Genomic DNA, 144,179 nt, shown 5'->3' with positions numbered 1-144,179 from the left:
CGAGGAGGGGAAAGTGGATCAGTCAACGCTTCACAACAATATCGCGGGGTAAAGCCCACTCGTTCGCAAGACAGTAGAAAAAACTACTTCCCTTTAATACGGGGAATAGAGTGCGTTGGAATAATTCTTTCGCCGTCTCCTCTGCGTCCAAGTAGGCTAGATAGTGACCAGCTCGCGGCTATCTGGGGAATCGGAGGCGGAGTAATACCGGCGTCTCTGCTCTCGTGGGTTGCGGTCCTTTAGTCGTCCTCAGGCTCCGGCTAGAAAAAGCCCTGGTTATCAGAATCCATCAGCTTTTATCCTCTCCAGCCACTAATCATGAAGGCTGCTGATTGTTCCCCATTATCAGCCCCACCTGTGCATGATCGTCTCACACACACACACACACACACCAGACATGTGCACAGCCCCGCCCCCCAGACAGTTTATTCAACATCTCAATTACATGTAGCCCCGCTACATAATCACTTGGAGAAGGTACCTTTAAAAGCACTGAGAGATTTTAAAAGCTAGAGTGAAGTTCAACGTCGGGAGTGCTTGTGAATTTGTGCTGTTTGTTGGCACAGTGAGCGGTATTGGATAATGTTAGCAATTTCCTCTAGAAGCACAACAGCTCTTCCATCATGTGATGTCTATAATTTCAGCTCACATAATAGATGTATGGCAGGTTCCATAAAGGTTTTCCGGTGTGTGTGTGGAGTTCAACAATGCAGAGAGGTCATCAAACTAACGCTTACAAGATGAGAGGCGAGACATTCCTCCATTCACAACTCATATATATATAAATATTAATATTCCGTAAATAGCACTGTTGACAAGTGCATCGATTTTGATGTCTTTCAAATTCTGAGTAGATAATAGTTCTCTTTCCATAAAGACAACATTATGAAATGAGACACACAAAGAGAAAAATAGCTAAAGAGAGAGAGAGAGAGAGAGAGAGTGATAGCCAAAAACAACCTCAAATATGTATGCACAATTACCGCTGTGCAATAGAAAGAAAAATGAACAAGGTTCACAATAAAAACAGACACATTCAATACATTTGCAAACTAGTTCCTTAAAAAAAAAAAAAAACACACAAACCCCCCCCCATAAACTTTTTCTTCACAACCCTTAAAGTGTTTACAACCTTTATGCAAATAGGGCATGGAAATTGAAGGGACCCATTTCTTCTTCTAAAATAATTGTAATAAAGTATCGCTACTGAATATACAACAGTGAGCAATGAACATACGGCATGACCAGTGTTTTCCAATTCCCAAACTAATGACTCTTATGAGCCAGTAATTCATTCATACTGAAGAAAAACCCACACAGAACGACCGCTGTAGTCCGACTGCCAAACAAATTACTGAGATCTTCTTGTTACGCGACCAGCGATGTCTAATTCATAAACGAATGATTCTTATGAGCCAGTTCTTCATAGTGAATCAAAAACATACACAATCTGATTCTGAAATGTGTCATAATTTAACAGTGAGTAAAAAAAATACAACATGAATTGTGTATTCAGATTCCCAATTCAGACACTCCTTTGAACCAGTTCTTTGGCTCAACACACCAACATCCACAATTAAAACGGAGTCTAAAGTTAAAGTTGCACTCATTCAGCGATGTTGTACGTACACAGTCAGTCATGATTAATTCAGTCTTCATCTAAAAGTGTCTGGTAACAGGAGGTTACTGAGATAAAGTGAGTAGTGTTCTGTATGGTCATGTGATCTCAGTCGACTCCCATGAGGCCGCCAACTCCATGTGAAATAAAACAGCGTTTTTAGACTACTGATGTGACTGGTCTTCTTATGTGAGTGTACACGATTTTAAACATTTTAAACATTTTCCCACAAGTAATATTCATTTATTTAGGTGTAAAACATTAAAAAAGGGACAAATTACAGAATGCTTTTTAAAGCTATGAGCCATGAAAGCGCAAGTTCTGAGAAAAAACGATTATTTTGAACAGACATTATGTCCCTTTTTCTACACACCGTTTTGTTTTGCAGATATAAATAGCAAATTTATCCTGCTCCACAACAACACGTAAAAGCTGAATTTTCATTCTTTATTTATGGTTGTACTTTACTTCTAAATTGAGGCAGTGGGGAGAGAAAACCGCTTTCATTCTCACAAAAATGTCACTGGGGACCTTATATAAGTGTTGTCCTACTGAGAAAAAGAAAGTGGGAAAAAAAACCTGGGATGTGTGTGCATGTGCATACTTGCCTTGTTCAAAGCCAATGCAATTGCCATTTTGGGAGAAATGTACTTTTAGATGAGGACAAGGACAAAATATACTCCATAAAATCCCATTAGGAACTTCATCAAGGTTGACATTTCTTCAGCAACTTCTAGCCTGACTTTCTGAGCATCATTACCTGAAAGTCACCATCCTTTGCTCTCATCCACTTTTTTTTTTTTTCACTGTCAGTTTAACATTCACATGGCAAGCCAAAGAATTTTTTTCTCAAAACACTTTTTAAACAGGTGTTTTGAGGGGTCTAAATGGGCAACACTCCTGACTGACCCACATGAATAAAACATCCTACCTCAGCATGCTCATCAGAGATATCTTTAAACAGTATTCCTGTTACTCAAACAGCAGAGCATGGTGTTAGCGTGCCAAGGTCATGGGTTTGATTCACATGAACTGCTAAAATGAATCCATTGTAAGCATATGTCAAATTTATGCATATATATAAAACAGCAATGCTATAGAAGCTGAGGAGCTTTCAAGGTAAGGCTAGCCTATGTGTGTGAAAAGTATTACAGTAAGCTTATGAAAGTGGCCCATAACTTTAAATTTGAATTGAGGTAGCAAACATGACGAAGAATTGCAATTCAAATGTGAACGCAAGAGCAATATATAAAGTCAAAGATAGATAGATACAGATACAATTCTAGTTATATTTCTTTTCTTTTTTTTATTACAAAAACTTGAGTCTCTGATTCTTTTGCATTATGATTCAGAGTAATAAAAAATTCTGCTGTGAAGATTTTCAAGGACAACTTCAAATGTGAGATTCATCCAGATATTTAATTCTTCTCCAAAAGGCTTACAGTGGACGTTTCACAGCTCACAGTATGTTTGTGAAGCAAACTCAGGGCCAGCTTTTGGCTTTCATAGAAATAGCTTCAGTTCTGTATATAAAAAGTGTCCTTTTGTTGGTTGTTTACATGCTTCTTGCTGGACATAAGGGCTTTAACCATCACAAAACAGCTTTGCTGAAGTCCAACACATAAACACAGCCTGAGGAATAAACAGCTACAGGGCATGAAATCTCCTGGTTCACGGAGCCAACTTTTATCTGTATTCCCCAAAACGTCACTCTAAACTTGTTAAGAAAATGTCAGTTTTTTAAACATGTTATCAACTCAGTTTTAGAGGACATGTGAGAACATCTGTTGTCAATGACATCAAATCTGGCATGAAGCTGCTAGTTTGAATGTGTATTCACAAATGAGATTTGAGAGCTCTGCCTTGCTATCTACAGCCTACATACAGTAGGAAGCTGCCTTCTGAAATAAAACCTTGAAAGTGACCAATTGGGAACGCTTTATTTAGGCAGGAACTCCAAGCATCATACAAATACTGTACCACTTTTCACACAACATTCAACTCACAATTATAGTAGAGTTTGTCTTGCTAAAAATACTCTTTCTAACATTTGGCGTCAGTCATTTTTGCAATGGTTTTGAAAGAAGTCTCGAAACAGACGCAAAAGAACTAGCGCTGATGAAAGCCTCGCGTGTTGTCGCCTCGCGTCGGGGGAAAAAGCTGCACTTGAACACACAGAGAGAATTACAGCCGACTGTCAGCTAGAATGCGTGTTCTGCGCCTGCGTGTGAATGAGACAACTGTCTATTTCTGCAGATATATTATTCGTCTATATTCGTCATTCAAAAAGGAAAACCGACGCTGCAGGCGGCAGATACACAAACCATAAACAAAGCAGTGTGTGCTTACCGTTTTGCATATCAATCCTGCTAAACACTTTCTTTATTCCACTCCGCTCATGTTGATATTGAAATATTCGCCAAGGAACTCTCAGATAAGATGACGTAACATTAGAACAGTATCGGTACCGGTTTGACTGCTTGCTGTTTTGCTGTTATTCTCGTGCACTGATTCGTTCACTAAGCTGAACAGCCAATCAGAGTTCTCTGATTGAACCGACGGCCAGACGGCGATTCAAAACGGCGAATCGGCCGAAAAAACGCCGACGAAGACCAATTTCAGCCGACGATGCGGAACCCTGCGGAACACACTGAGAAATCTTAGTCGGCCGACACACAAAAACTGCCTGACGGCCGACCGTCGGCTTGGTGTGTCCCGGGCTTTATGCTCATCAAGGCTTCATTTATATGTTCAAAAATACAGTAAAAAAAAACAAAAAAAAAACAAAAAAAAAAACATCTTGTAAAATGTTTTTGCAATCTAAAATGTTTTCTGTTTTAATAAATTTTAAAATGTAATTTATTCCTGTGATCAAAGCTGAATTTTTAGGATCATTAGGCTACTCAAGTCTTCAGTGTCATGTGATTCTTCAGAAATCATTCTAATATGCTGTGTCTCTTTTCATCAATTTGATGCAGCCTTACTGAAAAAAAGATTCTCAAACCAAAGCTCATTAAAAAAAAAAAAAAAAAAAAAAAAAAAAAAATCAAAAAACCCATGACATTTCTGCTAAATCGCATTGCCAATGTGAATCTGGCAAAGGTTTATTATTGTTATTGTACGCAACACTGCAGTTTGGAAAATTAAATGTCCGTTGAGTGGCGCCAAAAGGTTAATGCTTTTGAAATTAAGGTACACGAGTTTGAAAATAACGTAGCACCTATCACTGTAAACCCGAACAAGTTGGCAAAATTTGCAAATTTAAGGCAATTTTACTCAAATTTAAGGCAATCAGTTGCCTCAATTTTTAAGTTAAGAAATTCAGAGTTTAAGTAAGCAGAACTGGCAGATTTTTATTTTGTACTCATACATTTTACTTGTTCTTAACTTGAAATGTTTTAGTACACTAACTCATACATTGAACTTAATTTTCATGTAACCTCAATGTGAACCTTTCGAGTGCCATGGGCAAAGCATGCTGGGAAATTGAAATCCCAGCCCAATTTCAGTTAAACTTAAGTTTGTCTTAATGAACCAAATCGGATCACAAGTAGACAAGGGAGACACATTCACATTTACACCTGGTATTTTAATCATTCTCATTTGTCCACTTTGAACCACTTCTGTCCTGATTTCTTCGAGGGGAGGGTCTATGGGTGCATGGGTAAATGTATGGGCTTTTTCAGATTTTTCGATCTAATGGAAAATATAAGCTCGCGCAATTTACATATGAACGCACTGGAGATGACAAAAACATACGGAGAGCAGCAGCTTTCGTTTCTGCTCTGACAGCCGCAACACCACTCTGAACGCAGTAAGTGTGTGTTAGAAATCAGGAAATTTTCATCCTCAAACCAAACTTGGAATGCATTTTTGACTACCTCCGGAAGTGGTCGAAAGTGGAAGAGCTCAAAACGTCAGACTCCATTTACCTCCGTATTTAGCGTCGTCCACTAGTGATCCGGTCGACCAAAACGCATGTTAATACCAGGTGTAAACAGGGCCTGAGTGCTTTGCATCGGAACTGCAACGCTGTAAAAGGTGAGATAATGAGAAAGCTTACTACATTAGAAAAGCCATTCAGTTGGACTTGATTACATGATGCAAACATCAAAATGTATTAGTTTACAAATCACACACTACTGAAACAATGTTTTGAGGTCATAGTATTTTGCAAGGAACCACACAAAAATGAGTCTTTATTAATCGATAATCTACCCATGTAATCATAATTTGTGCGAAAAGGGATAAAATGTTGTTGGTGTTTTACTGTCACTAATGTTAATTTCAGATGGAAACTGGTAGAGGCATATTTTTCCAATGAGCCTGTTGCAATTCCTTTATAAAAAAAAAAGAAAGTCTTGAGTCAAAATCTTACTGACCCAAAACTTTTAAATTTAGTATTTATTTATTTTAAAAGAGTGTAATTATGGAGCTGCTCTCGCAATGGGAACATGCCTGTGCCTTAAAATGCTGCCTATACGGCTTCTCACTATATTGTGGAACAAATCCCGAATCGTTCATGCAGATGGACAAACATGTTTGAAAAATAATTGTTTGGCTTTGTGCTTTGTGCTTTGTGAATCACAGCAGATGTGACACTAGGACTCACAGGTCCCCTGCGGTTGACTCTAAAACTGCTGGATTGAAATTCTGCCGCTGTAACATTTAACTGCTGTTGTGTTTCACATCACACACACCAAACTCAAATAGTGCATGAAGAGCTTTGGTTGTTGAAATAGCGACAACATACAGCATAATTATTACATAATTTGCCAAGTAATGTATAGCTGGAGCACGGCATTCTGATGCATTGACTATGAAATCCATCAACACAAGCTCATAGGTATCCATGCTGGAGATGGAGGAACGGAGGAATATGCTTCTGTGTGTGTTGACAGATCGAGTCATAGGTAGAATAAATCTCAGAGAGAGGTGGAACGCATAAATAGAAATGCAACAATTGCGCCTCACATACTGTATGAGTTCCCAGTATTCACAGCTGCTCCTGTGTAAGACTCTTTCTCTCTTTTTGAATATTTGTTACAAACCTACATTAAGAAAATATGCAGACTTTCCATGTAAGGGATAGCTCACCAAATAATTCTGTCATCGTTTAGATTACTCATTCTCATGCAGTTTTCCAAATCTTTATGATGTTTTTTTTTATTTATTTTTTTTATGTATGGCTTGACACATATAATTGAAAAAAAGCCTGATAAAAGTATTTGCACTGTATTTCAAGTCTTTTGAAGCCATACAATAATCTTGTGTAATGAACAGACTGAAATTTACAGATGCATTCTGTAACATTTTCATAAATAAATGGTTTACGCCTTATACGCACTGCCATGTAAGATTTTGTTTTTGTTTTTGAATGAAGTCTCTTGTGATCACCATTTAATTGAAAAATACAGTTCAAATTCTTTGATGAATAGAAAGTTCAAAAGAGCATTTGTTTGAAATAAAAATCTTTTAGAGAATAATATTTTAGCCAATATTGGTTCTTCTTAAAATTCTTCTTTTGTCTTCCAAAAAAAAATAAAAAAATAAATAACAACAGCATACATATTTTAATAAACAACATAAGGATGAGCAAATAATGACATATTTTAAATTTGTTGTGTATATTATTGCTTTTAAAGGGTTAGTTCACCCAAAAATGAAAATTCTGTCAGTAATTACTCACCCTCATGTTGTTCCAACCCAGTAAGACCTTTGCCTAAAAAAAAAAAAAAAAAAAAAAAAAAATCTTAGTTCTCGCATGCGTCGTGGCGCTCTCGTGAACTCACGTCAGAGGCCCACACGGAAGAAAATGAATAGTGGAGCAAAGTCGTTATTTTTGTTTGTTTGTTGCGCACAAAAAGTATTCTCGTCGCTTGATAAACTTAAAGGGGCATTCCACCCATTTGAACATTGTTTTTTATTTAAAGTGGGTCATATATATGTAGTGGAAATGTAAAATAAATTTTGAATTTGGTGCCTTCGTGACCGAGGAAAAGACAAAAAAAAACTTCAGGATGCATTTGTATGAAAGACGACAACTCCCACAATGCACCACATTGCACAGCTCCGCAAGCCACTCCCACTAATCCAGAAAGCGCATATCTGCCTATAAGAGAAATCACTCTTCCGTCTACAAGGCTAGCTACTACCAGAGCTTGAAATTAATTTCACATTCACACAAAATGTCTAGTTAGTTGGCGAACTCATTAGTGCATTACTCCTCGTTTGTATTTCTTTCGTATAGGTGAATTATTGCATGGTACCTGGATGTTCAGTCAGAACATATGCGGCGCGAAACTAGGATAGTTCACAACACAAACGTACGTGTCCTCGTCTGATTCAGAGATTTCGTCCAGGAGAAATTGTCATTGTTGAAATTCTTTGCCGCAGACGGACTCTATCTCTGTGTTCGTAGCGGTTCGTTGCTGCATAGTGAGATCACCGGCGCCACCAGTCCGCCCTAACTCGAGCCAGTCCGGGCTCCTCGTCCGCGGCAGGCAGGTCTTCTGCCTCGGCTGCTCTTCGCTATAATGCGGCTTGTAAAGGTAGCCACAAACACCTGATTCAAGCATCAGACTTCCGAAATCCTCCGCTATTGTCATAACTGTACATCTGTCTCCACAGCGCCTGTTAACTTAGCTTCAAACAAGATGGAGGATATTGCTTTTAGTTTCAGAGAGTAAAGTCCCACCCACTGATCTGTAATAGAACAGTTATATAAAAAAATCACAGACAACATATGTTCAATTCATGGCACAATTCAAACGGGATCAGAAAATAATTATTTTCTCCCATTCACTTGCATTGACGGTTTTTCAACTTTGAGGTCCAGCGGGGTTTTACGGAAGGGGCGGGACTTACCAGCTCTATAGGTCTGTAGCGTGAGCGGGTCCCGCCCCCTGGGAAAGATGAGGAACTAGTGTTTGTAGTCTCAACAGAAATCCCCCCCTCTCACACTTCCTCCTACAATGACGCAAAATGACGATTTTTGCGTCATTGTAGGAGGAAGTGTAAGAGGTAAATGACGGATTTCTCCCGTCTCAGGGGAAAATGAGAGAGTGTTGCACGACCATACAATAGTATGACTGGGTTTCTAACAATGCAAAGCTTAATGCAAATGGGTGGAGTGTCCCTTTAAGGTTGAGCCACTGTAGTCTTGGACTATTTTAAACGATGTCTTTACTAACTTTCTGGCCGTCAGATGCAATTAACAAGCGGCCTATGAAGAAGTGATCCAGCCCTCAGATTTCATAAAAAATATATTAATTTGTGTGAACGAATGAACGAAACGAAATGCTTGCTGATGAACGAAAGTCTTACGGGGTTGAAACAACATGAGGGTGAGCAATACTGACAGAATTTTCATTTTTTGGTGAACTAACCCATTTTTTTTTCTAACCTTGTGGTTTACTTCCCACAACACATTTCAACAGCAGCATAAACCTCTTGCTCTCTCCTCTCTTTAATTGCTGAGAGTGTTTTTAATAAAACTTTGTGACTTCCCCATGAGTCTAGGATGACAGACACTTTATCAGCTAAATTCAGTGTGTGAGTCTTTAGGACACTCTGACAGCCTGCTAACACCCCTGACAGTGGTGTGTATGTGTGTTTATGAGAAATGCCTACGGCTCATTGCATAACCAGACACGGTGTTATCGTGTTGCTGACACGACTCTGTATGAATTCATTTCACCCATCTTATGTGTGAAGTAAAAACTAATGCTAAAGAAAAAGTTAACCAGAAAAGTATTTTTGATATGGGGCATCGCTGGACACTTTTAGCAACAGTACATCTGTGTTACCATGCTGTGAATGAAAGCATTTCTGCTAAAATGTAGAATCTTAACTTATTATTATGATCTGGTGATGATAAAGCCACAGTTTTAAATTAAACATGTCCACAGGCCACAAACCAGCATTTGACAAATGCTAAGATCGGACATCTCACTTTATCACTGGATTAAATCAATTACAAGATCTGAACATTCCATCCAAATTATGTCAAAATTGAGGGGCTGTTTACTCGACACCATTTTAAACAAAAAACTGAAAACTTTGTATTCGTTTTGGCCATTCATTCCACACAACCAAGCTCAACAACTGGCAGTTTCTCAGTTGAAAAACGGCAGGGAGACCATTCAATGTGAGGCACTAGACATAACAAATATGACAGAGAAAGACTGAGATTTTCCAGATCACAACATAATGTTGTTATGTGAGCGATGCAATGGCAGCAGCCAGATGAAATATAAGAAAAGAGAGCAAAAGGATAAAAAATGAGTCCAGATTGTTTCTGACACAAGTGTTGAAGAATGTGGAGCCAATATTCAGCACAGTTCGATAACAAATAAATAAAACATATAGTAAAATAATTACAGTAAAATCAAAAATCTACATCATGGTTAAAATATGTTCTTATAAAACTAAAAATATCACTGAGAATAAACTCCAGGGAGGTACAGTAAGTTATATCCATAACTCCATAAAACCCTTCATAAAAAGTTATTTTCTGCCCCTGCTAGCTGCTAAAACTGTTTCTCATGTCTGTTTAGGTGAGAAAATGGGTTATCACTATTGAGGGAAAGTCTTGTCTCAATAGATATTAAAAAAAAAAAAAAAAAAAAAAGGACAAAAATGCTTATAGTTAACCAGAAAGCAAACTTTTTTCTTACTAATGGTTCAAAGGGCTGGGATATGATATGACAGCAAACTCACAACCCATTAGTCATTGACATTATTTGAATATTTGATAATAAGAGTGTTAAAATCATATTGATGCAGTTGGACAAAAATGCTTATTAATTCTAAAAGTCATCGCACAGGTGAAAATTGTCATTACAAATGTGACATTATACACTACCGTTTGGTAAAATAGTTTTGCTGTTTTTCAAAGTATGAATCTCTTATGTTCACCAAGGATGCAATTATTAGTAAAAACAGAAACATTGTGAAAAAATTTACAATCTAAAAAAAAAAAAAATAATAATGTTAAAGGGTTAGTTCACCCAAAAATGAAAATTCTGTCATTAAGTACACACCTCCATGTTGTTCCAAACCTTTCGTACATCTACAGAACACAAATGAAGATCTTTTTGATGAAATTTGAGAGCTTTCTGTCCCTCCATTGACAGCTACGCAACTGAAACTTTGATACTTAAAAAAAAGTTCATAAAGAGATCGTAAAACTAACCCATATGAATTGACTCGATCGCTTTATATGACAAACAGATTTAATTTAGGCTAAGATAAACAAAAGTCTCACAGTTTTGGAACTACATGAGGGTGAGTAAATTATGACACAATTTTCATTTTTGGGTGAACTAACCCTTTAATATATTTTAAAATGTAATACATTTTTCCAGGATTCTATTTATTTCTTACCAACCCAACATTTACTGTAGAACAATTGTGTAATGGCCTGTGCTTACCTGATTAGAAAAAGGCTTCCAGGTGGCTTTGCAGGGAAACATTAGACACATTTACAACACTGAAAAGCACTACCAAGATGGTCGTCATGTGAACTGGCAGGCTTAAAGGTGCCGTTTGAAACTTCGAAGGCTTGGGACAGTACATTAAAATAATATGGTAATACCAGTTTGCAATGTTCCCCAATAGTCAACCTGAAAAAAAAAATACAAAAATAAATCAAACCAGGTTATTCACAAATTAGCATCAGCCATGATTGGCATACTGTCTGTAACATAGGCTATTGAGGGTACTTTTACATGTACCAACCTAAGAATCAACAAGACCAGGATTACTGATAAGATTTGCCTTCTAACAAGCTGTTTTGCCAGCAAAATCAAGATAAACAGATTGTGTTGATAATTAATATGTCTTATTTAATTAGCCATACTACAGAGTTTAAAATTGACAAACACATTATTCACTCAGAATGGCATAACATAAGACACACCTCAACATCTGCTAAAGTAGCCACAGCACATAGAAATATTAAACAGGATTTTATTAAAATTGACACACCGAACACTTTGCAGCATTTCCTCAAATTCCACTTATGTTAGTCAAGGCTTTCTTGCACTAAAACAGTAATCATTTAGTCTTACATGACATTATCTGCCCTATAATTTAACAGGCTAGTTTTGATACAGTAGCAGGTTTTTTTAAGCTGATTTTTGAATAACCTCTTTTGACATTTTTTGTTTTATTTCAGGTTGACTATTGGGGGAATATTGCAAACTGGTATTACCATATTATTTTAATGTACTGTCCCAAGTCTTTTGTTAATTTGTCACTTGATAGACGCTATGAGTGAATTGTTCATGGACGATGATCACTAGGAGGGCGATTACTAGAATTCATTCTTTCAGGAATCGGATTGATCGTGCTGTAGATTCTAAAGTGCTGTTGCACAATGAAAGTAGTGCAGAAAACTGGGATTTTAATTTGATGTTCTGACCATGTGCATGTGCGCAAACTGTTAACATCATTCGCAAAAGTTTTGTGCATCAGAATCTAATGCTGAAGATAATCGGGCTGATTTTGGGCCGATTTCCCAGCCCGTTCTCATCCCAAGGCGTCATATACTGACGCTTTTAACATTTCGTCTACATCGAACGCACATGATACCCTTTAGCGTCAATATGAGATGCAGATAGATATGGGCCAGAAGGCGCCTCCTAGCGGTCTAACCCTAACCCTACACTAGACGTAACCCTAACCCTACACTAGACGTAACCCTAACCCTACACCAGACCTAAACCTAGATTGTGTGAGGTGTGTTGAGAGTGTCCAAACCTGCTCGGAAGAACGTCGGAGCCGCCCCGATCGCGAATCGTAAATATTCAACATGTTTAATATTTACAATCAGAAATCCTGATGTGTGGGGGGAACTCCGAGGACACGCACGCTCTGGAGATTATCAGTGAAACAAAACAATATCCAATCAGAAAGCGAGATTATGGAAGACAGTCATTCTCACACACACACACTTGCAGGAAGCTGAGTGTTAAGGGTTCAGTGAGGTTCTATAGAGGGATTAAATAACTTTTTCTAAAGAGACAATAAATCCAATAAAGAAGAAATTAAGACAATAAAGAATGAATATATTTATGTAAAAAAAAATTATATATAATGGTGGGTACAATGTTTTTTTTCACGTGAATTTTCTGTGAAAATCATTCCAAACACTATCATCGCAATTTCTTCCTGCATATCATCCGCCATGCTTATTATGAAGTCTCGCGAAATTTTGCGAGATTTCTTGTGTTCACAGTCGAGACTCTGGTTGAAAATCTGTTCGTGTGTGGTGTGCTGTCTATGTCTATAAGAGCAAAACGCTTAAATCTAGGATTTTTTGTCCTCATGTTTGTGGTCTATCACATTTTGAAAATCTTATAAGATGTAAAAAAATATTTTGGTGTGTACCCAGCATAAGCAGATGCATGAGATATTGTTCGCTTCATGAATACCAAGCATTTGGACTCATTTGACAAAATGCATTTTGCATACTATTATAACCCAGGCTACAAAGTATGTATATTCTGACATAGGTTTGTTTACATAGAATATTGAAGTTAAATTAGGTGATTAAAGCTGAATGAAAAATGATGTGTTGGGGTCCCTATGAGCAGGATTTAGAAATACAGATCAATATGAATTGCACTTGAGCACTGAGAATTGTGGGAGTGTGTGGTAATGATAGGGGTGTTTTTTGCCCACGGATGTGGGTAGACCAGAGATATCATTAGGATTATTAGCTCTCTAGACACAAAAACACAAACATTTCCCAAGTGTCTTCTATAAAGACAATCTTCAAATCCTGTATTCCACTGTGCAGCACGCCTTTTTTCCCTAATTTCACTGACACGATAATGTGAAAGGGAAGGGGGAGGGGGAAAAACATTAGCAAAGTCAATTACATGGTGTCGGAAAAATTGTGAAATGTAATAATTATATGCACAACCATCTGGACAGGTGCTTGGTGCAGATTTTCAGCTTATAGTAAGTTTTGAGACCTGCCCACTGACAATCCGCATCTCAGGGTCTCTGAGGGACTGAAATATTGTTTGTTCACATCAACAGGATGTTTAAACACGTTTGTAGTCTTTGCTTAATTTCATATGTCTTAGCTAAAGAAGGATGAGTATTACGCAGTCTTAGACAGGAAGACAATGGGTGAATTTGTGGATTAGAATGCAAAAGATGTATATCAACCTCTCTTTCTCGCTGTCCAATCTTCCATATCGCTGCTGTCCTCCAGCAATGCTCACAGCAACACAGCTTGAGGTGAACCACATCTGACTTTCTGTTGGAACATGAATATATATTGAGGTTTTTTTATAATTACATTCATTACATGATATGGTGATTAATTAATTAAATTGGTCACATAAAGTACACTGTTCAGAGTATTTCAGAAACAGCTGATCTACTGGGATTTTCACACACAACCGTATGGTTTACTGAGAATAGTCCGAAAATGAGAAAATAGGTGAAAAAGGGTGGAGATGCCTTGTTGAAGCCAGAGGTCAGAGGAGAATGGACAGAGCTGATATAAAGGCAACAGTAACTCGTTACAACCGAGGCATGAAGAAGAACATCTCTGAACACACAGCATGTCAAACCTTGAAGCAGATGAGCTTCAGCAGCAGAAGACACACCGGTGTCACTCCTGTCAGCTAAGAACAGGAAACTGAGGCTATTATTTTGCACTAGCTCACCAAAATTAGACAGAAGAGAGAAGATTGTAAAAACGCTGCCAGGTCTGATGAGTCTCGATTTCTGCTGCGAAATTCAGATGGAAGGGTCAGAATTTGGTGTAAACAACATGAAAGCCTGGATCCATCCTGCCTCGTATCAGTAGTTCAGGCAGCTGGTACTGTAATGATGTGAGGGATATTTTCTTGGCACACTTTGGGCTTCTTAGCACCAATTGAACACCATTTAATTGCCAGCCTACAGTACCGAGTATTGTTGCTGACCATGTCCATCCCTTTAACCCTTTAGAACCTGAAGCTAAAATAGGTGTTTTTCACATATTTTGATTTGTTGACTGTAAAATTCTAAAACAATGTGCTGTCTTCATGTGCAAGGTGTCATCTTTTTCAGAAAAAAGATTAGCTTTCAACAAATTACAGTTATTGACCATTATTGTGTGTGGTGAGTTTGTAAATAGAATTTAAATAGAAAAAAAAAAACGAGAATAAATTTACTGATTTTTATAAGAAAAATCACTAACGAAAGAAACAAACACTTTTAAGTTGAAAAATGAACTAGTACACATATACAAGTCTTTTTTGTGACATTGGGTTGCACAGTTTTCATTTAGGACACTTTTTTTCATACACGCACACATATACAAATGCATGCATTCCTACTAGGCACGCACACATACACATGCACACACCACATGCTAAGATACCTGAAAGAGTAATGCCATCTGCCTCCCAAATTTCATTTAAAATCATCCCAATCCAAACTACATCTCGAAGCACTGCCTACGAGGCTATCGAGTTATACAAGTCATATTTGTTCAATAATAACTACGAAGAAAACAGACATTTAAAACCAAAGACATAACGGCCTTCTCAAGTAATTGTATAAACTTCTGGTTAAAGCCCGCCCCATTTCTGGTTTTATCTGAATAAAGATACAAATAATTTTGAGATTGTTACAGATACAGATACAAATATTGGTGTGGAACCTATGGTGGAATGGGAGATTCGTATCATGGATGTGCAGCCGACAAATCTGCCGCAACTGTGTGATGCTGTCATGTCAATATACCAAAATCTCTAAGGAATGTTTCCAGCAGCTTGATGAATCTATATGCCACAAAGAATTAAGGCAGTTCTGAAGGCAAAAGGGGGTCCAACCCATTACTAGCAAGGTGTACATAAAGAGGTTGGTGTGCATATCAACATTTACTGGGACAGTTAAACACTTTTTAAAGACATTTTCTCTATATATAATCACACTACCTTTATCTGTTAAAATGACAGTCCAAATTCTCGGTGAAAACTGATATTATTAAGTGCTTAGATTTTTAGGGTACGTTTACACGACAACGATACACTTAAAACGGAGATGTTTTTCCTTTGAGTTTTCCGCGTACAGACAACACCATTGTCAAAACGATCCCCATTCAAACAGATCCGCGACTAAACGACTAAATACGCTGTATTGTACTGCTAGGCTATTAGATGGCGATGAAGACGTAATACGCATGTGCATGACCTCATCGTCTTCAGAGATTCACGGTTTTGTTGTTTACACAGAGAAGCAAAAGTTTGCGTTTTCAAGCACCCAAAAGTGTAATTGAACAATAAAAAGTCTTACGTTTTTAGTTGAAAACGTTGTCGTGTAAACGGCCCCTATGGAGTACTAGCATCACTAAAAATAGGGAATCAATAACCCATTATAAATTACAGCAAAAAAACTGATTATGTTAAAATCCTTTGCTAATTTTTTGAGGAATAACTGCTTTTATGTTCAGGACAGTACATCAACTGTCCCAACAAATAAAAATGACAGATTTTTGACAAATTAAAAAAGTCTTCCATAACCCTGCTAAAGACCAATATGCAAAGACAGTCACAGAAATCTTTGAATTTTAATTGAATGAGGACTGTTGACAAGGGGTATTTATGTAGGATAAGCTTTTTAAATATATTGTTGATATATCTGACAACAGAATATGTTTGAAGATATTACACATGTCCGAATCCCTAAAATTGTGTCTCTAAAAATAAAAGCATTGCTGGGATATTTGCACATACTTTGAAAAACAGTAGTTCAAATCTACACAGTTAGACAAACTTAAAACCGTGAAATAGCAGAAGCTGACTAGTGAGTGAAGACTCTGTCCTTTTAAACTGCAAATGACCTCCTGAGGTTCCGGCTGACGAAGGAAAGGTCTGTCCCTCTGAAAGAACCGCTCTGGATGTTAACAGGAGAGGGCACTTCAGGCACTGACCAAAGATGTGGTCTCGCCCGGGACAGACTAACCGCAAATGTGATTTCACAGGAGGTTTAAGATCCACTCCCGAACAGAATCAGTAATATTATTATTCCTCGGGCACCTTCTTTTAGCCATTGAGAAGGTTTATCCATGGACTGGACTGCAGCTTCTGTTAATTCGTGCTTTGTAAGATTTATTTTTGTCCAGGAATTAGTGAGGCAACAGAAAGCTATAATTATAGTGCCACAAGGCAGTGATTTATTCCTCAAACATTCTTCTGAACTTCCACAATTAATTCAGACGCTTAACGTAAAGACGTAATTTAAATTATTTTAGCCTTTCACAAGCATTATAATAATCATAAGAAATGTAAAGTTATATCCTATTGATTTGCCTTGATAGAACGCTCAACGCTTTTAAATCAAACCAGCATTGATGATGCCATCGTAATATTTGCATACTGAATTGTGATTGGTCTTCTTTCATACATCTATCTGCATAATACATTCTGATTGTTGTTTTCATCCTTGCATCTGTTTAACTATCTTTACCTTCTGCATATGTTCTTGTCCTTCTTGTTATGTCTGCTTTTCACAAGAATCATCACATTAGACGCAAATGCCATGAAGTTGGCGGGATGCAGAACAAAGGTTGTTTTTGATGAAAACCAAAGAAAAAAAATGGTAGCAAGATTGTTTACTTTGCAACATGAGCGCTGGACTCATCTCACACCGCTCTTGCACAGGTAAATAATTGAGGCAAATCACTCCAATCAAGGTGCACTCAGCTGTAAAATACAATATTAGATTATTATATGTTTGTTGATTTCTACAGCACAAGTTTAATCACACAATAGCACAGAACTCTCATTTTTCATTGCAGATCTTCTTGCATGAAATATTTTCATTTTAATTTGATTATTTTGAACAGCACACTAATTCTTTTCACAGCCGTGTCCCTACTTTTGTCGAAACAATCAGATATTTCTGAAAACATTTTTTTTTTTACAGGAAATATTACAGTCAGCCTTCACTGAAGGCCTGTTTTGCATATTTCACCTGCTGTGAGTTCAAGAACATTACAAAAGCTAGGGTGAGATTTATAGTTTTTATTTTGTTACTCTGTCACCTAAATTGTGAATATATTGTGTGAGATCTTTAGATAATGTCTCTTATTTTGAAGTCTTATTTTTATATTCAAATTTGGTTACTCTTTGGTTATTCCACTAACTATAAGTAACTTTGCAACTACATGTCAAATAACTTTTATTAATTTGCGAATAAAGGTCAACTAACTCTCTTTTGAGTATTGGGAGACAATTAAAACAGAATAAGTTGGCATAGTCTTAGTTGACAAGTTACTTATGGTTAGTAGAATGTATAAAGTGGACCAGTAGCTCACAACACCAGAAGAAAGGCTGCTAAATTTAAGAATAATAGATTTAATTTCAGATCATTAATATTCAAATTGAATGTCAGATTTGTCAATAATTATAATAAATATTTGGTGTTATTTGTTGATATTTTTGCATCAGTCGGTGTTGACACATTTGATTTCAATTTATTGTCAGAATTCTTTCCAAACTTTTGCACTGCTACATAAGGAGAACTCCGGTCAATTTTAACATTGAGCTCATTTTTTTGTACATTTGGAGTGCTGTCAATACAGAGAACAACGACAAAAATAGGTGTTGCCTACACCGAGTTATTCTATTTTTAAAATTTGCACCCTGTTGACTTCAAAAAGTCCAAAGTAGTCGATTGCCGAGTTCACGCGTGTGATCATAGGTACTAAACCTATGCGCGTGAACTCGGCAATCGACTACTTTGGACTTCACCCGAAAACAGGATGTAAACAAAGGTATTTGCGCTGGCTTAAATAACATCATTTTTGTACATTTCTTTCACATCTACTGCAGTCAGATCCACTCGTGTTCACTCAGAAGGAATCACTCACATTTTCTGTGCACTTGTAATGACACATCAAGGATGTTAAGAGGCTAAAAGCAGGTTTAAAACTTGCCCTATTGAAGTCAACAGGGTGCAAATTTTAAAAATAGAATAACTCGGTGTAGGCAACACCGATTTTTGTCGTTGTTCTCTGTATTGACAGCACTCCAAATGTACAAAAAAATGAGCTCAATGTTAAAATTGACCGGAGTTCTCCTTTAATGCCAACCACAGAGAGGGAGTAACAAAACAACAACTACAACCTATTGTAGGGTTGATCAATGTTTTTTTTTTAAGGGTTGATAATAGCTATAGTGTATAGCTATATTATCTAGATAGATAATATCTATAGCGTGGTCAATATAATGTTGTTATGTTATAAATAATATAATGCAATGATGGAAAAGTCACATCAAGTGTATGTATATTGTTCCTATACTAATAAGTGACAAGTAAATATAGACATTTTATGAGAAAATTGCATGTGAATGTTTAGAGATTAACCCAAAATAATTGCTTGTACATTAACATTTCTCTTTTTGAAGTCATATATAGCCTTTCTTCCTGAACTTCTTTATTATTGCCTCCAAACCTGCACATACTGTGTTCTGCAACGTCAGGCCCAATTTTGCTTAGATATATTATTTTGCTCACGGAAAATGCCAAGAGCCAATGTCTATAAGCATTTTCAGCTGTTGTTATGTGAAGCTTTCTCCTCAAAATTGACCGCACGGATTTGCCAGTAACACCGCTACGAGTCATCTGAAACCTTCTTTTGATGTAGGTCTCATCCGAAACATCAGCTCTCGGAGTTAATTCCAATCTTTGAAGGTGGCGTGCACTTCAAAGAGAGGGAAATGAAACAGGAAGTGCAAGGGAAGTCTTTCTTTATGGGCAGAACGTTAATAGAGACCGAGGGTGTCAATAACATGTCTTATATTCTACACTTCAGTGTCTGTCACAAATATGCTTTTGGCATTGGGAAGTCGATGTAAATAAATTAGGTGGTGCTTTTTTTTCAACTTATTTCTAAGCATGATCATAGACTAGTCTTGTGACAGGAAGGTGGTCGGTCAAAAAGCAAACTATCACAGCTGGTTAAGGTAAAGCAGAAAGGCTCTGTTGCCTTCAGCAGCTCTTGACTCTGATCAGGATCAACAAGGCTGATTCATGATTCACAGGAGTGAGTTTAGCTCAGTCTGGTGGGAGGAAGCTATGAATTTTGATTTGGCAGGTTATTTTGATGTTTTTTTTGGCCAGAGACATGTTGAACACAAAGAGCTTTTGGAAGTGAGAGAGAGAGAGCTGTGTGGAGGACGGTGAGACTCTCACTGTTGTAAGATGTAATAGTACATGACACAAATTCAAAATGCGAGTTCTTCTTTCTTCACCTGCCAGTGGTCTTCTGTCCAATCAAAGGATGAGGAACGTGAAGTAGCAGCTGCACAAACTACAATGCATTTGCATCCTTGTTCATGTATCCATTCAACCAATCTAATTGGTCCGTGTCATTTGGCAGTAGTGGCTGTCCTACTCGCGTGATTTCATTTCCCAAACCAGTTTAGCGCAAACTCACAAACTCAGATTTCATTGGTCATGTCAATCACAATGCTGACTGATTACACAATGCTACAACAAAGTTGGATTTGAAAGATCCCCACTACAAACCAATTTTTTAACAACGTAATAATTATTTATGTTGAGCTCTGTTTCCACTGACAGCAATTGAATTGAATAGATGCCAAGTCACTATTTGCACTCCCGCTGGTAATAGCCACATCATATTGCTTTCTATTTGCATAAAGTTGAGCTCTGCTGCTCTACTATGTTGGATCACAGCTGGTTTCTGTCACTCGAGTAACAGGTCTGGAAATCACCAGCTCTAATTGAAAAAGAATGATGTTTGGTTGCTTTTCATTTAGCATGTAGGAGGACCTGGGTTCATATTATGACTGTGATTATTGGTGATCACCGTTTCATTGCATAGAAAAGAACAAATTGCTCATTTTGCTTATTTTCGGTGTTCCATTAGAAAGAAACAAAATAGAGCAGAGTTTTGTGTAACGAAGATTTACAGAGTTTATTTTAAAGAGAATGATTAGAGAAGATGGTGCAACTTGAACAGACACAATTTAAATGTGTGACTTTTTGTTATTAAAATGCTGTTTTTTGAAGTTGCATTCAAAACTTTGTCCATGATGGTCTTGGACAGTTTAATATAGTTAAATTGCCTACATACTGTATGTACGTACTTCCACTGAAGGACGTCAGGTTTAGAATAACATGAATGCAGTGTTATTTTAGAATTATGTATATAGTATTTATTAATCCTTGCATTAGCCTTCATTTTTTGATTTTCAGTTTTCATTTAAATTTTAGTAATTATTAAAAAAAAAAAAACTTTTTTTAATATTTCTACATTTTTATTTGTTATTTTAGTGCTTGGAATTATTTTTTATGTCAGTTTTTCACATGGCACTATTTCTAAATTCTAATAGGGCACTATTTTAACTTCAGATTATTAATTATAAAGGGATAGTTCACCCAAAAATGAAAAATTCTGTCATTTACTTACCCTCAAGTTAACACACACACACACACACACACACACACACACACACACACACACACACACACACGTCTGGTTCACTATCTTTGTGGGGACTCTCCATAGACGTAATGGTTTTTATACCGTACAAACTGTATATTCTGTCCCCTTACACTAAACCTACCCCTAAACCTACCCATCACAGGAAACATTCTGCATTTTTACTTTCTCAAAACAACTCATCCTGTGTGATTTATAAGCCTTCTGAAAAGTGGGGACCGCTGGCTGGTCCCCACAATGGAGGTGATCTCAGGTTTTACTATTCTTATGGGGACATTTGGTCCCCACAATGTAATATAAACAAGGGCACACACACACACACACACACACACACACACACACACACAGGTTTGGAACAACTTGAGGGTTATTATTAAATGATAACCGAATTTTCATTTTTGGGTGAACTGTCCCTTTAAGTTTTTCATCTAATATTTATATTTCAATGAAACTGGTTTTATTTTTATTTTCATTTTTGAGTGAACGGTCCCTTTAAATCAAATTCCCTGCATACATAAATATTCCAATTTGTGCTGACTGCTTTCTGTCTGCAATCAAATGCAAATTTACTTAAAATCATGGAGTGACAGCAGGTCCTCGTGCTTGCTTCTACCTGTAATATTATCAAGCTCTCTGACACTCATCTGAGCTCTTGATGAGGACTGATTTAGCATAATGTCATTTAACTGCACATCTTTCTATTGATCAACTGTCATTACGAGCTAAACCGTGAACCAGTTAGTTACCTGAAAAGTATAGAGCATCCCTCAGTTTTTGGGGAAAGATAATGTAAAACTGCATTTAAATCACTCACACTAGAAGTTTGATTCTAAACTAAAGCAGATGTTTCAAGTTGTGAGAGCTATGAAATAGTAAATTGAATGAAAAGGTTTTTGAGACATTTGAAGTCAAGTTTGTTGCATGACAGAGAGTTGCTGTTTTCATTTAACATCCATTGCCATTAATGTTGACATGTCCAGCAAAGTGGCGTAGTTGATAAAAGTGCAACTTGATGCAATGCATCTATTTTGCGGTCATATTTTACATGATAGTTGTACACCCAATAATACCAAACATCAAGCAGTAGCAACACACACTATGATCAACAATACAGCATAAAGGTGTTGTTTGTTTGAACGAAGCTTAAGAAGGTAGTTACATAAACGGATATTATTCACTTCCTCCTCTAAGTTGGTTGTGCAGGAAGTCTGCTCTATCCTGAACTCCGGATACCGTTTGAATCATAAATGGCTGATTCTGACAATGCACAAGCCCCAACTTTCCAACCCTTGGGCAGTTTAACTGGCACAAATGGTTCAGTGGGCAAGACTTCAGGAGCAAGTTTTCTGATCCCTTCTGCCCTCGCCCTCCTAGCTTCCTTCGACTTTAACAGCTGTAGCAGCATCTTTTAAACACACAGTGGAGATTTTAGATCAAAGTCTGTGTTATCGCTGTCAAGCAGAGCCGTGTGCTGTCGGTGTGCTGTGTGTCCGCTGGACAGGGCACAGCTTTGAGTTTCACTCCTCTGCGGTCAGTCAAACGTGTCACTTTGACTACGGCTGTCTGGGGAAGGGTGCTGACGTTCCCCTATCTGAGAGAGACTGGCGAGACTTTCAGCTCAGCGCCACCTGAACAGCTATTTAAAGAAGAAAATCCTCCGATTCTTCTTGGCTGCACGCAAACATTTCAGAGGAGGCCTTTGAACTGCAGTTAATGCTTTTTTCTGTCTTCTTTCTTCGCATCTGGGACTGGCAAGAACTTTCATTTGTGAGGAATTTCAGATAACTATGCCTTAATGAAAGCATGCTAATGAGATGTAAATGAGCCATCCAATTATCAACTGTTTTTCATTTCAATTCTGTAAGTACCCTTGATTGAATTTCTTCCTAACCTAAAAAACAACTCGCCATGATTTTGCCACTTTACTAATAAACAAAATTTGAATTTACTTTCGCTAGTGTGTTTAGAATGATAATGAACAAAGGAGGAAGGATTCCATCCTATACCTTAGGGTACATTAGGGTAAACTGCATGAAGATAAATATTCATTATATTAATGCAGTGTTTACCCTTATGTGGATTATGCATCACATGATTTGAATCATGTCACATGTTTTTGAGTGTGTGTGTCTAACTATGATGATCGCCTGTTTCTTCAAAGAGTTAGATTTACAGTTTGGAAACATAGCTATTGGCACAGTGCAGTGAAAATATCCAAGTGAGCCATGTCACATTTCAAAATGAAGTCAAGAATCTGAAGCATCTATGAAACGTTAATTGACTGCAAGGAGAAAACAGCGCATAACAAGCTAACGAGGCAAGAGGAGCAGTTTGCTAACAACTGTTAGCAATATTTTACCACAGAAGTTTGAGAAACATGTACATTCTATCTGTCCAAGGTGACTTTATCTTCAAAGTGAGATGCTTAGTTTGTTCATTACATTTATCAGATTCATCATGTCAGTAGCCAAGCATTATAAATGATCAAAGTTAAACCGAGGTAATCATCTGCCTTTTAAAACCATCCTTGAAAGATTAAATTCACCATTATTTGCCGCCTGGAATATTTTGAAAGAGCTAGCAAAGTAGAGCAGCCTGTGATTTACTAACTACACATTTACGAAGAGTGTTCAAGACACGCTGTAGAGCACTACCGAGGGATCGTGGCAATGAAAACAAAATAAGGTGGGCAATTATATACTTTCAGAACAAAAAGACTGCAGTGACTTCAACAAAAAAGCAACAGCGGAGGCATATTGTTGTTCTCCCTTCAGCTCTGTTGAGTTTTATTTGATCTGAGTGAAGTATAAACGGCTCTCAGCTGTTCTGATTATAGAGATGTTGAAGGATCAGTCTGTGACACGTCTCGCACTGCCTTTCAGACACACTCCAGGGGTTCAATGCTATGACAGCTATTGAAAGTAAATAAAGATCCTTTATTTGCTCAGAGATTCACTGAGTCAAATACTCAGACTAATCTAAAACAGCAAGGCCTTTTGAGAAGAAAGAGTTTATTCAGAACTGTTATTTTGCTGCAGACCACACATTGTTCAGTGAATGAGTTCGCATATATTTTATAAAGTAGCTCTCTGCCAACTCAAATAAAATGTATGCTTTTACTATTTTCAAAATTAATTTGGCTACTAAATTTAAGTTACTGGCCATTCAGAACTAGCCAATTTGGATTTCATACATAATTTTTTTAATCAAACAAAATCCTGTCATCCAGCCATCTGCTCCTTTCCTCGTTCATCCTTATTCTTTTCACCAAAATGTGTTTTAGGTGGACAGATCAATACAGTACAAAGAACAGAAAAAAGAAAATGTAGAATGTTGGAAAATAACAATGCCTTTTCTGTTGGCCAACCAAATGCTTTTTAATCTTCGCTATTGCTTCAATGCAAATGAACAAGTGTGCCGTTATTTGTTGCATAGTGACGTGCATGTTCAAGTAAGCCAGATATGGCTTTATTTCATATTTATTTAATATGATATATGCTGTATTTAATATATCATGATGACTCACGAGTTGAGTATTTGCGCTAAATCGGCGCAGATTTGGCTTACACGAACTTCCCCAGAAAAGTGAGTAAACATAATAAGTAAAACGCAAAATTGGCTAGTGATTTGACAACGTTACCCGCCACAGTTGATTTTTTCCTGCATTTGGTGGTGTTCATTTCAAACCCTGTATGTATATATAATTCCAATTGTCTATAGTTCAAATTTGAAAATAGTAAAAGCATACATTTCATTTCAAATCTTGTATCTCAAACAACCTTTAGCATGATGCATTTAGACTTAAGGCCCTTTCACACCGGATGCGAATAGTTTGTGTGCGAATAGTTTGTGTCAAAACCATTCACATGAGTCGCGTAAACACGGTCTCTATCTCTATCTTTGACGAAAATAGTGTTAGCTTTCTATCCCAAATGTAGTTTAGCCTTCTAGCCTACACAGCACAGGACTATACAATGACTAAAACTATCACACAACATACTCACAGTCGTGATAACCCAGTTGGTTGGCAATGCTACGCCACACAATCATTGGCCTTGTAGTATGCGACTGGCTGAAGCCTTTTCTGTCGGCGCAAAAGTAAAAAAAAAAATCGACATCGAAGCGAAAGTCGTTTTTTCGCCGCAGCACATTCGCGTTCGGTGTGGAAGCACTCATTACACAAACAGCTGATCAAAAAATAAAACCATTGCGCGAATTATTCGTGCGTCAAAATCACGTCCAGTGTGAAAGGACCTTTAGTCATTCAATGACTGCATAACTGATCAGTAAAAGTGTAAATATTCCCAGTGATGTCTCATTATGTACCAACTAGCCAATAGTGCACAAATTTGCATTAAGTTATGTAAGCGATAATGTAGAGCGAGGCGGTTGTTATAGCGAATACAACCCCGACAGGCTGATCAGGTCAGTCTGAAGGGGTTGTATTCGCTATAACAACCGCCTCGCTCTACATTACCCCGCTTATTACATGGCTACGTACCAAATAAATCAATAATTTGACACAAAATATTGATTTAAAAAGGAGTTTATTGATGTAAAAATGATTGTATTGCTTCCGCTAAAGAAAATAGTCCATTCAGTCTCTTAGCGTCCATAGCAACGCTCTGTTTTTCATGGCAACGGTGTGTTAAACTTAGCAGCGGTCTGTTATCAAGAAATAACAGACTGCATTCTACATTAGAATTCAACCAAGCCATGTAATAAATATTGAAAATAAGGTAACACTTTATTTCGATAGTCCACTTTAGACATTCTACCAACTATAAATAACTTTGCAAATGTAGTAAATGTCAACTTAGTGTTAGTAGACTGTCTTCTTAATATCTGTTAACACTTTATTTTGATGCTCCCCAACAGACATTCAACTGACTATAACTTTGCAACTACGTCAACTTATTTTACTAACCCTAAACCTAACCTAACAGTCTACTAGTACTCTGAGAGTAAGCTGACATGTAGTTGCAAAGTTATTTATAGTGGAATGTATAATGTGGACTATCAAAATAAAGTGTAACCCAAATTGCGTATAGGTTTATAGCTCTCCTATGGAGTATCTGGATGCAGTGCAGTATAATTCATCATCATAGGCATGAATATCTCTAAAAATATCCCCATATTGGTTTCTTTGAACCTTTGAGAATCTCAATATAATAAAACCAGTGAATTATGCCCTGCATTCAGTGCCTTTATATTTGTAGTACATTACTGTAATGTGCCGGAGAAAGCAGGCGGAAGCAAGGATCTAAGCGCAAGTTTTTAATGAAATAAACATAGAACAAATAATAAAGAACTTCAGGGAAAAAGAAACAAAACCACGAGCATGACAAGATCTAGAAGCAACCCTTACATGTACAACAACTGACAAAGTAACATGTGAAACACAGGGGCTATAAATACACAGGGACAAACAAGCTAAACAAGATAACAAGGGGGTGTGGTTAATTGGAAACACCTGGGGAGATTAATCAATATGAAAAACTACAAAGGACTACAAAACATGGCACAGAACAGGAAATAACAAAAGGGCACACAAGACAAGGGAAACACAGGACAGGAATCATGACATAGCCCCCCACTTAAGGAGCGGATTCCAGACGCTCCTCAGGAAATATTTCAGGAGGGTGGTGGAGCGGAGGTGGAACTGAGGGGCGGGATGGAGGGCCTGGAGACTGCAGTAGTATGGGAGGCCAGGGCGGAGCAGGCAGTGCAGGCGACCAGGGCGGAGACGACCCTTCAGGCGGCCGGGCCGGAGACGACCCCTCAGGTGGAGAAGACCCTTCGGGCGGAGACGACCCCTCGGGCGGCCAGGGCGGAGACGACCCCTCGGGCGGCCAGGGCGGAGACGACCCCTCGGGCGGCCAGGGCGGAGACGACCCCTCGGGCGGAGACGACCCCTCGGGCGGAGACGACCCCTCGGGCGGAGACGACCCCTCAGGCGGAGACGACCCCTCAGGCGGAGACGACCCCTTGGGCGGCCAGGGCGGAGACGACCCCTCAGGTGGAGACGACCCTTCAGGCGGAGACGACCCTTCAGGCGGAGACGACCCTTCAGGCGGAGACGACCCTTCAGGCGGAGACGACCCTTCAGGCGGCCACAGCGGGGACGACCCTTCGGACGGCCAGGGCGGAGACGAACCTTCAGGCGGCCAGGGCGGAGACGAACCTTCAGGCGGCCACAGTGGGGACGAACCTTCGGGCGGCCAGGGCGGAGACGACCCTTCGGGCGGCCAGGGCGGAGACGACCCTTCGGGCGGCCAGGGCGGAGACGACCCTTCGGGCGGCCAGGGCGGAGACGACCCTTCGGGCGGCCAGGGCGGAGACGACCCTTCGGGCGGCCAGGGCGGAGACGACCCTTCGGGCGGCCAGGGCGGAGACGACCCTTCGGGCGGCCAGGGCGGAGACGACCCTTCGGGCGGCCAGGGCGGAGACGAACCTTCGGGCGGCCAGGGCGGAGACGAACCTTCGGGCGGCCAGGGCGGAGACGAACCTTGAGGCGGCCACCGCGGAGACGACCCTTCAGGCGGCCAGGGCGGAGACGACCCTTCAGGCGGCCAGGGCGGAACAGGAGACCACCCCTCTGGCGGTCCTGGCGGATCGGACTGGTCCGGAGGTGTATTGCCCCCCCCCAAAATTTTCTTGGGGAGGCTCCCCGGTAAAGAGTCCTGGACCAGCGATGAAGAGGGCTTTGAGCTGGGCAGGACCAGCGGCGAAGAAGGCTCTGAGCTGGGCAGGACCAGCGGCGAAGGAGACTCTGAGCTGGGCAGGACCAGCGGCGAAGGAGACTCTGAGCTGGGCAGGACCAGCGGCGAAGGAGACTCTGAGCTGGGCAGGACCAGCGGCGATGGAGACTCTGAGCTGGGCAGGACCAGCGGCGAAGGAGACTCTGAGCTGGGCAGGACCAGCGGCGAAGGAGACTCTGAACTGGGCAGGACCAGCGGCGAAGGAGACTCTGAACTGGGCAGGACCAGCGGCGAAGGAGACTCTGGGCTGGCGTGAAGTGCAGGCTCGGCTAGACTACCGATAGACTCTGGATCGGCAGAAGTGACGTGAGCAGTCTCTAGATTAGCAGAAGCGACATGAACAATCTCTGGATCAGCAGAAGCGACGTGAACAGTCTCTAGATCAGCAGAAGCGACGTGAACAGTCTCTGGATCAGCAGAAGCGACGTGAACAGTCTCTGGATCAGCAGAAGCGACGTGAACAGTCTCTGGATCAGCAGAAGCGACGTGAACAGTCTCTGGATCAGCAGAAGCGACGTGAACAGTCTCTGGATCAGCAGAAGCGACGTGAACGGTCTCTGGATCAGCAGAAGCGACGTGACGTGCAGGCTTGGCTGGTATGGCATGATGTGCAGGCTCGGCTGGACTGGCGTGAAGTGCAGGCTCGGCTGGACTGGCGTGAAGTTTCTCCACCTCCCCTACAGTGAAGGGGGAACCACAAAACTGCAGGACAAAGTCAATGTACTGTACCAGGGTCCAGCTGGGGTCTTCCTCTGGTAAATTTAAGCTAATGTCCTGTTCTAGTCCACTCCAGAAACAGTCCTTCAGCCTAGCCTCGTTCCCAGGAACGAGATGACTATAAAAAAGGAACTCCTCCACATAACTTTCGATGCTGCGATCATCTTGAAAAATAGAACAAATTTTGCTCAGTGGGTCCCAGCTAGTACTTGCTAGATCCATAGTCGGTCAGTTGTTCTGTAATGTGCCGGAGAAAGCAGGCGGAAGCAAGGATCTAAGCGCAAGTTTTTAATGAAATAAACATAGAACAAATAATAAAGAACTTCAGGGAAAAAGAAACAAAACCACGAGCATGACAAGATCTAGAAGCAACCCTTACATGTACAACAACTGACAAAGTAACATGTGAAACACAGGGGCTATAAATACACAGGGACAAACAAGCTAAACAAGATAACAAGGGGGTGTGGTTAATTGGAAACACCTGGGGAGATTAATCAATATGAAAAACTACAAAGGACTACAAAACATGGCACAGAACAGGAAATAACAAAAGGGCACACAAGACAAGGGAAACACAGGACAGGAATCATGACAATTACAGTATGTGAATGAATATAGTCTGTGTTAGAATGTAAGTTTGAATCCCTGCTACTCTTCTGACATGACATGGTTATCTCTCACCACGAGGAGAGGTAAAGATTTCTCTCCGTTTTCTGATGCCTACAGCCTACAATGATATTCAGTTGTATTCAATTTCACTGCAGAGCACTGAGTACATGTACAAGGCCAATGAAATAGCCTACAGTTAGCACTTAAATGCAAGTAGCAATATATTATTTAAATAATATTGTCTAAAAATGCTGTTGCCAGCAAACTAGTGTTTTGAAAATAACTGCATCCCCTAAAGACTTTAAGTTAAGCAATATCACACCATCAAGAGTGCTGTTGTTTTGCATGCTTGTGAATGTAGCATTGATTTTTATTTTATTTTATTACACGTCTCTGAAATACTTTATGCTGATTGGTCAACCGCAGCATTCAGAGATTAGATGATTCCTAATTTTCACCATTGTCTGTGGAATGCTATTAACTATGGAAGCTTGTTTCCACCACAAAATAAAAATAAATAAAAGATAATTGCAACTTTTTATCTCACAATTGCGAGTTTACATCTCGCAATTCTGACTTTATTTCTCAGAATTGCGAGATATAAAGTCAGAATTGCTAGATATAAAGTCACAATTGCGTGTTTTAAAGTCAGAATTCCAACTTTTTTTCTCGCAATTGCGACTTTATATCATGCAATTCTGACTTTATATCTCAGAATTCTGACTTTATATCACGCAATTGGGAGATATAAAGTCAGAATTGCATGATATAAAGTCGCAATTGCGAGAAAAAAGTCAGAATTCTGACTTTATATCATGCAATTGCGACTTTATATCTCGCAATTCTGACTTTATATCTCAGAATTCTGACTTTTTTTTTCACGCAATTCTGACTTTATATCTCGCAATTCTGAGAAATAAAGTCAGAATTGCGAGATGTAAACTCGCAATTGTGAGATAAAAAGTCGCAATTATCTTTTAAAATGTTTTATTCAGTGGCAGAAACAAGCTTCCATAATAAACAAACAAATGTTTGTGAGTGCTTTGTAAATTGTAATGGACTTTTTGGAAGTGGAAGTTAGGATAAAATACAAGTAAAAATACAGTACACAGTACAATAATTTAAAGTCCACCTATTTTTTCATAAATAATAACCAAACGACTGTATATATAAATATCCCTAATATACAATAAGTATTTAAATATCAAGCTACATAGGACTAAAGTTAGGACTAAAGTACATAGGACATAGTTTGTCTTTCTTCGCCTATAAAAGTTGTAACTCGATCTGAGAATGGCTAAGTATTGTATGAGTTGGCAATTTCGTATCAATTTGTATTATCTGACTCATTGATTTGTAAAACGTCACCGTGAAGGTCCACCCCTAAATCTGAGCCTCAGGGGACAGACAGACGGATGGATGGATATGGATTGTCCCACTCCCAACAACAGGCTTTAATACAATTATAAAGACCCCATGCTTCCAGCTCCCCATCGGCTTACATTAATCCTTTTTGGAGTTTCTTTCCTGCTTTTTTTCCCTCTATAAGTAGTTTCAATATCTCTTTAAGGTGTGTACATTATTATAGAGCTGAGCTTGAAGCATAATAAATGGTCTAGCATTAGGTCAAAATTCACAGTAAATATTTCTTGCTGTTGTATCAGTGACAGCTTTAAAAGTAATAGTTTTGTTTGTTTGCATTAACATTTTTCTTTCCACATGTTTATCTGTTTATTTGAAATTCTATTATAATTTGTTTTGCTCTTGTCAGCTAGAACATAAAGCACTTTGAGTTGCTTCTGGGACAAATGAAGGATGTCACAGAAATTGAAAGCAATGTGCAGAATTAGTTGGAAAGCCGTTCATCGATGCGCAGATTCATCATTTGAATGTCGAATACTAATATAAGAGGCAGGACAAACACATTATCGTTTTCCTAGAAGATTAAAGCAGTGTCTCTTCAGAAAGTGGGCCATGGGCTCTTCCAGAGAGCATTATCGATCTCCAGAGTTGAGCTCCGCTGGTTCCTTCGTTCAGCTGAGGAGACTCATCACATGCTCATTCTTACCGGGTCTTCCGTCGCCTTGATGCTGGGTGCACGGGGTAGAGGGATGGGGAAAAAACCTATCATTTAGTATTCAGCATCAGCAGCGTTTGCCTGAAAGAGCAGGCAGCAAAGAGATGAGCCGGAATGGGATTGGATTATTTCAGAAGCATTTTTATGGCAAATAAATTGAATTTGCCTTGCCCAAGAGCTCATGAGACATTAGACGCAGGCAGTCATCAGCTGAATATTATTATGCGTTTAGAACAGAGGCGGCTATTGGGAAGCTAGTGGCTGCCAAAGGAAGAGCGGGAAGCTGCACACAGCCAATTATCTCATTAAACTAGCCTGCTTATTAAAGCTGCATATAGGCGTAACCATGTGTGCCAGTGTCGTCTGCATTACGCCTGACAGCCTCTGAGCTTTCTTTATTTAGATCTGGGACTGTGTCCAAAGCTGCTTGTTTGTTCCTGCAAATATGTAAGACAGAACGTCGTGTTCCAGATGGATTTTCTGTAGTATAACAAGCCCTGATTCCATTCAATTACATAGACAAAAGAAAGGTCTGCAACATGACTGAGAGCAAGTCAAAGCTTATAGATGTAGACCAGGGGCTCAAGAATCAGCATGTTAGATTGTGCTTGCCTCTGCTGGTAGATGATGGAACTACACAATTATGCAGGCAAAATGACTTTGATGACATGAAAAGCTATATATTATATTATATTATAACAAAACTTGACAGGTTGTGCCCTTTCAGCTGCATCTGCCAACCGAGCAACTGCTATTGAGAAGAAAAGGAAATGCTAACAGAGAGCTTTATGCAGATGTATACTGTACATACACACTTTTATAGACAGCAACTTAAATTGCAGGGGCCTACATTACTTCAGACATCCTTTCTGACTGAATCTTGTTAAAATATACAACAATGTTCTGAGAATAGCTTTTGCATCATTTGTTGCAGAGGATACTTGCTTTGATATTTTGTTATCTAATGCTTTGATATTCAGACATTTTATATGTGACTAAAGTGTTCAAATACTTCAGGCCACTGAACGCAATTTACAATGTGGAATATTTTTATATATATCTTTAATTTCATAGCCCTGGCAGCATCAGCAATGAAGCATCAAAGTGTCTTTTGATTATGGTGAAGATCAGAAAGGAAATCTAGGTCATTTATTATAACGGCAAACCCATAGTTTTGCTTTTGGGTCTTTTTTGGGGTCTAAATGGAGCATTAGTAGACGCTCTATGGTAAGTTAAGCAGACGCCTGCTTCTTTAGATGAAGTGTGACAGAACCTGAGCGAAAGGTAGAAGTTGATTTGATCTGAGGCATTATGAGACTCTTGGGGTCTGAATCTACTCTGCCAATTCCAGTAACAGACCTCCCATATGACCACTATCACAGATGTGCCAGGGTCCACAGAGTATCATGGGTAATTGTAAGTGAAATAGACCAAGCTGGCTTCATGATGGAGTAGCCCTTGACTCCACCGCGTGTGAGATAGAGTTTAGAGATGGAGCACTGAAAGGAACAATTCTTTTGATTTAGTTATCAAACCTGATGGGTATGTGAGACAACAGTCAAAAAAACAACAAAAAAAGGTCATCTGCAGTCCGTCTTGATTTTATATTGTACAAGACAACTAACTACTGTGAGAAATGGGTAACTCAAGATTTTCAAATAGTAGGCTATGTCATTGTCACACCATGCAATATGGATTGTATATATTCGGCTTTAAATGAATAGTTCACTTAAAGGGGCTACATGTAAGAATTTGCATTTATTAATAGCTTTTTTATTTCCAATGTTTGAACAGCTTGTAACGAAACTTAAAAAAACGAGACACTCCCGACTCTATACGCGGTCTCTGAAATCCTAGACTTGATTTTGATTTTAAGGACTAGGGACATTTTTGCTGGGAAAATCAAAAGAATGTGACATTAACGCGCATTACCGCGAACCTCTCTTCCGTTCAATGACACGAATAACTGCAAGCCTTGGTGAACATAAGAGACTTCTTCCGAAAGGACGATGGCAAAAATTTGTCTTGAATTATTTTTCTATATGAAAAAAGTAAGGTGATTGCATTGAAATGTTGAAACCTTTCTGTTTTCAAAATTGAGTTTGACCCTTAATCCATCAAACAGTATCTTCAAAACAATGATTTTCTTTAGACCTGATTTTCTTTAGACCTAAACCTTGATTTTCTTTAGACATTTTTTTTTTATGTGCAAATTACAGGTGGTTGAACAGCAGTTTGGTGTGACATGCAGACAGGATGTGATTCCTCCAGGGAATCGTCCCTCCGCTTGTGTCCGACACCTTAAAACACCACAGCTAAACAGAACACCAATCCAAAATGTTTGTGTGTGCGTTTCACAGCACGTCAATGGTACTTCATTTATCTCCATTTCTTCCTTGAATAAAGCTTGTTTAAGGACAACATTGTAATGCGTGTCAGGTTTGTGACTATTTTAAACGTCAACCTTGTAAGAAAACATTTTATTTGATCACATCTCAGAGTTTTGCTGATGTTCGTGACAAATTCCTACATGCATGCCTGTACCAGTGTCCTTGTTTTTGTAAGGTAAAAATCGTTTTCAGGCAATTAAAAAAAAAAAAAAAAAAAAAAGAGAGGACAGTTTGGAGGAAATGTGTTTTGTGCAGATAACTGTTTTAGTGCTTTTTTCATATCCCTTGCCATTTTGAACAAATTGCTGTGCGACTCTGTTTGGGGAAGGTAGGTGGCTTTGCCCGTACATCGGCCCATTACTACATTACCTATTGTGTTCAGGACCGCAGTCGATCTCTGAGTGGTCCTTGACTCTGAAGTCTAGGTGACACCTTTGTCATGCGGAAAGACAGGTTTGATAAATGCATCCATTAGGAGTGGGACACAAAAGGGAAATTTAAGCCCATGCAGTGATGAAAGTGAGGAAATTGATTCAGTGTAATTATTAAAGTCAGAAGGGTAATGATGTACATATGTGTTTTTGTGTATTCCCCACTGAAAAGACCAGCGTAGACCAGTATGAATTTCTATACTTGTCCAAGCTGGTTATTTCGGATAGTTCTGGTAAAAAAATACAGCAAAAACAGAAATGTTGTGAAATATTATTCCAATATAAAACATTTGGCATGATTACAATTTAAAACATTTAAAATATCAATGTTGAAAACAAATGTGCTGCTTAAAGTGCCCCTATTTTGCTATTTTAAAGTCTCCAGATTTTGATTTTAAGGTCTCATATAACAGTAGCCTGGTTAAAACCAGACCATTCTCAGTAGTAACTGAGTTATGGTCTGGCAAAGCTTCTTTAATAACTCATTTCCAAAGGGGCGTCACCAACGGACGTCGCTCAAATGCCTCTGGGCGCAATTGGATAGACCTAAAACCAATCAGAGCGATCGTCATCGTGTAAAGCCATATGCTGCGTCCCAATTCGCCTAAGTTACACTACGCCATAAAAGTATGTACTCTTTTTGTGAAGAAAAGGTATTTACTTTTGAATGTGTAGCAAAAAAGTAGGCAAGCTTTGGGACATACTACTTCGTAGGGCTGGGTATTGACACAAATTTCACAATTTGATTCGATTTCGATTCACAAGCTTGCAATTCGATTCGATTACGATTACGATTAGATTCAATATCGATTATTTTGGATATCAGGTACAATACATTGCAAATTTTCTCAAGGAAAACAAATCTCTTAACTATTATTGTAAACTGGGAGTCAGTTGTAGCCAGTGGCGGCTGCTGGTCTTTCAAAGAGGGGAAGCTCATTTTCGGCCTACATTATAAAAATTATTCATTTATTTATACGTAAATTCTACTTTCCTTTTCAAGAAAATGCTCTGTGAAAAATGAATGTAATAATATTATAAAGGTAGAAATAATAATATAATAAAGTATAATAATAATTCTACTAATAATAAGATATTTTTTTAATTATTTTTGAGTTATTACTAATAATAATAATATAAAAAATATATAATAAGTAATAATATAATAAAGGTATAAATGTATAATTGTGTGAAATGTATTATAAAAATTGGCTAGAAATTTTGACAAGCAAATACCAAGAAAGAAATAAGTTGCAGCACTTTGTCTTTGAAAAATCCGCGATGGGACTGAGCTCGAACAGCTTCAACATCAGTGACTTTTTATTGTATGAAATCGCTGTCAATCAAAAGGAGACACAGCCTTTCGACAGACCCTCCAATCATCACGCGGAAGCCCGGAGTCCGGGCCAGCCCACTCCCCGTTCACCCCAAGAGAAGCTGAGCTTCCATGGGCGGGACATAATCGTAGCATTTATCCAATGACCGTCTAGTTTCAAAGCGCTGAAAAAAACGATTGAAGCAGCCCCATAGAAGTCAATGGAAGCTGGGCTTCAACGGGGAAATGCACTGTGACGCTACGGGAATGTAAGGAAATCGAGTCAGCCGACCTGCTGTATGTAACTGATTCTGAACGAACTCGTCTTTGAGACGAACGTCTTCTAATGCATTTTAGTCAATAAAATGTTAATACAATAGTACATATTTGACCATTCATTATTTGACATTATAGGGGAAGCCGAGCTTCCCTTGCAGTCTTAAAGAAATCGCCACTGGTTGTAGCCTATAGGCTTCATTAGCCTAGTATAATATTGAAGGTAAAAAATAACTGATTTGTATACAAACACTTAAAATACACTTATTTATTTTTATAATAATAAAGTTATATGAAATTATATACAAATTAAAATGGTGGCTGTCATAATTTTTTTTCCAGATTTATTCAAACATGCATTAAATATTGAAGAATATTAAAAATTATAATGAATATGTAATATGGTGCATATATTTAACAAAATGCTCCTCTCTAGAATTAATTTTTCTAGCTGACTAACGAGTGTATGGTCACTGGATATGGTTTTTCTGAGGTAAATGTGACGTTACATGACACGTCTTTCCACGGTTGAAACACTGATTGAGCGATTCCATGTGACGATACGGATTTTGATAAGTTGTACTCTACCTTTTAACACACTTTCAGATGCTCATTCATGTTTATCTCGCGCTGTAACTGGTATTATTAAGGCGGAAGAGAAGATCGTGTGCACTCCGCGCTGCTGCTGCTCTTGAGCTGAGCCAGAGCGATCTCACGCCACAGCGCCAAAACAGTAGTGTGTTTTTGATTTTCCTAAGAAAATGGACGTTATTTGAAATCTGAGACTTTGTTTCATATCAATAATAACAAAGCACAAAGATTATTGCGATTTATTGAATGGGATGTGCGCAACAATGTTCCATTCATTCATCACTGAAAACAGGATGACTAATCGATTCTTGGGATTTAAGAATCAATATCGTTTCGTAAAAATGAGAATCGATTAAAATCGAGAAATCGATATTTTTTACCCAGCCCTACTACTTCGTCATCTTTATCGGATGGATCTGTCGCGTGCATCCTGTCACGTAAACTGCCCTGTCAATCATCTTGTCACAGTTAAAATCCTCTATTAAATCTAATTTCATTTCCTACCATTTCGGAGAGAAACGTAGTAGCACGTTCATCTGCCAGTGTGTCTTTCAAGGCGACTGTCCTCGTGTGTTTGCAATTTGAATATAATAATGCATTTAAATATTGGCGCGCTTAACGGACGTTGCTCAAATGCCTCTGGGCGCAACTGGATAGACCTAAAACCAATCAGAGCGATCGTCATCATTTAAAGCCCGCCTCAACGTTTCTGACTGGTGCCGCGATTTCGACGGATTAGAAATGGGCTTTAATGAGCTCTTTACCAGACTACTTGTAGAACAAATCTAAATTTGCCAGAAGTTGTATGGGTTTTCCCAGGCTAATACAACAGGTTTACATGCATCAAAGGTCAAAAAACACTTTAATTTTCTCATAATATTTCAATAATTCTCAAAGGACTCGATGGATGAATCAGTCTATCTAATCCCTCCTTTCCACCAGCTACTCTGCTCTGATTGGCCAGATGACCCAGTCTGTTGTGATTGGTCTACCGCTGTCAGAAGCTACACATCCCTTACCATAACACAAGAACATTCAAACTGTGAACATACAAGTGTATTATTTGACAAATATTGTTTTAGTAACTCATTAGACTATGTATTTTTAATAATGTTTAAATTATGTATTATTTGTGAATTTGTGATTACTCTCTGGTGCTGTGCACTTGCCGCGAGACTCCGCCCACACACTGTTCTGATTGGCTGTGCGTTTAGATTAATTTTGACGCATCTCGCAGTCGTGTGGCGTCTAGTGTAGACAGACAAATTATTTGTTGCTGGAATCTTATCACATTGCGTCTGGTTAGGACATGGTGTAAAGCTCAGTTATTGTACACACTGCAAAGACAGTAACGTTGCCGTCGATTTTACCATATCAATCCGAGCACAAGTCCGATGTTGAAACATTGGAAGAAATAATTTACCAACCCGAACCTCTATCGCAAGGATGACCTAAGCAGGACGTTTCTCAGTGTTTCTCAAAATATTGTGTTGAACATGCAGGAACTATTAACTGTATCAATAACGGTGCATACATTAGCCGAGCACTGAATGACTTATGTAACATTAAAGTTTGCAAAACAATTTCCCTCAATTTTTTCTTTACTCAAAGTAGTAAGAACTACAGACAATCTGCATTAACATAGTTTTAGGTATTAGTGGGCCACAGCTGATTTGCAGCAACTATTTCAGCAAGTATAACGCGCGTAATAATGTGAGTTAGCCTGTTAGCTGGAATATAAAACACAAAACTACGTATTTTGAACACCCAGTAGAAAATATATAATATATATATATATATCAATAATTATTCATACTTACAGGTTGTGATTATGAGGAGCAAGTTGGTCTGAGTACTGACCTATTTCAAGTGCAAGCGTTTTGCAATTCCATTTAGAGTATCGTTTTCAACTCCGAGATTTGAGAAGCGGGCGTCAGTAAAATGTTTGCGGACAGAGACAATGTACAACATAGGCGGGCATTATGCAAATTTCTTTTTTAGTGACACAGAAAGTGTCATGCGGTGAGATTCGAATTAAAAATGACTTGTTAAGGCAGTGGCATAGCAAGTTAGTCCCAGGCCCATATGCAACACATTTTTTTACAGGCCAACCTAACCACGCCCTCCAAGTACATCGAAGAGACAGAGACGTTCACTGTAGCGTATTAAAAACAAACAAACAAACAAACAAACAAACAAACAAAAAAACGATACCATAAAAAAAAACACACTCAACCCACCTTTTCATAACCAGAACGGAAGGCTCAGCAAATGTCAATAATAAACTACTGCATGCAAACACAAACGATCTTGGCACAGGGGACCAAATTGTAAAAACTACTCACTCATTTTAGTTGCATTCTCCGGGCCTTTCTTTCGGCAAATTCATCCATGATGTCCTTGGTGTTTAATTCATGGCTTCGTGCATTCTCAATGGAAAGTTGGTGCTCCGCAAATAATTTTTTATTAGCTTCAGTTTTGAAAATGAGCGCTCCGCCCGTTTTCTTTTTTATTTTATTTGGCGTGGCGATGCAGCGATTGCTCGTAGTGTTGCGTCATTAAACGAATGACAGCGTAGTTCTATGGCCCAGGCCTATTTGCACTTGCATACCCTGCATTTTGAGTCGATTCTTTCTTTGTTTTGAGAGACATTAACTTTATTTATTGTGCATTTTCGACTTTACAACTTTTACATTCATAAACAGCTGTATTACACATTGTATGAAAGGGAATATTCGGAAACAACAAACATAATAGGGGCACTTTTCTTTAAGTTCAAAAGACCACATTTATTTAAAACAGAAATATTTTGTAACATTATAAATGTCTTTACTGTAGCTTTTGATCAATTTACTGCATCCTTGCTGAATATAAGAATTCATTTGGTTAAATTTCATTTTGCTGAATGTAGCAACTTGAACATATTAATCCTACAGAGACATTTGCAGTGAATTTGCAAATTTGTGTTCCACAGAAGAATGTAAAGAAAGAGCAACTATATAAACTATTCTTTTAACTGCTACACCACAACACCAATCTCTCCAATCATTGTTTTCACCTCAGAAGTCACAGGATCCTGCCTGTACAATCAACACTTTCCTGAACAGTAGAAGCGGTACATCAATTTTCCAATGCCTGCGGCAGCTGTGGTATGAACAAGCACTTTTGTGATACAGCACAAGCGATGGGAATATTCCTGTCCCAGAATCTGGCATTAAAACAAACAAGCAGAACACAGGGAAAACCTCTGACTAGTTCCCAAGTGAGGTCTAAAAGAGGTTTAGACCTCACACATGTAAATGACCAGATTCAGGAACAGTGCTATCCTGAGGCTATGACTCCACCAGGCATTATGAAATGACTGACACAAAAACACATTATACACATTTTACTTGTTATTTAGCTGCTAGTTGCCAAACATTTTTGAATGTTAATAGATTAAAATAATTAATTGTGGTTTAATTAAATATTAGCATTTTGTTTTAGCACTTTCAATTATTTGAATATAATTTACTTTGAATAAGTTTGTGCCCCCCAAGAAGCCCCTCTGCTTTAGATCATTTAAATAATTATAGATTTAAATAACTACTGACAGCTATTTAAACCTCATGTTCTGTTATCGTGTGTTTTAATGAGAGACACCAATGGTATGTTTTTTTTTCTAGAATATAACATTTATTTTCCTTCCAAGTTATTTTAATGTGTTGCTCTTATTGAATCTTTATTTATTTATTTATTTAAGCTTTTATACCTTGAAGCTTTAATCCTCTGTTGTAACGCAATATAGACATGCACTCAGTTGACATGTAGACATGCACTTAGAAAAACTGACCCATAATGCCAGAGGTGTAAAGTCCAGGTTCAGAAAGTAAAAGTCCTCCTCAGTATTTTGTTCCAATCACCTGGATTTGCTAATTCAGCCCGGAGATATAGAACCAATTAGTGAAATCAGCTGGCTGAGTTCATGGGTGGAATAAACATATGGCAGGACTTTTACTCTTTGACCCCTGGATTTCCCACCTCTGCATAATGCACTTTCACAGTCTTATTGTGGACGAATAAATGTAACAACTTTAAACGATTTTCCTTTCAGCTAATGGCATGAAACTCTTTTACTTTTAACCCCTTCTCTTCCACATTCTGGTATATAACATTCTGGTAATTTTTTTCTCATTGAAAATTCTGTTTAACTCCAATAGCATTTCAGCCAAAAAAAAAAAAAAAAAAATTTCAAAAGAGAGATGAAAAAAGTGTTGGGAAACCTGTTTGAAAACAGACATTTTTTTTCCAGTTCTAGTTGGTGATGGTCCAGAAATCTACACTTCAGCCTTTTATTTTACATATTTTGTAATCAGTAGCAAAAGTGGTTACACTTTATTTTAACCCTTAAATGCATGAATGTTTTTCCAATCATTATTACATATTCAGGTCTTTATCTCGTTTCACCAGATCCTCCATCAAATTACAGTAACACAAACATTTGAATGCGTTCAGTATTTTCTATTTGCAGTAAATCCCTGAACCCTTTTAAATTTAGCTGATGATACTTCCTATTCTTTTGTTTTCTGCCTGCGGTAACTATGAGCGAAATACTTCCTCATTGTGTACCAGACATTCCCACCTTGTGGAATAAAGGTGAATTGCACTCATTCAGTCATCAAAGATTCAATTATTGTTGTGCAGAAAACATATCTTTACACTGTAACAAATATTACAAAAATTAATATGAAAACAGGCATTCTTTTATATATCTTTTTCCTTGTTACATTGTTTATAATGAATTGAATACTAAGAAGGTTGATGTCTAACTTTAAAATGAATGAGGATGTGGGTATGCGTTTAAGGGTTAATGTGTCCATGTTACAGTGTAATTATACATTTAAGTACTGAGTAATAGTTATTAACTACATACTTTAGGGTTAGGGTAGGATTAATTGTGCCTAATTTATAGTTATCTCTATATAACGTGTAACAAGGGCACATTCAAATGTTGTGTCATTTTGTTAATTTGTGCACTAAAGACATCAATATAAATGAGTTCCACTGTGCTTCAAAGAATCTTTAATCATACAACGGTAGTAATTGTGTCCATATATACACCAGCTTGACCCTGTAATTAACCTCACCATGTGCTCTGTCTTAGCATAATCATGCGTCCAGCTGTGAGGGGCGTTTAACATTCATGTTTTCTCTGAAACAAATAGACCAAAGCCTTTCGATGTCAAGGCAATATGTTTCAATAGTATTGTGGGCCCATGCCAAGCCAGTTCCTCCGGGTAAGACACCATTCACAATGGATCATCTCTCTTTTTAACACTATTAAAATATAAATTAACGTCCATTGTGCCAAACAGCACTATCAGCCTTTGCTGTTGCTCAGGTAACCAAGGTGATGATTGTGGCACCATGTTTTCTGAATATTCTTGTAATGCTGAATATATTCTGACATGCTTTCCTCATGCTCACAGAATCTAAAGTAAGACCGGCCTCGGGCATTAGACACACTGAAATGAAATCAGAAATGGTTGGAAAATTTCATTTCTGCATCCAGATATTCCCTTCAGAGAAATGGCAACTCCTACGGCAGACCCCAAAACTGGAGTATCCGGAATATCAACTGAACAGGCCCAGTCAAATAATCTCTATCGCCACAGCACTGACAGGTCCACATTCTGTGCCAGGAACAGCCGTGGGTATCCAGCCTCTCTCTCCAACCAATCTAGGAGGGTGAATGAAAGGGGCAACAGTCACTAATTATGAGCACAGACCAATTTTTAAAAGTACATGAAACTGTGCGAGAGCCTGGGGTGTGAAACCACACAGCTCAAGATTTTTGTTGGAGAAAATTAAGAAGTCATGGCCTAGGGGTTTGCTCAGTTTCAAGTCAAATTGTTGAGTTCTCTCTCACTCCCAGAACTTATGAACCTACCCTAGTTATAAATTGATTTGGAATGCTTACCAACACCATAAATGATAGTTATAAAAGCCAAATGAAGAACTGGGCTTTTGGCAGAGGACACAGATGTTGCATTGAGGGATTTATGAAACGTTTATGACGTTGAGATTTTTGAAAATTATTATTATTTTAAAGAAATTATTTGTTTTATTCAGCACTGATTCATTAAATTGACCTAAGTGACAGTAAAGACATTTATAATGTTACAAAAATAATCATTTAAAATAAACACTGTTCATTTGAATGAAATATTCCTGAAAAAAGTCACAGTTGTATCACAGTTATCACAAAAATATTAACCAGCATAACAGTTTTCAACATTGATAATAATCAGAAATGTTTCTGGAGCATCAAATCATCATAGAATGATTTCTGAAGGATCATGTGACACTGAAGACTGGAGTAATGATGCTGAAAATTCAGCTTTACCGTCACAGGCATAAATTACATTTGAAAATACTGTATAATCAAATAGAAAAGTTATTTTAAATTGTCATTTTATTTCACATTATTAATTTATTACTGTAGTTTTGGTCAAATAAATGCAGCTTTAGTGAGCATAAGAGTCTTTTCAAAAACATAAAACATCTTTAAACTTTTGAAAGAGAGTGTACTTTTAACTGAAACTTGTGTTGTGAAGAAGAAACTTCTTTAGCAAGCACTGAAGTATCATCTGTGAATCACAGACCACACCATAAGAGAAATTTACAGTGGACATTAATTTATAATACGCGTATGATACATATGCTTGCTTACATGTTTTTGCTTACAGGATAATCCAACCTTAGGTGCATGGGGTTATGTTTCATGGATTATACTTTGTGGTAATCAAATCTGTAACCTTTCAGTCACCAGCCCTGAGCCATTCCTCCATTTCACACTTCCAAACTGTATAAACTCAGGCTGGGGTGTCAAATCCACTTAATATATCATTTGTGTTCGCACACAGCGTTTTGTGACATTCACAAGAGTTTGAGTTGATCCACTCCTGATGAGACGCCCAGTTGCAGGCAAAAGAAAAGAAAAATAAAAACTTTGGATAACCTCAATCTCCCTCTATATGGCTGCTGAAACATACCCCCTGGCGATGTAAGAAAAATATGATGGCTTGTGCTTCAGAGTCACCACAGAGGATTGATTGATGAGAAAAAAATAAAAAAAGAAAAGCTCTTTGACTCCAAGGCCCCCCATTGACCAAGGCAATATTGGAAGGCTCCCCATGTAGACTATATTTCCTCTGGTACTTCTTCTTTAATGATGACAAATGTGCATTTTTCATCCTTTTTATGAACAGAAACTAAGAGTGACAATAGATTAAAATAAGCAATATTTCAGACGTTTACAGTACATCGATATTTTAGCTGTTTTTTATTTTATTAAATTATTCAAATATGAATAATTATACTATATTAAAATAATTGTAGTAATTCATATATTGATCATTTCCCTTTTAATGTGTTGCCTGTCCCAATCAAAAACTGTCAGATTATTTATTTACTCTTGATTGAAGCTTTATGCACTTTTCAGATATCTGACTATTATGCATTCTAATTAGGTCTTTAAAAGCCCCTGGGGTCCCCAAACAGAACATGAGGATTACATTGGTTTTAAACAAGGTAAAGCATGTCACCGTTGATAGATTAAAACAGTTGTCACAATATTCTAATCACCCCAGATCATCTGAGGGCGAGGTGTGCGTGTTTGTGCGTCCTGACGCACTGTGCTGTTCTGCGCACGGCGCCATCAGATCCGCTCAGAACGCAAACGCACCCGGTCTGGACTGCCAGGACTTTCAGCTGAGCAGAAGCACAGTCGCATCTCTTTATCAACGAGGAATTTCTTCATAACATACACAAGTTCTACAAGCATGCATAAGAAATAGAGGATTATATCGTGATGAGGAATGGTTTTGAGATTCTTTAAGAGGCACCACTGCGGGAGGTTGGAGAATCATCGGCTCGACAGTGAACAGATTTCCACGAGATTCCCACGGAGCTTTTGAGAGCGAAATGAACAACCCGCCGCTGTGATCGTGCACACGGAGAGTGCGATCCAAGGCGCGTGAACGCACACGCGGCGCTTTGGACACTTTGGACACATTTCTTACTGGATAGCTACTTCAGAAACCTTCGTCTGCAGCCACAGTTCCATTTTTCATTGATCTGTTTATAGTTTGCATTATTTATTTATTTTCAGCGAAACCCTAACAGACACATAAATTATGTTGAACTAAGCTGTTTTTGAAACACCTTATAGGTGAGTTCGCATGCATGTTTGGTTAAAACAACGCTATAATAACTTTTCCGTTTAAGTTTCACGGAAAACCTTTCTTGATCCATGTCTTGCATCCACCTGTTTAAGTCAATACATGCATGTGCTGCAGAATTTTGGGAGGGGAGCCTATTTAATTACCTTTTTAATTATTATTATTTCTTTCAAAATCAGATTCGGATTGTAACTTAATGAGATGATTATCTATGGTGAAATAGGCTAATATAACAGAAGTGCTGTGGTGATATTGGAGTTCTGGTTATGCAGTTAAAATAATTTACGCATGTAATTAGCCTATTATTGTTTTTGTAATTTGTGCTAAAATGTGCATCAACTTTCAGGGGACTTTTGGACAGTGCAGTATAGTAAAACATCATTTTGTTCCTTTGGTTTTATTTTAGCGAAAGAGCCGGAATAACTTTTCCATTTAAGTTAAACACAGAAAAGCACTCTTGATAATGTCTTGCATCCACCTGTGCATGCGGATGCATGTGCTGCAGAATTTGGGAGGGGAGCCTGTTTATTATGTTTCAGTGGGCTTTTTTTCCGGATTTGGATTCTCTTATTAGCCTGCCTGAACTAAATTAGATATTTATGTTTACAGCAGAATGTCAAATGAAACATAACACATAGGCTACTTACGGGGATTTTTGCGTTTCGGCTATGCAGATAAAAAAGAAATAATACTATGCATGCATAATAATGAAATGTGTGGTGAAATAGAGATATAACTTTAAGAGACTTTTGGAGAGTGCTCCCATATGACGAAACATTATCGTTGTCATCTAGCTATTTTTGTTCATCAGAGACGCTGGGGTGCTGATAAATGTGCGATTTCTATCTGTGTTTTTTTTTTTTTTCAGTGTCCATTGCACTGACAGCTTCCTTAGTCTCCATCCATCCTTCTTCCGAGTTGTAGGATGCAGCAGGAATGATCCCGGTCCAGCGCGTTAAAGCTCAGCCTCAGCTGTGGCACGTGAGCGCGGAAGCTCCTCCATGGCTCTGGATGGTCCCGAACACCTCCAGACTGTGTAGGGTGGGTTCTGCTCCTCCGGTGCTCATCTCCTCTCGCCCTGCTCCGGTGATTCAGGCAGTCTCGGGATGGCAGATGTCCTGCGATCCGTTTGTGCCTGTGATGCGCGCTCCCGCCGCGGAACCCGCGACCATCAGTCAGTTCAGTCTGCCAAGTGTTCAGGTAACAGGGTTTTACATGCAAATAACAAAGCCCCACTTAATCTACTGAACGTTTTACAGAGTTTAAAACGGCTATTTAATGAATGAATAAATGCATTTGTTTATTATCCGGTAGTATAATTATAGACAAGGGCATCCTTCAGCTGAGTCTTGGTTCATCTGAGGGTTTCTTCTTACACATTTTAGGGAGATTTGGAATACCAAACATATGATATTACAGATAGCAGTATAGAAATGATGCAGAGCAGCCATAGAAAACTCTATGTTTAGTCCCCCATGTTTTGGGAGACAATCATTACTTTTCCAAGACCCATATGTCTTCTATTATTTGGAATGTATGGAATGAAACATTTGTGTTTAGTTTGTCAAATCAAGTGGCTTCTCTTAGTGGCGTCTTTTTAATATGAAATTTGTGTTGCTCATGCAACATTTTTTTTAGGACAGTTAACTTAAATTTTATATTGTGATTAAAATGCTTTATAATTGCCCCAATGATAAGACGATTGTGATAGTTTATGCCATTAATTCATGTTCTGGCTGCAAATGTACTGAAAAGTAATGCAATTCTTACTGGAAATTGTATTTGAACGTGATATTTAGATTGGCTGTTGGACTTATCACCTATAACCCTGTTGATTATTTGTATGAGTGAATAATTTGTGTATAATGAATGTGTTATTGAAATTGCAATATTGCATGATCTTTCATAAAAGGCATTAAGACATCACCTTGACCATCACAAGTGGCATTTTATTTTCTGCATTGACATATTTCCTATTGAAGCTGAGGCAAAATGTAAAGGGCTCAAGCTTAGAATCATGAATAATGATTTACTTCTTGCTTTTGTGATGTTAGGGAGAGGAACATTCTCATTCTAGGGAGAATTATTACAGCCCTGTGAAAAAGATGAATCATAAATATTTGTAAATATTACATGAGTATATTTTGTGAACTTTTTTATATTTTGTGAACACTAGCATTTAGATGATCTCAAAAGGAAACAGACATAGACTGAAATCTAAAATACTGAAATATTTATTTATTTTTATTATTATTTTGTTTATTTTAATGGTCATCACCACAAATTATAGTGTGAATGTGGTGGAATAGTATTGCCTATTTAATCTATTTCCTTTTTCTGTGTCAAAACAGATTAGACATTGATCTTACGGTTATTTGTGTATTGAAATCTTCAGCTATGCTGACTGACTCTGCAGTAAATGTAAAAAAAGAAAGAAGGAAAATCAGAGATTTAATTGAGTTTTAAATGATTAGTACAAAAAGAAAAAGCAAATACATTGTGCACATGCATAATTATGTGGTTTTTTTATTATTATTTATTTATTGCATTATTACAAACGAGTTTCTGTTTTAGTTAATTATATTATAAGACCAATAAAGGTCTTGATTAAATCTTGAAACAGATTTGTTGAACGGTTATAGTCAACTCGCAGCTGCTTGAATATGTCTAATAATATGGACAGGAAGGATTGAGATGTGCAGGACACGATTCGATGTTGATAACGTTTTATCAGCATCCCTTTTGGTGAACTGTTAAAGCTGAAAATCAAAATTCTGTGCATCATCTCCCTTCAGTTCCTCTGTATTACCACTAGAGGCGCTGTGTGCAGGATGACCCTCACATCCGCAGCTGCATCCCCCTCACGACTCAAACTCGGCTTGACATTTAATCTGTGTGCCGGGCAGAGGCATGGTCACCGCTACTTCACATCCCCAGCGTTAAGAACTTTGTGCTTTCTCATTATTAAAGGGCTGTTCAGAGGAGGCGGAAAACATTGCCTCAATAGCACTGTACTGAAACCAGAGAGAGAGAGAGAGACAGTGGTTGCCAAGAGTATATTATTTAAACAGAGACTCTTGAGTTGCAGACAGCCTTCAGAAGTCTTTGATTGACTGCTACTGCAGAAAGGCATTGACGCATAGCCGAGCATAATAGAATGGGACGTTATCCTGAATGCAGAAGATACAGATGCAGCATAATCTGCAGAGAATTCAACATAAAATTATGTCCACAAACAAGCTTCTTTTTGTAATATGATGTGTTTTGAAGTACAATGTCCATTTGGACTCCGTTTACTCGAGATTATTGGATCATGAAATATCTATATGAAAGGTGCATGGTTTTGACAAATAATCAGAAACGGGTGTTAAAAAGACCAGTTTAGATTTCATATTGACTTCAAATGATTGTGTGCTTATACTGAGGTTGAAGGTCAGATCAGCCAAAACAACAGCTTTCAAAAAATGAACACTCACAGCGATGCTACACTCTTAAAGATGGGAAATTTCCATTCCACAAAAGGTTCTTGGAACCATCGATGTCGATAAAGAACCTTTATTTTTTAGGAGTGTACAGCATCGCCATGAGTGTTCATTGTTGGATGCTGTTGTTTTGTTTCCAACCTCAGTATATAAGCACACAACAATCATTTGAAGTCAATATGATATCAAAATGTAAAAAATGTTAAATGGTTCTTCCTGGAACCAGTAATGCCAACAAAGAACCTTTATTCGTATAACTGAAGATAATCTTGAATACTTCAAGATCAAATCATCACATTTTTACATTCTTTAAAATAAAAGGTCAGTTTCATTCCTCAAAAAAAGTTTCACAACTTTTTGTTCTTTAGAAAACTATATAGAACCCTAGGGTTCTTGATTCAATTTTAAAGAACATTTTATGCCAAAAAGGTTCAGTATAAGAAGAAATGTCTTAAATGATTGCATAATGCTTTCATGTTTGACAAGTTATTTAAATCTTTCTAATGATAAAGTACTTTCGTGAGCTGCTTAATTCATAAAATTTTATTAAATTAAAAGTGACTAAAGCTAAATCCATAAAATAGTCCCATGATGGGAACCCCGAAAACGTTCATGAGATGCCTGGCAGAGCCCTTTAAGGTTCTGTATAGAACATTTTCTTCTAAGATCCACTAACAAAAGGTGTAGTGGTTTGCACCTTATTTTTTCACACAAGTGTGGATGTGGCCATTTGTAATTTGAACGTGTTTGGCTTCCGGTATAATCCGCTTCCAGTTATTTTTAGCTCTACAAAACAGCAAATTTTGCTGCTTGATATTGCAAACAGGTATTTCTTATCACATTATATTACAGTTTTTCTCGATTGCTTAAACACATTTCTTGAAACTATGCCTCGTATTCTCAAAACTATAAACACAAATCCATAACGTCTCACCCAATTCTCCAAACATCCTATTTTCAGGTCAAAATGAAGCTCTACACTCAAAACCATTCACTCTTGCTGAAAAACCAAACTTTGCCCTCAGACAGGACACACAAGCCCTCACAAACACACACACTACAACATAGTCTAAGACACTGGTGCAATAAATTCAAAACAACATTTCCAAAACTGGTAAGTTATGTTGCTTGTGGTTCCCCCATCACAAACCTTTTCACATGATGAACACAAAAGACACAACCAGTGGATACATTGGCACATTTTTATTCATACACACAAAACACACACACACAATTTTTTTTTTCCTGTTTTACTCTTTTTTTTTTTTACTCTTTTTTTATTTATTTTTACTTACAGTAAGATGTGTGTGACCAACATATGACAGTAAAAGAGCACACACAAACCATATTCTAATATGGAATTCGAATTGTATTGGAATGGTAAAGAGTGTTGGGACGTAACAGGAGGTTCTCCACTCAAGGATACAATATGATGGACAAGTCTAAGAATGTTCCACATATGGTTGAAATACCATCATTTGCCTAGAAAGATAACATTCTGGGAGTCAAGACTATAAAGGAGAAAGGATGCCCTCCCTTCACTGTCACACTCTGCAGCCACACTGTGTGACTGTATGACTGTTGGCCTTTTCTTGCAAGAAAATAAACCTCATCAAAGACTATTGGAAATGTTTGTCTCTTATTCAGTGATAGAATTTTGTTTGCCACCACACCTCTCTGAAGGTTCTCGAGGCAATGGTAAAGTGACTCAAATTTGGCCTTACTCGTAGCCCAGCCTCCCTCATAGTCATACCATTGATAAAGACATGGGCAACTAGAGTGGCTTGAATTTCATCTGAGACTGCTTGTCTTCTTGTCCTTGCCCTTCCTCCTCCTCCTCATTCTTATCCCTCTTCCTTCATGTCTTTCTGGATCCATTGTTCCAAAACGCAATAAACTGATTTGGGCCCTTGTATATATCTATTGAAGGATCTGATTGATGTGTGTTAAATTTTGACTCCTAGTGTTTTCACTTCGGTAATTGTGTGCTAACTGAGCTGAAGCTGTGCTGACTTGAGTGAACAATTTTGAATGCTAGTGCTTTCTAAATGACAACATGGTCTAAGCAATGAGAAATGAAGGGATTTGTGTGTAGAGTTTTGCAGTGACAGTTCAACAAATCTGACTCATGTGTCAAAACAGGGAATAGTGTTTATAGTTTAGTGAAATGGGTGTGCTTTTTGATAAATGGCGTTATGGTTTTGAAATTTTAGTTCAAAAGCCTGGTTATAGTGTTTAAGCAATCGAGAAAAACTGTAATACATTGTCGCAATTATAAACACTCTGGTCTGTAGCGCAAACTATTTTACTGTTTACTGCACTTGTTCTTCTCGTTATTTCCATATAGCGGCTAATGAATAGGAAGTCAGAGAATCGGCTCATTCAAAGAAAACTTCCGCATTGAAAAATAAGGTGGATAGTTTCTCTGGAGTTATTGATTGAGAGGACATTGATGTGGCTGTGATTGAGGTCGTCATTTTAAACTGTAGTAATTAAACCTTCACTGGTCCAGAAAAGTCTGCTGTCATCAACTTTATGAGGAAAAACATTGATGTTTTGTGTTGACACTTGGGATTTTTATAATTTATTCTGTTGTAGTTGGTGAAATTGGTGAAAAACAGCAGGTGTCATGCCAAAAAGATTTTTTTCACAGAATACCATAACTTTTCCATAAATTTCCAAAGTCCCTGCAACCACAATTATTTCTTGACAGCTTTTAGAGAATCCCAGTTAGGTCTTTTATGATTCAGTTATGCTCTTTTCAATAAGATGGATCTGAAAGACCTCAGTGGTAATTTGTACTTCTGTCTCTTCTGTATATCCCAGTGGGAGATGCCATCCAGGCCTCATGTGTTGGGTTACCAGCCTTCTGCAAGTGTGGATCTACTTCCAGTGTTTCCTCACGTATACCGGACTGTCCTGCCTCCACACTATGGCAAGGGCTGGGTGGAGAAACGTGTGCCTGACTACAAGGTAAAGGATGCATTCACAGTAATTGATCATATTTGGTTTTGGGGAATGAACATCTGTCCGTCCGTCCATCCATCCATCCATCCATCCATCCATCCATCCATCCATCCATCCATCCATCCATCCATCCATCCATCCATCCATCCATTAATCTGTTCATCCATCCATCCGTCCGTCCATCCATCCATCCATCCATCCATCCATCCATCCATCCATCCATCCATCCATCCATCCATCCATCCATCCATCCATCCATCAATCTGTTCATCCATCCATCCGTCCATCCATCCATCCATCCATCCATCCATCCATCCATCCATCCATCCATCCATCCATCCATCCATCCATCCATCCATCCATCAATCTGTTCATCCATCCATCCGTCCATCCATCCATCCATCCATCCATCCATCCATCCATCCATCCATCCATCCATCCATCCATCCATCCATCCATCCATCCATCCATCCATCCATCTATAAAGCACAAAACCTCATATCCGCTTGTGGGCGTGAACAACTGTTCTTTGTGAAACTTTCAGTTTTTTGCCATTCTGTAACTGTACAGGATTTCTGATTTCTCATTTGCAGTTTTATCTAAACAACAACACTTTGGCTCTTGAAACCACCTGGATCAGTCCAGAGGAAATGGGAATTTTCCAGCGTCAGGAAAAACCACTGATGAGGACGAATCAAACAGCGTTGAGCATATGTAGGCCAGCTGCAGCCTCCAGGAATATCCACACTCTTCTTTTGACACCTAGGCGTGTGTCAGGTAGGAGGTTCATTTTCCTACCTTTGTGATTCTGGCTCGCAGTTTGGCTAAAATTCATCAGAGGGAATTTATTATTTTTATTTTTTATTAATTTATTTTTTAAATAAAGCTTTCTGTTTTCTGTTTGCTCCCTAGGCTATTTCACTTTCTGCTTCTAGTTTCTTTTTAAACTGTTTTTCCTTTGTAATGTTAATCTTCTTATTTAACTTGATGTAACAATATTGGAGGATTGTCAACTGAGAAAACCGAAGAGAGGCTGTCACTCTGTTTTTGTGTTTATGCGTGGGAAGAGAGGCGGGTTGATTTGTGCTTATGAAATGAAACTGAACTTCCTTCAAATTTCAGCTCATTTTCAATCATAGTGTGGTTTAATCAACTAGAGCATGCAGTGAAGACTGCTTAAGAGTGTGTAATGAAGACCCATAATGAGTATGCTGTAAAAAACGAATTATGCCATTTGATTCTGGTAACTTGACAAATGTATACGACAATTTGTATACTACGCATCTTAGGGTGATTACTGTTTTGCAATATATTTTTAACTCTGTACCTTTTAAAAAGTTAATGCATGTGTTTAAACTGGTGTTTATCTATAAAGTAGTATAGAAGACCTATATATATTTTTTTATCAATATATTTATTATTTTTCACATGAACAATTCACAGATTCAATTCAGTATACAAGTAAACAATCTTTTCTAAACACCCTCCCACCCCTGTCCCACCCCTGACCCACCCCCAAAAATACAGAACACTCAAATGGACAGTATTACAAGGCACTCAGCTGGTATGTAAGAGAGAGGTTTTCATAAGTTAAAGTAGAGAAGGGTTACATTATCACATCAGCATTTTTAATCAATGTGACATTTAAATGATTAATATATTCGATAAATCTGCCCCATGTTTTTTCGAACATCAATGATTTTTTTTTTTTATATTAAACATTATCTTTTCAACAGGCACATAGGACGAAAGTTCTCTAAGCCATACAACATGACTGGGTGGTTCTTCTGATTTCCAATGTGTAGCTATACATTTCTTTGCTGCTATCTTAACAAAACGTAAATTCTCCCTTTGATTAAGTTGGAGGGCTGATTCATCTCCCAGTAATATAAATTTCGGGTCAAATGAAAGCTTAACCTTAATAATCTTGTCAATTGTTTGTATTATATTTCTCCAATAGTTTTCAAGTTCCGAACAAGTCCAAAACATATGCAATAATGTACCAACCTCTGTTTTACATCTAGGACAACATTCTGAATATGACTCACTTATCTTGTGTAATCTTTCCGGTGTATAATATACCCTATGTATAATATTAAACTGTATTAATCTGTGTCTAGTGTTATATGGAAATGTTAAAGCATTTTTACAGACAAATTCCCAGGTATCTTGTTCAAAAGTACATTCTAGATCTTTTTCCCATTTAAATCTAGAAGATGATACATCTTCCCCATATAAGTCACTGAAGTTGGTATACATATAAGACACAAAACCTTTGGGCCCTTTTTTCTCTCTTATAATATTGTCTAATATGAGTGAGGAGAGGGGCCTCAAATGACCTCCTTGTAATGTAGTTATATAATGTCTCACCTGGAAATATTTAAAAAAATGTTTTACAGGAAGAGAGAACTTTGCTCTCAGTTGTTCAAATGTCATAAGTGTGTCGTCCTCATATAGATCTCCAAACACGTGAATGCCCTTTTTGTACCAATATTGTGTTACCCCATCTCTCAGGAAGAGCCGGGTTGCAATGAAATGGAGTATTGTTGTAAACTGGTAATAGCCATTTACATTTTTTCTTGATCTCAAACCCCAATTTACAAGTGTGTCTAATATATGGGTTATTGACCTCCTTCTTAACACAAGTCATGGGAATGAATAAAACCTTGTCTAGAGGTATTTCCCCTTCATGATATTTTCCAATTTGCATCCATGCAGGCGGAGATGTACTATTCATCTGCCAAAACCATACCGCTCTCATTTGTGCTGCCCAGAAATAAAGCAAAAAATCTGGAAGTTGTACTAATCCACCTTTTTTAAATGCCATATTTAATGTCTTAAGTTTAACCCTCTGAGTTTTATTATTCCAAATACATTTTCTAATCGAGCTATTAAGAGTATTAAAACACTTTATTGGGATAGAGACCGGAATAGTTTGAAATAAATATAAACATTTAGGAAGGATGTTCATTTTTATGCAATTTATTCATAATGGTAGAGTTGCCATAGGTGAGCTTGCCCTTTTCTCTTGCCGCATTGAGAATCTTAAGTGTGTCTCCATACCGAAGTAGACGAATCAGAATAGCCCGTGGCTTACCGTTTTCCGCTGGTCGTCGTTGCAAAGTGCGATGAGCTCTTTCAATTTCGTAGATCTCGTCCTCCTTCCCCAGAATCTTAGGTAGCCATTCCTTCATCCATGTGAAGGCCTGTTAATGCTTCTTCCATCTCCATCTGCTTTGTTACCACTTCCCCCATTCTCAGATTTGTTGATTGTAGTTCATTGCTCATTTTCTCCAAGGATTCTGCGAATTTACTCAGGCGTCCATCGATTAACTCCTGAATTCTGAGAAATCCCTTTTCCATTTCTGCATGAAACCATGGCGGAGGGTCCGATAACTGCAGTCTCATATCTTAAAGCATCGTCCTTCTTGTTGTCCGTTTTCTTTGAATTCGGCATATTTATCAGGATGTTCAAAGCGCTACAAAATTGTTGTACTAAAGAAAGTACTATCGTCGTCTGAAAAGCCTTTAAGTAGGGTTATTTAGATTAAATTATTCGGGAGCTCCGTGCACTACGTTTCACTCTAGCGCTGCCATAACCGGAAGTCCTAGAAGACCTATATTTATCCCTCTAACACATTTCTTGAAACCAATCACTCACTTTCTCAAAACCATAAACACAAACCAAGTTTTCAAACCACATTCACAGAACCTCAAAATCAAACATTTGCCTCAAGACCATTTTATCTGTGCTCAAAATCAAACAATGCTCCCAGATAATACACACAGCGAGTCAAAATTATTAACACTACAGATCATTCATTAGACACTACATCAAAAAATGGAGAACACCGAATTCAAAGCATGCAGTTACAGAAAAAAAGTTTTGTAACAAAGAAAACAAATTTTGCAATTACGTAAAAAAGTATAGTAATGACAACTTACAGTAGTAGGTGAATACATTGTATGGATCCACTGCAAGTATAGTATTATACTGAATATTGAATACTAGGCCTATCGAATGTCTGTATATTCACCACTTGCATAATGTGAAAATACATTGACCCAACTGCAAAAGCCAAAAAGGTTACAGTAAAAAAAACTCTAATTGAAAAGCACACTGTAAAAAATTTGGAGTAGGAATTACTTGAAAAAAGCTTGCTAATTTTTTTCACTCAGAAAATGCTAGTAAATTTACAACGTTTGCCAAGTAAACTAAACATATTTATCAGTAGCTTTGATTAGAAATCTTTAAGTTAAATTTACTTGGAATATGTAATTAAGTAAACTTTACTTAACCTAGTTAAGTGAAAGTAACAAAGATAATAAGTAATTTAACTTGGCTAGTAAAAGGTCGATTTAACATCAATTTAGTTGAAATTTCCTTTGCATTACATTTCACTCAAACAATAATATTGAATTATACCAATCATTTATAGTATGTGCTTTACTTAGATTATTTAAGTAATTTATACTACATCATGTCAGATGTTAAGTCTCATGTAAGTGCAAATACAGTACCTCAATACTTGGTAGACAATACACAATGACGGTAACATTTGATGGATCATTTTTGTGTTTGAATGTGTCATTTTGAGCAGAAAATTTACTCGAAATGTCACAAAATGGCAAATTACTAATCCTGACAACAAAAGCAATGATAAAACAGTGTAAATACAGCTGGAAAACAGTGAAAAATGAACCTCATTAATTATTCAAGGTCCAGTGCATGATGGGAACCCCAGTATCAGAAAAGTTGAGTAATTTTTACTTAATTTTATTGAGTAGATATGTACGCTTTCATTTCTACTCGCTTGGATTAAGTACTGATATGGAATTTACTTAGTTTTTTTAATTATTGCCTGGACTAACTTTTTCATGTAAATTACATTGTTTTTTTTTTTCAGTAGTATTTACTTAACCAAAAAATCATTTTTTACAGTGCATGTTTCAGTAAAGTCCACTCAGAAGAGTTGTGCAACTGCAAAATCAAGGTCAGTGAGAGAGATTTTAGAGCTTCAGCATCATGTCTTCATGTTGGTCCGGCCGGAGGAGTTTCTCCAAATCACAGATAATGTGAATCTCTGCAGGCAAAGGGAAAAACCCTAAAGCAGATCCAGCCTTGACAACATTCTCCACACCTTGCTATTCCTCGTCCTCTTCCTCTTTGTACACATACTTTTCCTTCTCTTCCTCTTCTATTGTTTCCATCCATTGTTGGTATCAACATTCAGTGCAACATTTTGAGTACATTTTGGGACTTGAAGTTCATTTAGGATTTTTAACAATGTTTTTAAAATTTAAGTCGCTGTGTGTGTGTGTGTGTGTGTGTGAGTGTGTGTGTGTGTGTGTGTGTGTGTGAGTGTGTGTGTGTGTGTGTGAGAGAGAGAGAGAGAGAGAGAGAGAGAGAGAGAGAGAGAGAGAGAGAGAGAGAGAGAGAGAGAGAGAGAGAGAGAGAGAGAGAGAGAGAGAGAGAGAGAGAGAGAGAGAGAGAGAGAGAGAGAGAGAGAGAGAGAGAGAGAGAGAGAACTTTTATTTTTAAGAGCGCAAGATGCATTAAAGACACATAGAAAACCAAAGTGGTTGTAAAACGAGATTGGTTACTTACAATACGTTTACACCACATACTTTACTCCTTGCAAAGTTTACATTGGCATACAGTATACAGAAGTCTGAAAGCTTCGGGATTAAACATGAGTGATCAGTTGCGTGGGAATAGTATCAGATATATTTATGTAAACCCTTATGTTCAAAATAATTAATTAGTTTTAGTAGGGCAAACTTAAATTAAACAAATTAGTTCAATCAAATGAACTTTTATGAGTATTTGTAATTTTCTTTTTCTTTTGAGTTCACAAATCTGAAACCTTTTAAGTAATCAGAATTGTTTCACTGTTTTGAGTTGAACTTGTTTCTTTTAATTTAGACAAACTTAAGTTTAAATGAAACTGGACTGGGATTTCCCATCATGCTTTGCCTTGACTTTCGAAAAGGGTTAATGCTAAAATTGAGAGTTATATGATTGTTGTGCAAAATTAATGTTAACTGGGAGATTTAGTAGTGTTTAATGTTATGCTAATTTAAAAGACTTTCTGTTATGTTTTTTTTTTTTTTATGTTTTTTGGAGGGTTACCATCATGGTGACGAGTAGAGCATGAGCTTGCTTTGAATACAGGTATATGTTAAATGTGCTAGCTGTATTTAGAAATTACTATGCTATGCTAATGCTATCAAAGCAGTGTGTCATCAAATAGCAAGTTAGCACTTATTGAATTTGCTAGTTAAAACAATAGCTAAGGTTACACTAATAAAAGTTAAAATTACATGATAATTTTTAAGTTGAATGTATGAATTAAGTTCTTTAAAGATGAGAACAAATAAAATGCCTGAGTACAAAGTAAAAATCTGCCAGTTCTGCTTACATAAACTTAAACATTTTGATGTAACTGATTACCTAATTTTTTTTTTAGTTTTGCCAACTTATTCTGGTTTACAGTGGGCCAAGTGTGCAATGTGCACACCTAGTAATCCAATCGATCAAAACACATGAAGTGACCCCTTAAAATATTCTCCTAAGTTAAATTTACCCACAGTGAACAAGTTAAATTAAAAACAGACCAGGGATTCAGATAGAGCTGTGCAGTGTATCACATAGCTCTGCATTTAATTCCAAACACTCTTGTCCTCCAGCAGAGACTCAGTGTGCTACACCTGTGCTCTCCCCTGATCATAAGTCTTTAGCTGCAGATGCTTTCAGGTAGGCAGTGATGAATTAGATTGCAGATACACTCATGTGCCGTTCAAAGATTAGTCCTTGAGAGATGAAAAGTTCACTCCTGTTGAGGGTTTTTTGTCTTTCAGGCCGCAAAGTCTATAATGAGTGAAAGTGAATGGAATATCTTAGCAGCACAGAGTCTTGTGACCTTTGCTTCTACGCTTTTACATCTTTAACACTTCAAGTGTGCTTTAGAATAGAGGGAAGGTTTGAAACGTGTTAATAAAGCTAGACATTCTGAACATATTGTAAATGTGAATGTAAAACTCTGCAATATTTTTCCCCTGGTATCCTTCAATTCATCTTGAGAATATAATCTATCTATCTATCTATCTATCTATCTATCTATCTATCTATCTATCTATCTATCTATCTATCTATCTATCTATCTATCTATCTATCTATCTATCTATCTATCTATCTATCTATCTATCTATCTATCTATCTATCTATCTATCTATCTATCTATCTATCTATCTATCTATCTATCTATCTATCTATCTATTGTGCATCAATTTTACATTAGTGCTTTGAGCGTGACCTTAAATCCTTGTATTGCTGTAGGTAGGGAGCTCATTTTAGGGAACAGAACTACTGAGTAGTAGGCCTATGTATGTGTTCAGTCCACCCAACTATGTCCATATCCCTTATTTTGTAGATTGTTCTATTTCTAGTTCAAAGGCAAACATAGGCCATGGGAGCATTTGTTCTGACAGTACAGTATGTGTTGTGTAGAAGGGGGTGAGTCATTCTTACATTCGCAATACATTATGAACAACATATTCTAGTAGGTTTCAGCTAGCAATGAGGTTTGAAAAAGTTTCTTTCTATAGCTGATGACAGTTGTTAGAGATATACCACCCTGAATAATCTCTCTCTGAAGTTCAGACTTTCTCTAGGCGAAACTAACCCAGTTTGAGTATCTCCGATATATATAGCATTTATCACACATTTACAGTATATAGTGAAAAATAGCAGTGTAGAGATTTGGAACAAAAAGAAAGAATTTGAATTTCGCCAGAACTTTTGCTTTAAGTATGCAACATATATCGGCAATAACATGGCAGACAAGAAATTGTGAATCTCTACACGTGAGCAGGTTGTCAAGCTTCGGTCTTGTAGCGTGTGCTTTTCCTAACCCATTGAGGGTTTTTGTGGAATCGAGGTGACAAATATTAAGATGGAAATAACAGATGTGAATGTGGAAGTGGAGTCTGCTGCCATCTGTCAAATACTTCTATGGTTCGTGGTTGCCTCTGTACGCTTCATAACCCAAAAATCATATCGCTACACCCCATAACCCAAAAAACACCAGCAGTCTGTTTTTGTGACTGAAAAAAACATTGAGATGAGAGAAAATTACTTGTTTCTCATGCATGTATGCAAATCCGTTGGTTGTGACTGATGTTTTTGTTTTCTTATTATTGGGTTAAAAATTTGTGTATATTTTTAAAGTTAGATTTATGGTTAATATTACGTTCTTGCATGCCATTGTGAAGGTCATGAATGAGGAAACGACTTGAATATTTTATGGAACGGAAAGTTCTCTGGAAGCCCTCAAACTATTAATTTTACATTCAGGAATAGGCCATCGTGGAGTTTGAAAGGAGCATCAAATGATGTTGGCACCTCAAAACTGTTCTTTAAACATGCAAAACTTTCCTTTTATAACTCTTTTGGGGCATAAAATAAGCATTCACCCCGTCTGTTGCCTGTCTGTTTCTCTAGGCCACAGGCAAGTTGCCTGAGAATTAGAAAGTTGATCTTTGATCTGGAGAATTACAAAATCTACTTGATCTTTGTCTTCACCTTTGATGAGCTTAGCTCGACATAAAGGCGAATGGATCAAACCATTGAACACACCTCTGCGTCAGTTACAAAGTGATAGTTATTCACCCTCAGCACAACAAAGCTTTGGGGAAGAATTGAACTTCAGAAGGTAGATGTCTGTGTCCGGGAATCAGTTCTGGAGTGGTATTGAGAGTTGTTCTTACAAAGTCTTCCTCACGGGCTTGAGCCGTTGATGAGCGTGAGTCGAGGCAATAATTGGTGCCAGAGGGTGTGTGGCGGCGTTCTCACAATCGAACACTGTGAGGAAGTCCAATTTGTGTCTTCGCAGTTACACTTCCTTACCGCAGGGAAAGGGAAGTTCTTGACGTCTGCAAACACATCTACAGAGGTCAGCATCAGTTTAAGAGCTTTTCCCTCAGGTAACTGCGTACTTTATTAGGGCTGCTAGAAATTCTCGTGATAAATTGGTGCGGCGCGCACAGCATTTGCCTTTTGTTTAAAGAAGTGTTTTTTTTTTCTCTCTCATAGTGCTGATATCTGTCATACTATGATGTTTTCCTCAACTTTCTCGATTTTAATAAGCCTGGAACACAGTATTAGTCTCACTTGTCACACACACATTTCTTTAACTGACTTTCTTATGCACGTTGCACACAAAACTGGCAGCTACGATCCAAAAATCGAAGTTCCAATTTGCTGTGGTACTAGGTTGACATGAGCGTTTCTGAAGAGCTAATCACTGGATATACCAAAGTTTTAAAGGGTAGTGCCATCAAATCTCGCAAAGATATTGTAGGATTTTTTTAAGGTACTTAGTTGCAAGTCGATATATCCACAAGCAGAACTGTATATTCTGGTATTATTATTCAACATGAAAACTAAAATTGTTTTTCTGCTGAAAGAGACAATCGGCAGATTTTTCACCTGAAAGAGACAATTATTGGAAGATTTTCACCTGAAAAATTCACTAGTAAGAGACAATTGGCAGATTTTTCAATTGAAAATTTACCTGAAAGAGACAATTGGCAGATTTTTTGCCTGTAAGAGACAATGGGCAAATTCAATGGACAATGGGCAAATTCACATGAAATAGACAATTGGCAAATTTTTCACTTTAAAATTCACCTGAAAGAGACAAATGGCAGATTTTTCAACTGAAAATGTATTTGAAAGAGACAATTGGATGTAGTAAATTGTACATTCCAGTAGCTGTACAGCATAGTCCTAGCAATGCCAAGGTCATGGATTCAATTCCCAATTCAATGCAAGTTAAATTAAAAGCATCTGCCAAGTGTATATATGTATAAATTTAGAAGAAATCAATGTACTCTTGTGTAAACAGTTCCAATGATACGTTCACTATGTTTTGTTATGAACTTCAGTCTAACATTTTAAAATGATTCACAAAATCGATCTTGGGTGGCTGGAAACATCTGCATACACTTACTTAGAGTATGTTGCAGGCTTAAGAGATTAAAGTGTATAAATACAATTTGCATGCACACACGTCACTGGAGGGAAACGGATATTAGTCAAATGATGTTCTACAGATTTAGCATTTTAACTGACTTAATTATTATTATTTTTTTCATAAAGCAAGACCAAAGAAAAATGTGCCGATAAGAGGGTATGTTCAGAAAATGATTGTTGAAGGTGCAAGCCTGTAAATGCGTACATACAATCGTGGCATAATGAAAACAGAGCAAATCAATATCTGAAGCAAATAATTTCCTGGTATTCCGACAATTCTTCATCTACACAGCACGGAATCTGCCGCCAGCCATGCATTCCAGGTCCATCATTAATAATCTGTGCTCTACAGTGTTTACATCTAACCAAAGGAAATAAGAAATATGTTCAGAACAAAATAGAAGGCGTAATAACTCAGATGTATGTTTCCATCTTCAGTGCAGTTTATCCCTCAGGGCCATTACACTCCTTTTGAAGGTTCCCATCCCTGTTCTGAGGTAAGCTTCGTATCGATCCATAACACCACTGCAGCTGGATGTCATGTACCGATAAACCAATATTTTATGTCAATTTATATGTCATGTGTTCGTCCGTTTTGATTTGCATCAGCGTGAAAATCAATAAGTACAGTTATATGGTTTATGGAATATAACAGTGTGCCGTCTCTGAGGGATAGTTTAGCCTCTGTGTTGATGGAAAGGTAAAAACACAGAACGAGTTAAAATAGTCAGAATTTAGTGAAAACAATGGAATTTAATAAATGAGCATAGATATAAGAAGTCAAAAGTAAATGATTGAGAAATTTTCATTTTTACTGTAAAAAATTATATGATCAATAAGTTATGACAACATATGTTATCACTGTACATTGCTTTTTTATAAGTTATTCAAGATTCAACTAATTTATTAAAGTCAGTTTTTTAAGTAATTCAAGTTGAAATGACTTAAATATCCAAGTTGATCTATCTATCTATCTATCTATCTATCTATCTATCTATCTATCTATCTATCTATCTATCTATCTATCTATCTATCTATCTATCTATCTATCTATCTATCAATCTATCAATCTATCAATCTATCTATCTATCTATCTATCTATCTATCTATCTATCTATCTATCTATCTGTCTATCTATCTGTCTATCTATCTGTCTATCTCTCTGTCTGTCTGTCGATAGATCGCCACAGCACTGCTGAATAACGGTGCAGGAAACATTGAAATACATGAAAATTATTTGGTTCCAGTATTTTATCAAAACTAATCAACTAATCAATCCAGTCAATTGAAATGTTATGCTAGCAATTAATGAATGTAAAGTTGGAGTAGAAAAACCGTGTTTTAGACAGCCAAACTAGTTCAGGCTTTATTTTAGCTCGCTCAGGGTCGTTCATTTATCATCTAATAGGTGGAAGCATTGCAATGCTTCCTGAGGGCTTTCCTGAGAAGAGCTCATTCTGTTGTGTGCATTTTCAGGTTCTACACTGTGGTTTCTAGGCCAAAAAGTCATTTTACTTTAACCCACCATTCCTCTGCTTCACAGACCCACTCCAAAATCTCATTTTTCATCTTCATGAATTTTAGCCTGGTCTTATTGACAGGACCTAATGGAACGTGAAAAGTCACTCTGGTTGCCTTGTCAAGAAAAACGCAGCTTCTGTAAAATAGAGTTTAAAAGTTGAGCAGGCGATTTAGAAGTGCGCACTGAAGCGTTTTGGCCCACCTTGAATGGATCATGCCGAAGTTCTCTTGGGAACTTTAATGAGGCTTTAAACACCTTCACGTGGAACTTTTCATGCTTTTATTTTGTGCCACCATGAGATTCATAACCAAGACCAAACATTTTGAGAAACAGTTTGATCTCATTAGAGATAAAGGCTGCAATCAATAACACACAATTGATGCTAGAACACTGAAATGGGAAAGAAACAGAAATGAACTCTGTTTACTTTAGCTGTGCTAGAAGAATCCACTGCAGTGCAACAGTCACACGCTCCTTCGCCTATGACTCCATCTAGTCCAAACAGAATTCTAGACACATTTGAAATAAGAAACATTGATTTGTCTGACACACTTTTACTGCAGACTACGTGTGAATACTAAATATACACAGTGGAACTCCATATTCCAGGGTGTGAATTAAACAATGACTTTCAGGGGGAGTTAATGTCTATAAAATAGTTTTTAGGTCATTTTCAAGGGCACAATCTGTTGAGCGGTGTCTCAAGCAATCCATATTTAAGTAGATTATACTGCACATCAGCCAAACCCACATGATTGTATTGGTCGCAGATTTCTCTTTTAATAGCTCAAGAGAAATAATGGAGCTCTTAATGTTTACTTGAAGTATATCGGCAGATGTTTCCCTTAAAATGACTTGGAAGTAAAAGCAGACCCAGATGGGACAATTGTTGATATATTTGATCGTTTGAGTTTGACTTTTGATTGCACACTTGTTGCAGAACCTGAATTCATCAAGTGCAACATGTTCCTGTATCAATTTTTTTTTTTTTTTTGGAACAACATTCCAATCAATCAATCAATAAGATTTGAGGGACTTGTTTACAGTTTATGTCAAGTTTAGGCTTACAACCAGCCTGAACCAGGGTTATGTGCTTCTACATCAGTGTTATTCACCTATCAATTCCCTTTGATTTTAGGGATAAATTATGGGTAAGATTAGGTTTAGGAGTAGGGATAGGGTTAGGACTTGGCTAATGTTGTTCCAGGATCAACAGGATCAGTGATTTTGCCGCTTAGAAATATCCTGCCTGGTCTTTTGACACTATACAGCTAACAAAAATATATATTAAAGGAACATTTTGCTAACATTCCAATTTAGTTATAAAAAAATGCTCCATGAACGATGTATAAATAAAGATTTTGTGCCAGCATTTTGAGAAAATTATTAAAGACCAGACAACTTTGAATGGACGTTCTATTAATGTTACTAGAAGAACATTTGGTTCCAAGAACAAATTCTGAGTTCCCTATTAGTGTCATTTGGTCTGATATTTACATCTGATAAGTTACTTTTTACATATTATTCATAAAATCCATGCAATAATTTTCATTGATTGAAAATGTGTATGCAGAGCATGCTGCAATACTTTTGCCCTCCATTAAGGCAAATCAGCCAGCCAACACAATTTCAAATCAATACATATTGGCCCCTGTTCATATACCAGCAATGCATACCTGGCATTTAAATAACCTACCTGGATTTTAATTTTAAAGGTCTAAAAAGCAACCTTTAAAGTGCCAAAAATCACTGAATTTGTGCTATAGAGACAGTGTGCATGAGCAAATAAAAATGAAAATGAAAATTTAAAAAAATTAAAATATAAAATTGAGCACTTCTTCAGGGTTGGAAAATCTAAAAGAGTCTTAAGTTAATATTTATAACATTCTCCTGCCTTTTGTTATGCACTGATAAACTAATATTTACGCTGATTTATTTATTATGTGTTGTTCTTGATTCACGTTAGTGTGATTATCAGTAAGTATGCAAGGTTTAGGTAAATTCATCCATGTGCCATTTCTGTTGATGGAAAGGTTAAAACATGGCCAGAGCTCCATGTGCTTTAGTAACTTATGAACAGTTAAATGATGGTTATTACAATTCTTAGTATTACTGTTATTAGAACTTTAGTCAATGGTACAGTAAATGGCAGATACATAGATTTTTTTTAGCAACATGCTCATAAGTCATTTCAGAGGCAGAGAACATTATTAAATTAGATTTAGATTTAAAGGTAAAAAAAAAATTCTTAAAGTGGGCGGATTAATTGTGCAAAGTACGATCATGAAAACGCATTAAAGGGATTAGTTCACTAAAAAATGAACATAAGTGAACATAATTTTTTATCAAACCTGTATGGCTTGGTTGAAAAGGTTTCGTTGTTCTTTTTCTATGTATTTAAAAAGCATAGGGGCATGTTTTAAAATATTCCAAAGCAAAAGAATGTGCCACTTTTACAGTTGTAGTTGTATATAGGCATAATTTGGATGTTTGGTTGAACTATTCTGTTAAGAAAGTCATATTGACTTCAAAACCATGTTTACTAAAATTGTTGTGCTTCTGCCAAACTTCTTTCTCAACTCAACTCTCCAACTTCATAAATTACGATAAAAGCCTCTTCTTTAGGCAGTTACCTTCAATCCACTTTTACCCTGAAAAGAAGTGCTCAGCATTATTATCTGGCCTATGTTACGGGAGGAGTTTGGGGAGACTAATGGCATAATTCAACAGAATAAGTTGTTTTCAGGGAGACGGTATGAAGAAGTTTGTTAACCAGGTAACTAAGGTAACAGTGGGAGGACAGCATAGTGAGAGAGGCAGACTCTGACACAGAGCCTCTTTGTGGATCAAGATGATGGCAGTGTAGTCTGGAGCACACATAAGTGGCCGAAAGTTTCATAAGTGCAATCACTCGCCATTTCAGCACCGCTTTAGGACGGACAGCTCCAGAGCGCTGAAGGCTCCCGCTACATTTACCCTTGTCTTGGCCTGAATCTTTCTGCTCAATTTCTCTGAAACAAGACCCCCTGAGAGAGATGGGAGAGATTGCTCGAAACATGTCACACTTAGACACCACACACACACACACACACACACACACACACACACACACACACACACACACACACACTGTCTGGTGCACTATCTTTGTGAGGACTCTCCATAGACGTAATGGTTTTTATACTGTACAAACTGTATATTCTATCCCCTTACACTGCCCCTATCCCTAAACCTACCCATCACAGGAGACATTCTGCATTTTTACATTTTCAAAAAAACTAATTCTGTATGATTTATAAGCTTTTGTACCCATGGGGACCTCAATTTAGGTCCCCACGGTGACACGAGTCCCCATGAGTCTGTGTGCATTCAGGTTTAAGTCCCCACCGGTGTAGAAAAACATGTCCACACACACACACACACACACACACACACACACACTCACATATTTTAAAGTAGCTTTTATTTTTCATTTTAATAAAAAGTTTTAGTTTTTTATGTGATTTTGTCATTTTTATTAGTTTTCTGTGTTTTTCATATTTATGTTTAGCTTTAATTTATTTTTTATGTATACTTACTATCCTATATATATATAGTAAACTCACAATTCTGAGAAATAATATCTTTTGTGATGTGTCTGAATTGTGTCAGTGCCCAAACTATTGGTTGTGGTGACTAAGGGAAAGTTTCTGAGTAAATATTTATTTATTTAGTAAAAAAAAATAAAAAATAAAAATCACTTCTTGCTATATTCATATAAAATATTATTATTTAAATATTATAGTATATAACCTCTGTTGAAGTATCTGGGACAAGGGAAACATTAAATCTAAAAATACATGCTCATAGTTCAGAAATGATCAAATAAATATGTAAAAATAAAATAATTTTAGATTTAATGCAACTTCGATCCATATACTGTAAAAAAAAGAAACATTTCTGGGAGAGTTCATTACTGTATAGCTTGAAGAATCACGCATATATACTGTATACTATCATAGGGTAAATGGCTGAGATGTCAAAGCAAACACTGACTGTGGTTCAAACGTAACTTGTGAAAGCATAAATTGTAAGGACTTGTTTCAGACAGGTTTGAGGACACTTCTTAGGAGCACAGCAATAATAGCTCCCCTTGAGACTAGGAAAATGCCCTCATTCCTCCAGCCTTTGGCCACAGTATATTTATAGTGTTTCTCCTTCTTCGTTAAACCTGCCAAAAGGCAGCACCCAGCCACGAAATGAAGAAAGATGTTTTTTTTTATATATATCATGAGTGCTATTTTCCGAGCAGTGTTACTTTGAGGATTTACCTCTGCTAAAGTCACATGGAGTGCTGGGCTGGCGCTCAAGAGAAGCCCTCAGTGGATGTATAATTCAAGGTTTCTATTTCACGTCATGTCCGCGGAGAGCGCTTCCTGATGAACGATGCATTGTTTATGTGATCTGTGCACCTGTCACTTCATCTCCAGCGGCTAGGTATTAAAGTGAAGCAGTTAGATCCACATTTGTCATTACTATCAAGCTAAAAGGTTAGTAGAGTTTAATCCGCAGTCCCCATAACCTTTGCTTCAGCTGTCAGATGACAGAGTATTCCTCCCTCCCCAACCACCCTCTAAAGCGTTCTTGCTGTATGGGAGAGTGGATGTGCTGGAGCGGTTCCATATGATATATTCCCCGGTGGCCTGATTTCCAGTGCGCTACATGTGCATGCTAACTGCTCTGGTTGGCTCTGATCCGCCCACTCTGTACCATTAGATAAAGTGTTTCAGCTGCTCAGCATGGAAGAAACACCCCGCCTGCTCACTCCAAAGATCTCTTCAAGGTTTCGTTAAATAGCATTTCCCTCGCTCTCCCCTGAGCGGTGCTAGAAATGGTGGGGATGAGACGAGCATGTGTGTGTTAGCTCACCCAGGTGACTAATAAGGGATCTTCATCATGGTTTTGACAACACAGTGGAGTTAGGTACAGTGTAGAGCACAACTACCATCCACTTCGGCTAGACATTTCAAAAAGATCTGCAATAAAGAATTCTAAACCCTGACATATGCCGCTGTTGCGCTTCGGGCGACCCGAGTTCGAGCCCCGGCTCGTGGACTTTTCCAGATCCTGTACCCCCTCTCTTTCCCCCTTCGCTTCCTGTCTGCTTACTGTCCTATCATAATAAAGGCAAAAACACCCCAAAAAAGAAAGAATTCTAAACCATGACCCAAAGCAAACATTGAAACCTTCATGTGAGCAAAAACTATAGTAAAAATCATGAAAAACTATAAGATATTAATACTATATTAGTACTATTTCAGTCTTTCTACTTCAAAATGTCACATTTTAATTCAATGTGTCACTTTTATTCATTGATTATAATGTAAAATACAACATATTTGTTGGTTATGGCAAAATATTCAAACGTATACAAATACACAAGTCATTAGATGGTGTGGCTGGAGTCTATTCTGGAGCTTTATGGGAGTCACTGCTGTTGTTCATGTTGTTCATGTTTACATTCAATAGCTCTTCAGGCTTACGCATAGAATCAGTTTTAGATCTTTAAAAATTCATACAGTGAAAAAAAATCACATAGAAACAGTTTTCACTCTTTAAAACATACATTTCTCAAGTAATTACAAACGGCAAGTATCACATTGAAATGACTGTGACATTTTGAAGTAGAAAGACTGAAATGGTATTTTCTTGTAAAACATACTCCAGTAATCTCCAATAATTTTTTTACTGTGTAGTTCTTAAAACAAACAAACTGGCTTGTAATTTTTTTCTTAATTAAATGCTATGGAAACTACGATATATGGAGTTGGTAGAGCTCGCTTTACAGTAAGTAACACCATGGTAATGGATTTGATTCCCAACAAGTGCACATACTGATATAACGGCTATGGATTGCTTGTAACTTTATCCCCATTACATTTTTGTTTTACATTTGGCTCCCACTTTATATTAAGTGGCGTTAAGTACTATGTACTTACATAAAAAAATAAGTACAATGTACTTATTGTGTTCATGTTGTATTGTAAAACACTTTTGCTGCTATTGAGGTGTGATACGGGTAAGGTTAGGGACAGGTGTGGTGGATTGGGTAGGTTTAAGGTGTAAGTGAAGGGTCAACTGTGTAATTACAAATGTAATTACATAAATTAATTACAGCTGTAAGTACATGCAGGAAATTTTAAAATTTAAGTACAATGTAAAAACATGTAGTTACACAATAAGTACATTGTATCAAATTATTAATTTCAATGTAAGTACATAGTACTTAAAGCCACTTAATATAAAGTGGGACCTACATTTGCAGCAAAAAGCATTTGCCAAATGCATAAATTAATGTGGATGAAGTTGACTTTGCTTGCATGGTGGTCATAACTCCACATAATTCAGTTACAAACCACATTTCTTCTAATGTCTCTAATGTGCAGTTACAGAGTTTGGCTTGTTCACTGACTCACATACAGTAGATATTTGTGTGTGAGGGTTTAGGATTGTGTTCAGATTTGATAAGGTTTTCAACACTCACAGGCAAAGCCCAAGAAACATTTGGCAGCCAGTTAAACCCCAGAACAAAGACAGTCCTGCACACGACACACATTGCATGTTCAAACCTCCATTGATGCATATGATGGAATTACAAGAATCTGTATTTATATGATTGTTTATAAATGCAAACACTTCAGATTCTGAGGTCAAAAATGTACCCCATTTACTTTCTTATAATAACATGTCATTACTTTTTCCATGTGTGTTTTCATGTTGACTACTATGTTGTTTATATGAAATTATATGAAGGCAGATTACACATAGTAAAATGATTAAAGCCGCATAATACATAACATAACATCTCTAAAACATCATGCATTTAAAGTCGGCATGAAATGGAAGTTGCAATCGTCTTTCGTATCATATCCAAGTGAAATTCCAACAAACACTTTGAAAACTTGAACAAATATTGTAATTTTGATTTCATGGTGACTTTAAATTGATAGTTTGATGATGAGGAAGAAAATCCACATCCACACAGACGTTACTGATTTACTGGGACAATTTTCCCATCCCAGTTCAAGTGCAACCATTAAAATAAACGTTTATGAGCACATTTTGTTAGATTGACCAGCAAAAGAATGGCCAGCAAAATACAGTATATCAGTGTTATATCCAAAGTCAACTATTTATCAATCTTTATTTGTCTTTTCAGGTTGTCCCGTGGCCATTAAGCGAAGAGGAAGTTCTAAACGGATCGCTCTGGCAGCAGCAGCCATGATGGCGATGGATTCTGACGTGACACAGGGAGCATCTGTCTCTTCCGCTCACCCTCTCCACCTGCTCTCGCTCTCACCGATCAAGCTTCCGTTTCTGATGACACCTCATGCAGGTAGGAGTACAACAGAAAAAGCTTTTATTAGTGTCCTTGTGCTCAATGTGCTCATTGTGCTCATGAAAAAAAATCCCCAGCGGTCAACTATCAAACGCCACCGCTGTCCCAAAGGATCCTATCCTATCTGCAGTTTTCCCGAGTAACTTACTAAAAGTAGTGATTCATTCACTTAATCACATTGCAGTGACAGCAGCTCAGCTGTTTCCAAAATAGTGACGTTTTTTCAGTTAACATGGCGTGATATAACTGTCACAAGGGTTTGTGAATCATTCAAGAATGCATGATCGTGAATATGTTATAGCTTTTATAAAACAGGCATTACTATGGAGTAACTTACATTTTAGACATGATATTGCCAGTTGCATTTTTGTGCATTTCCAAACAAAGCTACAGCGGAATGAACTATTGAGCTTCCCCAAGCAGAATACAGCACACAGTGGCATTACTGAATGAATCAGTGTAGTTGAAGGAATCGGATGAGTGAGTGGTTTAATGAATCACTGGTCTGCGGTCAGTTAAAGGCGTAGTAGTATGTCCCAAATCTTGCCTAATTTTCTGCTACACAGTCAAAAGTATGTACTTTTTCTTCACAAAAATTAAGCATCAGGGCATAGCATATTGGTACACAGAAATAGTCAACCTGAATGAATGAGTGAATGATCCAATGACTCACAATGACACTTGACACTGAATGAATCACTGTGTTTAAATTAATCGGTTAACTTAATGATTCAGTAACTCATTCATAAAGATAGTCAGTTGTTTAGTTCCTAAAATAATCAGTGTTGTTGAACGAATCTGATGAGTGAATGATTCAATTTCACTTTTGATGATTTTTATTTCACTTCTGAATGAATCAGTTGAGTTAATAAAGAAATCTGGAGAAAGAATCACTTAAAATTATTAAATTATGAGGATTTTTTTGTTTGTAGCTTGACTGTTGATTTATTTTAGTTGATTAATGTACTAATTATTTAGTGCAAACCAAACTTTGTTCCTGTTTGGTATGCACTAAACTGTCTTTACCGAAGCTATATGAGCAACACTCTTTCCTCATCAGTGCTTCAGTTTTTTTCTTCTGGGTCAGACTGAAACCAACCTGCTTTGCGTTGTTTTGTCTAACCCACTTGGTAAGATTCTTGGGTTGATAATGAGGGCCTGCTTTCTCACAAAGCTTCTGATGTCCTAATTGGTGAATTGTAATTGCAAATGCCTTTGGTTATGCAAATGTCTCAGTTTTTTAGTCCTGGGTTGTCAGAAATAGTCTGCATGTTGTTTTATTCATTCACTTTAAACTTAGCACGCATGAAAGGAAAGGTTTTAAAGTGCATTCTGGTAAAAAAAAAAGAAAAAAAAAAGTTAGTGTGTTTGTGTACAGTGCTTTCATGCAGACTTATTTGATTTGAGAGGAAATTTGAGGATTTTAGGTTTGTTGGTTTGGACTTTCCCAAGCAATTACAAGAAATGTTGCTGCTTGAGCACCCATCTACTTGCTGAGCTTGTTTAGGTGTTGTTCTTTCCGTGGCGTTCCCATTATTCTTCAAAAAGTAAGAGCTTCACTTTGCTGAAGTGGACGGGTTTAATTCAAGGGTCAGTGCATAATGACTGAACTGAAAGAAGTACGGACATTTATTTAGGGAAACAGACAGAGCGTATCCTTTTTATTTCCCAGTCTTTCTTTTTTTCTTTTTCTCTCTGTCTGTTTCTCTTCATGCTTATTGATTAACTGTTTCCTTCATCTGTTGTTCAGTGAACTTGTTCAGTCCCTCTTGCTTGTGGATTGCCTGAGGTAAAAAACCATGCATGCCTGTCAATAAGAGGGTGTACATGATTCTGAGTGCAGATCTATATATTGTATGAGCAAATGTATGTATTTTTCACCTCCAGTCTTGTATGTGGGTGTGAGGGATGAATTCTCTAACGATGTATGTTCATGTTTTTCTGATGCCGTGCATGGGAACTGTATTACTCTTCATGTCTGGTCCACAGAGCATCAGCCCACTGCATTCGAATTGTAATTGCCGTTGTAATTCTTTCTGATTGCAATCTAATTCTTAAGTAAGGAATTATTGCCGGACAGTTTGTGTAAGGGAAGATAATTGAGGTGTACGGCTCTCTCTGGATGCTGCGTTTAAGGATTGTAACTTATGTAAGACAGTCTAATTAATTAACCCACAATCCAGTTTAACAGGCAGCTAAATAACTGGAAATACCAATGCAGTGAGTTTTTATCACTCCTTTCTATATAAATTAGGCTCATCACAGATTGCACCTTATCACATCTCAACACAACACGTGCCACAATTATCAGGATAAATTATCCTGTTTTAATTAACATTTCAATATTTATATGTTTTTATATATTTTTGTGCGAGTGATTAAATATTTAAAATGTTGATGTTCTTGGATGTCTAAAACTGGCTATACATATAAAAATATATATCAAATAGAAATTTTTATGTTATGCATTTTTAATGTTCAAATTTTGTATCATTCATTTTGAATCCATATTTAAGCGGTAGCACTTCATTTTACTGAACAGTCCTGTTCCCCATGTACACACTATGAACTTATTATAGTAATTGAGATAACTGGTTAATAACTAGGGACTAACTCTGAAACTGTCCCTATACCAAACCATATTGTTACATGTCTGTTTTTGGACTTCCTTTTGTGTTCATTTTGTTCAGTTTCCCGCCACTCAGTGTTTCCATCATCACCGTCTTCATGAGTTCATTTGGTCCATTGTGTGTCGTTAATTATCTCATTAGTTCTCTTTGTTTGCCACATGTATACATACCCTGTGTTCTCCCTAAGTGTTTGTTGGTTCTTGTTGATGTTTGTTTGTGTGTTTCTCCAGAGTTTCTCCTAGTTCCAATGTGTTTGTTCAGTAAAGTCTTCATTCCAAAGTTATTCCTCATCATGCGTATTTCTTACCACCACCATTCGTAACACTTATATAACCTAGTACTTTCTTAGGTAAGTACACTGTAAGTACACGTAAGTGCACGTACTGTAAAATAAAGTGCAACCATTTAAGCTTTCAAATTTTTTTATTGCAGATGTTTGTGTTAAGAGCTCGTTATTAGACACTGTGGACACAGGTGGTACTCTTTTCTTGCAATGGCTGTTGTGAGACATCTTGCTGTCTACAGCCTACAGACACCTGACTTTTAAGTCAGCATCTTAACTAAAATGGAACTTCATAAGGGACAGATTTTTTTTCATAGGCAGCAAGTTTTGCAACACAAAAATATCTAGTTCAGTCATGAACCTCTGTAGGGCACAGGCTGATATGTCCTTTACATGCAGTCTACAAGAAATCACATTATTAATGCATGACACTGAAGCTGACTGGCCTCTGCTGATCCTGCAGCCAATGAGATTGCTTGCTCAACATTTAAATAGTCTGGTTCATTGTTTGCTGTAAGCTAGTCCTGCAACACGCTCTCAGTGTTCCTCTGAAATCCTCCAGCTCCACCTGTCAATTTATGTATGTCTAATTATGTGTGTCAGTGAAGCTGCTTTGACACCATTTTGTTTTGTATAAAGTGTTAGAAATGTGTGAGAAAAAAATATTTCAACAGAGTTTGGTGTTAACATGTTTCTATAACACATACAATTAGTATACATCAAATCATTTCTCTTTCTTTGTCTGCCAACTAAAAAGCCCCCCCCCCCCATCTTAGATGGAAAGCGCTACGATACAGTGCATGCTTTTCATGTGATACTACCTTTGAATTAAGCCAAACAAAAGGTATTTTAGAATAATTATGCTGCCTACCATTTGGATCAACCTTCATGATGGAAGCATGCATATGATGCTTCCTACGTAGAGCTAAATAGAGCCAGCGAGGAGTCTGTGGATGCTGATGGCAGTTGCAATGGATGCATGTTTTTGAAAGCAGATGTTGCCATTATATCAATGTGCATGAGTTGAGTTTAGTCACTTATTTATCATGCTCTCTGTTAGTGCCAGTGCTGCGGGGGGGAGTCCTTTAATGCCAATGGAGGCGGCTTTGAGCTCTCTTCAAATGCCTGAATTACAGGAGTCCTACACATCTGTTCTGAGAGATTAAGCTTTCAACTGATGCCCTGAATGTGACTCCATTGTTGCCAAACCAAATTTTTTCCTGCAATTAAATGATAGAGGAAGAGTATTGTATGACCAGAATTCGAAAAGTTTCAGATTACAGTATCAACATGAAGTTGAGTAACTGATTTTCTGTGTATGTGTCAAAGGTGTTTATCTATTTATGTCGAGATGTTGCAGAGTAAGTTGAATGTGTTGTCTGCCAAATTCCCAAGGCTTATGGTGTCTATAGATGCCTTTTACTGATGTGGGAGAAGTTGTTTTTTGGCTCACACCTAAAGATGTGTTTTTCTGCTCTTTACTTGGAAATCGACATGCTCAGTAGACTTGTAAACTCGTTGGGGGTGCAGAATTTTATTGTTCTACAGCGATAAATATGAAAAGAAACAAAACTGGAAATATCAAATCTGAAAACGTACAAAATTGAGACAAATGTGTATAGAAAACAATACATATGAAATCAGAGTCAGTAAGATTTTTGTACCGATTTTTTTTTCTTCAAAAATCTTACTGACCAAAATTTTGATTGGAAGTGTAATTCTGTCTCTGACTTCTGATATAGTATGTGGATGAAGTTTTTGAGTTCCTGTTATACAAATGCCACTCATGGAGTTTTCATGACTTATACAAGGTGTGACCCACCAAAAGCCAAAGGTCAAAATTTATACAAGCCGGGCTGCTGAATGAGGGGGCAATTATGCAAAGTACATTGTGTCTGATAACAGCAGTATTAGTAGGTCATGATTTACATAAGAAGTGTCTTCACTGCTTGGGCATAAAGATAACACTTTGGAGATTAATTTGGAGTTTTCTGAGAATTCTGATAAACACCTTCACTGATAAAGCTTCAAATTTAGCTCTTTCTCTGTGTTTCTCTCTCTTGAGAAGTCCTGCTAATTTTCCTAATTACAAACTTATCTCAGAACAGTAGTGGGCCGGTCCAGGGGTCAAACTGGTTAGATGCCATAACTACAGCAAATGCATGTTGACCTTAATATTTTTGACAAGCAAGATATTTTTTTTAACCAGTGCCTACTTCTTTTTTCTTGCCTCTTTAAAACATAACATGTTTTATGCTATCTTTTGGCTTTCTAAGCTCAAAATATAATCAATCAAATGGGCCCTGCTAAAGGTGCACTGTTATTTTTAGCGGCATCTAGTGGTGAGGTTGTGAATTGCAACCAACAGAAGTTACGGTGGCCGACAGGAAAAATATGTCGTCGTCTGAGACAGCAGAGAGTAGCCAGTTAAGCAATGAGGTTTCTTTACAAAGATAAATTAAGAAATTAGGTTTACTTAATTATTCAGTAAAACGATATGTCATTGCGAATATTATTGTTACTTGTTCATCATTGTGTCTAGCCTGGCTAACGTCAGACCTTGTCTCATTGAGACGTGGTCTGGGAACCACATGTTCATTTTCTCGTATTTGATGCGTGGTTTACGAATGCCCAGAGCCATTTATTGGGCGCCACGAATGTCTATCAAATGTGCCTGTATGTAGCTCATAGCCAATCGTTTCAAGTATACCAGATGACGTATGTAGAGCGACAGAAATTCGATGAGGAAGACGACGAAATAAACTTGCGTTAAACTACTTAGAACACTATCTAAGGCTGCATCGAAAGGTAACTTCGCGTCTGATGCCATGTTGGATCCATAGATATAAACAAACTGCTTCGGTGTGTCGAAAAGAAGTCGTCATCGTCTTGCTGCTCCCTCCCCGTTCTGTGATTGGTTCCCTTTTTGAGGGGAAAATCTGGTCCATGGTGTTCAGGCTGCCTAGCAGCGTAAATAAAATCGCGCTGCATGCAAGGCAGCATGGGGAAACCCAGGCTACATTGTGTCAGTGTTGACACAGACTTTAGCATTGAGTATGCGCTGACTTTAGCTAGCTTCTTTGCACAAAGAACAACATAGTGACGAAACACGTTTGTCCATTTAGGGCCACTGTAGAAACATGTTGGCGCATTTCAATGTAAGAGACCCGCGGTGTATGTAGATCGAAATGGCTCATTCTAAGGTAATAAAAACATAACGGTTCATTAAATAAGGTCTTTATACACCACTGAAAACTTAGTTATGTATGTGATATTGCATTTCTATGAACTGATCCTCCTAAATATTACACAATGCACCTTTAACACTGATACAGATTTAGTTTTTTTGAAAGACGTTGATACTTTTATATTGAATTGTCATAAGTGACAGTAAAGACATTTATGTAAGGGATAATGTATAGTGAGCCGGTTGTTATAGTGAATAACAACCCCGACAGGCTGAACGGGATCCCGACGCGAAGCGGAGGGATCTTGAATCAGCCTGAAGGGGTTGTTATTCACTATAACAACCGGCTCACTATACATTATCCCGCTTATTACATGGCTACCTACAAAATAAATAAATAATTTTCCGCGAATTATTGATTTAAAAAGGGGTTATTGATTTAAAAACGATTGTATTGCTTCCGCTAAAGAAAATAGTCTGTTCCGCGTCCATAGCAACGCGCTGTTTTTCATGGCAACGGTCTGTTATACTTCGCAGCGGTCTGTTATAAAGAAATAACAGACCGCATTCTATATTGGAATTCAGCCAAGCCATGTAATAAAATGTTATAAAATATTTCTTTTTAAAATAATGCTGCTCCTTTGAACTTTCTATTCATCAAAGAATCCACATTGATAGTAATAAGAAATGTGTATTGAGCAGCAAATCAGCATAGAATGATTTCTGAAGGACTGAAGATTGAAGGAAAATTCAATTTTGGTCTAAGGAATAAGTAAGACGTTTTAAAATATATTAAAAAGAAAACAGTTATTTTAAACTGTAATACTATTTCACAATATTACTGTTTTTCTTTATTTTTGATGGCATAAATGCATCCTTGGTGAGCATTTGAGACTTTCAAAAACATAAAAAAAAAAAAAATCGCACAAACCTCAGACTTGTAGATTTTTTCCAGTTTCCGCTCAGACAGTGATTGCACTGGCTCTCAGCTCTCAGCTCTTCCACCTCATGGACTCGTGGACAGCTTGTACTACTCTTGTTCACACTGATCAGGTCAGCCTTAAAGCTTTAATTGATTGAAAAGGTCACCAGAGAGCGATAAAGAGCGAGAGAGATGAGGATGATTAAAGTGGAGAGGTCTCTAGCACAGCTTTCATTAATATTATGCACTCTGACTGGACTAAGAGAGATTCACTAATGACTCTAAGGACGCTCGCTATGAATTCTGTACCATATTTAGATGAGCAGTTTGCCCCCTGGAAACTCCCTGCGTGGAGCCCTGATTTAGCAAATCTATCAAAGTTGTCATTATACCTCAAAATTCCTTCAATGATAAAATAGTCTCTGCTGTTCTAGTTTCATGTAATACATCCATAGGTTGATTCCAACAAGAGTATGTATAAGTACAATAAGTTGTTGATATATACATACATATCATGTACATATTCATATAATAACTATTATTATTAATTAACAAAATAATGTGTGCCATTCAGCATCACGCTGTGAATAAAAGATTTGTCACTCTGTATTAATTTCCATGTTTTGGCATCATACTCACGCACAGCAACATTACCTGTAATTTGTTTCTGAACAACTGCACATTTGTGTCAGTGGTGGCTGAACTCGCCACAGCGCTCTCGTTTCAACACTTTTTTTGCTGTGTTTTATTAATGATTGAAGACAGGATCGCATCGCTAATTTTGCTGGTAATGTGATTCACTTGAAAAGAATGAACACAGACAGATAAAGTATTGAATCCTCTACATGTATTCTGGATGTTCTTTTTTTTTTTAACAGACAGGTCTAGAAATGGTACACTGGTAATTATCCAAGCCCTGGTTTACCTTCTGGTATTAAAAGCCTGTGTCTGATGTGTTTGCAGACTCTTTTCACAAGTAAGAGCAGATTTATGCCGCGGAACCTTTGATTTATGAAATCTCAATCATTAGCTCTATACGGCTTGCCAAGCAGGATCTCATATAATGAAGTATTCTTATTCCAGGGCATAAAGACTAGTTAGTATAACTATCAGTACTTTAATTGTGTGATCATGCGATAGTCTATTTAGCAGTTTTGAATTTCTTATTACACTGATGCCATTATTATGAATCTTATCCTTTAGATGAAGTAATCAGATGCGATGAAGAATCTTCCATTTGTGAAGTTTATGGAATCTAATTTCCAGCAAAATATGTATATTGTCATAGAATTACTCATTCCATGGTATACAATTTTAGTCAAACTTTAGGTGTTTGTATCTTCTAAATAGCTGGTCATCATGGTGGATGAATTTATTTTCTTTACTCCAGACAGAGCCGATAATTGCCATTTTCTCTGAAGGAATATGCTATTGACAATTCGAGAAAGCCCTCCTGTAGATCACTGAGACATAGCTTCTCACATTGTTATGCTGAACAGTTGGAGACTTTACAGATTTACTGCAAACCAGTTTCCCATAGCACTCAGATTTACTCACCAACACCCAAATCAATTTAGCCTGTCAAGTTCCCAGCTTCTCTGAGTCGCCGAATAAAACTCTTATCGCTTCTCCATTCCTGCTGTCTCCATTTTTTAATGTGAGGTCATATCTTATCTGGATAGATGCCCTCACAATTTCTAAAATAAGTGAACTCCATCAGTAGCTTATCGTTTGGATGGAGAAAAGAAAGCTATTAGCAGTGCCTCCTGGTCCGCTAAAAGAGTTCCGAACTCTTCTTAAGACTTTTGAAGAGGGTCACTCCTTTCCTCTGTATCTGTCCCTTTGTAAGCCTCCACATTAAAATTCCCTTTCAAATTTTTTATCATCAAAAGGTGGGGGAAAACCTCTCCAATCTTCAAGCTGTGCTTCTGATTGGTTGTCAAAGTAGATGAGGGTCTAATCTCTGTGGGTGATGTCCTAATCTCTGCCCTCTGTTTAGCTTTTCACTCCGGTTCCTCAGCGGAATATACTCAAGTCCGCTTCAAGGAGAGTCTTGAACACACCACTTCACGGCCCGTTTGAAAGTAAAATCACGAATGAGACCTCGGAAACATTGCAAAATAGCAGCAGCATGTCTTGACTTTTTGGATTCTCCTGTATATGTGTTTATACCAGGCTATCATCTGTGCTCATATACATTCTAAAGGCATGATCATGAATAAAAGCAAGCAGGCATGGTAGAGGTGGAGTTAATAGCAGGTGTTATATGCAGGAATGGACCTTTATCTTTACATAATGTGTTGTTGTCTAGGTTTGTGCAGCAGTGTATCATTTTATTCAAATAAAGCACCATAAAACACTACTGTGATCAAGGATGCTGAAGTGTTGAATAATGTATTAAATGACTGCCCTACTCTAGAATGAACTGACATGTGTGTCTTTGGAGGCTTGGGTTCTCACCAGGAGTCTCTTTTCACTGTGTGCTGACGGTGAATATGAAATCTCATGCAACCAGTGTGTCAATAGTTGAAGAAAAAAACCCCACAAAAACCCCTCATCTGTAATCAGATTACTGTCATTTAAATTAGGCTGGTTTTTAGGCTCACATCATTAGCTTCAACCCTCACACTAGTTCTGTGCAATTAACTGGGGAGCTGAAGGCAGACTAATTATATTAACTTTAATTATGTAATATGTCATCATTGTTATATTTTAATATTTGTTTCAGTGTACTTGATAAGTAGCTTGGGTGCTCTGATTATGATAGACAGGACCCTTGGTGTGGCGATGCTTAGTTGAAATTCCATGCAATTTAGTACTAGTGTGCTGAACCTGAACCAAACTCGACTAGTTAAAGCTTCTTTTGGTGAGGGTTGTATTGAGATTTTCGAAATTCATTGGTGATTCTGGTGCCCATCAGCTGAATGACTGAACAGTTCTGCATTCAAGTTATAGCTGAGTGTCGTTCCAGGTCATTCTTACCTCTGCTTGTAAGAGACTTTTTTGCAATTCTACACATAAAATGTCCTTATAGCTGACAGATATCACTAAAATACTGCCGTGCAAAGGCAAAAGACCGTAACTTCGTTTTTGGTCGAAAATTAGTTATTTATATTTTTGGCACATTCAAGACCTTCTTTATCATGTGGATAAGTATCTTGAATAAATTCCGTTTATTTTTCGAGAAAATAATGATTTGTCTTAACAGTAACTTCCAAAAGCCCATGAGAATCCAAGGCAGAACACCGTAACATCAGTTACCGCTCTTTGGCTTTGTTTTGGAACGCTCAAATTACGAGTTATGGTGTTCTGCCTTTGTTTAGCCGCGCGTCAATATGAAGTTACTGTGCCGGTGATTAATCAAATAATGCTACCTACCAGATTGTAAGGTTATCTGCCTTTGTTTTAATGTCCATTAAAATTAAAATTACGGTGTATCCTGTGTACTTTGTACAGCTGCCATCAGTCGCTCTAACTTCTGATGTCCTCAGAGCGGTCAGAACATTTAGTATGGTCTGCTCCATCGACAAACGTGCGATTACGATCGCGAAGGATTATGCAGAGTTGACAGAAAAACGTTACACATTGCCGTATCAGATGAATACAACCATGAATTAAAGCTCGCAAACTAGCTGGCAGAGTGCCAAACCTTCGCCTTCAGCCCCGCCCTAAACGCGGTCGAGTCAACGCTGGACTAATAGGAGGTATTTTGTCATGTCAAATGCATTAAAAATGCCATCAGAATGCAACCAAAGCACAGGATAGCAATAAGTAGACGGCTATAAATAATTGTAAATCATACAAAATAAATGCCATGATCACTAGATTTTATACAGGTGTGTACTATAATGATTTTGTTAATGGTGATCAGCAACTAAATATTGATAATGTGGAAGTTACTGCCTTTTGCCTTGGTATAACCTCTCACTTTTTGCTGACAATACAAAGGCAGAGTACAGTAACTTTAAAATAGTGGTCAAAAGTCAAGTTTGAGCTCAAGATTTTTTATGTATATAATTTCCATTACTAAAACATCTATTTGCCAAATTTCCAGTGTCCTACCTATAATTAATTAAGCGGGACAACTAAAAATCATAAAGTCATTTTTCTCAGTTCCACACTCTAGCGACTTAAGGTCTTTTGCCTTTGTAGGGCAGAATAGGTGTCTCTAGAAATCAGACCTGTCTTTGTGACAGAACTAGACTCTGTTAACAGCAAAATGAAGTGAGTGAAGGGAGAAGCCCACACTTTTTAATTCAGAAACTCTCTCTGCCTCACTGTAAAATCCAACAAGTTAACTCAACTCAAACCGATTGAGGAAACTGATTGCGGCAAACCATTTAAGTTTAAAAATAAATACATATGAGTATTGTGAATTTATATATATTGATATTATATATATGACTCAATATATATAAGTTCACAATACTCATATGTATTTATTTTTAAACTTAAATGGTTTGCCGCAATCAGTTTCCTCAATCGGTTTGAGTTGAGTTAACTTGTTGGGTTTTACAGTGCTGTTGAGCTGCTGACATCTGACACGTCCGTTATCAAGCTGGTGGAAGTTAGTAAAGTGCATAGGGGGCACAGTTGGATCCAGAGATTGGTAGGTTTAGGGGTAGAAATTGCTTACAGCATGGTAGTCTGACCCGCTGGTCTCTTTAGATATTGTATTATTTGGAACGAACCGCGGCACTTTTGTGTCTTTAACATGAGTACCATCGTGAGTACTATAGAGTACAGCTGTTTACCTCTGTATGTAATGGAGGAGAAGGCGCCATTTTCTTTGTGCTTATGAAATATTTGTCTTATACACCGAGTCAGTCTTAGATGCACTGCTGGATGTGAAGAATGAGAATAAGACAAATCATTTGGAGACAAACAGCAATGAAATGCGTGTCATCAGGAGCTTGCAAATATGCAATTTATACACTATTCGAAACTTTGGGGTCAGTAATATTGTTTTTTAGATATTAAAGTGTCATTGCACATAGGAGAGTAAAATCAAGAATGAGATCTCTTCAATTGTTAATCTCTTCGTAAAAGTATTTCTTAAAAAAGAAACATACTGCCCCATTAAAACATTAATATGGTACAATATGCATTAGTTATAGGCCAGAAACTCACTTTAATACAATATGTAACTGAATTGTCCATCAAATCCTTTTATACTCTTTTTTTTGTCAGGTTCCGGCAGTTTCTCTGTGTATAGCAACACTCATTCATATGTAGTTTCGTCTCAAGAGTCAGTTTGCCGTTTTTATTCAGTCTGATTTTAGAAGCAATTTCAAGTCACTCTTGTGAATGGAGAAGCCAGCGGTGACACGCCAATATCCCTCTGATGTTTAATTCACAGGGCAGTCAAATACAAAGTGCTGAGATAGTGCTTCCCCTGAATTCTGTTCTGATGCCAAATTTATCACAGTATTTCTGGCAGGCCTATTGTAAGTCTCGAAGTGCTGGTGAAGTCCTGCAACCCTCATACACAGATATTGAGCACACAGAAACAGCTGTATTACATTTCTTTGTGTGTTTTGCATCACCTACAAAGGTCTGTATGTGCAGAGCCAGAGCAGACGTCGTTCTGAAGCGATAGGCGTTTGTAGGCTGTGACAAACAGCACTATGTATATCTGCTTCTGAACCCACGCCAATCCCAGCACTCAGGTATCACATAATATCCTGATTTGTATCTGCTCACTGTGAGTGCATCTTTAGTTGGCCAGGTAAATGACAGCTCTGCTATTCTCTGTTTTTAGACCTGTGCTGGGAAGAGATAGTTTTTTCCACAGTTAAGTGTGAATGGAAGAAGGAAAGATAGAGAGACTTGAGGAGAATTACAGCTAAACAAAGAGCCTTCCCACTGATAAGTCGTGCATGACACACGCTTGAGTGCTTGGAAAGAGCGTGTTGGGTCACTGTACAGAAACGCTCTCCCAGGTGCATTATGAAAAGGTCATCTGCAAATATGCGTTCATGTTGTGGGAAACAACCTCAACTGACCTTTTGCTTTGAAAGGAGCTGAGGTTAGTATGCGACTCATTGCTACAATATTTCTGTGCTGTCTTAAATACCTTGGGGATTCTATGACTGATTCATGTTTGGTTAGGGCACTTTTTGCATATATATATATTATGCTACTGTTCTACATTTGTGGTGATTTAAAAAAATACATTTATTTAAAAAAAATTATGTATTGTGTAGATTTTAAAACAGTAATATTGTGAAATGTTATTACAATTCAAAAATGAATATATATATATATCATTAATATATAAGGAAGAATTTTTTTAAATACCCAAAAATATTTACATTCATGTCTATATTTGTATTGGTGCCTTAATTGCTTTATATATATATATATATATATATATATATATATATATATATATAATTTATTCATGATTGATGCACCACTAGCTAAGAGGAACAGTTCAAAATCTGTTATTATTTATTCACCCTTATTTCATTCCAACCCCGTATGCTGTTATTTTTTTTATTTTATTTTTTTTGTGTGGAAGAATGAATCTCCACACAGCTCTTCACAGCGGCCACAACTGTCAAGCTCCAAAAAGGACCAACTCCATAAAAGCTTCATAAAAGTAGCCTGATGACTCATGCTCTCTATTCCAAGTCTTCTGAAGTTATTCAATAGCTTTGTATGAGGAACAGACCAAAATGTGGGTCATCATTTATTGAAAATCTTCCCAAAACTTTTCTTTTTGTGAACTGTTTCTTTAATGTTGTAGCTCACAGTATGTCTATAAAGTGATGGTGGAAATCTTCACCATCAAATTCCAGCTTAGACCAGTATGAATTTACCTGTTAGTTTAAGCTGGTTTAGTCTGGGAAGTACTAGCAGTAGAATAGCCATAACATTTAGAAGCCTGGTGTCTACAAGACCACAACATATGATGGTGATTGGGTTGACAAGCTTTTATATACAGATTAACTTAGGGACATTGTCTGCTAAAGAACTACAGTTACATTACAGTGCACTACTGTTCTTCACAGTGGTCTCAAACCTCTGTACGGCCTTTAGCTAAACACACCAGCTCGTTTCATCCATTTTCCCCAGGGCGAGATCATTCCCTCTGCCACATGAGCAGTGTCCTGAATTTCCCATTCAAACCTGGGTCTGATAGTCCCTCCGTTAGCCCAAACACAGATGGATAACTATGTCACGAGAGCCAGCCATCGGGCCATGATGCAGTTTGAATAATATAATGGTTGGTTTAAGGTCAGGCTGGACTGAGCTACTGTTGCATAATAGGGCCACAGTTGCATTATATTGTTGAATATTGCAGAATCTTCCTTTTGAACCACTGCCAGTGCTGTGTTGATTTAGCACAGATGCTATAATTCAGACAAAACGCTCAGGATTTTAGGGGGGGTTAGTGCCATGAAAACTGGAACTGTGCCATGGAATGAAAGCTTAGGCGACTCATGTGGCACAGCAGATGTGTTCGGTTTAAGAAACCAGTTCAAAATGCTGAAAGTTGCTGCAGAATGAGACTTTTTCAGGATGAATAAGATTATCATAAGATGTTTAGTGTTATTTTGTAAAGACATGGAATGTTTTGGGAATGGCATACTTAGAAATGCAGTATGCACCTTTTCTTTCTAATATGCAGTATACAACCAGAGTACACTTTTTTTATACTCTATCCCACGATGCAATGCACTTGACTTGTGTGTATGTATGTGTATATATATATATATATATATATATATATATATATATATATATATATATATATATATATAAATTCATGTTATTACAATCTACCTACCTAATTACAATCTACCTGTCTAAGCATATCAAATAGTAGTATGGTACATTGCATAGTATGTTTCACATGTTATTTTTGAAATGCAGTATATACTGCACTGTATGCTGTTCACTGTACAATTTTCAATTATCAACCTTAATTCAGTTTTTCATCAAATGTTTCTGCATTATGTAAGATGAAGAGTGAGAGCTCTTGTAAGCCTCAGAGACAGATGTAGTGTGATTGAGCTCTTCTTAAAGTGATAGCTCACTTAAAAAGTACCTGTCATGATTCACTCAAACCATTATGTATAAATCATGTAACCAAAAACATTTGTTTTTTTCTAGCTATCATATTACATTTTGGACAATATTCCTTAAAAAAAATGCAGGTCATATTTTACTCCAAAATAATAACAAAACAACAATATAAACAAATATGGACAGTTCAAATAAATAAGATAATATATAACAAATAATTAGACAAGAAATCATATTGTGCTAAAAAAGAAAATAAAGCATATTTTGGGCATTGTGATAAAAGCAATTTCAATGATGCTTGAATAACTTGAAATAATGTCAAAATGCATAATTCATTGTGTTTGGATGAACTGTTTCTTTAAGAAAAGCATTGTGTTTGTGTTTGCCACATCAATCCTCATTCTGTTTATAAGATATGTAGATTGGTCAAATGTTGTAGTCTTCTTCCATCAAGTGAGTTTCTCACCAAAATGGCCTTCTTCTTGCAATGTTATAGCACTCTTAGACCTCTGGTAAATAATTAAACATATTGTACTTTTTTTTTTTTTTGTGGTGCAGTAGACAGAAATGCAGGCCTTTAATAGCAAATCCGTCGCCACATGTGGGAACAAACCTTCTGTGCTCTTTTAAATTTTAATTGCGCTGAACCAAACATCTTTTTCACGCAATTGTTTGTTAAAGTGGGAAACTGATTACTAGCTGAGGTCTGAGTGTGGGGAAATTAGCAGGCACTATAGGGGCTCTGTGCACAGATTGCACTCCATCCACACAGTATATACTGAAGATGTGCTGGGAGCTTTCATTGCAGAGAGTTTCTCCAGCTCATTTTTCATGTCATTATTTTCATACAATGGAGTGTCATTTCCTAGAGAGCAGAACTTATTTTGTGTCTTAGCATTCTCGACAAAGCATTGAGTAAATAACACTAAAGGATCGCTAGATGTAAGAAAAGCAGGAGGCAATGAAGGACAGTGTGCAATGGATGTATTTTAGTAAGCAGTGTGCAGAGCTTTGGAATGAATGAATCAAAGTGAGGATGCGCTATCATGCTTCACTATGCCATCTGTCTTTTTTGAGCACAATAATTGAAGTTAACAAGAAATATTTGAACTTTAATCCTGTATTTATAGAGAAACAGCATTTAACTTAATTAATTAATCAAAAATGCAGTCAAACTACTAAAATATCACCACAATTTAAAAATAACTCCTTTCTATTGTAATATATTGTAAAATGTAATTTATTCCTGTGATGCAAAGTGGAATTTGCAGTCACATGATCATTCCAGTATGCTGATTTGCTGCTTAAGAAACATTTCTTATTTTTATCAATGTTAAAAACAGTTATGCTGCTTAATATTTTTGAACTTGTGATACACATATCAGAAGAAAAAAAATGGTATCAATATAAATGTCTTTAGTTTCACTTTTGATCATTTGAATGCAAACAGTCTTAATAACAGTATAAATTAACTTATTAAATTGCACAATTTTCTGGGATTAATTGTTTTGAAAAGGTGCATTTAAACTTGTAGTCATAAATATATTTCCATATTGTGACCCTGGACCACAAAACCAGTCATATGGGTACATTTTTGGAAATTGAGATTTATACATCACCTGAAAGATAATAAATAAGCTTTCCATTGATGTATGGTTTGTTAGGATATGACAATATTTGGCCGAGATACAACTATTAGAAAATCTGGAATCTGAGGGTGCAAAAAAAAAAAAGGAAACATTGAGAAAATCATCTTTAAAATTGTCCATTTATGTTTGCGATTGTGCTGCATTCACTCACAAAAATAAATGTTTTACATATTTACGGTAGGAAATTTACAAAATATCTTAATGGAACATGATCTTTACTTAATTTCCTAATGATATTTGGCATAAAAGAAAAATTGATAATTTTGACCCATGCAATGTATTGTTGGCTATTGCCATGAATATACTCGTGCGACTTGTGACTGGTTTTGTGATCCAGGGTCACATTTAATGCCCAAATTCATATTAAATCAACATAAAGGAAGAATATTTAAGTGTATAAATAAAATTTGTCTATCACCATCTGTTTGCCAAGTACCATCAAGGCAGAATTGAATATATTGATGTTACCTTGTATTCTAGATTTTTTTTTTTTTTTTTTTTTCTCAGTTTTTGATTAGAATTCATTAAGAACATACAAGAAATGTGGTCGATTTAAATTTCACGTGGACCCAAATAATCCCAGCATGTTATAATCGCAGGGTGTTTGCAGCTTACTTCTAAAGAACTAAAAATATTCCCAGTCAAACTATACGACTGCCTGTCAGCCTGCCTGTAAATGACAGGTAATTAAGAGCGAGGAAGTCATATGTCCCCATTTCAGTTCCTTCTCTTCCCCTTCAGATCTAGATTATGGTGTGACTGCGCTTAACAGACACTCCCACACTCACAGAAGTCTAGATGAGAACCGCAGGCATGTGTTTTTCTTTTCTTTTTTTTTTCTCCGATTTGAGATTTATTGCATTTCTGGACTGGATAAGGATCCTTTCTGAGTGAAAAGCCATTCGACAGGCTGACACTTGCTAGAAGCTGATCTGTTTTCTAATCAAGACCGATGCCAGCATCACATAAAATCCTGTAAGAGAAAGAGAAAGGAATCGAGAGACGGGGATAGCAGGAGGTTGAAAGAGGACAGATTTGAATAATTTGTTATTGTGAAGGAGAATAAAATTTGCTCTGAAGCGAAGGCAACGTGACATTGAATTGCAAAGCCTGCCAAAGCCCTTTCCTTGTTTTTAGAGGTAAGTTTCAGAGCTTTGACCTTGCACAGACTTTTCAGGGTAGGACAAAAGACAGGACTGTATCACAGCTGAGCTCTCGAATATATGAAACAGAGACATGCTAAAATCGTCTTGATACAGCAGCTCTCTTAAGAAGACAAATGAGAGGAGATTAATGAAATGTCGCTGCATAATGTCCTGAATCAACGCAGCTATTTGACACTAGTGTCGTATTTTAATTCAGACCTTCTCAGGGCTCTTTTTAAATGGAAATGCATATGCATCTGCTCTGCCTCTTCTCCATCATCTATAACAATGGCTGCTTCCCAGCATGAGAACAACAAAAGCTTCCTTTTTCAAGCATTAATATGATACTCTAACTAACTCCAGTAAACATACACCCTCAAAACTTGACCTGTGTTACTTTCCAGAAGGGAGCCACTAGTAAATGTGAGCCGAGAAACCCTAATGCCTAAAGCCTAACGCCCCTGACAAAGCAATTTTGTTTCCACCCCGAATGAACACACCTTATGCAGTTACTTTGGTAATTAGATGAAGCTGGATGATTAAATAAGGTTTGTTAGACCAGGTCCAGGACCAAAATGAAAACATTTAACCAACGGGATGCTCTGGAAATAGGGTTGTGAAACAACTTTTCTCATGAGCTGTCAGGTTGTCAGGTTGCATATGCAAGATAAACATAATTTAAAGTAGTTAAAGGGTTAGTTCATTTACAGAGCTTGACATAAACTTTTTTGCTCACCGGCCACTGCTAGTGGTTTTCTAAAGTTACTAGCAACTCAGCATTTTGACTGGCCACAATTATGGCAAAAACTGCCATATATATATTTTGATATTATCTCAAAATTTGGCAGCAGTTTATTAGGCTGCTGTTACTTTAAGACCTGACGCACAGATCCATTATACTGTTACATATGCGTTTTCTTTCTCAACTGTTTATGTTCACTTAAATCATATTCGTCAATAACTGTTTAAGCACAATAAGCAGCTAAAAGGAACTTGTACTGTACTTGTACTGAGAGTCTGCTTTATGTGCACACCCTTCGGGTGTGAGCTCAAAATGAGTAATGAGAATAAGTAAAATTATGACAATACGTGCAATCCCATGCTGAAATTCAAGCCCTGTAACACCAACAAATGAATGGAGCGAGTGAGGCGGGTTTATTTGTGTCGACTAGCTGTCGGATGATGAGATGAGAGCGAGAAAGCGTAACATCTGCGGAAAATGAGTATTGGAAGCATTTCAGATATTTCGGTATAGATGTCAAAAAATCTTGCAACACTTCATTACACTAAGTTTATTATTCTAGATGTCTTTTTAAAAGACTACAATTAAAAAATGTATATATTTTAAGGTGACTGCATTACACGCCACTGCTGAAATCCACCCGCATTTGGCGGGTTGGCTGTTAATGTCAAACCCTGTTCATATATAAATATGAGAGTTCAGAGGCAAAAACCTCTAAGTACCATCTGAAATTTTCTTCTAGATTGATCATTTGTATGAAGCTTGTATATTTAATTTCAGTAATTTCACTTAAATGGCAATGAAAATGACCTATTAATTGCCATTTAAGTGAAATTACTGAACTTAAACAAACGAGCTTGATAAAAATGATCATTCTAGAAGAAAATGTCAGATGGCACTTAGAGATTTTTGTATCTGAACTCTTCATATATACACAGTATGTGTGTCTTTGCATTCTGCACATGTGATGCTGTCTTGAAATATGGCCAAAACATGCCTTAAAATACTTCCTAGGTAAACAGCTGACTAGGTTTTGGATCAGAGCCATTGTCTTACTTCTCTCATACCCTTGATTCCACTGCTATCTCTTCGTTTCCACAGAGACCCGCAGCAGAAAGTTCCTGCTTCATTTTTAATGAATCCTGGCTCAAAGTTGCACATACTCTCCCCATGAAGTCTGTTTGTCTTGTAGCTCTTGCACACTCCCACATTTACCTCAGTGCTACACAAACTCTCTCTCACTGTATCTTGACCTCTCTCCATCCTGACTCTTCATACATATTATTAGACCTCATTTTACAAGCAGTCTCTCACTGTTGATCTCTCACTGTACTGTAAATTATCACACTCTCTCTTCTCAAGCTGCTCATCTTCTCTCTTTTCTTCCTCTCTCCCCTACTTATGTACTTCACATTAGAAGCATCTCTGGTTAAAAATGTGTGAAGATTATTCCCCAAAGAGGGCTTCTAAAACATAATTCTGTAAAAAAAATCCAGTTTAGTTTACAATTGTCACAAAAAAAGTGGTTGTGCAGTGTGTTTTAATAGCCCATTTTAATGACCAATAGCCCATATATTTAAAGTCGGCATGAAATGGGAGTTGCTATAGTCTTTTCTTCCCTTTTGTGATGTATATCTGATTGAAATGACTTCTTGAACTAGAGAAAATGTAGTGCGGGACTTGATATTGTTCACGGGGAATTGGTTGGATGGTTGTGGTTTGCTATTGGTCGATCTCATGTGATTGACAGGTTGTCCCGCCCCCTTATGAGATTTCACTGCGGATGGGGGAGGGGGAATCATTTTGATTGAAGATTACGAGGGTACATGCAAATGTGCACGGATAAATCATTTAAAATAGATACTGCAATATTCCATAAAAAAGTATGAATGATTCCATGATGACTTGATGATCAGTATCATACTCGCAATCATGCTGTAGGTTCTGCGGGTTCTTTATGCATAATATTCCATCTTGTGAGTGTTTTGTTTTTATACACATTTTATTTACATTTACTTTTTCTACTTTGTTTTGCCTACAAAAATAGTTCCCAACAAACTGCCAAAAGCTGAATGTACAGTTGCACACACAACAGTGGTGTTTATGAATGGATGAATCCGTGCTTTTGAACAAATCGGTTGAGTCAATGATTCATTGAATCACTCATAAAAACAACCACTTGTTTCAATCCTGAATTATTCATTTTCAACCTAGTTGGTTAAATGAATCGATGATGTAACCTTTAGAAACAGTCAATGGAATAGGGCCATTTACATGAGTTTAGGGACATTAAAAAAAAAAATTCTTTGAACTTTTTTTTATAATTTTCAACATTGATAATAATAAGAAATTTTCTTGAGCAGCAAATATTAGAAAGATTTCTAAACGATCATGTGACACTGAAGACTGGAGTAATGACGCAAAAAATTCAGCTTTGACATCACAGAAATGAATTACATTTTAAAAATATTAAAATAGAAAACAGTAATAATATTTCCCAGTAACTGTTTTAATGTATTTTTGATCAAATTAATGTAGCCTTGGTGAGCATTTAAAAAAATAAAAAAACTTAACTAACTTAAACTTTTGGACAGAACTTTATATAAAGATTTTACAGTATATTTTATTTCATAGTATACCATCTTTACAGCTAAAGCAAGTCAACCCCAAACATTAGCCGCATTTCCATTACCCTCCAAATTGCGCAAATTGAAATTGTGAATTGAAAATACGCCCAATGGAAGCTCCCATATATCGCAAAAAAGTTTTTACTCTCGCATGAGGTGGTTTTTCAAGCAAATTGAAAAAGGAATATTTCGCACAACTGCAATGGAAACAGTTTTATTGACTGTTCTGAAACAGTTTTGCCACTTTGAAAAGTCTGAAATAGTAAACATGGAAGAGGTGGAAGTAAAGTTCTCATAGGCGTTGTGTATAATTGCTTCAAACTCAGAGAGTCAAAATACACCCACGATATTTGGAAGAAAATGACTATGTGTACAGTGTGCTTGACATTTATGTAAATGATTCTATATCACAGCCAGTGTCTAAATAGCACCTGTCATCGCAAACATCACACTCCCACATTAGAGGCTGTATTTTTAGGCTTCCCTCATCCGGACTCTGAAAGAACTAGTACTCTTGCCACATTGCATCTTATTTCAGCCAAGAAACACCCACAGGAAGAGGCCGTCTGTTGACATGTAAAGTGACCAACCACTGTTCATTTAAAGTGTTATTAAGGACCGGGTTCTGTTTTTTTTTTTCAGCTGTGGTGGAGTGGAAACCAGTGGATAAAATATATGGATAAAATGCACTTACACTTCTTGATGTGTCTGTGTGAGTTCATGAGTTAGTGTCAAGCATGTTATGTATAGTGTCAAGCATGTTAGTGTCAAGCAGGTTGAACGCTAAGGCTGATGCAAAGTAATTAGGCCTTCAGAGATGTCAATTAGGCCTTTAGATAAATCAAGACTTCAGTCTGAGGCTTTCACCTGCTCACTGGTTGAAAGAGGCTGGTGGTAAATCAACTCCAAATCAGCATGTGTGTCAGGTAGACTCAACGAGGTATTAATGTGTCAAGCTAAATATATTTGCTAACGGTCACTGCGATGTCTATACACATCACAAAGGCTTTACCTGATAACCAAACGTGACATGCATGTTCAGAATGAGAATTGAGAGCTGTAACGGGGGGAAGATTTTCAGTCAATAACCGACATAAATTTTGCCTTTACCTTACACAGATCTATTAAGACTTCGAATATAGTGCATGGATCATATGAACTACTTTCATACTGCTTTTATGGTGTCTTTTAAGGAGCTTATCAGCTAAGGTCTCTGTGAAATCTCGAATGGGAAAAAGCTGCATGAAGTTTCTTCTTTTGGAAAGTTTGAAAGAGTACATTTTTGGGGAAATATTCCTCCAATAAAAATGTTTTATTGGAAACCTCTTTTGCAAGCCACTTTGGATAAAAAACATCTGCTAAATGCATAGGATTTGCCATTATGTAAACTGATCTATTTATAATAATTAAGTTGTTGTTGTTGTTCAATTATACTACACCAGCCATTTCAGTTAATTAATTGAAATAATTATTGTTTGTTTGTTTCTTAGGGTCAATCATTTTTTAATGACCAAAACCTTTACATTTAGAATTTCTCCTTGGTGGGAGTTCAGTTTATGTCATGGTTATTTTTCTTCAAATTAAAAGTTTCAGGACCCATGTCAATGTTCCTCCATTAAACTGCCTAGTGGAGGAAATTAATGAACATATCATTCAGAACAAGCTTTGGCAGATTTATGGATCTCACAGTCCTGGCAGATGGAGAGAAAGAAGATGAGTCCAAGAGGCTATATGGGACGGATTGTGCTCGCAAACAAAAGACAACAGGATCTGGATGGATCAGATGCACTGGTACTGCATAGATCAGTGAGTTTGGTGTGAAATGTGCAAATATTTAGTGCGGAAGAAATCGAAAAATCTGTCAAGATTCTTTGAATTCTCACTCCAGTTTCATGTCAAATGAGCATCTCAAATCCAATTGTGTTTCAGAAATAAATGTTTAATGACTCGTTTTTATCAACCCCGTTTCATCTAGATCGATTTACATTCACGTCTAAAATACTGAGCATTATTGCCCAGATAAGGATGTGTCGCTGAGAATCTTTCAATTAAGCGAACACCTTGAGCTTAAAAGTTGCTTTTCAGGAAGTTTGTGCAGTGCAGTGTGTTGAAGGGCTTGAGAATGAAGACTATTGATTATAAAGGTACAGCATGAGCATCTGCCTACAAGTAATGCAAGACCTACAGTACTCCGCTGAAAAAGCCTTAATTTAAGCTTGTAAAGAAATATCACTTTATCAGGGGGAATATTATGCCACTGCAAGCATTAAATACTTAAGTATTATAAAACAGCACATTGTGCTTTGCATATCACAGTCTCAAAGACCCAGTGAATTAAATACCTGTCTAATCAGTTTGCATTTGTATTATTTGTATTGCAGTGCATTATTTTAAAGTAGGCCTATGGATGATAAACTGACCTTTGAGGCCAACACAGATAGGATCTGCAAAAAGGTCAATCAAAAACTTTTTTATTTAAGGAAACTGAGGAGTTTTAATGTTGAAAGTTCTCTTATGAAAATGTTTTATTCATCATTTGTTGAGTCAATTCTCACATTTTCAATGATCTGCTGGTTCGGCAATCTTAATTTGATTAGAAAGAATAGGCTTGGAAGCTTTGTTAAACAGTGTCGGAAGATTACTGGTGTCAATCTTAATGATCTGAGCCAGGTCTACCAGATTAGGTGTGTCCGGAGGGCAAATGCCATTTTGGCAGACCCTTATCACCCTCTACATGCAGAGTTTCGGCTCTTGCCGTCAGGGAGAAGGTTTGCCTTCTCTAGAAAGGCAAAGTCAAACCAATACACAAGATCATTTGTACCATTAGCTGTTAAATACTTGAACCAGCTCTAAACATCGCAATTTATAACTTTTCCAGGATGATGGGTTAATTGTGTTATTTATTTTTGTATTTTTTTTGAACAACTTATTGTTCATTTTGTTGTATTTTTACTGTATTTATGTGTTGGCTGTGCCCAGGGCTGGACTGGTAATCTGGCATACCTGGCAAATGCCCGGTGGGCCGACGTGCTTTTGGGCCGACACATCTCATACTTTTATTTTTTTAATTTTTTTTTACGGCCGATAAAACTCGTACATCGGCGGCCCATTCGTTTTGTTTTGTTTAATTGATGGTGCTGGGTTAGTGCCGGTGTAATGCATTGGTCAAAAAAAAGTAAGCGTTAGTTTTTTTTCCACTGACAGACCGGCCCATGAAACGCGTAGATCAGCGGCCCATTGGTTGTTTTCTTGATTGACACTGGGCTGGCCCAATCACATCTTTAAACACCTCCCCCTTTGGGCTTTGAGTGAGCGTGCAGTGTCAAGTGTGTATCTGTCAAAATAGTCTGAGAGATGGAGAAGAAACGCAAGGAATGTGCAGAGAAATAGCGTGAAAAATAGATACAGGCCCTTCAAGCAGACGCTGTAAAATGTGTCAAGATATATATGTTTTCTGCAGCAGGAGGACCTTCATCAGCTCCAGTGGCTGATGATGAGGATAGTGAGGAGGATCAGGAGAGAGAGATGAGAAAGTGTAACGTAGAGTCCGCGGTAAGCAGAACTACTTTCAAAACACTTTCGCTATAAGTGTAGGAACCCATAACCCAGTTACAGATTATTTCCACATCTGCATAGTTGACAATTACAGCAATTTACTAGGAGTTTAATGAGACACGTTTGTATCCATGTTTTCCGCCAAAATAAAGGCTCGATGCAGTTTCCGTCAAAATAAAAGATCATGTGCTTATCTCTTTCAAGTTTAGAAATTAGTACAAAACTAATTATGAAAGTTTTCTTTATTTTTCAGTGCATTTGTTTTACAATATATGGCTATTAGGCTACTATCATGAGATTAATATTATAACTATTATTATGTAGTAGTGTAATAGCCTATAGACAGACACTGTTACTAAAAGAGGTTTGATTTTTTCTTTGTTATATTTGCACACTGAATATGGGTTGGAGCTTTTAATTTTGAACCCTCAAACTGCACCAGATTGATGAATTTAACATTAAAATGCACAAAATTTTCTTAGGGGGACCATGCCCCCAAACCCCCCTGGAGGGACCGAGGTCCACCCACCACAGTTTTACCAAAGTTCCTGTGAGAAACACTGGTATTGCTATGCCAATGCAGCTTATAGCTTGTTTTTTGGATTCACCACTGTGGAGTATAGTTCAATTGTATTAATAAATTACAATTTTGTACTTATTTCATTTGTTAACTCTCACTCATTTATACTCACTCATTACATATTAGTGGTTTTAATGAATAGGAGTTGAACAAAAACGTATTCAAAGGCGTGCAAAGATGGGTGGTGTTTATGATCATATGTAGTGGGCCAGTCTGGGCCAAAATGCCAGGGCCGATTTTCTGTCCCAGTCCAGCCCTGGCTGTGCCAATGGCTGCTGTGGAACAAATTGCCCCTTGGGGATAATAAAGAAACATAACATAACATATATAAAATACCAGATATGTGTGCTGGTAAAAGTGGGCAAAATGGCAGATATATTAGCAGATATATACTATAAAAATGCAGAGGAAAATATTGATGACTCATCTTGCTGTTGTGGGAATATCTAAATTTGAGAACAAACTTGAGAAATTTGAAAACGAGAACATAATATCACTTTTATCTGACTAGTATTCCCTTGTGAAAAAGAAGTACACTTTATTACAGAAATTATATACTTTAAAATAATACACTTGAGTGCAAACTGAATGTAATGTTTTCAGATACTTAATTGCATGTTAATATGCATTATAGTTTAAATTTATATGAAATGCAATAGCTGAACTTTTGACCCACTTAAGTAATTTTTTTATGTAATCTCATAAAATGTTTCTATTGTCTTTGAAATATGGTTAAAGTGCACTGCTGAATGTGCCGACTAAATTTAAATTTAGTAATATTGAGTAGTATAGTTGAAAATATAATCAAGTACTTTACATGTACTTTAGTAAGTTAGTCAACACATCAGAATAAGTGTTTAAAGCATGACAAAAGATTATAAAGAACAACGGATAACTTAATTTGACAGTATAACAAAGTGTACTTTTTAAATGTGTTATAAACAGTCATGAAAGTGTACGTGGTCTTTTATTAGAATAATATTGTTACCTGTAGGTATAGTTTTTTTATGTACTGTTAAGATGTGAAGTACACTTCAAGTGCACATTCAATACAATTAAGCACACTTTTTTTCAAGGGTGAACAATTAGCAAATCATATTACACAGAAACTAAATTGGTATGAGCCACCCCATCATCCTGTTTGAATAGAAAATACAACAGTTTTTAAGTTTGTTATGATGACCTGGCGCTCTATTAGAAGTATGCGTTTGTTATGGTCTGAAAGAGTACGTCAGTGTTGCCAGTATCTTGCCTGCTGGCATTACAACACTTGTACACATAAATGGAGCATGTTTGTTTTCTCAACATGGCAACGTTACAGAGTGTTACATCATGAAAGTGTCCTGATCTACTCACCTCTGAGAACAGTACTTCAGACACTCTTCAGGATCTCTCTCTCGCACAGTCTTTGTTCCCACTTCATTTAAGTGGAATATGTGTTTAGAATCAAGGCCGGCGTTCCAGGCACCAGTATCAGGACCCACTCGGTAGGTGTTCATTTAATCTCTGTGTCCGTCGCTAAATGAATAACACTTGTGAAATTTTCAGCAAAGTACTTTTGAATCTTTGAGCATCCAGTTGAGTGCAGAAACCCAACAAAGAAAAATGTGTTTAAAGTGACAGTTTCTGCTAAAAAGGCCAGTTAGACTGACATGAATTTCACACAGTTCCAGGATGGTTTATGCTGGCCTGGCTGATGGATCCTTTTAGCAATGCTGTTCAACACTAAAACCGTTGCTGCCTCACTGACCAGAAAGTCAGTGACTTAACAGGCATCATTTTTGGGCACCTTGAAAATGTCATAAAGCTTCCCAAACACCTTAACATCTTGTCAACTGAATATTGTTTCTCAAACGAGTTTGTCCTTAAAACAATGATTTTAAAATTGAACATTGGATTTTTTGTAAGTCAAGAATTCACTATGTTTTTCTTTGTTGAATAAGGATCCAATGAGTGATTTGTCTAGTTTTAAACTATTGACAGATGCATTTTGCACCATTGGACACAAATCTTAAAAACATCAACAATAGAAGGTGTGGAAAGTATTTTCCACTCCCCTTTAAAAGTTGTGAAGTCTATTAATTTAGCTATTTCCCTGCCAGCTTTTTTTTTTTTTTTTTGTTGCCAATAACCGCCAGCATTTTTGATCATATTCACAAAAATGTTATACAGAATATTTTGTTCTAGCTTAATGCATTCTTTTTTTTTTTTTTTTTTTTTTTTAGTCTACATGCAGATTGGATTCATAACTATGATCAAAACATAGATTGAGTAGATTCATCAACACCCCCAAAGCTTCACAGTCCTATAGCTCGTCCTGGGTCGACATTTCATTCAGTAACATAGGCAGTTTTGATTTATATTCTGTTTAATGGTGATGATCTCGTTATTTTACATAATCTGCTTACACGTACCATCACTTGTTTCTGCCTTTTCTTCGCCTGTGTTTTGATCAGGAGATTCAGTACTCTTTCATTAGATGTGTAATAGCGCCTCATACCATATAATAGTGAAAACATGGAAAGCCGCAAATTTAACCTCTGCACCTGTATATGATTGGTTGCATTTATTTGTATTTAGCATTGTTTTTGTTCCAGTTGAGAACTACTGATTTAGATTTTTAGACATTGAATTGAATTCGGACATGCCCTTTGTGCCTTTTTACTTAATGTTTTCTTTGCAGGCAATAAACATTTTCAGACACAGCTTAGTTAATTTTTTTTAGACTTTTAGTGGTACGTGTAATTCTATAACCCATAACAGCAGAAATGTAGATGTCCATGAAGAAGACTGAACGCTTGTCTAAAGATCCTATATGACCTTTTAAACAGGAGATGTTATTCACATTGGAAAATGCCATTTAGTATAATTGACTTACTTCCCACTTGTAATCTCTATTGACCCAGCACTTCCAAGGGACAGGCAAGCAAACAGCCATATCACAGAAAGGACCTTGCATGAAAGTCTTTGCGGCCTTATTTATATAAACCACATATTGCTTTTATCAAAACAAAGTGTGCCGTGATAGTGAAATATTTTCATTTATGTAAAAAGGAGTGGTTGTGAAAGCCTACCAAGTGAGAACACTTGCTTAGCATTGACATGCTTGACTTGTTTCGCTTGTACTTCTTTGCCTCTTTCGATACAACAATTTAGGAAACAATCAGGGATTGCCTCAGCTCATATGTCTGGCTAAATACTAATTGTTCCAGGATTTCCCAGAAGTTAAACCTCTTTAGAGTCACAAAGACTGGGGATCGTTGTGGGAGTTGTGGGCCTCTGTGTCTGAATTGTGTCCGAGCTTCTGGTTTCCTCAGCGCACTGTGTCATTGTAAGTCTACTTCTGTAAAATGTAGTACATGAAGCGTTTCAATATAGTGCAAGTAAAAATTAAAAAAAGCAAAAAAAAAAATAAAAAACACTGAACACTTCATTTCAATTTTAAGAAAAATTCATGTTCTTATGCACTATTAGATTTATGCAGTGTGTAGCCGGGCCAGAGTTAGAAATACTTTCTATGCAGAGCAGCCCGGGTTCAATTCCCATGCTGGAATAAATGTTTCACCTCGTTTTAATAAATCAGATAATCAAGTAAAATTGCAAATATATGCCATCAGTGAATGCATTAAGAGGAGCAGCATCTCCTTTGGTTTAATTTTAGTTATTAACACCCTGAAAGCAGTGAGTAACTAATTTCAAGTGGCAGCTTCACTTATTCAAAAAAGTGTTTTTACAGTAATTCTTGTGCCGTGGAGTCACCTTTATACCATACTTGAATCTGCTTGATACACTTAAAACAATCTGGTTACATTAAAAACATTGGGTTAAAAACAAACCAATTTGGGTTCACAACTACTTGTTTTTACTAATGGAATAGTTGTCTTTGTCCTTGTATCCCTAGCTCATCTATATGTTGGATAGTGTTCTTACACAATTGTTGTTTTTATATATAATCTGCACATCCTTTGTTCCATTGAACTGCATTTATTACATCAGCTTGCCTCTTAGGTCACCTCATGTGTATGAGTGAATGCGTATAGCATTTGGTTGAGTATAAAATTCTGGAACTTGAACCAAATCTGAGATAACATTTGTTGTTCCCCTGTTCTTACTGTTATTCTGATGCACTCACTAGACCTATTGGTTCTTTTAACCAATGCTCAGAGTTTTAATTTGTCTTTTGAAGAATTGAGCTTTCTTGTTTCAAAAGGCTGAGCTGGTTTGCCCATTATTTACCCCAGAAGTGAAGTCTTCTATTGACCCTTAAAGTTTGTTCTAGTGGGTTGTCAGAATCAAACAGTAGGTATTGATTTGTTTTTCTTGTAGACTTTGATTTCCTATATGCTGCACTCATTTATTTAAACTGCTGAGTCCAAAAAGGCCAATTTGATCTCTTGCACATCTTCCCAAATGCGCTAAATGTATATGTCCATTTAGTTGATGCGTTCTGCGTTTGTACTCCTTTGTTTGATCTCAACCCAGGTGTCATCCATCTATTTGAACCAATACATTGATGATGCCATGGTTAGAGGGATAGTTCAGCTAAAACTGAACTGACCCTGCTGACTTTAATTATATGGACAATATATATACAGTATATATATATATATATATATATATATATATATATATATATATATATATATATATATATATATATATATATATATATATATTATTATTATTTTTTTTTATTATCTTTTTTTATGTTCCACAAAATACAGAAAGTCATGCAGGTATGAGGGTGAATAAATGATGACAGTGTTTTCATCCCTATCCCGTTAAGGTCCCAAAAAGGAGGCCCAATGGAACAACAATTCCCAAAAAATTGGAATTCAAACATAGGCATTCAAACTGCCTGCATTTTGAGTCCCTCACTTTCCCTGTTTCCTTGGGTTTTTGTGGTCCTGCTGATAAGAGTAATTCCCAAATTAATGTCACGCATCTGAGGCCCTTTGTTTACCCGATCTTTAGACGGATCTGTTTGGGGAGATTAGTAAGGCCAGGGGTGGCAACCTTGGCGCGACAGGTCTGATTGGCCTCCCACAATGCACTGCTGAGGCGTGACATCCTTCAAAAACTGAGAATGGTAGATCAGTATCTGAAAGCATAGGTCGACAACTCTTGCCAGTGTGTGTACATGTGCGTTTCATGTGTTTATGTGCAATTTCATGATTATATAAAACAGTATTTCAATCAGCTTTCCCAAATATAGAAATAAGACTGATTAAAGTGCCACTTGATGAGAAAATTACAGGGAAAGATACCGAAAGCAGAGCAATGCCGAAGTGCTGCAATGATGAGAGCTTGCGAAATTGTGTTGTCATTTTTATATGACAGGGCAATATTACAAACAAGAATTCATCTTCAAAGTTTTGAAGAGGACTGTCGTCGCATGACAGCCTAAAATAGGTAAGAGCCTCACTTTGGCTGCCAAGACAAACTAGAAATTTGGGTCCAATAAAAGATTGACTGCATTGGTTGCATCTCCACAACTTCAGAAAGTTGAACTAGAGAAATCTTAGAAGCCTTCAGAAGCTGTATCTGATAGCGTATATCAATTTCATGGATATTATAACTGGGATTAGTTTTGGCTACAATAATGAATGCAATAATAGTTAAAAGTAAAACCCATTATCCAATCAAAGGATCGTAGGCTGATGATGTAAAATATAAAATTAATTTTGTTTTTAGTGGGCCTACACCCAGATAACCTAAATCTCCCAGGCACTAAACTCCAACCCACACTGGGCTTTTCATAATTATTCCCAGAATTAATTAAAGAAAGAGTTTAAGCACAGCTTTTAACATTCAACTCATCTCTCCCAAAACACTCCTGCCCTAAGGCCACTCGGTTTAGCTCACAAGACGGAGTTCTTGATGCCTCTCAAAAAAAGAATGAAGCCTTCGGTTCTGTTGCGTCTTAAGGCCAACAGGAGTCTCCGGAGTTAAAATGCTCGCAATTCTTGGCAGATGCGCCGCACGTCTTCGCTCATTGATTCTGATTTGCGTTTGATGTGCCGTGGGACTCAACTAGGTCACATTTTATTCCTTTGTTTCTTTGATACGAGATGTTTTGGCAGAGTGAGGTTTGAAATGGAAGGGAGAGGCATCCAGTGCTCGGAGACACTCAGTCTGTCGTAAATAACGTGACTCACAAAAATGGATTATGAAGCATGAGTTTTGAAGCCGTAGGTTTAATTATCTCACAGCATGTGATATTATTGCGCATTATACGTAAATAAAAGCATCATTATTGTTCCCTAGAGTTTGATAAAGCGGGAGGCAGAAATGTGATTTATATGGTGAGCACATCAATAGTTATTAAAACCTGAGCTACAATGATATCAGAGCTGGATGTTCAAATGCCCCAAAAGGTGTTTTGGGACCAGAAAACTTTAAACTCAAGTCACTTGAAACGTCTTTTATATATAGAATGATTTCTGAAGGATCATGTGACACTGAAAAATGGAGTAATGTTGCTGAAAATTCAGCTTTGCCAACAGTCATCTTAAAGGTTACACTTTATGTCAATGGTCATTCTACTACAAGTAACTTTGCAACTACATGTCAACTAACTTTTATTAGAGTATTAGTAGACTGTATTACGTATTAGACTGTTAGTAGATTGTTAGGTTAGGGTTAGGTGTTAGGGTTCGGGAAAAAACCTGTTTGTTGTGGGGAGCTTCAAAATAAAATGTTAGCAGATATTAAGCAGACAGTCTAGCAATACTCTACTGAGAGTTAGTTGACGCATAGAATAGTGTTTTTGCTCAGTACAGTTAAACAGATTGAGTCAGGTACGGCAAACAAAACAAACAAAAGATATCTGATTTTTACTGCCTGGAATCTAAAAGTAACTTTTATGGTTAATGTGTGAATGAATTGCTATACATGTGATTAGATTTTTTTTACACTACATTTCATAACATGATGATCAACTATCTTGACTTACGGTAATGTGATGCATGTTTTTTCCCTAATAACTACCGAGCCAAATTCGCTCATCCACTTTGAATATGATTAGATAGCACCTTCATGGTGGTGATCTTGTTTAAAAGGGCTGGCGATGTGATAAATGGTCCATAAAAATTGACCAGCTACCCGGCTGAGTGAATATAATCAGAAGTTATAGAAGCGTGCCTGATGGTGAGGCCAGTGAATCGTCTTGGTAGGCAGATACGATCAAGTAAGGGGTTTCAAGGTCCAGTGTCAATAGTAGCAATACATTCTCATTCATAATGAAGAGGCCATTCTGCTTCCCAAATAAATAAACATTTATTATTCTCTTGGTCGCATGAGCATGACAGGAATTGTAAATTGATACAAATTAGTGGGATACACAATGGGTGCATTGGAGTTCACCTCTTATGACAAATGCATCATAAAACATAAAAGATGTGGTCTGTTCGAACCTACACTATGCTAATATTTGGAAATGGACATGTGCATATCTCAGGTCGGCATGTTGGTGACGTTACAGATCCTCGCTGCGATGTGCTAAATGCTTTTCACACATTGCTTTGACAGTCACTCACAGCATGGATGAGACCACCTGTACTTTTTCTATTCCTTTTGTAGAAATACATCCTTTGCATAAGAATTGTTTTTGTGTGGTTAAAAAAACTAGAAAGGAGAAAATGTTTGGACTCAGTAAAAATTTTTGCCTAATGTTGCCTTCTAAAATACTTATTTTTAGCACACTGTATACAGTACAGCATTATATATTCTTTGCAGAGAAGTCTCTCCTATAATGCATAGAGTGCTGCAGTGATGATGTATTTTTATAGGACAACCAAGTTAGCATCACCTTCGATTTTTTGCTTATGCTTTTGGATTATTGAAAAAAAAAACTTTTTTTGTTTTGTTATTACAATAGTCTTCAAATGCACACATTTATGAATTCTAAAGACTAAATACAATTTCAAGAAAACGCTGAAGTTAGGCTATAAGCAAACTAAACCACAGTTGCATGACTCTTTAAATCTTAAAACTTTTTAAATCTTTATAAAAACTAAAAGTTGGAAAGTTTGAGTAAGAATATTTTTCAAGAATGCAAATATAAAGCGGACGAGTGAGTAGATGAGTTTACCTGTTAGCTGTGATGACGTTTGATGTCCCCTACAGCCTAGTCTCATTTAGCCACTTGTTAGCAACCACCTTTTTCAAGACGCATAAAAGCTTCGAAAAATCACACGTGGGGTTTACTGATGTATTTCATGTCCTTGAATTAAACGTAAAAGGACCTTTAATCCCACTCAAAAACCAATTGACTCCTGGATGATGGAACCGGAAGTGCAAAAAATGACAACTTGTTTCCAGGTTTTAGAACGTATTCCTGCAGTACAAATGTTTACAAATGTATTAGGTGATGCAATGCTGTTTCTCCCACGCACAGCTATGTAGAACGCTTAAAATTGGTAACTTACCTGTGTGAGGTTTCATTTCTTTTTGGATGCTGCCTATATACAGTAGGCTGTAGACAGCAAGACAGCTCACTTGGTTTTTGTAACAAAGCCTTAGATTAGCCTGAAAACATTAGGGTACAACTTCAAACCAAATAAAAAAACACCTAGGCACTTAAAAATAAAAATTCCAAAAGAGTGTTTTCACAGAGATGCAAAAAGAAGAACCATTTTTGGTTCCCAAAAACATTTCAGTGAGCAGTTCTTAAAGGAAGCATTATTATTTTAGAGTGAATAGCATTTAAATATTCTAAAGAAACTTTTTCCAATATAAAGAACCTTTTGTGGAATGGAAAGATTCTATGATGGATGTTAAAGGTTCTTCATAGAACCATGCCAAAGAACCTTTATTTTTAAGAGTGTAGCAGTAGAACGCACAGTTTTAGACCATGCATTTTAACCTTAACATTCACCACACATCATGTCGACTGCAAAGGTCTCTGTCTCTCACCCTTAGCAAACATTTTTCATATACAGGTCATTCTGAAAGCTTTCACTTGCTTTGTCTGATGCCTTCATAACAACATATTACAAATTATGGCCTCTTGTCACCCTCTATCCCATCAGTTCTGACATCAAAACGCATCAAAGTCTCTTATCCTTCCCAAGAGTAATATCAACTAATCGACCCTGTTTCGCTCGGAATACAGGACGCCTCTATATCTTTATGAGCAAATTCGTCCTTTTTTATCTTCAATGTGTTTAAAGGGACAGTTAACTCAAAATTGAAATTGTCTACTCAAACTCTTGTCATATTTTAGCAGTGGAAAAGCAGTACTAGGGCAGAGGCAGTGAACGCTACGCTCTCGCTGTTGATTTTGGTAGCTTTAATCAGTTTTCAGGTTTTTGATCATGCGCTTTTAATTATTTAATGACTAAGCTGGAAGACATCTTTTTACTGTGGCCTGCGTGCCTGTTCTCATTAAACGATCTCATCTTTATATACGTAAGACAAGCAGCTAATTCAAGATTGATGAGATATGTGTGAGACACGTCCTCAAGAGAACCGAAACAGCGCGACTTATGCAACTTTGAGTGAAATAAATGAAAGCTAATGCCCAGTAAGCTAGAGACGAGCCAGACATCATGAAGTGTAGTAATGATCTATAGCTGCCCAAGGTTATCAATCCAGCATTTGTGTGTGTGAGTTTCAGATCTCTCCTGGATCTGGAAGCAGTGGCAAGAACAGCCATATTGTTTCTGGGAACAGATGCAAATCATGCGTTCATGCACCATTAAATGTTTTAATGAGCAGATCTCATCATCTCCCTCTTCATTTAACTCCCATAACTCCCACTATCTTTTCAAAAAAGTAACTGACAGGACCCAACTGAGAATGAATGCTGCGTCCACATCCGTCCTAAACAGTATTTGAAATTAGAATAAGTGTCTCAAATCGTAGTATGTTGAAATGAATATTCCAAAGATACACGGATGTCTACTATTTCCGGTGCGAATTCGAATCCATGCACGTTTTGATATTCACATCCATTTTTATTTACTTTTAGTATAATTTCTTTCAATTGACATTATTCGTTTTTAAGTTGTGGCGTAAAAGGGCAACTACGGAAAGAGAAAGGGCAACATCATTTACAATCTCGAAAGCTTGATAACTTCAACCTTTTTTGGTGAAGCAGAACATCACAAATGCTTTAAAAATGCATCTGCTTTTTGTGCTCTTGGAAATGGCACATACATATTCAACCTGACAATCTGTCAACCCCTCTGGATTTCAGCAATGCCCAGCCCAGAGCTGAAGCCAAATGTAATTAACCTTTATGAAGAAGTAGAGTCTGTTGAGCAGAATTCGGACAGACGCTAGAAAATTAAAGGTTAAATATGGCCCGGTTGATGAGAAAGAGCCTGGAGGCTTTTCCAACATTTTCAGTGTTTAACCAGTCAGCTGAACTTTTGATTGAAGCTTTGATGAATGTAATAAGTTAGCGTGTACAATTAAACACTCCTTTGATTCCCAATGATGAAGGCAATGTTGATTGTTCCTCCTGTAGGTTTGTTTATGACAGGTTTGAGATTTGGGAATTGATTCCATAGCCTTATTGGCTGGTGGAAACCGGATAGCCAGACTGAATTGTACTGCATAATGTTTGTGTATTTTGCAGTGTCCTTGGCTTCATCTCTCTAATGGTATTACTTTTCACAGTTGGTCAGATTTAATAGCAAATAACATGGTTTAATGCAATCCCTTCTGTATAAACAGCTTATTTCAGCTTAAGCTGGTCAAGTTGGTTTTTAAACCATATTATTTATTTTTTTTTGACCAAGATGACAGAAACCAGCGCCACTAACTGGTTATCGACACTCTTTTAGCTGGACCAGTTGAAAACCACACAGAACCACCTTAAAGGCACAATATGTAAGATATTTGGATTACAACATACAAAAAACCCACTGGAACAATGTTATATATTTTGTTAACTTGTGTACTTACATTATCCCAAATGTTTTCAACAATGTTTAAATCCAGAGAAATCAGCTATTTTAACCAGTGTAACGTGTCATTGCATCGCCTGTCAATGACGTCATGTCCACGCAACCCTTTACTTTCGTAGAAACCATGGAAACACCAAAGACACTTTAATATATTATGTTTTATTATACCTGTTCGGATAACTTTATTGACAGAACACTTAATCATTATTATAGTCTTATTGTTTGAATCTCTAATTTTCTTGATTTACTGCGAGTAACATGTTTGTAACATGCCTCAGAGACAACACTATTTTGTCAAGTGGCAACTCCCATGATTCCACGCTCACTCTCGCAGTCATTATGCTACGCCTTTGTTATTGTTATTGAAAAACTTGCATACTGTGCCATTAAGTTGGCTTTAGTTGGATTGAATTTATGGCAGACCAGTCTGTTTTATCTGTAATTTTCTGTCTTTCTCTCTCTCTCAGTATGTCCCTGTGGTTCATGCATAGTCAAATCTACTTCCATGTTTTCTTTGTGGCATACAGGAACACGTAGAAGCTGGGAGAGCTTGCTGGGACCTGTCCTTCCCTCTCAGATCACCGCATTAACATCACTCTCTGCTCCTGGAGTGACCCTACTCACTGGAAACTGGAAGGGGCAAAGAGCGACAAGTGAGATTACACACATGATATATAATACAATCTTAAGTAGAACTCTCACAATTGCATTTCCATTGTGTATACCAACCAGGTTTGCCAAGTCTGCATTACAAAACTAGCTCAATGGCCAATCAAAAATAGCCCAATGACCATATCCCAAATATCAAAACCAAAGGTAACACTTCATTTCGATGGTCCCTTTTGAACATTCTGTTGACTATAAGTAACTTTGCAATTACATATCAACTAACTCTCATTAGAGTTTTAGTAGACTGTCTGCTTTATTGTGATCCTCCTTCAACAGACATTCTACTGACTATAAATAACTTTGCAACTACATGTCCCCTTATTCAAACCCTAACCTAACAGTCTACTAATACTTGACTAACAGTCTAATGAGAGTTTGTAGACATTTAGCTGCAACGTTACTCATTGTCAACAGAATGTGTTGACCATCAAAATAAAGTGAAACCAAACCAAAAATATGACATTCCCATACCTACAGTAACATATATTTTACAGTCACTGTTATGCAAACTGAAACCACTATATTATAGTGATCATAAACACAGCTCAAAGGCTCCCTACCAATGGCCTTCCTTCACAAAACTCAACATATAGCACAGTTTTATCATTGGTAGAATATGGAATATTTAAATACAAGCATTTAAGTCAAATATAATTTATGCAATATATATATATATAAAAAAAAAAAAGGTTTTGGCTAACCATGCTGAGAATTTCAGGCAGAATCAAGTTCGTCTAATCCTTCTGTGCTGAATCAAGCTCAAGTGGAAATATAACTGGAACAGTACCTTACTGTTCTTAGAACCGTTAGGCCCAGCGGTGGGAAAAAGCAAGACATATCTGACTCTGAACTCTGTGAACAAAACAGATCATATTTAATATATCCAGCTACGTTCAACCATCAACTTCTTTCCTTCTACACTGTGAGTCTGTGCAGTTCTGCTTTATGTGTTGCATGTTTTAGAGAACAGCATAAACAGCTTGTGATTCAACTAGTCGCCACACAGTTATTCTCCTATACTGTCTTCTGTCTACGTAAGACCTCAGAGTGGAAGCTTGCCACGGAAGTGTCTGCGCTAACAGAAACAGATGAATGGTTTGTGTAGGCGTGGATGAGAGGTTTCTCGTCAACGCTTCCAGCGTAACGATGATGACTGATATAAATCAAACTGAATCTTTATTCAGCTTTATTGCAAAGCAGTTGCTTGTTGAAATACAAAGAGTTGCTATGGGGCCAGAACCGTTTCATCCAAGTTTAATCTGAATTTGTCAGTGCTAGATGTTTTGTAAGAAATCCATTACTATCTGCCCCCCTTATGCCATATTTAACTGTATACATACACTACTGCTCAGTGCTCAAAGGAGTGTTTTTTGAAAGAAAAGCAAGGATACATTAAATTGATCAAAAAATATTGAGCAGCACAACTGTTTTCAACATAGATAATAATCAGAAATGTTTCTTGAGCAGAAAATCAGCGTATTAGAATGATTTCTGAGTGATCATGTGACACACTGAAGACTGGAGTAATGAAGCTGAAAATTCAGATTTGATCACAGGAATAAATTACATTTGCATTTTTCAAATATACATTTTTTTAATTGTACAACCAGTTGTATTATATGCTGATATACCATCAGAATGAATTGTTTGCATGCCTTTTACGTAACTTTAGAATCGAGACAACCTTTAGCAATCCCCATTCACACCTCTGAGCAGGATCTATTTCTCCCTGATGTTTCTTTGTTGTTTTATTCTGAGCTGCTTCAGTATGCAGCCCGCTTGAGTTGAATTTCATGCAGGACAAAAGATCAAGCAGCACATTTGATTTCCACTCCACCTTATGCTTGCCACATCTAATTTCATACTTTTCCATGGAGATAAAGTGCAAATTATTTTTGGGGCAGATTGAGTTTAAGTGTGTTCAAACTATCTAAAGTGACTGGCTTTGTATTGTATAATGGTTTCTACCATTACTGACAGTCTCAGTGTGTAGTTTTCTTATTGATTTGTCTGCCAGCTGTTATTTGATTTTTGTAACAAGATTTATGCTTGTCAATTGCTCTTCAGAATGTTGCAATGTCTTTTGCTTTTTGATGTTGCTTGTAATGATGTTGCTTGTGATTTTTTTTAATACATTATTGATTTTCTGAATGTTCTGTCAATATTCATTCTGAGCAAACAGCATTTAATTGTTTGGACTCAATGTATTACACTTTCTGTTTACTGTATATACACTACCATTCAAAAGTTTGGGGTCAGTAAATTTGTGTTTTATGCTTATGGGCTGCATTTGACAAAAAATACAGTAAAAACTGTAGTAATATTTAAAGATATTACTGTAACACTGTAACACACACATGTATGTTTGTTTTACTATATTGGTGAGGCAATTACATAGACTTCCATTGATTTTATATGATTTTTCTAAGGCCTAGCCCAACCCCTACTTCTAAACCTACCCATCAGAGAAACATGTGCAAAACACTAGATTTAAATATAAAAATGTTTTGGCTGATTTATACTATTTTTTAGTCTGTTGTCATAATATCTGACTATAAGTGAGGACATTTGACCCTCACAAGTATAGCCAAATCTCACTAATCAGTAATCTATAATTTTCATAATTGAATGATTAATATTGAATTAGAAAAATACAAAACACAACCTTTATAATTGTGGTGGAATTGCATGAGGAATAGCAATCAAGCAGAGAAAAATCCTGAAAATATTCATATGTGCAAATGAAGGCACCCCTCTTGATGATTGCTAATCTTAAAATAGAAGGCACAATGAAACATACAGTAGCTCTCATACAAACTGATTTGCAGTGTTTCATAATGGGATTTCATTGATGAATTTGGATGCCACACCGTTTGATTAGTAGATGAAGTGAGTATTTGAGTGTATAATTAGAATATCTGACATCTGTTTAGAGGGAACTGTCTTTTACTCTTTTTATTTGAACTATATTTACTGTTGATGGGGTGCAGATTGTTTGAAGAAACAAAGTGGATTGAAAATGGGCAACAGGGGGATACTGAGCATTTATCTCTGTCTTCAGATAAGATACTGGAATTAAAGAAGCCATCCTGCACAGACGCCTTAGTTCTCCGCCGCGGTCCAAACCCAGAGGCTAAAGCTGAGGTTCGTAAAATGTCTTTCTCTCATTAGCTATTCTTAAAATGATATTAAAGGCAACATCCACGTAATTGCCATTGCCATTCAGTTCATTTGTTGCCAGACCATGATCCTCATGAAAATAGTTTTGGATTGTCTTAGAGGGAGAAAGAATATCGAACTGATTTGTGGAAAAGGTCACACTGCGGGCAGAATCAGATTTGGAGTCCAATTAAGATTGAGTTAATAATCGCTTTTGTTGAAGTGCGCCGTAACACAGTGTCCCCATAGGTGACGGCTTTTGAAATCTTCTCAGCCAGATTAATTAGTGAAATTCCCCCAGAACGGTAATTCATTTGACCGTAAAGAGTGTGCAAGACCGCCAGCCTGACAGTAGTGGAGAATCTGTAATCTGCAGCATTCGGTCATGCAGGGACTGGGTAATTGGTTGTTTTCCGAGTGTGTGTTCAAGGCTGAACACATCTAGACCATTTATCAGGTTGATAATCAACACTATATTTTATTATTAGCCTTGTAACCCATGTTTGGGGTGAGATAATTGAGGTTCACTTCGCCTGCGTGATTACAGAGTAGAAAAAAAAAAACAAAAAAAAAACAAAAAAAAAAACACCTGCTCTGTTCCAAACCGTTGTTGCAAATGAACTAAAATGAGATGCTTGATTTCATAAGTGACTTTGAAAATATACAGCGATGTTACAACAACAAAAAAACTCTACAAAGCATAACAATACATTAGTCACATAAATAATGGGTAAAATAATTATTCTTTTTTTATTATTGGAACTATTTGTACGGAAGCCCTGAACCGCAACGTAAAAAAAGAAAATAAATTTTGTAAAAAAAAAAAAGGAAAATTCTAGCATTTCAAGATTAAAGTCGAAATATTTCGATATTAAAGTCGAAAATAAATATTACGAATAATTTTTTTTTTTACGTTGTGGTTCAGCGCTGCAGTATATTTGTATGGATAATTTTCGGTATTGAATAAAGTATATTAATTTACATTACTCACGCTTTGTTTGTTCAAATCATGTTTTCATTGAGCTCTACACGATGCATTCTGGGATTGCACATATGCTTGCAAAATTGTGGTTACTGGATTAAGCAATAAGCATTGATTTCTTAAATTAATTTGGTTACTTTTTAATTTGAGATGAATTTGATTACTTTTGCATTCCTCCATGATGCCATAAATCACAGCTAATTTTTTTTATTAAAATATATTAATTATATGAATAAAACAGAATTAACTTTTAGCTAATGTCAGACAAAACACACACACACACACACACACATACACACAGACATACATTTAAGCATTCCTCATAACAAGCCTCGCATGGCCATTTCGGTCACTCAGATAACATCACATGCTCTTTTATGTCTTTTATGGTGTACCTTTCCTTTCGGTGTATGTGTGTGTGTGTTTGTGTCCAGGATGAGCCGTTTAAAGTCAGTATGGACGAGGATATCTTGCCCAAAGACAAGCGGCCAGTTGCAACCACACCTATACCTGGATCACCATGGTAACTACCCGTTTTGTCTGCACAGATATGATTGTACAGCTCACCATTAATCTGATGCATCTTTATTGATAAAAAAATGACTATCCGCATGCAAGATAATGACCAATCAATTGTTCTCTCACAATTGTCTCAGTGTCAACCTACACTTTAAAATGCCACAACTGAAATTGCAGTGTTTTTCTCCTGTTTTGAAATGCTTTAATAGCCACTTTGTTCTTATATAGTGATATAAAGATGTTTGTTTTATCTCCTCTCATTCTGTCATAAATGTCAGCAGCTTTAGCACCATTTAAATGATGCATGCTCCTGTATAACTGTTTGATGACAGTAATACATGCTTGGATAAAATACAGCAGTGCACATGGCAAACTTCCAACAGATGCTGTGACATCCAATCGAAAACCTGCATGAGGACAATGTGTTATGCAAGGCATCCATTTCTCTCTGCCAAAGCAGTGTGGGCTTTCCTTCCCTGCAAACAAACACACAAACATACACATACACACACTCACAGACATTTTTGAAACCCGGCAGGCATCGTGGCTTATGGCATTCAGCTTTTGTTGACACACACAAACTGGCTTGAACTGGTAAATCTTTGCTTTTACCATGTGGTTGATGACACCAGCGTTGCAGAATTGGAGCTGTTGTGTGATTATCCAGATATAGATGCGGGATTAGATTCCTTTGGTGCATAAAAACCCATTTTAGAGTCTAGACAAAAAGGAAAGCTCAAGTGAGATCACATGATAATGACAACATGGCGAATGTACGTCCGGATGACATTCATACTATGTTGAAACTAATGTTTTTGAACTCAGAGGTACCAGTTCATAAGAATCATTTGTTCGTGATTCAGACTGTTCTTACTGTTTGTTGTTGTTCTACGCAGCACATGAGGACAAATAAAAACATGTTTTTTCCCCATTATTTCGCGGTACATTGCCTTTTTATATGAGGTCTTTTGCCTTGGGACTGTAAATTCAGCAGCAAGGTCCGTCACCACTGATAACTGATGCAGGAAACCCTGGTATGACAGAATGATCGATATTGGGATTTTAAAGGCCCATTCACACCAAGAACGATAACTATAACCATAACTATACTAGCGTCTACACTAATGCATGATAACATGCTGTTTATTAAAAGGGGGGCTGGAGTTTATCGTCTGCTGCTTTAAATGCTCTTTAAGATTCTGATTGGATGTCAGTGTTTTTATCATTCAGTGGCTAAAGGGAAAAAAATAGTTCTGAAAGTGATTCCAACTATAACGTTTCTTTGTGCCGTTATCATTATAGTTTTGGTGTCTGCAATTATTTTATATTTAGAATGATTTTTAGAACTATATCTTTATTGCAATCATTATAGTTATCGTCCTTGGTGTTAACAGGCCTTAAGAATCAAATGAAGATTAATCAATGTATGTCAATTGTCTCATTTGTGTCTTTTTCATTTTAGGATAAACTTTGAGATGGTAAATTGCTCCAATAAAGTTGGAAAGTGGCACAGTCACAGTGTTCGGAAGAACTGAGCTAGAAATAGATTATAGTAGTTCTGCATAGTAAGCTGAGACAGAAAAGAATGGGGAAAATATTACACACAACAACTTCTTTTGTGTAGAATAAAATAGGGCTCTAAATTTTGTAGTTATTGTTTCATATCTTGATTTAAAAATTCAAGAATCCCTGCAAGGAAGGACAAATGAAGCATGCGACTAGCACCGACCATATGTTTGCACTATGATTAACTGCATATGAGCAGAGCGGATTCGCCGTTTCAAAGATTTTTTAATATCATTGGGTCAGTTTTACGGTACAGGAAGGCACTGCCGATCTCCCTGATGCGATTGGGTAGCAAAATGAAATGTCAGGATTGGTTTGTCATGGTTGGCATGAGGTTGTATCAAATTACCTCACAGACTACTGCAGAATCCATGAATTCTTTATCCGACTTACCCTGAATGAGGCCTGAAATGGGTCTAAAATTATCACTGTAAGGTATGAATATCTAGTGCGGAACGCCTGAAAAATTGGTCACTTTTGGATTTATGACCGGAATCTAAAACCTATAATAGGCTTGTAGATATTTGATTTTGGACATTTTGTGGATTTTATCCATTTAAAAATATCTTGTGAAACAGCTTAAGGATGATTGTGAAAAAAAGTTATAATAATTCAGGCCATCTGGTTTAAGTGGTTCTTAGCTGTCATGTGTGACCCTGAATCCTCTCTCTCTGGGTCACTTTGGGGGTGTTTTTCATCATCAGGATTTCTTAGTCACTTTGTGAGAATACCACTAACAGGCTGTTGGGTTGTGTTTCTGTGTGTGTGTGTGAGTATATAAAAGCATAACAGCATCTCTCTTTTCTCTAGGTGTGTGGTGTGGACAGGCGATGACAGGGTGTTCTTCTTCAATCCCACCATGCATTTGTCAGTATGGGAGAAACCAGTGGATCTGAAAGACCGCGGAGACCTCAATCGAATCATCGAGGACCCACCGCATAAACGCAAGAAAGGTGAGACTCAATGATTCTGGCCAGAAATAGTAGACTATTCAGACATATTTATCATTCTCTTTGAAACATACCATGATTTGGGACACATTATATCCAATTTTAGAGACAATTCAGGATAGATAGTGTACGAATTAGTATGCAGGCAATGTGTTTTCTGACCTATTTAATGGCAAATTTATTTGTAATTGAAATCCAAATGGCACAAACAAAGATAAATCATTGGAACTCTTTATATAACTGAATTGAATTATAAAAATTGTAGCAAGTATGAAATATATGATGAAAACATCATCATCTTTAGTTATGGAAACTGTTATGGAAGATTCAGTAAATATCTAATTCAATCTCATCTCAACCTGTGATTTCCATGAACCTGTTATAAGGTAAAAGTGTTTACATTTTAGATGCTTTCAGTATGTTGATATTGTGTGTCAGTGTGTATCCAAATTTAAGTAAATGCAAGTGTTCAGAAGTTTGTCATATTTTTTTGTAATGTTTTTGAAATAAGATTTTTATGCTTACCAAGGCTTGAAAACATATAAATGTGAAATATGATTACAATTTAAAATAACTGTTGTCTAATTGAATATACAATTTAATTTATTCTTGTGAATTTCAGCATCATTACTCCAGTCTTCAGTGTCACGTGATCCTTCAGAAATCATTCTAATATGCTGATTTGCTGCTCAAGACAAAATTAATATATTACCCCCCCCCCCCCCCAAAAAAAAGATACTTACCCCAAACTTTTGAATGGTAGCGTACAGTACTTGCAAATACTAATGAGATCATGTTGGCAAGTCCTACTGTAGCCTCAAGGTAAGAGTCACTTGAGTTCAGATTAAGTTGCTGAATCAGTGAAGTGTAACTCATGACTGATACAGGAGCACTGTAAAAGGGATGAACTTGACAAGGGATGAAGTTTAATCCTAACAGTGTGATAATGATGCTCAAGCTAAAGTTTAATACACACACCAAACTGCAGAAGTGATGTTCTCGCGGATTACCTAAAAGCAGTAATCCAATGAAGCGGCTCTGCAAATATTGAATTAGTCTGGATCTTGTCTGGAAGTTATTATATGGTTGACTTCATTTCACAGAAGGCTTTTCATCTTTATTGATTTAGTTTTATTGCCGTTTCATGGAGATTATTTATTGATGACCTTAATCTATTCGAGTAAATTAGTTCTCATTGTACTTTTCAGATGAACAACCTGGCATGATCCAGGTATATCAATACAGAACCTCAAACAGCTGGTGTTGTGTGCATAAATAAAACTATATTATTTTACTATATAAACAAAACTATACTTTGTAGGAGATTTTAAACTAAAGCTTGATTTGTTCCATCAATAGACGACGGCTCAAATTCTGCTGATGAAGATGATGACGAGGATGAAGAGGAACGTAGTTCAAAGAACAAGCGCTACAAGTAAGTCGGGTCGAGCCATGTAAAATATGACAACAGATGTATCCTGAGTCTGCTTTAACTGATCGGGAGGATATAGTGTCAGATGTGCTGTATGTCACTCACCTTAATAATCGCAGCTCAACAGGAAGTCTTTGATTTGTGGTGTGCAACATCTGCACTCACAGCTTGATGCAAATTTCACAATCTGCCTCTCTTGGTGATGATTTAAATCGAACAGTTGGGTGTTTGATGTATGTCCAAATGTCTGCGTAGAGACAAGAACACAAGCCTACACTTTACAATTCAAGAAGAACTGAGAGATTCTGAGAGATTTTGTTTACGTTGAATAAATCATTTACGGCAACAAAGTGTTTTTTTTGTTTTTTCTTCAGTGTATGATTCAATTTAGTGATAGCAAAAAAAGCAGAGTGAGAACTGCTGAAATGACATGGATATTTAATTTACACAATATTTACTATAATATTTGTGTGAGTTATTCATTGACAAGACTTTCGTAAACACTTAATCGGCATAGTGTGCATATCATAATAGTTTGGGCAGAATCAATGCAGTCTATTGGACATTACCTCCTGAGATATTAACAGCATTAAAGCTTTTGTATTTTGTCTCCATCGCTTTAAAGACTGGACCATCCTGATGAGTGTGATGAAGGAAAAAATGGATCATTACCGCTGGAGCTCCGGATTGGCCATTTCAGAGACATGCTTCTGGAAAGAGGGGTGAGAAATTCAGTGATTCTGGGACAATAATGAAACTTCAGACTTAGGGAATAAAGGAGATAAAGGTTAATCCAATAGTTCACCCAAAAGTGGGCCATAATAATCTTACAGATGGAGCAGTGTGTAATGAAGTGGGTGATTGACATGCGTTTGTTCTGTGTGAGCGTCAATCATCCTGTGTGTCTTGAACAGGTGTCTGCATTCTCCACCTGGGAGAAAGAACTGCACAAAATTGTATTTGATCCACGGTACCTGTTGCTGAGTCCAGAGGAACGTAAACAGGTATGACATGAAGCTTTCACATCAGACTCAATCAACCTCAAACATGAATAAAACTTCATTGCCTCTACACTTCCACAGGTTGTTACAGTACCACCATGGTAGTTTTAAAAGTGCTAGTAGTTGGTGGTAAGTTTTGCATTAACTGTATAAACTGTATCACATCATTGAGAATAATATTGAAAATTATTTGCACTATATATTATGTAAGGAATAATTCGAAAATAATGCACACCAAAGATGGTAATGCGGCCACGATATGAAGCGGATGTGTGCAATATTTTCTAGTAATTCAACGAGCCAGAGTCAATTATTATGATTAAACTATGGTTACCACACCTAAAGACATCAGTCAGATGTCAAGACATTTGTCAGTTTTTTTCTCCTTAGAAACGCTTTTGTGTGTGAGACTAATTTCTTACTCATCTCATCCCATGCCTCCGTTGCTAATTCCAAAACGTCATTTTAGAGCTAGTAATAGAGGCTTGAGCAATTGATAGCAGACTAATGCTGTTATTATTGCAGTTATTAGAGAGAGAGAGAGAGAGAGAGAGAGAGAGAGAGAGAGAGAGAGAGAGAGAGAGATATTAAGTGTGTGTGAATTACCTGAGTCTGTGACTGCAAGTTTATCTGCTTCAAAAACAGCGCCGTTATTACCTCGCTAGTGAGAAATGTCATGTAGCTTTTAAGTTGCTAGACTATTTTACTGATTAAATCATCAAAACGGCACTAATGACACATTTCTGTGTGAGTGTGTGTCTATACTATATGTGTGTGCATTTGAGTGGGAGAAAAAGAGTATGTGCTTTCCATATATAATAAAATGTAATTTTGTGGCAAAAAACATCGAAATAATTTGTAATTTTTATCCAGTTGGTTACTATATTTATTTGCTAGGTCAGTGTCATTGTGGGTTTTGGTATTTTTGCTGTTGTAGGATGTACACTCTCAGAAAAAAAAGGTACAAAAGCTGTCACTGTGGCGGTACCTTTTCAAAAGGTACACCTTTGTACCTAAAGAGTGCATTTAAGTCCCTCAAAGGTACATATTGGTACCAAACGTGTACACATTAGTACCTAAATGGTACATATTAGAACCCTTTTGAAGGGTACTGTCCCAGTGACAGCTTTTGTACCTTTTTTTTGAGAGTGTAAGAAACTTTGAAATAACTGAAATCAGTTGGCGAAGTGATATGAACCTGTAATGCGGTCAAGACCTGCCTGGAACTACTTTAGCTGTGCGTTTCCCTGAAAATAATTGCACACCTTAGAATGTTCGTCAACCAAGCAGAATCATGCATTCAGCAGCCCTGTAGTATAAATAAACATTAAATCTACCTTCCCATTTTTAAATATTTAATCTTTTTTTATTTATTTATGTATTTAATTTGCCAACAGATTTATGATCAGTTTGTCAAAGCAAGAATGAATGAGGAGCACAAGGAGAAAAAATGCAAACTCCAGCAAGCGAAGGAAGAATACAGAAAACTGCTGGAGGAGTCAAAAATCACAACCAGGTGAACTTATACAGTATATCAGATGAAATAAGTGTGACTGCTTTTGAATGACAAAAAAAAAAAAAAACCACATCTCTAGAGCAGATTATTCATTCAGCAAAAGTGTTAAATTACTGATGGTCATGTATTTGATTATAACCTTGTTTCTTGTTAAAGGTCTCTTACAGAACTGAATTCAAACAAGCCACAGGGATTAGCTCTGTATGCCTCTTTGCAGGTTGAACGGAGACTGGCTTTTGCTTTTACTCTATTCTTCACCTCATTCATTTGTAATGAATGGAATGGAACAGATGTGAATCCATACACTAATATTAACACATTCACAGTTCCTGTCCTCGAAGCAAAACAATGAGTTTTTTTAAAGACAAGATCATCTTAAATAATAAACTGCTGTGTATAAATATGATATAGATATATGTATATGTTTGTGTTAAACATTTCCTCATCATGCTTTCATTGCAAGTTCTCACAAGGCAACAAAACATCTAGTTATTATCCAGAACAGAAAAAAATGTGTTTCGAAAACCCTAGCAAAAACACCCTAGCAATCGCCAAGAAAATTCTCTAATAACCACCCAGAATGCACTGGCAACCACTGTGTCCTTAGCAAATTATTTAATGAAAGATTTCAGATAGCAAATGCACCAAAATGAGTGGTTTCCTTGTAAAATTGTGCATTATTGCTGTATTTGCTCTGTGCAGGTTCATGTGTTTTCAGCTCTTTTCCAGACCCACGACTGTACAGTCTCCTTTCAAAGTCTAGCCATGAAAACCATCGCAATCGCAATTGAGGACCATCACACTGATGACATTAAACATTTGATGACTGTCGAGGATCTCATTTTGATGTTCTCTTTTGTAGGTCAACGTTTAAAGAGTTTTTGGACAAGTACGGAAAGGATCCTCGATTCAAACAGGTTCTGAAGAGGAAAGACCAGGAACTGTTTTTTACCCAGTTCATCAGCACATTGAAGAAGCGGGACAAGGAGAACCGAATGCGTCTGAGGAAGATGAGATGAGTGCTTGCGGACAGGGACGTGAAGTCTCCACGCTACTGTGAACTGATTTCCTGTGACTGTTTATCACAGCGTAGATGGTGATACCATCTGCCCATATGTCTGACCAAATGCCAAGGGCAGTGTTGCTGTTTGCTTTTCAGTGACTGACTTTCAAACAAAGGAACAAATACAAAACCAGCTGGGTCTGGGCAGCGGTTTGGGGATTAACTCTGTATATGTGAATGTGTTTCATATTGAAGCTCTTAATCTCCGGTTTGAGTAAAACAAGGTTCCTAAATCACAACACTGAACATGAATACCGAGTCTGACTCAATAGAAGCATAAAGCCATTGACCTGTGTGCACAGGTGGAAAATGATTTTTATAAAAATTGTACATAGATGTTGATTTACTTGGCGCTGTCTTGAAAGTGACCGTAGAAGTGTTATCAGAGTAAGGGAACGTTTACACGACACCGTCTTCAGCTAAAAACGGAAAACTTTTTATGCATTTTGGCTGTTCGTTTATACGACAATGGTGTTTTGGTCAAAGTGCAAGATTTTGAAAACAATACGGTTGTCGTCTCTGTGTAAACTACAAAAACGTACATTTGTGAAACTGGTGACGTCATCCGCATGCGTATTATGTGTTCAGTCTATAGGTGCGTAGTGTTTCTTTACAAAGTGGCATCGCCAACTACTGGCCTGGGATGAATAATACAGATCCGTGTGAATTGGGATCGTTTTGACAACTTTGGAAAAACGTTTCCGTTTTTAGTACATCGTTGTCGTGTAAACGTACCGTAAGACCAGATTCAGACAGCATCTGTGAGAAACAGTAAGTGGTGTTGTGTGTCGATAGAATTTTTCAAATGTTGTCTAACGGTTTGTTGTAATTAAATTTGTCATGGTATCGTAAAATGAAAGTGATGCTTTTTACAGAAAATTCATGTACAGCTCTGTGAAGTGTTGTAAATCTCAAGTCAGAGCAAGTGGATTCTGATTACAGAGAGAGATTTCATTGAAAGGACTGTAGATGTTTAGGCTGCATTCAATTCATGTAGCTATTTGCAAGTATGATTAAATAAATTATTTTATTTATTCTGGTTGAAATGCAATTTTACATTTTCTGTCAGCTTTTATACACACTAAAAACCATATTCAGGGCTTAACATTATGGATTTTTTTTTTTTTTTTTTTCTGTTGACAATGCTAATGTTACCAGCTATTTTACTGCATTGATCTTTGTTTCAGAACAAAAAAAAAAAAAAACAACAAAAAAAATTGTTTTACTTGCAAAATAAGATTAAGATTATAATGGATAAAGATATATATGCCATTAATTCTTACAAATACTACATATTTGGATATCATTTTCAGCACATTTAGACTTTTGCAAAGTCATTCTTGCAATTTCAACAAATGATTTATTTTAGCCAGCTAGCATTACCTTGTTGACATTGAAATCAGCAGGATGAACAACAATGTTGAAAACATCCCAGGAATTCAAATGTTTGGTTTCAAGACATTAAAACATACAGTATGTACATAATTTTTGGATATAAGAAATGGCATCAAAAATAAAATGAAAAATAAAATAAATCAATAAATAAAAAAGGGAAACCTTTGCAAAATTTTCCAATGTCATCCTTATTGCTGGGACATGAAATGGTATGATATTATGTTGACATTTCATTATACATTTTAATTTTCTACTTTTTGTTTTTACTGTAATTCTTCAGTTAGAGCTTTCAGTCTCCAAACATTTGATTTTATTGATAATTGTTTTTGTTCATAATGAAATAAATTACATATATTGTGGAAAGTTAAATAAAAAGCAAATTCAATACACATGACATCTAGAAAATTCTTCACATACAATCTCCTTGGCCACAGAAAACAAGTTATTCATGTCCAGTTTCCTAATTAACTTTTGACATGCCAGAAGAAATGTCAGCTGAATAAATTTCAGTTTCATTTTGTGTTCCTAGATGTTAGAATTCAGTGTGACTAATTAAATGTTGATGGAAAATGTTCACTTGTTACTGTGCACATTTGTCAGCAAGACACATCCAAACAATTAACATTTCTCATGCATCAAGTTTAAAAATAAATCCGGGTGCACGCTAAAATTTTGGCCACGATTTGGTCGTCAGACAAATGTTGTAAAACCTAAAAGTTTTGGTCTTGGAAGTCTTGGAATGCCGACAGACGATCAATGACCGTTGCAATCTAATTTTACCTCTAACGGAATTCTGGCAGTGTCAGAAGTTTTGAGGTGCAGTCTTGCAGTGTGACTTTTACAACAACTGTCAAATAAAGAACCAATAGGAGCGTAGAACCTGATGACACAATTTGTGAGACAGCAACAAAGCACCACTCGCTCCACACACACACATACATCTTCATTTTTTCCAGTTTTCTTTTCAAGAGAAACAATGATTAAATGAACGCTAGAGATTGTTTTGCATTTCTAACCCACACATAAATGCAGCTCATAGTCAATGAACATGTCACGGATTGATGATGTAAAACTCTGCATGAGTTACTTAACAGGATCCCGTTCTTACAGTCTGACAAGCAACAATTGTAAATTGTACAGTGTGCACCCAGCTTTAGATAATAAAGCTTTTGTATATAAACTTTGGGTGATGATTCTTAGATTCATGTTGTTTGGATTGACATTTTCAACATGTTCTTTGGGCATCACTGAAGCTCTTTGGTTTAATGTGGTGGCCTGTTTTCAGCTGCATTGCCTACAAACACAACAAAGACTGTATTTCATCACAAGCACCCTCATTATTTCAACACCAGAGACAATTGAGACAAGAAAACCTGAATATTTAATGAATGTGATACTAAGGCTGGAAATAAATCTGTTTGTTTTTTTTACCCATAGCCCAATGATTATTTGAAACCCTTTTCACACAGCCATGCACTGATGCTGGAGAAGTATCTTTCAGATGTACACAGTCCTTATTCAGCCTGTCTTGGATCAGTGGGGTCAAGGGAACCACGTTCTATAGTGAAGGGACCAATGACGTATTCAGCTCTCCAAATAATACAACAAAATAGCCAGCATAGGACAAGTCATGACTTTTTAACAATGAAATAGAGTGGGCACCTATTGAAAAACAGTGATCAGTTATAGGGATATTTCACTCACAAATGAAAATTCTGTCAAACCTGTGTGAAGACTACTTGTGAGAAGACTACTTGTGTGATATATAATGCAGCTTCACAGCTGTGGTCACTATGAAAAAGAGCTTTTTGTTGATTCTTAAGAAATTACATTTTGGGATTGGGATTAATAACCTGGAAGAAAACCACAATGAGTTACACTTTGTTTTTCGCTTTAATCAAAGTTTGAAGGAAGAAGCAATATAATTTTCGAAAACACTGACAGTGGGAATTGAAACAAATAGATTCAATTATCTTTTCCAGTTGTCCTATAATACAACAGCAAATATCACGATAACTATTTAAGCACAACACTTAGTTTAGCACTTCTACAGCAGAAGGACACCTTTTTCACTCCCTGCAGAAATAACAATAAGCTTCAGCTTTTTTTTAACACCTTTAGCACAGTTGTCTCTCTTAAATTAGTCTAATTAACACTAGCATATAAGAATGGTTTCTGAAGGATCATGTGACACTGAAGACTGGAGTGGTGATGCTGAACATTTAGCTTTGCATCACAGGAATAAATGTCACAGTGTCAAAACTAAAAAGCCTTTAATGTAGGCTTCATTTCTTTCTTCAAAATATTTAGTCCTGTTAAAATATTACCAATCATCAATACTTGAAGTACATCAGAAAATGATATCCTCTCTCAATTGTGTTCAATTAAAAAGTGTCAACTCCATGAGAAAATTCCCCATGCATATTGTTCCACCATATAAATGTATTTGCCCTCTGACTTATCTCCTCTCACAGCACGTACAGCAGTGGAGCCGTCCACACATCGGAAATGATGGAGAATTTGGCAACTGGCATTGAGACCCAGCGCTCGTTTACTGGTTGACGGAGCCGGAGTGTGTTCAGGCCGTCAGTAGTGCTGCATTCCCTCTGTGCCTCACACAGGCTGATTGAACCGACTTACTGGTGAGGAAAAGTCAACAGCCCTTCTCCATCAATGTCAACTCAATGAAACACAACTATAAATAAGCACAGGGACGGCAGACAGTGCGCTGGCAAACTGTTTTATGGGGGAGTAAACTCCATTATGGCTCCACGGGACATCCATAGTCTCTGGCTTCATTCCAAGCGTGCGTCTACTCCTATCCATTATTGAAACCGCAGGTGACTGTGGTGCAGGATCAGGGAGGAAAGCTCAGGGTGAGGGGGAGAGATCACTATATTGTACCTGACCTGACTGGAAGGGGATGGTTGCAGATGGTTGAGACATGCACAAGTTTTTCACTCTATGTTCCAAGAAAAGACTGAAAAATAATTGAAATCATGATTCACCTTCAGTGCGACTTAAAGTGCCCCTATGCTATTTTAAAGGTTCCTAATTTTGTTTTGTAGGTCTCCTACAAATTATTTACATGCATCAAAGGTCAAAAATGACCTTTATGAGTAATTTTCTCATAATATACACTGTACATTACTTAATTTACAGAGTCTGAAACGGTTCTTTTGAAGATTCAATCTCTCTTAACGCCTCCTTTCAAAGAGCTTACTCAGTTCTGATTGGACAGACGGCACAGTCTGTTGTGATTGGTTTACCACTTACAGCGCAAGTCGGAAATGAAGCGCCCATTACCAAATATGAGTTTGGCTCTTGATACACAGTGACACGAACAGTTACAATGACATCGGTTTTACCGTATCAATTCCAGAGTGAGTCCTCATACTTTTGAATTGCATGCAAAGTGGATTTGGAATGCTGAAAACAGCACAAAACCAAACTCTTCCAGTCTCGGCTAAAACTACAGTGTTTGAGGGCGGGAAAAAGTAGACGTTGTAAGCGGGCAGTAAATGAAGACCATATGCGAACAGGAAGTGAGACTGTTAGCAGACACTTTTATCCAAAGAGACTAACAAATGAGGAGAGCAATAGATGCAAATCAAACGAACAGCAGGGCAACAATATGCAAGTGCCGTGACCTGTCCCAGTTAGTCCAGCACAGTACACGTATATAAAAAATATATAAATAAATAATAGTAAGTGTTAATATTAATGCGTCTCTAGCAGTTTATTGAAAATGCCTAGAGATTCTGGTTGAGATGGGCAGGTTATTCCACCAGCTTGGAACAGTCAAGGTAAAGGTCTGTGAAAGTGATTTTGTGCCTCTTTGGGATGGCACCACAAGGCACCGTTCACTTGCAGAACGCAAGCTTCTGGAGGGCACATAGATCTGATGTAGAGAGTTTAGGTGTATGGGTGCAGAGCTAGTGGTTGTTCTGTAGACAAACATCAGTGCCTTGAATTTGATGCGAGCAGCAACTGATTGACAACCAGTGCAATTTTATGGATTTTTTTGAGAACGGGTGTGACGTGCGCTCTCTTCAGCTTTTTAAAGACAACTCTTGCTGCAGCATTCTGGATCAGTTGCAGAGGTTTGACAATGCAAGCTGGAAGGCCTGCGAAGAGAGCATTACAATAGTCCAGTCTGGATAGAACAAGAGCTTGAACGAGAGGCTTGATTCTCTTAATGTTGTTTAAGGCAAATCTGCAGGACCGTAGCCTGATGGGAAAACCCTGACGAACTTCCGGCAAATTTGAGATTTGCTCTGCAAGTCCGTCCGGCCAAGAGCCCATTTTCCCCATTTGTTTGCAGTGAAGTAACAGTAGTATAAAAGATTGAAATAGTATTTTCTTTTAAATGTACTCCAATAATCTTTGTTTTATTTACAACTTCAAAAAAAAAAAAGGCAAGTGTTAACGACATTTCAGTCTATTCATCACACATATAGACGTTGATAGTAAGTTGTTGTACTGAAAAGACTTGCAGTAAGTTTCTACTCTATGGGTTGGGAGCAACACCATACAGAATTTGGAACAACGTGTGTGAGTAAATCATGACAATTTTCATTAATTTGGAAGAGCTAAAGACATTAAACGGAAGCTTTTCATTAGACTTAATACTGAGTATCACATTTATGATCTAACCCTATGAGCTGAAAAATCAGATTTTTCTGAAAGTGACATTTTTATATCACAATCATAAGCACTTTAACATTTACAGATTAGTTCAGCAGGCTATTCGCTGCAAAAGCTAAATGCAAAGAGGTTAGCAAATAACAAAAGAGGTCATTTGTGTATTGAAGTCTTACAGGTAAAGAAAAAAAGTCCAGAAAGAGGTAGAAATATACTTAATTTTCAAAAAGTGAATATCACGGCCCCTTGAAGTCACTAAATGTTCAACACAAATCATTAAACAGCTTTAAACTCATATCATGAGGAATTAAAGCTCCCCTTGATCTTTTGAGTTAAAAGAGATCATTGTATCATGAAGATATACTGTAACTTTCAAAACTATAACCTTTTCCACAGTGAAACAGACTTAAAGTAAAAATGGCTCACTCAATCAATACATTTCAACATATGAACAAAGAGGCCGTCGATGTAGGATGGAACAGAAAAATACTTTATATAACATTAAACAGCAAATCAACAGCTTGCAAATATTTAATATTTAACATGCAAAGAGAGTATAGCAGAAGGAAAACTGCAGATTTAATTATAAGGGTCAGAAAGGTGGGAAATGGTTAAATTGAAATAATGACTGTTTGTGGCACAAAATGTCTTACTAACTGTGAATATATATATATATATAAAAAAAGGATTATTAAAAAACATAATTTGAGGTCAAACTAACACTAACTAAACAATCATATATGCAATTGTAACATCCATCAATTGTAACATCCAGCACGTACAGAAGTCTAACTCACACAGTTTTGAATAAATCAAACATCTGGTTCAGAGGAGGAAACAGAGTCAGTGGTAAGTTTTTTTTACGTGGCATCATCTGTGACCGGTCTGGAGTGCTGATGCAAGTATATATCTCTTGATAATTGAGAAAAATGAGATCTGTAGAATCAAACCTGTCTCAAGAGGTACAGAAAGGGAGGAAAGGACAGAGGAAAAGAGGTTAAAATGAGAGCATGCCGGCTTGAGGGAGCGCAGGTGCAGCACTGTTGTGGTAATGCATCACAATCAATATTGATCAAAATGCAGACATCACGGCTAACGAAAGGCAAGAATTCTGGAAATGCAGACGTTATTTTACAATTTGCCACTATTATATTATATTAGAAATGACACAATAGCAGAAAAATCTATAGCATTTATATTTTTCACCTGGTTTAAAGTAAATCCTAATTGCTTAGAAAGAAAACAGAACACTTCCTCTTCAAAAAGACGATTTGAGATATCAATAATTTTCTTTTGCACATGTGCAACTATGTTAGAGTGGTGGTGAAAAGCTTTTAGATCAATAATAATGATGCTTTCATCAAGGAGCACTAAAAATAAACATTTTCAAAATCATAAGCTTGTTGTTGGATATAATTATGAATATAAGAATGAGATTAAAAAAAGAACAACACCAAAATTAAACCTAAAACTAACCCAGCTTTTGTGCCACCAAAGCTACGTTTCCATCCAAATTTGCTAAGTATGCGCAAAATTTGAAATATCACATAAGAGCGAATAAAGCTGCGAATCACATCTACTGTTGAGGCATAGTCACGTTTTTGTTGCACATTGAGGGATATGTATTCGGTAAACGTAGTTTATGCGCATGCTTCCTATCAGATAAAAAAATAACTTGCTTCAGTTGAGTGTATACGTTTTTAATGCTCATTTTTGTATTTCTGAACATCTTGCCATTTCCAACCACCATTTTTTATGTGACATCCCAAATAAAAACACTTTATTTTAATGGTCCACTTTCGACATTCTACTATTCGACATGAGTAACTTTGCAACTACATGTCAACCAACTCTCATTAGAGTATTAGTAGACTGTCAGCATAATATCTGTTAACACTTTATTTTGATGATCCCCAACAGACATTCTACTGACAATACAGTAAGTAACTTTGCAACTACATGTCAACCCTAACCTAACAGTCTAATACTCTAATAAGAGTTAGTTGACATGTAGAAGCAAAGTTAGGCTACTTATAGTTAGTAGAGTTATAGTAGTAAAAACTACCAGAGTGATATACGCAAAGCTGCTGGGCAAAAACAGTGGATTTCAGAGTGTTATTCCTCCCAAGTCAAACATTTGCTTCTACATCTAGAAGTGTCCGCTTGATTGTGGGCAAATACATCTGCACCTGTGGCCATTTTTATGATGCATCTGAAGTCTGATATCTCTCGCATTTATACCAATCCCTGACACAAAAAGTTTAGCCCTGTGGCAACATGAATCCATGAATTCTAAAGTGCAAATACAGCCTTGTAGTCTTTATGTTCTGCCATCTATCTATCTATCTATCTATCTATCTATCTATCTATCTATCTATCTATCTATCTATCTATCTATCTATCTATCTATCTATCTATCTATCTATCTATCTATCTATCTATCTATCTATCTATCTATCTATCTATCTATCTATCTATCTATCTATCTATCTATCTATCTATCTATCTATCTATCTATCTATCTATCTACAAAAAATAAAGACATTATTAAAGCTCAGAACAACTTCCCAGTTTATATCACACAATTCTGGCTTTATTTCTCAGAAATGCAAGTGTATATCATGCAATTCTGACTTTATTTATTCATTGGCTTCCATACAGATCTGCAAACCAAATCAGATTTGTGCAAACACAAATGAATTTCTTGATCTCAAAGAAGTCAATTCATCATGTTCTCTAAATATTTCAACATCAAATCAAACAATCCAAACTGCTCATTCTGTGTTTCTAAACTCCGATAAATCTTTAGCAAGCTGCTGCTTCATACAAGGGCTAATTCCAGTTTGCTCAATGCTAATTAGAGGACATTAAGTAGTTTAATCAATATCAGAGTGAATACAGGCGGTATTGAACAAACTGCAATGTCGATTGGCTACTAAAGATGACTCTGACTATATCTTACAAATAGGGCACAGAGGAATATGCACTACACATAAATTTGAATGTTAACAGTGAAAAAATGACCCAGTTTTCACAGATAATAATGGTTTAGGAGTGGTTGACATCACCAGTGTGATGAATTTGTTATCATTTACTCACTCCCATATCGTTCCAACTCCATTTTGTTTAGTCTTTTCCATGAAACACAAAATGTGATGGTACAGGTGTTCGTATCCAGAAAAAAATATCCAAAAAAGAAAAAAAGCATCATAAAATACATATATATTTAACCCATTTCGGTTTTAGTATACCAAAAATATATAATTGGTGTTAAAATAACTTGAGGCTGTGCATCCCTCATTCATTAATGATGTTCATATGCATTCATGCTGTGCATTCATATGGGCAAATGCATTTCACTCAGTTTAGTTGGCGAGTTTAACTGGACGTTGTCTAACTATTCTAATCATTTTAACATTTTCAAAATATTTTCCATCACTGATTAATATGTTGAATTCATACAGAATATATCTAAATATTTACAAGAGTCTAGAAGATGAGCCAAACCCCACGGCCTTCATGAGCCTCGTTATACAGTGATAAATTAAAGACCTGCAACTTAATGTCCCTTAAAATGAAGACGCTTTGTAGGGGCTGACTGCTGGTATTATTCTAGCTGACAGTGCATTGGTCATTTAACAGACTGCGCTTTTGCCGTTTCGCGTCTGTGTGCAGCTTTTGCCAGTTGCCGTCTATTTGCATATGCAGAGCAAGCAAGGAAGACAATCTGTCCCAGACCATTTTATAGTTGTAACATAACTGGTGAAATGCACCCACTAATGAAACGCCATTTAATCAAATTTTAATAGTTTGACAAAGAAGTCGAGACGAGTGCACTTTTTGCATTTTCTGGCATCATGGGGCAGTGATAAGCGCATATGCTTCTGATCTCATACTCCTCTTATGTCCAATACATTTCTGTCATTAGAGCTGAACACTGAAGTTGCATAGCCCCAGTTGTTTTAAAAGTTGTTTTTTTGTCTGCTTGGGAAACCCAGTGTGTGTCTATCGTACAACATATATCATAAAGTGTGAATAGTACTGTCTGAAATTTGGCACATTGATTGAACCTTTCAGTTTAGAAGCATTATTTTTTACTCAGAGTTCAGCAAAGTTAGGCATTTATAATCGTTTATGTTCTGGCCGTGTGTGTGTGTGTGTCTATTTGAGCTCAAGTGAATGCATTGTGCAGTTTTCTTTGTAAAGCACACATAGAATGTAAGCTGACAGACCATTGATATAACCATTTGTTTGTCTCTTTTTTTTCTTCTTTTTTTTCTATTGCTGCTCACCTTAATGGACCCGTATTCCAGTCCATGGCCGAATCAAGCATCATTTTTGCTGTCTACTGTCTGTGACGTTTATCTACACTCTGTAATGGTCCATCAAGCATCCCAATTCACTGAAAAACATTTCCAAGCAGCAATCACCCTGGATACATAAATGACACACAATGGACAGAGAGATACACAATGGATCAATGGACAGCAACCCCTCTTTGTCGACAAATGGACATTCAGGAAGCTGTTAGACAGCTGGAAAATCACTGGAAATTGAGTGAGAATGAATCCTGGACAAGCAATGTGCCACTTACTGCAGCTTCATAAATGCCTGGTTACATACAGTATGTGGTGGTCAGAACAAAACAACATATACAGTGTGATCCAAATGTTTTAATTTACTGTATACCTTTTCACCACAGTTTTATTGTGTTTTTCTACACAGCTTATCGCTTTTATAAGAAATGTGGCAACAGCAATATGATACAAACATATTAGTAAAAAGGTATGTAATATTCTGAATAAACTATTCTTCCACCAATAAAATATTTAATTGGCACATTAAATAGGCCATACTATGCCCTTTTACAAAGTCTTGATTTCGTTTTGGGGGATTTTATGCTTGGTTTTATGTTTGAATGTTCAAAAATCACATTATTTTTCACATATTTGACATTGTTGCAGCACCTCTCTTCCCAGTCTGTCAGTAACGCTCTGTTTAGTTTCTGTCTCTATGAAGCCCCTCCTTCTGAAAAGCGCAATATGCTCTGATTGGTTGGCTGAGCCAGTGTGTTGTGATTGGTCAACCACTTCAAGCGTGTTTCAGAAATGTCACGCCCCTTACCATAACCGCGAGTTTCAACACATTATTAACGCAACTCAACCAGGCTTTATGCCCTTCATATTGCATATACTTCTTTGGGTGGGAATTATTTAAATGAGGAATATTGTGATGTGTTTGTTCCCGAAAGAAAACTCAACCGAGGCATTTCAGGGAGTTCATAAACAGTGCTTACTTTGTAACTGCAGACGTTTTTCATGCTCAAACAGCAACACGTCACATTAAAAGAAAGTTGAAAATGTAAAAATAATAGGTCCTCTTTAACACATAATTACCAACATTTCACAGTGGCATTGAGTGTAGCTCATTCAATCAGAATTTAGAAATAAAAGAATCATAATCATATGTTATTAAATCAACAAGCCACTTGAGCCTGAGTTAAAATCTACAGTAAATAGAGTGAAAAGCTCATCCAATCTGATTTTTATGCCAAAACTGTACGTTTCTCAAACAGATGCACATTTTAAATACAGAATACGTAAATACTTGAAAGCATTCCAGACTTACACTTTCATACAGACAGCATCTCTTTTGATCAGTTGTTTTGTGTGAGGTTTATGAATCATGACTAAATTCATTTCTCATCTAAAATCCCACATGTGCTTTCTGTGGAGAAAATTGTACTGTTATTTCCCTGCAAGGCACTCAAATATTTGTCTGCAGCAATTTGTGTTGATGCAACAGCAAATCACATGCTGAGTTTTGAGAAATGAGTGGGGTTAAATAAAGGTTCCACTCCTTTAAGCCGTCTGACCGCATGCCGTCTGGTAACTAACCGAAGAACAAGAGTCTGATTCAAAAACAGAACCTTGTTGCTGCCTGTAAAATGCTAATCCTTGCTCTTCCCTTTCTGAAAGCCTGTGTGAGGTAAACAGGTCTCTGGCTTCTCTGGGTCTCTTAGCTGTGGTCCGTAATGGCCAATCTGGCAGGGTGGCAAATGGCTCCCTGACTCCTGAAATATTCACCAAATCCTCAATTAGAGCTTGGTGTCACCTCTCCCATTTGTCAGTGCCTCATTTGGCTGGGGTTTCGCGCTCTCTAGCAGGAGATGTGCCACTTTCAATGACTAATTAATCAAGTCTTGGCACTTTTTCAGGCGGAGAGGAAAAGTAATCTTCCGTCTATAGGGAATGCGTGTAAAATGTTTATTCCATACGCTATTTTAATCTATCATTTACAGGTGATTCACACAAGGACGAGGCTGACCATACGCTGCTTTCTCAAGGGGCTCATTAGGGACCAACAAAGAGCTTGCTTCATATATTTATTTTATATTTATCAGCAATATTTACTAGAATATGCAAAATGTCTATGTTCCAAAAAAGCACATTTGTAGTACACACTTGAATTGAATTAGTCCATAAAGTCTGAAACAACTAGTGAACATAATTTCTTTTTTAATACAATTTTCCATTGCATTTTTTATTTGTATTATCAGAACATATACGCATTCTAAAGTTTGGGGTCAGTAAGCTTTTTTAATACATTTCTTATGCACACCAAGGATGCATTTATTTGAAACCACATTAAAACAGTATATTGTGAAAAATGATTCCAATTTAAAATAACTGTTTAAAATATTTTAATATCTTTTAAAATGTAATTTATCCTGTGATTAAAGCTGAATTTTTAGCATTATAACTCCAGTCTTCAGTCTCACACGATCCTTCAGAAATCATTCTAATATGTTGATTTGCTGCTCAAGAAACATTTCTGATTATTTTCAATGTCGAAAACAGTTGTGCTGCTTAATATTCAACTAAGCCATTCATAGAACATTTTCAATGTAATCAGTACTGTTCATTAACACTTACAGGGGTACGGCATCTCCTTATGCAAACAGGTTCTTCAAACAGAACTTCACAAGCATTCTGAATTTGTGTTGAAGTTTCCTCTGTGACACTCTATCAAATATTCACTTCAACCATGACTAGTCCAACATTGACTTGTGCGAGTTCCACCAGAAGGTAAACTGAGAAAATTGGAAAAGCATATATATATCCAATTTCTGCAGGTTATTATTTATAGTGCTCTTTGATCATGGCAAGGGGCTGGGATTGTGAATATTGAACGAGGCAGCTGGGACTCAATCAGATGACACATAACTATTGCATCAAAATCAAGTACTTAAATACATTCTTATAAGTGGCCACTCTTCTTAAGCAACATGGCACCTGAAGTCCTTCAACTTTACAAGCAGACGTTTTAAAGATATTTTTAATGTTAAATTGTAAGAACTTTATAAGTTGAATCCAACCAGTATTCATGAAATATGAAGTGATATTTGCAACAAAATAACAAGCAGTAAAACAAACAGATCTATTGAATGCCCATTTAAAATGTAAAGCAACTTTATAATCGGGTAACTCGGTTTAATTTAGCCATGTGTCTGTCTGCACCTCCTTCCCTTCACTGCCACATTAGTGAAAGCAGTGAGTCAGATGTATCACTGAGAAAAAGCATTAGAAAATAGTCAATTAAGAGTATAATGAGCACTGGTATGCCCTGTTTATGCTGCTAATTTTGCCCGCTGCTGACTAAATGACACTAGGAGCTATAGTTCTGTAATCACCAACTCAGCATTTAAGGAGCAGTTCACCCAAAAATGAAGTTCCCGTCATTATTTGTGTGGAAATCTTCATGAAGCTCTTTTCCATACAAGGAAAAATAATAGTGGCATAATTTCACTGTTGGCTGAAATACAATGCTGTGGCTAACGACTATTGAAAATGTTTTAAAATGAAAACTGAAAGCATTCAAAGTGAATAACATTCACACATCTCATTGGCAAGCAATCTTTCTGACTTCATCTAACTCACTCACAAACTTTAGAGAACTAAACAGACCTGCATTCGTCTTGTTTAGATTTGACATTCTAAGACTGATAGCTTGAGGAACCAGTGGTATGTTTTTCATCTCAGCAAAATTGCCATGTTGTATCAATTCATGTCAGAAGCATAAAATGCATTTCCTTTGTGGAAGAGAGATTCAATAATAATTACCAGCGCAGAAACAAGGGGGTCAAATGCATTGCAAGTTAAGGGAAAGCATGGACTCAGTCAGAAGAGACAAATGCAGTTGCATTTATCGTAGAGCTTTTGGAAGCTCACAGCCAAAGGCCAATACATATTCAAATAGCAGTCATCAGCAGATACAAAACCTTTTCATAAAACCAGTGTGAAAGAATGAAAGCCATCCAATAGTGATATAGATGTTTAAGACATCTATAAGTGTTTATTTTGTATTATTTGTAAAGACTGACTAAAAGCAAAAACTGTATGAGAAATTGCAGAAATCATACTAAACAATATACTAAGCAAAAATTGTTACTAAAACCTATAAATGCAGCATATACAACAACTTCATTTACTATTCCATTTCACAAGCTATACCAAAAGCAAATTCTGCTATTAAATAGGAGTTTTCATACTATGAAGCTGAGGATGTTTCATCCATGCTTTATACATTTCTAATCAGGTGCAAGTTTTTGAACACATATGAAAAAGCTTATGAAAAACTGGGAGATGGTTGAAAATATGACTGCTGGATGCTGGCTGCAAGGTTCTGGACAGAATGGTGCAGAAAATAATTAAGCCTTTTTCAGCTAGACTGCTTCAGAGAATGCTTGGCAGATTTCAATATGGGGCCCTGCAGGAGAAATATGGAAATGAATCCAAAGAGGAAGGAAGCTGGGAATTTAAATCAGCCTGCAATGATCTAGGATACATACATCATTGAGGGAAGAAAACATGCTACGACCAAGAAATGATGTCTCACACAATGCGTGCCAAGAGCTTTTTTTGTCACGCAACCCAGACTGTCAAACCTTAGTGTGATGGAAATTCTTCACATCACATAATAATAATAAAAAAAATCTATACTTTTTTTCTTTAGGTGAAAATATACAACATTAAAAGGAATAATTCAGAGAAAAATGAAAATACTGTCATTGTTCACTCACCTGCATGTCTTTCCAAACAGAAAAGATCAGATTTTGAAGACTGTGCTGGGTTTTTCTCTCTATATATAATTACAATGAATGGTGTCGGAAACTTTTAGAAAGGATGTGAAAGCATGATAAAAAAAAAAAGTCATCCACAAGACTTGTGCGCTATATTATCTCTTCTAAAAACCACATGATTGATATATATGAGGAACAAAAGTCTTCTCTTCCAGGGTGCTGTTAACAATATGACGAGATCACAATATCCACACGAGTCAATTTTTGTGAATGAACTGATTCATTTAAAAAGAACTAACTGATAAGAATGATTCATTTCACATATTGGGCATTGCTATTTAATGATTGCACCAAGAAGAGCTAGGTTGAATTTTTAATGAATAACGACTTCACTTATCTTTCTCCTGACACAAAGCAATCAAATGACTCCAGAAGACTTGTATAATAGTTGTATGGTGCTTATTTGTGCTTTTTGGAGTTTAAATGCTCTGGTCACTATTAATTGTAATTGCAGCTTAATGAAATTATCAATGCATAAAAAAATAAAAATAAAAAAAAAGAATTTCATATGGCTTTGGATTGACATGGGGGTGAGAAAATGTTCACTTTTGGGTGAAATATTTATTCAATGCTTTCATGAGATCTGACCGCCACGATCCTAGGTCTACTCCATGTTTCTCTTCTTTTACCCTTGATGTTTCTTGCACCCCATGTTGTGATTCTCCTACTCTGGATGGGAAATGTACAACATCAAACAGGTTTGACACTTGACAGGTCTCCTCATTTCATTCTTCAATGAGTTTGTGTCATTTCTCCATGCTGAGGAGCTTCTGACAGACACAGAGTTTCCTGGCATCAAACTCACAGCACCAACATCTCAGCCTCGAGCAGAGAGGACACGTCTTATAAGGGAGCATTACTAATTATTAAAAGGCTCTGACTAATACACACTAAAGAGATTAGCTGACCAAAGAGAATCATGGGATTGCTACATATTTAGACACAACACTGAATACATAAATGCTGCAGCTAACCATACATTTTGTAACTTTCAGTTATATGCAATTATCAGAACATGAACTGCACTTTTGTAGAATTTTCTTACCTAAAGTCAACATTTAGTACTAGTCAAGGTAAGTAACTATGGAAGCTTGTTTCCGTCACAGAATTGAAAAAAAAGCGTAATTGTGATATTTTATCTCACGATTTTAACTTTATAACTCACAATTGTGAGTTTGTATCTCGAGATATAAACTTGCAATAATAAGAAAAAAAGTCAGAATTGTGAGTTTATATCTTGCGATTCTGAGTTTATTTCTCACAAGGTTATACGTTTTTATTCCATGGCAGAAACAAGCTTCCCTAAGTAAGATATTTAAATGAATTAAAAAAATGTATTCGATTGACAGCCCAAGCTTATTTACATTTCTTATTTATAAAGCACATTTTAAAAGGACAAGAAAAATCATGTTTACCATAATATAGCTCTAAAAAAGAGAGCATGTTTACATCCGCAGTAACAGCACAGTCCTTCAACCAAATATTTATGACCAACCCTGCACACAGTGAATAAAATTTCCCCACATTCTGCATATGCAATGCCTCCTTATTGCTTTCTTGCCTTGTTTTCTCACACTGCAGCATGTTCTATCCGGGTGAATTGATGTTTTGAATCTACTAATGGCCGAATCAATGTCTAACAACCAACATGACTACTTGATTTAAATGCATGAAAGAAAAATAACCTTATAACCGCTTATGCTCATTGTCATTATGTTCTCATCTCATATTTCAAATCACTTATAGATGACAAGTGATTATTCACCATTGGAAAAAAAATAAATATATTGGCACCACCAAGGGATTTCATCATTAGTATTGATTCATACAAATCTACAGCTAGACAGCCTGGAAGATAAAATGTTATTTTGTTCAACACAAGACACCAGAAGGTCATGCATGCATGCAAAACTGTATTTGTTCAGGGGTAAAATTAGAAAAAGATCCTCATCAGAGCTTCATTTTTAAATATATGACGTTGATTTCAGGGTATAGTAACTAGAAACATATTATAATGTTATTAAAATGAGCTCAGATAATGTGCTGCTGTAGTATTATACTAAGCAGTATGGCATTAAATCAGAATTTCAGCTATTTATCAGACAGAAACTTGACAGAAACATTCAGCACATATTAAGATATCAACCTAATGCCTTGAGGGCCTTCTGTCCTCACTGCTTTTATCCCGTGATTTCAAACATGGCAGAAAAAAAATACCTCATCCACCAGATCAAGACACTCAAATGGTGTTTAGAGGAATATTTCTGTCATTATTAATTATAACCATTATGATGTTCCAAACCCATATGCAGCTCTTTTCAATTCAACGACCACATCTGTCAACCTCCCAAAAAGAACAAAAAATATCCTAAAACACCAGCAGAGGGGTCCGTTTTTCCGTGAGGGCCCCCTAAAGCACAGGCCATGCTGACCAGGCACCTCAGTACACATTAAACATTAAATAAACATTAAATTTGCACACACTGTAACTTGAAGCCAGTTTATTCTGTTTGATTGACTGAGCAGCGTTGCAAGAGTTTTGATATACAGTCCAACAGTACAAGAACCTTTCACTATATTTGTAGTTGTATTGTGTTTTTGCTTGTTTCAGACAAAATGTCGGTCTACTTGATGGTGTAAAGGAACCGACGAATTGGCTTTATGAACCGGTTCATTGAAACCGTCTGAAAGAACCGGTTCGCAGACTTCTCATCACTACTGTGTAGGGCTGTCACTTTTGTGAAAAAATCCTGTTCGATTTTTGAGACGTAAGTGTTCATTGAATCGATTGTAAAATCGATTTTCCATGTCTAAACACGTTTCCATTTTAAACGCAAAATAGCCTATGGGCAAATCCACGGACAACGAACAGGCATTAGGACGAACGTAAAGAGGGCGCTTGAGACGCGCACAAGTCTGCAATATTTCTGATGATTTATTGGCGTGAAGTTTCGTGCACAATGACAAACAGGAGTGCAACATTCTCGAAAACAATAAGCAGAGTGGACTGCCATAACATCAATGAAAAACATTACCTCAGTCTTCAACATGGCTGTGTTTACGATTAGAAATGTCAAACAAATTTTGCCTGGTACGTAGGCGATTGTAGACGCGTAGCCCGAATTTGAATCTGAATGCATGAGACTGTCTGCATACCGGCACAATTCACAGTTTTGTAGTAAAAAGAGAATGCAGAAGGATAATTTGCTGTTATGCGTGTTTGTCAGAGTTGCTGTATGACGCGCGTTCGCTGCGGGCGTATCGTGACGAGCTGGACGCGCTCCGAGAAAAGACCGTTAAAATCGATTCCCTATTTTCGTTTTCGAAACTTGCGTTGGTTGGTCCAATCGATTGTGCAATCGATTTTCGAACGTAAAGTGACAGCCCTACTACTGTGCATTGGTAGTAGGGATTTTTCCATTGACTGCAAGTTACATAGTTACACCGTAGATGGAGACAAGTGACTGTCTTAATGAGTGAGCCATTTGTTCAAAAACATACTGATGCATTTAGGAACAATACAAATTGCTGTCTTGAGTCATTGAATCATTCGCTCATCCAATTCATTCAAAAAACACTGATTCATTCAGGGATGCTTTGAGCAGGAAGGGAAAATTCTTTTTTATTCTTTTTTTCTTTTTTTACGTTGCTTATGGACACACAAAGCGCTAGGCTTTGGCTTCTTTAGAACCATTTAGTTGGTGGGAAAAAAAACGTGAACTGGACAAATTGTGTCTGAAACGCAATTTACTCAATGTTAACGTATTATTTATTGAACTGTTTACCAGCGATGTTGTGCTTATGGCTGAATCACTGCAGTAAACAAACAGCACTCTTGCTCATGTGATATTGCTTAAATAACAACACTGAGGTTGACAAAAGATAATAAAATATTTGTCTGTTTCCTCAGCGTCGTAACCTTGTTCAGCTCTGTGCTCTTGGGTTCACCGGCCACTTTCAATTGTAACAGATCTTGTCAAGTCCAGTTCAGCAGCTGTGGGGCATTATGGGAAATGTTCCATCACTTGCTCCGTGTCTTAGAGCAAAAGGTCACTGCAAGAATAGAGCTTGCACTTTGGGGACAGGAGGTTATTATGACAAAGCTGTAAAGTTTGAAGGACTTTAAAGTGTAATTCTAAAATAAAAATAAAAAGACAGTGATATTTACATCACCGATATGAAGCAGGGTTGTGCATTATACAAAAATGAATTCAGAATGCCTTTTGAATTCCTAAATTTGAATTGAGATTGCAAACACGCTAAATTCTTTATGTTTACAGTACATATTTTAAATGTTTTTGAAAGAGGTCTCTATTTTCACCAAGGTTGCATTTATTTGATAAAACTATACTAAAAACAATAATATTGTTAGATATTACTGCAATCTAAAATACCTGTTTTCTATTTTAATATACTGTAAAAAGTCATTTATTCCTGTGATGCAAAGCTGAATTTTCAGCATCATTACTCTTCAGTGGCACATGATCCTTCAAAAACCATTATAATATGCTGATTTCTTCTTATTATCAATGTTGAAAAAAAGTTGTGCTGCTTAATATTCTTGTGGGAGATGTGATACACTTATTTACGCGTTATAAATCTTAATACAATGTAATGCATCCATCCTGTTGGTCTAAAAAAGTTCCTGTTGTATGACTGAATTTGATGATTTTCTTCATATTTTCAGTTCCCACCATTCAAATTCGAACTCACACTCATGATATTCGAAAGCAATCCGATTTACAATGTTCCAGAATCCTTTTCCCAAAACAGAACAAATATTGTTAAATACCTGAACACTAAAATACTGCTATAAGATGTTTTAGAAAGTTCACAATGCAAAGTTTTGAATGTAAAACTCCCAAACAAGGTTCATTTTTCTCCTCAGTCTTCAGGTATGTCCCCTGGACGATGCATGATGCTTCAGTCTAGGCGATTAATGTTGCTGTTTTCTCATCTTTAACTGTAGAGCAGGACCAGGTTTGGACTAATGGCAGTCAGCCCAGCTAGACTGATTACTAGGAGGAGAGAACTAAATAGCACATCCTAATTACCTGCTCAAGAAAAAGCAGATCGTTGGCACCGGTGTTACACTGGCTTGCCCAAATCACTCTTTTCATGATAAATAGGGCGGGATGACAGATAACAGAAATGGTGAGACCTGCACAGAGAGACTCACCGAATGATATTTCCTGAGGTTACTGATGTTGAATTCCTGCTAAATGTGCGCTATACTTTTTACAAAGAGGGGAATTCACCAATTTTTTATTGTGCCCATTTATTTTAGCACCCAAAGGATTTATGTAAATGAAGTAAAGGTGCAAACATATCAAAAATCTGTGCAGAATGCAATTCCACATTGAAACAATAAAAATGAAAGAGAACATTATCAACATACTCAACCTTTATTGTTTTTCGCTGCATGAGTGGCAATGTTTACTATAGTGTTCGGGACAAAAGAGTTTTAATTTGGCACTCATTTTTAATCAGAGAAGATCAAAAAGAGACACTTGTGAAGTTTGTTCGTTTGTAGTGTGGACGGCTTGTTTGTGAGGAGACCGCTGTTTAATATTACATTGGGAACAACTGGAAATGTAATCAGAGATGAGGCAATTAGCTTCCTTCTCACAATATTCTGTGAAGTTCGTTTGTCCAGCTATTAGCACTTTGATGTTTGAAACTTTAAGTGGTTTCATTCTACATGTTTTAAAGCTGAAGTGTGTTTTTATGTATAAAATTATCTTGTATACCAGTTTAATATGCAAAATGGCTTTTCACAATGAGCATACACTGGGTTATCGTCGTGCTAAACGCTTTTAAACCTGGATAAAGGAATGTTGTAATTTAGAAGCGGGGTCGGCACCGCATTTTACCCGGGGTTAGAGCACGGTTGGCACCACTTTTGTGCCGTTAACCCCGAGTTGAGTTGCAAAATGCATACAAACTGAAACAATGCGGTCTTAGACACAATGTGCAGTGTAAATGCTATGTTTCAGTGTTTGAGGGGAAAAAAATAGTGAAGATGAGACCATTTCATTCTTATTTATTGCCCATTTTCAATGGGAAAGTGCCCAGGCAACAATCGCTCGGCAATATTGCCCAGCAACATTGCTCAAAAAGTTGCCCTGTGTATCATCACCTTTAGTGCCATCTGAAATGTTCTTCTAGAATGATCATTTTTATCAAGCTTGTATACAGTATTTAAAGGGGGGGTACAATGGTGTTTCATGTATTCAGAGTTGTTTACAGTGTTAAAGAGATGGATTCTCATGCTAAACATGGCCAAAGTTAAAAAAATATATATTTTGAACGAATAACGGAGAATTCCTGTGCCGAAAATCTTACTTCCGGGTTGGTACAAGTTTCGGCTGGGTTTTTTCCGATCGTGGATCTAATGACGTAGCGAGAGTGGAACTCCTTATATTAGCATTTCTCTCGGAAAAGCGCGCCCGCGCACACGTCGACCAGAGGAGAGCGAGACCGCACACATCAACGCACTTCAACAGGAAATCATCGGCAGCGCTGCATAGGATTTGTTCAAGAATGTCTCCAAAAAAGTGTGTTTGTGAGGGAAAGCTTACCGTGTTCAGCTTTCCAAAGAACCCAGTGTTACAGGAACAGTGGATGCAGTTTGTTTTTCCGGGGCAGCAACGGAGTGTTGCAAGTGCGGTTGTGTGTTCTGGTCATTTCAGTGACGAATGTTTTATTAACAAGGCCCAGGTCGACGCTGGATTTGCAAATCGTTTGCTCTTAAAACGTGGAGCGGTCCCAGTGATAAAAGACCCCATTCATGTAAGTACAACTGGATCAGATTTCTGTCTTTTGCTGGAAATCAGCGCTACCGCTTGACTCTATAGCTCCGCCCATGGCCCGCCTCCAGGAGCTCGGCTTTTTCCGGAGAGAATCGGAAAGCTGTATTTTTCTTTTATAAATATAATAAAACTAAACAATTTTTGGAGATATGAAGGATGCACTACTACTCTATAGGTACTCAAGATTAACATGAGATTAGGTGAAATTGTGTATGTTATGTACCCTTTAAGTTCAGTAATGTCACTTAAATGGCAATGAAAATTACCTATTAATTGTCATTTAAGTGAAATTACTGAACTTAAATATACAAGCTTGATAAAAATGATCATTCTAGAAGAAAATTTCTGATGGCACTTAGAGGCTTTTGCATCTGAACTCTTCATACATATATATATATATATATATATATATGGACACAATGCTAGAGCCTTTATGTAAACAGGTTGCATGCTGCATTCGTCCAATCAGTGACACCGCAAATATGCAAATAAGCACGTGGGTTTAGGAATGTACACTGTGAAACGTCAGTGCATGAATACTTAATACTAATTGTTAACCCCATGTAAATTATGAGCAGTGTGAAACATGAAGCAAGATAACCCAGGATTCCGTTTACCCGGGGTTAAGAATGACCCAGTGTTAACTATTTCACGGGTGAAAAGTCCTATTGTGAACTATAAATAAGCTATTAGTTGAGTCAACATCACGACTACATTGGCATTGGGGTGAGATCTGTTTGGCTAAACAATGGCAAAGAGTTTGGTAAAAGTTTTTGAAAACACTCATTATTTTGTAACTCTTTTTACTAGTGCCGTAGACACACTTCAGCTTTAAGCATCTCTGGGAGGCAAACATTTCTGACTCCAGATTTTGAGAACAAACAATGCGGGCATCTTTCAAATCAGGTTTTGAAAGTCCACAGCTGCTAGATCTCATGAAAAAAGCACCATTCTGTCCAGCAGAACATAATTACTCTCACCCACACAAGCCAATATGATAATGCACACATTCCCTTTGATGCGTTCAGTGTGTGAACAGAGACGGAGCGTGCTGATAAGATGTTTGGAGACGACGTGGCGTGTTTTTCCTGCTTCGTGTCAGTCTCGGCTTCAGATCAGGATGATTCATTCTGAGCTTTTCACTTTAATTACAAATTGCCTGCAGCACAAACCTTCAGCAGCAACAAAATAAACTATTTGCTACTTGATTGCCACAGGCATGCAGTTAGCAAAGACAACCCACAAGCTTCTAAAGGGACAGTCTGAGCCTCACAGATGTTCCCTGTCACAGTAAAGAACCGAACAAGCAATGCAGGTGCAATGCGAGATGACCTTCAGCCAAAGGAAAAGGGATAAAAAGAGATAAAGAAACAGAGCAGAATGCTGACTTGCTTTTGAAGAAATATGTTTCTCAGCAATTTGTATATATGTTAGACTATATAAATAATTATTTTTTTAACAAACATCATACTGTATATTTTCATGATGTTTACTTCACCACTATTCACCCAGCTGAACATGACATCTTGGCTAAATACTCACAGTGGTTTTATTGCTTTGGCAAGAGCTCTAAATCTCCCTGCTTTTTTAATAGGAATAGTTCACCCACAAAATGTGTCATAATTTACATTTACATTTATGCATTTGGCAGACGCTTTTATCCAAAGCGACTTACATTGCATTTCAAGGTACACATTTACATTCTTATCAGTTCTTGCTTTCCCTGGGAATCAAACCCATGACCTTGGCATTGCAAGCGCCAAAGCTCTACTGTTTGAGCTACAGGAAAATTTACTCACCCTTGTGATGTTCCAACTCTTGCTATGTCTTGCTTTCTTCTGCAGAACACAAAAAAGAAAGTCAATATAACTTTCGAGTATCAAGCTATTATGCACTATTTTTCTTAAGTGATAGTTTTGTGTGATGAAAAGACATCATGCATTTTCTTGGTGTATCACATTTATATTTTAAAAGTTTAGCACTAAAGTGCACAGTAAGAAAATGAGACGGAACACACACACACACACACACACACACACACACACACACACACACACACACACACACACACACACACACACACACTGATAATAAACCTTTAACACACTCTATATAAACCCTCAGGTGTTCGTTTGGTAAAAGGTCACCTCTGTAAAACTCAGCAGTTGTGTGTTCCATAAAAAGCACTAAAAGAAGCAGGTTTTTAATAAAAGAAACTTTACAGTAACCTTTCTTATGATTTTAGAAATAATATCTAGGTAACAACATGATCAATCTTTTTTTGTCATGTGGGCAGATCTTGTAGGACTCGTGTCTTCATTTTAATTTTGCCATTATTAAAGTAATTGTTGAGATTACATGATGACAATAACATAAAGTGCATTGTTATATCAACCTATTCAATATGGATATTAATTTATCACTATTGGGCTGATGGTTTCAATGAATCATGTATTTTCTTTGTTTCTCTAGATTCAAGAGAAATTTAAGCATGTGATCCAGCTGGGAATCTCTAATCGAGCTCTTAGCCATCTGCGTACTGACCCTTCCCTCGGATCTGTGCTAATGGAAACGTCTTTCATTGTCCTTGAGCACAGACAGATGTTAGTATGCGATGCATGTTAGTATGCTACAGACAATTTTGTTTATTAATATATACAACGTATAGGATGAGCAAGTAAGAAGAGACTGGTCTCAGTATTGGAAATTAGTTAATTTCAGTTAATTTCAAAATGTACTCTCCAATGCAGTCCCATGCAAAGCATGCTGGGAACCGAGTGCCACAGTGAATGGTTGCCCACTGCTCCGTGTGTGCGTGTCCACGGTTTTCAGTGTGTTTGTTTTCACTACTCACTGCTCCTAATGTGTATGCACAACATTGGATGGGTTAAACGCAGAGGACAAATTCTGAGTATGGGTTACCATAGTTAGCTTTCACGTCACCTAGCCTCACTTCACTTGAACTACAGATCCACTGTCCAGTTAGTTGGAAAAGAAAACTGATTAATGCAGTCCCAACACAAAATGATTGTTAACTTTGATTTTATAAATTTAAGTTGATTATATATATATATATATATATATATATATATATATATATATGTGTGTGTGTGTGTGTGTGTGTGTGTGTGTGTGTGTGTGTGTGTGTGTGTGTGTGTGTGTGTGTGTGTGTGTGTGT

The 144,179-nt window shown here is 37.0% G+C and overlaps 1 protein-coding gene across 1 annotated transcript; it reads left to right on the top strand.

Annotated features, from left to right (window-relative positions):
- Window positions 1-45,432: 45,432 nt before the first annotated feature.
- tcerg1l (transcription elongation regulator 1 like) lies at window positions 45,433-119,049 on the top strand (the record flags this gene model as incomplete). The annotated part of the gene is made up of 13 exons (XM_081392709.1): window positions 45,433-45,696; window positions 50,805-50,951; window positions 51,539-51,722; window positions 69,702-69,878; window positions 106,679-106,804; window positions 109,882-109,964; window positions 111,396-111,484; window positions 113,857-113,999; window positions 115,356-115,431; window positions 116,054-116,150; window positions 116,343-116,432; window positions 117,827-117,945; window positions 118,808-119,049. The coding sequence occupies 13 exons, from the start codon at window positions 45,433-45,435 to the stop codon at window positions 118,962-118,964; spliced, it is 1,752 nt and encodes a 583-aa protein (XP_081248835.1). The 3' UTR covers window positions 118,965-119,049.
- Between the last annotated feature and the right edge of the window lie 25,130 nt (window positions 119,050-144,179).

This window comes from Scardinius erythrophthalmus, assembly GCF_964197995.2.
Source record: "Scardinius erythrophthalmus genome assembly, chromosome: 18".
NCBI lineage: Eukaryota > Metazoa > Chordata > Actinopteri > Cypriniformes > Leuciscidae > Scardinius > Scardinius erythrophthalmus.
Note: the sequence above shows the minus strand (reverse complement) of the source record. Positions and strands in the feature narration are given on the sequence as shown.